Source organism: Acinonyx jubatus, chromosome A2, assembly GCF_027475565.1.
Source record: "Acinonyx jubatus isolate Ajub_Pintada_27869175 chromosome A2, VMU_Ajub_asm_v1.0, whole genome shotgun sequence".
Lineage (NCBI taxonomy): Eukaryota > Metazoa > Chordata > Mammalia > Carnivora > Felidae > Acinonyx > Acinonyx jubatus.
Window position 1 is genome coordinate 58,066,441 of NC_069383.1, and position 144,179 is coordinate 58,210,619.

General features: G+C 36.8%; 1 long non-coding RNA gene across 1 annotated transcript; it reads left to right on the forward strand.

The window, feature by feature from the left end:
* Positions 1-20,331: 20,331 nt before the first annotated feature.
* On the forward strand, positions 20,332-112,240 carry LOC128314776 (uncharacterized). Its single transcript, XR_008296812.1, has 3 exons — positions 20,332-20,568; positions 54,372-54,484; positions 111,041-112,240. It is a non-coding gene; the product is annotated as an uncharacterized LOC128314776 (long non-coding RNA).
* The last annotated feature ends 31,939 nt before the right edge of the window (positions 112,241-144,179 follow it).

Below are 144,179 nucleotides of genomic sequence, written 5' to 3' on the forward strand. Positions count from 1 at the left end.
TGTTTCTTTAAGCATGTCAAATCTCACTCTCCATAACAGGGTACCTAGTGAACACGGATTTATTTCTTGTTATCTACTTAGCAATATATCTGCCATCTTTGGCATAGTGGGGGCGGGGGAAGGGCAGGGCAGGCTACAGGGGTGTTGGTCACTGACAATTTCAACTCCTGGAAGTGAAGGCCCCAGAGGCCAAACCATCTTGAGTTGGAGAAAATTACTAGGATTGACACTTCATTTACACTAATGTAGTCAGGCATCTGCCGCCACCTCAGAGTTTTTAAAAATTATTTTTGTTAAAAAAATTTTTTTTAATGTTTATTTATTTTTGAGAGAGACAGACAGAATGCGAGTGGGTTAGGGGCAGAGAGAGAGGGAGACACAGATTCCGAAGCAGGCTCCAGGCTCCGAGCTGTCAGCACAGAGCCCGATACAGGGCTCAAACTCATGAGCTGTGAGATCATGACCTGACCCAAAGTTGGTCACTCAACCGACTGAGCCACCCAGGCGCCCCTGCCAACCTCAGCTTTTAAATAAAAATGAAGTAATCTTATGTTTGAATGCAGATAGTGGGTCCTGGTATGTTATGGTTTCAGTTTAGCAATATGAATGGAGGTAAAGGTAGTTTAACTATGATTTCAAAAGGGAGAAGAAATGGTTTACTGAAAAAAGGAGATTATGTTAGATTGTTATGGACAGAGGATCATTTAAAATGGATTAAGCACAGAGAGCCTGGATGGCTCAGTGGGTTAAGTGTCCATCTCTTGATTTCAGCTCAGGTCATAATCTCATGGTTCGTGGTTTCTAGCCTGGCATTGTGCTCTGTGCTGACAACATGGAGCCTGCTTGGAATTCTCTCTCTCCCTCCTTTCTGTGTCCCTCCCCTGCTCCCACTCTGTCTCTCCCTCAAAATAAATAAATGAACATTTAAAAAAAAGATGGATTAAGCAATACTTTGAGGAATATACCACGTGTGATGAGGCAAGTTCCTCCGTTTAATCTTCTAGTTCTGCAGCCATATTTATAATAGTCAACCAATCTATTAAATTATTTTAAAAAATCTTTTTCTTTTTCATAGTAGCATCTCTACTTTATGACCCCCTCTATAACCCCTTCATTCCAATCCCCCTGTGTCTTGTTTCCAGTATCCTCTCTGTATCTTTGAGGATATTTTATATGCTTACTTTCAAATACTGTGTTTGGTCTACACATACATAATTTTTCTTGTAATGATTATGCTCCTAAAATGCCACATTGCTCTTCTCTTTGAGTTCATGTTTCCCAGAGCACATTAGCTGCTAACTTAGATGGTCATGTGTGAAGGGACCCTCTTGATGAGTTTAGTTGGTGAGGTGGTAGTGGTTGTTATTTTTCTCTACGAGAGCTTCTTAGGAAAGCCCTTGGGATGTGGAGGTGGGGAAAGTGGGAGGATGGGAGGAGGAAACGCTTAGGGGTGGATAGATTTGCTTATTCATGTTGTTAATACTTTACTTCTCAGGCCAGCTAGAGCTGTGCCCTAATCACTCTCTACCACCTCCAGAGGACACTGGACTGGTTCCTGCTTTCTTGACTCATGGTGGGGATGGGCAGGGCAGCACTCTGCCTAGAGAAATGGAGGAGAGAGAAAATCCTTCTCTGTCCTCTGTCCTGTGTCCTTAAGTCTCAAGGGTTGTCTGAGTGCTAATGGAAGAAACTGGAAAGATGGGGGATTGTGAGACACAGGAGAGTGGCGGCTGCTGGATGACTCAGTGGTGTGGCTGGACCTCTGGCAGAGCAAGGAACGAGGAAGTGCATATTTGTGCAGTACACACCACTACTTCCTGGTTTTTGTTATCACTAAATTGGTTCCTGAAAGTACTCTCTCCTTTATTTCTCTTTCAGTACCCTTACCTGAATAGCATGTTCTAGCCTGCCTGGAATGAATGAACAATTCCAGAAACTTTGCCTTGGACCCTTACCTTCATTGTCCTATCGTCCACAGCAGATTATGTATCTACTAGTGGATCTTTTGTGTTTCATCATTTATGTTCTTGTCTGATGAGTAATCTATTTTATTTTTGAGGCAGCTGATGTGGCATTTGTATCAACAGGCAGTTATAAAAACCAAGCATCTGTAAATCCTTCTGATAAATATTTGTGAAGTTTCAAAATCCTCAGGTCTGATAAGTATAAGTCAGTCTGCAAGACTGTCTCCTAGAAAAGCCTTCTGGAGACACAGTAGCACTTTCTGGCCATGGGACCTTCCTTGTGGGGGTAAGGGGTAGGGAACTCCAAAGAGGCTTCAGCAAAGACAAATTAGCTTTCACAGAATGCAGGCACTTTGAGATACTGATAGTAAACTTGATTGAGATCAGCCAAAAAAGCCTCGCTTTTGGGAGTGGGAGAGTTGGATGATTAAAAGTCTGGTTCAAGTCTGGCCAAACAAGAGTCCAGAAGAGAAGTCCCTGAGGCTTGCTCTCCTATTCTCATAGGACAGAGGCAAAATTCTATATAAAGTACTATTATGAAGAGGAAAAATTTAAATGAAGATTATATAAATTTAAAACTATAAATATACAAAATAAGTATACTTTATTTTTTTTTAATTTTTAATATTTTTTTTTTGAGAGAGAGAGACAGAGTGCAAATTGGGGAGGGGAAGGGAGAGAGAGAGACACACAGAATCCAAAGCAGGCTCCAGGCTCCAGGCTCCAAGCTGTCAACACAGAGCCTGATGCAGGGCTTGAACCCACAAACGGTGAGATCATGACCTGAGCCAAAGTTGGATGCTTAACTGACTGAGCCACCTAGGTGCCCCAAAATAAATTTACTTTAAAATAACTATAACCTTTGGGATATTTTACTGGGTTTTGAACATGGACGGAAATATCCCCCTTTTTTATTGAAGCCCTCCCTAAAACTAGCTGACTTATTAGCTAAAAAGAAAGTAAAATTTAAACTGGATCAACTAAATGGTCAGGACTCAGTAATGTAAGATTAAAAGATAGCTTTATTTTTTTTCCTACCATTTTTGAAAACTTCTCTGTCAGATATTCCTTCTTCACACCTAGAAGGTATTTTCTGGCCACTTTCAGTTTCATTTTTCAGGGATTAAAAGAGCAGTCTGATCTAAACTGAACTTCTCAGATCCACTTCAGCGCTTTTCCCTTGCTCTTGGGCCTGACCCAGAAGGTCAGGAAGGGGTGTGTTGAGTCTTCTCTCTTTCTTAGTTTATATCTTCCTGACTTCCTGACTTCCATCCTTTCCCTCTGCATGTCTCAGAGTTGGATGGGACAGAGGAGTAAGACATCTGGAGCAAAGAAGGATCTTATTTAGTTGGTGCTGCTTGGAGATCTTACTCAGCTCTGTCAAGTGCTCTCTGGTATGGCAGACTCCTAATGCTAGATTTTTCTTTTTTTCTTTTTTTAAAAAATTAATGTTTATTCATTTTTGAGAGACAGAGAGACAGAATGCAAGCAGGGGAGGGGCAGAGAGAGAGACAATCTGAAGCAGGCTCCAGGCTCTGAGCTGTCAGCACAGACACAAGGCTTGAACCCACAAACCATGAGGTCATAACCTGAGCCAAAGTTGGATGCTTAACTGACTGAGCCACCCAGGTGCCCCTAGCTCTTTCTTTAATAGGGCATCATTGGGCTGTTTTATTGTCAATACTCTGCCCCTCCCCCATCTGTGACACTGCATAGCCTTGCTGTGAGAGATGTTCTCTCTGGCTAACCCATTTCATTTTCTTTTCTTTGCTATGTAGTGGTACCCACCATTCCACAGCTTTACTTGTTCTGGGCTCACTCAGATATGGCAAGTGAAAGATTGTCCTGGGTAAAGCTCCTTCAAGGTTATTCAACCTATTGGCCTCCTATAGGCTTCGCACTCTGGTAATCCAGCACCCTCCCAGCCAAGAACTTTATCACCCTTTCCATTAATAGTGTCTTGAAACAGCAGCACAAGTTTCTCCAGCCTAGGAAGTAGGAGGGTAGCAGAAGTGTGTGTACGAGACCTCAGCAGTCTCCCCTTATCCAGTCAAATCCCATAAAAGGTACAATTTATGTGAGTTGAATAAAGCATATACAAAAAACTTGGAGACATTTACATAGTTTTAGTACAGTATTAAGCCCAAAGGGTAACATTAAGTTTTCACTGGAGAAATACGGATGGGATGGGAGTGTGGGAAATCAAGATGACAAAGCATTTGGTGAAGATTAGTTTTGGAGACAAATAGATGCATTTAAGACTCAGGTGAAACTACAATAAGGTCCACCTTCTACAAACGACTATAATGAACACTACTAATCACCAGTCTGAATCCACACAGGGGTTCCTGATTGGGTCAAAGCAAGTGTTTCAGTTACAAGAGATGAGAATGTTTTTCTCTCAAAGTGCCTGTAGATGTCACTAAAGCAAATGATTCTTTTATCCTCGATTTGATAGTGGGGTGCAAAAAAGCCCACAAAAAGAGTAAAAAATGCTACTTTGTAAAGACCATCTATGTGGTTACATTAATGGCATCATAAAACATAGTGAAACACCATTACAGTTCACAGTAAGTTTGCAAACTTTTCTTCCATTTTAGACCTGTGATTTATTTTAAACAATGAAAGTATATTCAGCAATACTCTAGTTTATAGCAGGAAGGGAACACACTCCTTCATTCTCTTTTCCCTTATAGACACCTCTTTTAGGGCTAGTGGCACATCTCTTCTGTACCATTAGAGACACTGTCCTTAAGCTAAGAACATTGATGCCTCATGAAAGAAAGAAAACATCACACAGGCATTGACTTTGAAAGATCAAAGGTGGAGAAAACATTAAAAATGTGCTCAGGCCAGCATTCAATTCTAAAAGCGTTATTGTTTTTTCCCCTGCACTGGTTTTAAAGACAACTATAAATTTAAATAATGTAGAAATTTTGATTCCTCTCCTTTTAGCCAGGGAAACATAGTGCAAAATGATGAATGGAGAACCCCATCCTTGAATTTTCATAGCCATGGAGAATATTTAATAACATGAGTTAATATCATTACCCAGGAAGCATGTAGCACCTGTATTTTCATACAGTGGAAAGTATACTTTCAGCTGAGCTGGACCATATTCTCTATGTCATTCTTCTCATCAAGAGGCTACAAATTTCATCACAAGCTGGCCAAGAATGAGACCTACTGAGGAAAGAAAGCTCACCAAAGAGTTACTGACAGGGATTTGGGGCCATGTTAGCAGAGTGTGAACAGTCCTTCTTTATTGTAGCAAGAATTTTGTAGTCCTCTCTGGAAAAGAATCCTGTTTAGAAAATTTTGGTGCTTAAAATGAAATCCAAGCAAGTATAAAAGTAGACACAGAGAGTAAGTTCTCTGATGATAAGCTGTGTATTAATGAAAAATAGCTCAGGGCAGGAGAGATATAAAACACTCAAAGTTATCAAAAGAATCTAGAGGAAAAAATGGTCCAGACAGAACAGAGACTACTCTGGTCATTATTCTAAAATAACTATTATTATCTGTTCCATGTGGGGAATAATTGAACACTGAAAAATGTATATTTCTTATTCTTTGTGATGAATAAACATATGCAACTGGTAAAATGTAATATATATTTCAAAGTAATATATTCAGATCCTGATTCTAAGTAAGGATTTAAGCATTTTTTACTGATTCTATCTTGCCCTCATAAAGTCCTATGCTAAAAAAAGTCTTTCCGGTATGGTTACTTACAGATAGTTGAAGAGAATGGACCCTAACTGGCATAATCTGGTCATGATTCTGGTGTCCAAAGTGGAGAAAAAAACAAATAAAAATTATGTTTTACAAAAATTCTGTCTAAATAAGATTTATGCCTATATATTTTTTGTCCTTGGTAACATTACTATAAAAAATTATTCCATTTGTTTGATATAGTGAAATTAAAAACTTATGTATTAGTTTGAAGATTTCTCCAAAAATTAGCCACATAATTATCACATGGCCCAGCAGGTCTATAGCTAGATCTGTGTCTAAGAAAACACATCTGCATAAAAACTTGTACATGGATGTTTACAGCAGCATTATTCATAATAATCAAAAAGTAGAAACAACCCAAATGTCCATCAGTTGATGGATGGATAAAATGTGGTACCTCTGTACAATGAAATATTTTCTGGCAATATAAAGGAATATAGTACTGATCAGCTATAACATGGATGAACCTTGAAAACATTACAGTAAGTGAAATAAACCATTCAAAAAAGACAAATATTGAATGATTCCATTTAGTTGAAGTGTTCACAGCATGGAAGTCTATAGAGATAGAGTGTAGGTTAGTAGTTTCCAGGGGTAAGGGTGGGGAGGGGTATGGTGATGTTTAAGAGGTGACTGCTTGTGGGAATGGGGGCTACCTCCATTGGAGGTAATGGAAACGTTTTAGAATTAGTGAAGATTGTACAATATTGTGAATATACTAAAGAATCCTAAATTGTGCACTTCAGGGTAAATTTTATGGTATGTGTATTATATCTCCATTTGAGACAGAGATAGAATGTTTGCTGGGCATCATGAAATCAGTTTGAGGTTCCTTTATTAATGCTGCCAGGAAAGGAAAGTTTCTCATTTGCTCAGTTCAAGAGTAAACTGATCATTGGTAAGATTGCACCTCTCTCCTTTTTCTTGAGGGGATAGAGAAAAATATCTGGGAGAATATATTTGGATAGAAAGAGGGATATAGTCTTTTATTAGTCGCTCTGAAAAGGACCATTTTTTCCAGTGCAAGCTGATCAGTGAATACAAATAAGTTACTGTCCAAAATAAAAAACAGTCACATTAAATTTGGGGGATGGAGGGAATCCCAAAATAGACGGTGGATTCATAGTAAACAATTACACATCTCCAACGTTTTGTAGGTATGTGCATAAAAATTATATGAGAAACCAATTTAAATATTTGTTTCTGTATTTGTTCTTTCTGTGCAGAATGCAAATATACCCAAAAATGTCCTGATAAATCACTCTTAAAAATTACAAGGATTTTAAGGACAATTATGTTTTAGTAAAACTCAGGTTAAAATGGTTTCCAAACAACGTGAATAAATTACATTCAGGTCAAGACAATCTGTCATTACATATTGTACTCTAGTAGCTTTGGGTAAAAATGTGCTTCTGAAAACCCAATGGATTTTTATAACTAGCAAAGCCCAAAATATGCTCCTAAGTACAACATGTGTTGTCCAATCTAGACTGATGCTTTGTAGTATTTTCTATAGGCCTCGGACTTTGTTTGTGTTTTACCATGTGCTGTTGCTCCTCCAGCTCTGGATATAGTCACATGATTTGGCTTTAGGCATCAAAAGTCAGTGAATTAGTAACTATACCTGTGATGACACTTATTTTTATGTTTATTTCACTTCCTTTGTAGTATTTTTTAAAAGTAGACTTAAAAGGTGCTTAAGCATTTTCCCCCCTTCAGGAACAAAATAATAAATTCAAGAACAAAAATTTTACATAATTAATTGTATCAAACTCATTTAAAAATAGGGGTCCCTGGGTAGCTCATTTGGTAAAGCATCTGATTCTTAATTTAGGCTCAGGTCATGATCTCATGGTTTGTGGGATCGAGCCTCGCAGCAGGCTCTGCACTGACAGTGCAGAGACTGCTTGGGATTCCCTCTCTCCCTCTCTCTCTTCCCCTCCCTGCTCTCTTTCTCTCTCTCTCTAAAAACAAATAAATAAAATAAATTTTAACAACAAAAAAACTCATTTAAAAATATTAACTGAGTTATCATCTCTCTTATTTCCCAAGTAAAGTACCTGCAAATTATTTCACTGTGCTAATATCAAAAGATAAAATAAATGTCATACAATAAATAAAGGTATAAAAACACATAAATGTATATATACACAAATAAATGAAATATAAAAGAAATATTAAATTTTTAATCCAATAATGAATCATTTTGATAGATTTTAACCAGACCATGCAAGATTCGTTTTTTTTTTCATTTTTATTTAACACTAAACAATATTTTTGCTTTAAGATGATAGACTTAGCACAAGCCTGTCTATTTTCTTCCCTCTTGAAATCCCAATATATGATAGCAAAGCAATCAACTCAAAAAATAGAGAGAATGGGAGGAGAAATACTCTTGGAAAAGATTCCAGTAAATTTCTACAAGATTCAAGGAAGGTAAACCTCTGTCGACAGATTTTTTTAAAAGTAAATCATTGTAGATCAGAATGCACAGGATGAAATGCAATAATAAAGAGAAGGCTGAATTGTATAGCTGAATTACAGAGATGATCCTGGCCCAGGAGCAATAAAAACACAAATGAGAAGGAAAACCAAATTGGGAGATGAATTGAAAGACTGACCATTGAATGAAGAGTAGGATTGCAACACTCCTTCCTCCCTGCCCTTTCTCACTCCAAGATGGTGAAGCTCAGGCATTTCTAAGCAGCCTAACAACAGTAACAACAAAGCAACCCTAAAGCCACTTCTCTAAAGAAATCAAATGAACTGCAAGTATAAAATTAAATCTTCCAGTATAAAACCCTCCTCACTCTGGAATTTGGAATCTCTGTCTTCACCCCAGCCTAAATACCTTCTCTTTTCTTGCCCATCCTAATATGATGTCTGCCAGCAGACTAGTTCTGCCTATATGCACTGAGCTTTGAGCTAGGCATCATCATTGTATCAGAGAACTAGCCATACATTAAAATATAGAAACAATCACCTAGGAGATTCATAGTTTTTACCTTAGAAATTCAACTGTCCACTGTTGTTCTTTATAAAAAGTCAGCCAGAGATCATAAAAAAATTATGAATAAAACCAGCATCATGAAAGAACAACTCAAACAAGAACTTTTGCTTCAGAAGAAACATAGATTATTAGGGAAAAAGAAGAGAACTTTAAAAGAAGCTAATTCTCATCCTAATGAAAATTTCAGAGGATACTGCATCCAGAAGTAAGAAAAAAAAACCATAAAAAAAGGAACAATGGAGAACAAAAATAAGTTCTTTTTATTGAAGACATGATTGCAAAAAATTCGATAGTTATGAAGATGAAATTAAGAAACTCAGTAAAAGAGAAAAAAATGTCATTAAGTAATGAGGAAAAAGAACATGAAAGATCAATGTTAGGCTTCCTGCATTGATCCAGTAGTATTTCTGGAGGAAGAATAGGAAACAGAGAAAAATGGAGAGGAGAAAGTTAGCAATGAAAAAAATTGAAGAGAACTTTCCAATACTAAAACACAAGGATTCTTTAGATTGTAAATATCCAGTGAATTTCCAGGATGATAAAAATCCATACCTGAATTTTCAGAACACAAGAAATAAAAATGAACTTTTAAGTTAGGATGCAGGGGACATCTCCTATTTATGATTCATGAAAGTGAATCAGATTGACCTCAGACATCTCACCAACACTTTTTCCTAGAAGCAGTGAAACAATGCCTTTGGAGTTCTGAGGAAAATCTCTAGGCTTAATCACAATGGCAATCGAATGTGATCGTAAAATGGAGCTATTTTCAGAAACTTTCATGGAGGTTACTTTTGAACTTTGCTAAATTTATGAACTTTTATGAACTTCTCTATGGAGGTTATTTGGAGATTTGCTCCAGCAAAACAAAGGTTCTAAACAAATGAAAGCTTAAGGGGTCGGGTGAGGTGGAGTGGGAGGAGAACTGAAGAATCAATGAAAACATTAATTATATGGATAATCTGGAAAACTATTGGTCCCAGTGGCAGTCAGGCATAGTCACGACAAAGACTGACAAGCCTATTATCAGAGTAATGCCTAGGGTGACAGGAAAGATACAGAAAGAACCAAGGGCAATGGCAAGAAAGGAGGTGTAGAGTTGTAGGAAAGAAGTTAAAATTCATTCAGATCGTGTACGTTTTCTAAGAGTAAATGTAGGCTAAATATAAAAACTGAAAATTATTGACAGGTAAAGACAATATATTGATAAGAATTAGACTTGAAAGTATGTGACAGCAAAAATCCAAAATTAATGGTGGCTTAAAAAGAGGTTTTGTTTTTTTCTATAAACCAACTCCAGTGGTAAGGGTTCTACTAAAGAATTTCCGTGAGTTCATCAAAGCCCCAGGCTCCATCCAGCCTTTTTCTCTATATTGGAGATACGGCCTTTGATAGTACTGTCTCCATTCCACCAGGTGGAAAGCATAAGGCTGGAGATAATGTGCATAGCTCTTCCTTGGTGGAAATCACTCACACAACTTTTGTGTTCATCTCATTGTACACAGAACTTGTTCACACAACTATACCTAAGGGCAATGGTGGGGGGGGGGTATACCTGCTAATATTTGGTGAGGCTATTTTTGAAGGAAGAATGAAAAACAGATAATTGGGGACTATAGAGAGCCTTTTCCACAAACCCTAAGGAAAAATCTTTATAGGCCTAATGGCCATATTTTATTACCCATTACATTTCCTTTAAAACTTCTGTATTTGGACAAAAATTCTAATTTGAAGAAATAGATGCACCCCAAGGTTTATAGCAGCATGATCTACAATAGCTAAATTATGGAATGAGCCCAAATGTCCACTGACTGATGAATGGATAAAGAAGATATATATATATCTTCTGCATATATATATATATATATATATATATATATATATGCATACACACACAATGGAATGTTAGCAATAAAAAATAATCCAATCTTGCCATTTACAATGACACCAATGGGGCTAGAGGATATTATGCTAAGTGAAATAAGTCAGAGAAGACATGTATCATTTCACTCATATGTGGAATTTAAGAAATAAAAACAAATGATCATAGGGGAAAAAAGAGGCAAACCAAGAAACAGACTGTTAGCCATAGAGAACAAACTGATGACTACCAGAGGGGAAGTGAGTGGGGAATCGGTTAAATGAGTGGTGGGGATTAAGGAGGGCGCTTGTGATGAGCACCGAATGTTGTATATAAGTGATGAATCACTAAGTTCTCTACCTGAAAGTAATATTACTCCACGTTAACTAACTTGTATTTAAATAAAAAATTTTTTAAAAAGCAAAAAAAAAAAAATCAAATAAAACTTCTTTTGTGTTTGGGGAGACATGAAATGCAAAGGTCTTCAGAAAGTGAAGAGATTTGCTAAATGAGGGCAGTAGGCTTTTTAGAAGAGTCAATGAATTGATATGAGTATAAAACATTTTCATTAGATTAAGTAATATCTTAACACATTTAGGTTTTACTAATTTTCTTTTTTTTAAGTTTATTTATTTTGAGAGAGAGAGAGAGAGAGAGAGAGAGAGAGAAAGAGAGAGAGAGAACAAGTTGAGGAAGGGCATAGAGAGAAGAAGAGGGAGAATCCAAGCAGGCTCTGTGCTGCCAGAGCGGAGCCTGATGCATGGCTCGATCCCACAAACCATGAGAACTGACTGAGCCACACAGGTGCCCCTAGATATTACTAATTTTAATGTGGATACACTTCTTACTGATAAAGGAGAATATCATTTAACTGAATTTATTGTAGTTTACTGTTGTATAAATCATCAATGGATACTTGTTAATTACTGTTATCACGGTTGCAGGGCATGGATTATAGTTTAAGGGTGTGAACATTTCTGATTTTAGAAAAATCAATCTCATCCTAAAAAAGGCTGGGAACCATTCTTATCAGATTTTATTGGGAAGATGTATTTGTCTGTTATTCATTTTCGGTTTTGTTTCATAAGATGTAACTTGTTTTCTTTTTGCCAGATTTCTTTCACATTTCTTCTAATTTTTATCGTCATATTGCAATGTTTCTATTTTATTTTTTAATGATTTCTCATATTGTTTTTGGAACAAGGTGAATATGAACACAAATTCTGATAATAGCTTTCTTTCTTTCCATAGCCAGGTTCTGACTACTGGGGTCAAAGACTTTCATATCTAGAAAATGCTTCTCATCAGGTGTAAATTTTAAAAGGCTTCTCAAAGTGTGTAAAAGACGAGTTTTAATTGTACTGGCATCGGACTTTGGATGCTTAAATGCAATTTGAACCCATATTCAATTTTGCTCTCTTGTTTGAAATGACTTAAAACTTGTCATGAGTGTCTAGGTGATTTCTCGTTTCTAGTTTCCTGGAATTAAGGTGTCCTTCAAAGTCTTTCTTTATGCTCACTGTCCCAAGAATTTTGCAGTGCCTTCAAGTTCTTCACCATCTTACTGACTATAGCTTTTGAGTATTTAGATTCCCTTCATCATTTTTTCATTTTTGTTTTCTGGATATTTAGGATTGCTGTCATATATGGCCAATATTTTGAATCCTGAGTGGTACTGTTTGAATGGTACTGTTTGCTTTGTCTCACTCTTCTTCTCCTATGATAGGTGTGAGATACTCAGTGTTTTCCCCCAGGGATTGTCAGTTCTCTTTTAAATTTATTTTTAGCCTACTCTAGGGCTATTAAATCCAGACTTCCTCTCAGTTAATCCTGTGTTTCTATGGATTATCTCATCATCATAACCAAACATGACTGCCAAATATACAATCTTCATCTTGGCCTGGGTCAATTCTCCTGAACTTTTATGAGCTGCACTGAGACCTTTGAAGTACTAGTTCCTCTCCCCACTAATGGCAGCTGGCAGAGATCCAGGGGGATCTGGGGGGATGGGCAGGCATCACTGCCAAATAGCTGTGGTATCATAAACAGTGCAGATTACCTTGTCAAAACTACACATTGACCTTGTTTGGCTCCCAGAGTGATGTGGTAAGCCTATTGATGTTTGAGATTGTGAAAGATTAGACTACCATCAAATACTTAAGATGATCTTTCATAGCAGAGTATGCAAGACATTTTTGAAGGACCCAATGATTTTCATTTTGCACAAACTGGATTTCCTTTGGGCTTGAGAAAGCAGACATTTGCAGTGATGTATCACAATCCGTATGGATGGGCCCAAGCTGAATGAATATAACCTGAACTGCGTAGTAGTAGTTCCAATCATCTCCCTGGATAAGACAGGACACACAAAAGACACAATAACAAGAAGAGGGAGCATATGGAAAGATAGAAAATATACACGGTGCTTAATGTCTACAACTTATTTTATATGGGGGGGGGGTTGGGTTTTGCTGGGTTAAGTGATAACCCAGGTACTTATCAACAGTGCAAAAGTCCAAAGAAGGCCAGGTGATGAGGAAGTCCACCCTCCATCAGTGGCTAATGCAAGTGTTTCTTTTTCTTTTTTTTTTATGTCTCAGTGGACAACCAGTGTGGGAATTACCATAATAATTGTCAGAAATTAGCTTTTGTTGGTGAAATTGGCAACTTCTAGATTAGCATAATTTCACTGTAGTAAAATTAAAAGTTTTCAGGAAAAGTGATTTGTTTAAAACATTTTAGGGATGCTCTGCACACTTATATGAATGTAGAATAAGAAATCAGCAAGGCCTACACTCTTTACCTCGAAAATAGTGCCTAATGCTTGATCCCCAAATGGTCTAGTGGCCAACCATTGGGTTAAGAAAATTTCAGGTTGTCTGCAGTTGACTGCTAGAATACTAGGTCCTGCTTCTGGGAGGCTGTCAGATCTGGCTTCGGTTAATTTTTCATGTAGGTGAGGGTCTTACCAATTAAAAGTACAGAGGTGGCATTTTAGTGAAACTACAGTACAAGCTTTTTTTTGTTTTCGTTTTTGTTCTTTTGCTGTTTTTCTGTCTACTTGTTAATGAGTATTTGTTTAATAATTCTAAGTGTGGGAAAATGTTCTATGAGATTTGCTTTCATTGTAACCTAGTAGATCATTTTGCTAAATCGTTAACTTCCAAACTGACTTCAGAAAACATAAGAAGAAAGTATTTAATATTGGCTGTTTTATTGCTAAAATTTCTATTTTGAAAAATAAAAAGTTATTTTCTTAAAATTTTTTACTTCTATGATTATTATTAGAAAGGGAGAACATTATTTTTTATTATTTTTTTAACATTTATTTATTCTTGAAATGGAGTGAGACAGAGTGCTAGTGGGGGAGGGGCAAAGAGAGAGGGAGACACAGAAACTGGAGCAGGCTCCAGGCTCTGAGCTGTCAGCACAGAGCCGGATGTGGGGCTCCAACTTATTAACTGCAAGGTCATGACCTGAGCTGAAGTAGGATGTTTAACTGATTGAACCACCCAGGCGCCCCAGAGAACATTGTTTTTAAGTTTAAGAACATGTGTATTTCCAGTTTTGCCAATGTTAAGTTCGTGTTCTTTGTTGATTAATCTTGCAAATATTTTATCCAGTTGTTTTTCACTCCTAAAGTTTATAGGTTTTTTTTTTTATTGACAGAATTTTGAGTGTTTTAGATCTTTAAATCTAGTAACCTGTTCCTTTGTTTTTGAGCTTACGTTTTTCTTTCTTTCTCAAATGGAGACTTTGCTTAAATAAATTTTATTATTTTTTATGATGTAATTTATTTTTTTTCTTTCCTTTTTTTCCTTTCTTTCTTTTTTAGGGCATTTGACTTTCATTGTCTTAGAATCATTTCAGAACGATTTAACCAACAAATCTCCCCCCTCCCTTCATTTCAAATGTCTTACTACATATTTAATTCTTACATAGTTGACAGTACCATGTTCTTCACATTATCTAAACTTTATAGTTTAATGCTTTAATATTTAGTAGGATTAAAATCCTTTTACTCATTGTCCTTGTTTCAAAAATTTCTTAACACTCTCATCATTCATTCTCTTTTATATTAAATCTAAAAATGTTTTGTAGTTCCAAAAGAAGCTTCTCTTGAAAGTTTGATATAATTGCTTAATATGTATAAATCAATTTTAAAAGAAGTAGTATTTTAATAATATTCTATTTTCTCATCCATGAACATGGGATATTTCACTGTATATTTAAGTTAACCACTGGGTTACTATATATTTATATTTAGTATAAATTTAAGTTTATATATTTAAGTTTTTAATTATATGAATAATCCAGAAGATATATACATGTGTTTATTTATTTTGAGAGAGAGAGAGAGAGAGAGTGAGAAGGGGAGAGGCAGAGAAAAAGGGAGAGCAAGAGAATCCCAAGCAGGCTCCATGCAGAGCCCAATGCTGGGCTTGATCTCATGAACCATGAGATCATGATCTGAGCAGAAATCAAGAGTTGGAAGCTTAACCAACTGAGCCACCCAGTCACCCTTACATGTACATGCCTTTAAAAGGCTATTTCCACATACTGCATGTTCTTTTCTGCTACTGTGGTTTTCCATCTTATTTTTAACGGCCTCCTGCTGAGTTGCCAAGGAGTGATTGTTTTTCTTTTTTTTTATATTAATCTGACTTACTAAACTTTCTTATGAAATATAGGAACTCTCAATTGATTATCTTGGATTTTCTGGGTAGAATATTATCTCTGTTTTCCAACACTGGAAACTTCAAGTTCTTCCACATATTCTATATTATTATCTGAAATACCTAGGAAAATTCTACATGTTAGTGGACATTGTGAGCATCCTTTGTCTATCCTGGGTTTCAATGTATGGAGATCCCTAATAGAGTTTCTTTGTTAAGAAAATGACTATTGACTTTAGGTAGGTTGATATTTTTCACAAAAATAAAATATTTTTCATCCCAGTTTTTAAAAAAAGATTGAAAAACAAGAATGGGGTTGACTTTTACCAAAATGATTTTTAACAGCTGTGTTGAGATCATCAAACATTTTGTGTGTTTGTTTTGGGTCTTTTGATAGGATATGTCACATGAAACACTTCCCAGTTATCAAACTCCATTTATTCAAAGAGATGTTTCCAAACTTAAAACTCAATGAATCCCAGAATACATAACAACTTATTAAATCTTTTGCATATAGATAAAAATATATATTTTTTAAAAATGAATTTTACCTAAATGTTTCCTTTTACTTTCATTAAACAGCTCCTCAATCAGATGGTAAACCTGGAAAGCAAACACTTTTATTCTTTTTCAATATTAAGACTGAGCTTTCCCCTTTCATTTATTTATTTATTGCCTCAGGCTCAGAAATGGATATTTCCTTTAGAAAGTTTTTTCTCTTTTCAATTATATTTGGAAATTTTTCTGTTTTATAAAATGACTTGCTAATGTTTTTCTTTCACATAGCTATTCCTTCTTATACTGGTTTCAGGAAATTATCTGTGGCCAGGGCTGTTTTTTTTTTTGTTTTGTTTTTTTTTTTTTTTTTTTTTTTAGTATGTGACTCACGTCACGTCCTTCTATCTCCCTTCCTTCATTTAGTTTTAAACAAGATTAAAGGGAAAGATCAAGGGATTGAGTTCATGCAGCGATATTAACAATTAAAAATAATAAATGTATAAGCATAAAAGAATCACTTAATAACTTTGTTTTTTGTACAAATGCATTATATGTAACCAAAGTATTTTGTAAGCAATCATGGACTTAAAGATTGTAATCTTTTAACATTGAGATTTGTGGGTTGAGGTTGTTAATATCACCTCCCTAAGGGGAAGCCCAAATTAATCACACCTTTCTTGGGGCTCAGCCTTTGTGTCCCTTGGTTGGCATTCTGTAAAAATTCAGTATAAGTAAATGAGAAGCAATATATGTCTTAGCAAGTCTCTTCATTAGACAGTATACCTGGGATAACCTGAAGATTCCAAATATTTCTGTAGAATACAAAATATAATTCTTTAATACGGTAATTTGCACCATTATACATGGACCAATTATCTAAAAGATATTCATTCCGTAGGTAAACTGTATATATTAGTAACTGGAATTGAACATGATATAGATTAAATCCATTATAACTCTGGGGTTATGAAGTAATTAGGAGAATGAACAGTTACTTAAAAATTAGAAGCTAATCATAACATGAGGAAAAGAAATTAAACATTGTTATTTATTTATTTTTTTCCAGATTATAGTTTTAAAATAACAATAATAACAACTTCAGGGATACTGTGTCATCCAATGGAAACAGTAAGAGAAGGCAAATGTCTACCATGTATCCATGTAGTTGGTCACCGTAACCTCACTCAACTGCAGTTTACTTATTGATAAAATAGAGAAAATAACCATCTCATAAAATTGTTTTCATTATTTCATGAGTGTGTGTGTGTGTGTGTTTGTGTGTATGTATTTTATTTTTCTAGTCCTTTTCTGTTTAGAGAAGTTCCAGACCGGTGGTATAGACATCAGTTGGAACTGGGATAGAAATACAGAATCTTGTCCCACCTACACTTACTGAACCAGAATCTGCATTTTAACAAGGCCTCCCAGAAAGTTCCTTTGTACATTAAAAGAAAACACTACTCAGTCTAGCACAGACCCTGTACAGGGTTGTGCTCCATTAATGTACTTTTCTTCCTTTTAAATTAAATGAGTTTTACACATGAACTTGCCTCCCCTTCTACATTTAAAAACAACAATAACAACTAATACTACTACTGTTATCACAGAAAATGAGATTGGTACATTCTCTAATTTGACCTTGTTTCTGGTAATCCTCCCATACCGAATATGTTTGTGATGCCCTCCTCTTTTTCATGATTTGTACTTACTTCTTGAAAAGGATGCTAAAATTGATTTTTGAAGAAGACACCGAGACGAAATAAATGTCGATTATAAAAGACATCATAAATTCAGAATTCACCACTTTCACACCTCTTGTGCCTTCTACCAGTTGAAGGATATAGAACTGAGTGTGGATTAAAAGAATATGGATTTGGGGCAGAAAGTATCTTCAGAGAAAGCTGTGCTGCGAGCCATACTCCCTTAGAGGCAGAGTGTCTGCTCCCCTTCATCAAACCTGATAGTGAGGAGACTTCCCAGGGCAATTACAAAACTTGATATGTGACTCCTACATTGGGGATTGCTTCCTTCTCCTTCTCCTCCTCCTCCTCCTCCTCCTCCTCCTCCTCCTCCTCCTCCTCCTTCTCCTCTTCCTCCTCCTCCTCTTCCTCCTCCTCCTCCTCCTCCTCCTCTTCCTCCTCCTCCTCCTTGTAAATTTATTTATTTTGAAAGAGAGAGAGAGTGAGCAGGGAAGAAACAGAGAGAGAGGGAGAGAGAGAGGATCCCAGGTAGTGCAGAGCCTGGTGCGGGGCTAGAACACACAAACTGTGAGATCATGACCTGATCCGAAACTAAGAGTTGGATTCTTAATCAACTGAGCCACCCAGGCACTCCTACATTGGGGCTTTCTGTGGTCTGGCTCCCACCAAGTATATTTAGAGGGCAAAACCATGCCAGCTGCTTTGTTGGTAAAGGAGCAAGTAGAAAAGCAATGTTGGGATTTTCCTGTACTTCTATAATTTTCTGGGGCAAGGGATTTAAGTGTTTAAGGGTTTTAAGTATTCTCCATAGACCCAGTATTGTGCCACAGAAGGGATTCTCCAAAAACAAAAACAAAAATAAAGGCCATGCTCCTGAGACTCCCAATTTGTAGCATTTGTTTATTGCTGTGGTATAAATATCACCATTATGACCAATTTTAAGCTATCCACATGGCATCATTGAACATGGAGTTGGAAGGAAATGAATACAATCTGCTCTTGTAAGCCTATAGGAGACAGTTTACATACCCACTAAAGAGAGAGAGAGGTGGCTGAGGAATCCCAACCTCAGTAAAATAGAGAATCCACAACCCTTTGGAGTAAAGGTATACCCTTCCAGAGCAAAGAAACTATAGGTGAAGCAGCTAATCAGAGACTCTTTGGAAACTCCATCAGAATGTTCTTTGAGAGAGTCAGCTTTAAAAACTTACAGGTCCAGATGGTGTGAAGCTTGATAGCAACAGGGTCATATAATCTTACCTCTTCTCTTTCCTTACCACTAACCACCAGAAGGAGCAAAAACAGGCCAGTGAGCTGGGGGAAGTAGGCCCAAGGTGGACGGAGGACGGAGGATGGAAGACAAATTGCTAAATCCAGTTCAAAATTTTGATTACTGTCTTGGACTAGACATTCTAATTACTAAGTTAAATTTTTGTTTGTGTTAAAGTGACCATAGGACTACTTATCATCTAAGAGTGAGCCCCTGAATTTTCCATCTTACTGAACAAAGTTTAAAGGATTATTGTAGGAATAAAAGCATATTGATTTTTCCATTAATTCATGAATTATGCTAGTTCAGCATACTAGCTACACACATGCCTTCTACTTCCACCTTCTAGATCAAGATTTAACCTATAGGTCAAATTTCATGTCATACTGAATACTCCCTGACTTAACTATCAATATGTGTTTTGTAGCATGTTGTATAGTAAATCTTTTATATGCTCTTGAGTTTAAAATTTCTGAATGAATGTTACCCTCTAATCTTAATATTATTTCTTCTTCTTTGTAACTTTCCCTTCTCTAGTAAAACCTTCTAACACTCATTTCCTGGTAAAAGAATGGAATTAAATTTATTTTCCATTATTATTATTTTTTGGTTACTAAAGCAAAAATTGTTGAAAATTCACATCAAAAAGAAACAGTATAAGTTGCTTTTTATTTCAAATTGGGCCCTTAACAGGAGGCATATTACAGAGAAAAATAAGACTATTTACAAATTCTCTTTTTGTGTTCTTGAAATTGGCATGTTTGCAATGGACACGGGTACTGAAAATATAATTTAGAAATTAATACTTTTTAGGTTTTTAAATTTCAATATTTCATTTGAATAATATCTTGTTTCATCCTGTCCTCCAAATGAACAAGGAAGTTTTAGGTCCATAATGCTGGGAAGTAAGGTCTATAGTAAAAAGACATTTTATGGTATATCCTAAACATATTTAGCACTATTTAGTATTAGAGATTTAACATTTTTTTTACTAAATTTGTATTTATTTTAAATATTATGATATCAAATGTTAGAATTTCTTAAAGATCTGACAGGTCGATTAGCCTTCACAATAGCACTAAGAGTAGTGCTCTGTGCCTTGCCTTCCATTCATAGTCCGTGCTCTACAATGTTGAATATTCTCTTAGCTTTTCCATAAATATAATAGAATGAATGTATATGTTATATATAATTTATAATAGATATAATTTTATATATACATATATGTAATGGCTGTCTTCAGAATCCCTAGAGAACTAGAAATGTTACTTTGATAGCTCTTTGAGTAGGATGTTAGATCTCAAGAACTTTGTTCAGGGAAAATTGCACCAAGGTTCAGGGAAAAAGGCAATCAATAACTTTACTGAAGAGACACCAAGAAAGAATTTGTGACTTCTTCAGAGAAGGAAAGAGGAGATGAGAGAACGTATACAATAAAGGATGGGGAGAAACAACAAGATGAAGATAGAGATTACATCAAGTGAAAAGTCATCGCGTTCCCTGGTGGAGATATGATCAAAGAGAATTTTAATGTAGATGACACTTACTATTTCATTTCCAGTTGATTATGTGGCTGAAATATAAATCCTTTTCTCCTTTCTATTTCAGGCAGCCTACTGTGCCTTCAAATTCTTATCGTGTTGGATTATTTACTTTTGTTTTGCAGAAATCGAAGAAGATGTACTTGAAGTTTGGGTTGGGGCCAAAGAGAAATGGCAAGGGTAAGAGCAGAATTCTGGATCTACAAAATGAAGACCTCCATCCTCTCTTCCCAGGGCTTATTAAAGTTTTTTGAGAAGATGAAGAGGATCATTTATTGCCAAAATACATGGACTTGTTTGGAGTGAAGTGGTAAGTCAACTTAAAGGGCATTGTGAAGAAGACATTTGGGTTACAGAAAAATCTTCTAGAATTGCCTGTTTATGTTTTGGTTTGTGTTTTGACATTTCTTTCCTTTGAAGAAGACATCTAACAGACTTGTAAATTCCATGAATACATCACAACAACCTTTTTTTAAAACCATTCTTGAAGTCAAAGCATTAGGAATTTTTCTTGGGAGAAGCTTGGCTCAGATATCTTGAGTCATCAATTCAAATGAGAAAATCTTTGAGTAGGAAATTAATGGCAATAAGTAATTACAAATCAGATTCCCATGTTAGCAACATGACACAGTGCCTACATCTGGATCTTTATTGTACAAAAACAATATCTTCACACACACAGATTAGGAATTGATGAACTGGAAAATTCTAGCACTATTATGCAAGTCTTAACAAAGTTAAGTTGTTCTGAAGTATTAAAATAAATTAGGCACTATGAAGGAAAAAAGACAAGTTTTTCTTGTAAGGTATGCAGTATTTTAAGGCTAAAAAATGAACTTCCCTCAAAAGTTTTTTTTTCCTTTTATATATATTTGTATTTTCACTTTGACATAGTCAATGTCATGCAGTAGAAATGGGAAGGAATAAGTTGGCTAGAAATAAGGTATGGGTAATTGCATCTCTCAGGTGTTTAGTGACTATATTTGTGAAGGAATAATAATTTGAATACTTATAGTATATAGTACAGTAAGGTATATATAGTAAAATAAGTATAGTATAGTATAGTATAGCATAAGTAATTATAAAATAAGTATAGTATAGTAAAGAAAGAAATCTCAACTTAGAAAATCATAAACAATTTTCAAATCTACTGCACATGGAAAAAGATAATAATTGTCCTCCCAAAAAGAAACAGGGCAGTAAATAGGTGTTACCTTAAATCTGGGGTGGAGTTACCCTTGAACTATCTTAATTTGGTTTGTAAGAAATCAGACATAAGGAAACTACATGTGTTATATAACGGAGTTTTAGGTAGGCCAAAATTAACTACTGTTATATAATTCATTTATTTCTTATTCTGTTTTATTGCATTTTTATAATACTAAAACTGGAATCAACATTTTTCCTTTGAACAAGAGTTAGATTTTAATCATTAGTATAGTATTTAACTTAGGAATTTTTAAATAGAAAGATTAGGTATATTTCCTATCTCACCATTAGAGTCCATTACTTTTAAGAAAATATTTTAAAACTCCTTTTCCAGTAATTGATACAATAAGTGAAATGAAAATCAGTAAGGATGTAGAAAAATTGACTGGCATTAACAGCCACTTAGACTTAATTAACATTGTTAAAGCATCCCACCAAACAACAGCAGAGTATGCATACTTTTCAAGTGCCCATGTGTCACTTACCAAGATGTACTGTATTTTGGATTATAAAATATGTCCTAACATATATATAAAAAACATTGGAAAATATATGGAAGAGTTGAAATCATGCAGAATTTGTTCTCTGATTACAACAGTTAAAATAAAAAGCCAAAGGATAATCTGAAATATATTCAAATACTTAGAAATTAAGCAATACTTTTCTTAAAAAACATAAGACCAATGGAAAAAAATCACTTGTATATTGAAATAACATGAAACACAACACAGCATATTGAAGTGTGAGATATAGCTAAAGCGGTGATTACAAGAAAATTTATAGTTTTAAATGCTTATTAGAATTAGAAGGAATTGTAAGTTAAAATCTCTATTCACCACCCCCTTCTGCACTTTTAATAGTCTAAAAAGAGGAGACCTACCTAAAATTAGTAAAAGAAGGAAATAATAAAGAGCAAATCAGTTAATTTGAAGTCAGGAAAACAAGAGAAAGAGAGAAAGGGGAAAAATAATGAAACAAAGTATATTCTTTGAAGAGATCAAAAAGTAAAAATCTCTAGGATGTTGGATGAAGAAAAATGATAGTACATAAACTACTAAAATCAGAAACTTTAAACAAGAGAATCACTATAGAGCCTACGGATATAAGAAAGAAAAGTGAGAGGAAGCCAGCACTATGTACTGTAACCAGACAATGACATTCAAGAAGAAAAAAAAAAAAAAAAAAGACTAGTATTCTTTATGAACAGAGACACAAACACTCTTAAAACATCCAGCAATATATAAGTGGGATAATACTTCATGCCCATGTAGGATCTATGTCAGAAGTTCAAGATTGGTCTCACATTTGAAAAATCAATCAAAGCAGTTCACACAATTAACAGAATAAAGATGAAAAGCCCCACAAGATCATCTCAATAGATGCAGAAAAGGCACCTGATAAAATTTAATACCTATTTGTTATAAAAACATACCTAAAACTAGTAACTAAAGGAAATTTTATCTACCTGATAAAGGTGCCTATGAAAAACTTATAGTTAACATCACTTTTAAAGATGAAAGACTAAATGCTTAACCTTCATGATCACAAAAAAGGCACACATGCCAACTCTGAACACTTCAAAATTTTCCTGAAGGTTTTATCCAATGTAATAAGGCAAAACAAAACAAAAAACCCTCAGATTGAAAAAAAAGAAGTAAAATTTTTTATTTGCAAGTAATACCACCATCCATGTAGAAAACCCAATGCCATATACAAAAATGCTAAAACCAGTAAATAAGTTTAGCTACTTATCACCTGCAGTGAGAACTTACCAGAACTGTGATTTCAAAACAGAAATGTCAGAATTGAGTTTATTTGGATGTTGGTTATCCGAATGCTACTTTTCCTTCATTTGGGTATCTATTTTTGACTTCACCATATCCTATGCACACTCCACAATCGAATTAATTTTACCTCTATATAAAAGCTCAACAACCTGACTTATGCCCATGTGTATATTGTTAGCTGACAAAACTATCTGGTAAATGCGTAGATGAATACATTTTGGATTTATAAAATGTATGCAATACTTCTAATCCTAGACCTGGTTGTTATTTCATATTTGTACATAGAGGGAGAATGAAAGGAGACATTATTCATTTAGGTAGAATTATTCTCTGATAGCAAACACTATTGTTTTCTTGTGTTTTGCAATGTAGAACAAGCATTGTTTTTAGTATAAGAATCACCATATTGGTATTATTTTTCACTAAGCACATTTGTACTTACTATTTTGGCCTGTGTCAGTGCTTAAAGTTAATAATACATTCAAAACACAAAACCTGGGGAACATAGCATGATATTATCATAACCAAGAGAAAAATGTCTTAATTGCTTGGTTGCATCAATATTTGTTTATTTTTATCATAACTCAAATATAACATTTTCAAAAAGACTAAACTCCAAACATCTGTGGACATTCCCAGCATCTATTTCTGAAAATAATCACTGTGCATCTATAGTTTATAACTATTGGCATAGAATCTGATTCTCCCAGTATTTATGTATTGTAATTCTGCCAAGCTGCCTCAGAGTACATGAACCCTCAGTATTTGAAGGGATAAAGAACTAAAGAAGAGAGTTAATGGTTAGGAATTGGTACAAAGTTAAAAGCTTTCTTGTTGGAATGAGAGGAAGTATTTTAGAGCGTAGCAACAAAAAATGAGTCGGATTGGTGCTATGTCACTTATTTTCTTTTTTAAAGAACATTTATTTATTTTGAGAGAGAGAGAGAGAGAAAAAGCATGTAAGTGCAAGCAGGAAAGGGAGAGAGAGAGAGAGACAGACAGACAGAGAGAGAGAGAGAGAGAGAGAGACAGAGAATCCCAAGCAGGCTCCCGACTTGGGGCTGGATCCCATGAACCATGGGATCAAGACCTGAGCTGAAATCAAGAGTTGGATGCTTAACCAATTGAGCCACCCAGGCACCCTGGTGCTTTGTCGTTTAATTGTTCCTATTCTATTGTAGAATATCCACATACTCATAAACATGAATCCAGCTTAAAGGTGAAGAATTGAGAGTATGGTAGCAGTTTATAAATATTCAGAGAGTATACATGTCATGAAAAGGCAATCTTTAACATAAAACATGAAAAAAATGTGGAACTGAAAGAAGAACCATAAATTTAAGGCAAATGAAAATGTAGTTCAAGTATTTAGAAGAGACGTTGTTCCGTGAATGATCATGTCTGTTAATTATTTTGATTTGACATGCAAAATATATATGTTCCTAACATTAAGGAATATGGTACTTCCCTTGTGTATATCCTAAGTCTCTTCTTACTCTTTAAATTGTAAAAAGCTCTGGCCCATTTAGAGGCATAACAGCAAAATGAAAGACATTTGAGCCTCACAAAGCTATGCTGAAGCAGATTAATTGGGTATCTAATTACAAAATATTCCATATGAATAGAAAAAGCTTTTGGAAATACAGTTCTGGTGCTATTGCCAATAAAACAGGGGGATGTTTATGGAAGAGGAGAGTAGCATTTTAAAATGCTTCATAACTAGATAAAACTCCCTATCATTTATCCTCTGAGATTGCTTATCTCAAAAAAAAAAAAAAAAAAAAAAACCATGGAGCAAGCAAATGAGCCACCAAAATAAAAATTCTGCAAGGTCTTACATGTGTATACCTATATAAGCTCTTTTGTCCTTACCACAATTATGTCACACTAGAAATCACAGCAATAGCCAATGATGGTTACAAGCTCCATTAAAGATTCTACCCTGAGCAGTCAGATTAAAGAGGAAGCCCGCATCATTCAGTGTCAGTACAACCAGACCTGGATTTTGTAACTATATTTAACTATTTTTATTTTTCCCTGAACTTGAAGTTAAAATGAATTTAATATGCAAGAAACATTCCGTACATTACCTTAGAAAGAATGTCTATGTTCTTCAATTATTAAATATGAAGTGTTACGTCTCTTTTTCCACATCATCTTATATCATTTCTTTCTTATGAAATCACAAGTTTTGCAGTGTGTTTGAGATAGTATTAAATGTTGATCTTGCAAGTATAAGGAATCTAGAGAATTTTGAGTTAACATTTTAAACAATTTAATATTTTGGTGACAAATAATTACAAGTCACCTAATACTTCTAATGACAAATCTCTCTTATCATTAAAAACCTACAGATCAATCTTGTAACTGGAAGGTAAAAATCCAGTTTTTCTAAAGTAGGGGTACACAGACTACTGGTAGCAAATCCAATCTGGTCTGCCAGGTTGGTAATAAAATCCTACTGGAACATGGCCATGCCCATTAGTCTAGGTATTGTCTACTGCTGCTTGCGTGCAATGAATAGCTACAACAGAGAAAGTACTGTCTGTAAAGCTTAAAATGTCATGTCCCCTTTTACAGGAAAAAAATTTGCCAACTTCTGCTCGAAAATAACATTAGAGTGTTAGTTCTTTAAGTTATAAGCTAAGTGGGAAAGTGAGCTTAAAGTAATCCTTAACATTTGATGTCTGGATTCCATTTATGCCGGACCCATTCTTCTGTTGGTTTTAAAATGTAAATTTTGCAGCTGCATTGACTTGGATCTTGCTTACATTAAGCTCTCATAACTTATTACATCTTCAAATTCTGTTCTTGTAATCAAGGCTAAAGGTAGTTAAGTGAAAGCTGAAAGTAGTCTTATAAGGCTCTTGGCAGAGTTGTTATGGTTAAGAATAAAGTAACAGGGTTATCACACTTGAAACCTACTAGATCCTAATGTAAAGCATTGACGAGAGGGCAGAAACCTCTCAAGAAGTTATAACAGAATCCACTGAATATCTGAAGGTAGTTTGTTGAGAGCCCCTTGACCTATCACAGCAGTCCCAACCCTTAAAACCTAGGCTTTCTGGTTATGTTCCCAGACTTGGAAATGGCTTTAGCGAAGTTCAAATTGAGTGAGAAATAGTAACTTTAACTGTGGCCTAAGAAACATACCCAGGGTGACAGTAGGCAAAGACAAGTTCACTATTAAGCCTTCTGTGACCCATTTTTCTTGATTTAAAACATAAATGGGGTTTCTATTAGTTACCATTCAAATTGTTATAATTCTAAGTCTCACTGATTAAATGTTTTGTTTTGTGTTTAGTTAATTCATAGTTACTCCTAGGAAAATGGCCCATAATAGAATAACCCTCTCAACCCCAATCATGTGTGTAGTTTGGGAAAATGCCATTAATAATTCTATTCAGATTTTTTGAAATCATGTTTATGTTGATGCCTAGCATGCACAGAATTTATCAGATTTTTGAGTTGATATCAAAATAATCTTCATACACTTTATAAGAGGAGTATGACTATTAGGACAGACAAAGAGCAAAGGAATAGGAATCAAACTAGAAAATTCAGTTTTGAAATGAATGGAAGCTTGTTAATATCTTGCAGCACTTTCTGCAAGAAATTTTGTAGTGAAGTACATTGCCTAAGTACAGCAAGCTCTTGGGACTCTGTGATATGCAGGATTTTCATTTGCATAATTCATGATTTTATTTACCCTTTCAATGTCCCATTTGTATTAAAAAAAAAACTTCTATGTATACTTTTTACTATTGTATTTCGTGCACTCTTGAGAGTTCCTATAATTTGGGGGGGAAAGTGAGAAATAAATTTTGAAATGAAGTAAAAATCGTTTTGAAAACAGCTCTCCAGGGGTGACTGGGTGGCTTAGTTGGTTGAGCGTTTGACTCTTGATTTTGGCTCAGGTCATGGTCCCAGGATTGTGAGATCAAGCCCCACCTTGGGCTCCATGTTGATCCTGGAGCCTGCTTGGGATTCTCCTCTCTCTCTCTCTCTCTCTCTCTCTCTCTCTCTCTCTCTCTCTCCATTCTCACTCTTGCCCCTGATTTCTTCTCCCCCAATTGTGAACTCTCTCCCTCTCTAAAATTAAAAATAAAGGCGCCAGGATGATTCAGTTGGTTAAGTGTCTGACTTCGACTCAGGTCATGATCTCGTGTTCAGGCCCCGTGTAGGGTTCTGTGCAGACAGGTCAGAGCCTGGAGCCTGCTTCAGATTTCGTGTCTGCCTCTGTCTCTGCCCCTCCCCTGCTCACGCTGTGAGTCTTTCTGTTTCTCAAAAAACAAAAAAATAGCTATCCTATTTTGCCAGGTTTTTCACTCATAAAGCTGGAAAAGTAAAGAAACTCAAAACTAAGATATTGAAAGAATTAATTTTCTATTGGCAAATTGTTTTAGACAGGTTACTATGATAGGGTCTTTGCATTACAAATTCTTCTCTGTTATAGGAAATGGAAAATGCATTTGAGAATATTGGGCACTCATCATACACCAAAAACATAATAGATACCTTGCACTCATGTTCTCATTGAATTGTTCCAAGAACTCTACTATTATTTCAAATTTATAAGTGGAGAAATTGAAGCTTAAAGCAGTTAAGTAATATCATAAGAAGTTGAGGAATAGCATCCACTTTCCAAAGCTTTTAGATAGGTTGTAGCTGTTATTGGTAGCTATGGCTTAAATTACTTCACATTCACCCCAGCATTCAGAAGATTGAATTGAAAAAAAATCATGATAAAGTCCACCCGAAAAATTCCTAGTGGGAGCATCCCTTGCTTCCTAAACCAACATTTTTTTATGGACATTATAATTATTTTACTTAAAAGTTTTGCATATAAATTTATGTCAGAACTAGAGTTTTTATTACTCTCTAACAGGTTTTTAGTATAAAAATAATGTTTTTATCAAATGGTTTGGGAAGATTTCATTTTTTATGATCCACAGTGATCTAAATGACACTTGAATTGTGTATTTTTATATTTTTGAAGTATCAGTGGAACTAAATCATAAAACCAAGTGGTGCTGGTATCTTTTTAATAGAGGACTTTTACAAGTAGTGTAATATCTTTTTATTTATTTTTCTTTTTTTAATGTTTATTTATTTTTGAGAGAGAGAGAGAGAGAGACAGAATGTGAGCAGGGGGAGGGGCAGAGAGAGAGGGACAGCATGTGAAGGAGGCTCCAGGCTCTGAGCTGTCAGCAAGGAGCCTGAGGCGGGGCTCGAACTCATGCGATCGTGACCTGAGCCACCCAGGCGTCAGTAATATCTTCTTTAGTAATGATATATTCATACTTTCTACCTCATGGGTTCTATTTGGAAATTTATATTTTTAGGGAGATATATTGAAAATATTATAATATGACTAAGTAACTTTCATTCCAAGAATTTTCAGATCAGGAAACCTCTCTATATAGTTCATTGCAATAAACAACTTAAAGAATAAAAATCCAAAGTAAATAATTATGAGAGTAGCTGTCAGTTGTACCTTAGTACCTGTTCTACACATCTTCGATGATAACAAAAACGTCATTTCTAGCCAAGTATGTGGTTTCCCAGAATAAAGAATGCATTACTGATGTCCAACTTCTAGTTCCACCTGTAAGAAAGTTGCTATTCCACACTGACAGCAAGTAAAGACTGAAACACTAACAACTGTACTTGGATCCATAAGAGAGGGGAGGCCACAGGGCACACCATGGCCCCAGAAACTGGAGAGACAGGTGAGTTCAGGGTGCCGCCACTTACCTGAGCAGACTCACAAGCAGAAAGGGCTGCAGGAACCAGTGCTGAGCTGTAGTATAATTGCTAGAGGTTCAGTGTGGACAAATCTGAGAGTTAAAAATTCCAGGTGAACCCAGTAAAAAGCTCTCCCACCCCACCATAACCAATATTGTGAGATTAACTTTTAGGAGCTTCACCAGGTTCCCACCAAAATCCCCTTTTGCTTTTGTCAGGGTTGCGGGGAGAAAAGGAACCATTTTGAAATTGGTCAGAGCCCTCTGTTCTTAACAAGGACTGTACTCACAGGAAACAAGTTAACCAGAGCCTAACTGACCTGGTGGAAGGGGAATATCCAACTCCAGCCCACTCTAGCCATCCTGAACCACCTAGGCAGGAGAAAAAAGCTAAGGCACACTTGTGAAGTTCACAGTCGGAAGGCTCAGGCTCACCGGGAGAGACCTAATCACAGGATTTTAGAACACTTCCCCTCCCCCACCATCTCATCACAGCATTTCTAAAAGCCTATTTACAGGAGTTCCTTTTACTCAGTACATCATGTCTGACTATCAAGAAAAAATTATCAGGCATTCCAAAAGGCAAACAAAAACAAAACACAAAACAACAGCAAAACAGTACACTATTAGAAGAGACAGAGCAAGCATCAGAACCAGGATGGAAGGTATGTTGAAATTATCAGGATATGAATTTAAAATAATTATGATGAATGTGCTAAGGGTTCTCCTGGATAGGTAGACAGCATGTAGGAACAGATGAACAATGTAAACAGAGATGGGAAGTGTAAGCAAAAAACAAAAAGAAATCCTAGAGCTAAAAACACACTAATCAAAGTGAAGAATGCATTTAATGAGTTTATTAGTAGACTGGACACAGCTGAGGAAAGAATCTCTGTGTTTGGGGATATGTTAATAGAAAAGCAAAGAGAAGACTGAAAAACAGAACAGAATAGGTAAAAACCGTGGGACAATTACAAAAGGTGTAATGTATATGTAATGGGAATACCAGAGGAGAAAAAAGAGAGAAAGGATCAGAAGAAATATGTGCAATAATAATGACTAAGAATTTCGCTAAATCAATGCCAGGAACCAAGCCACAGGAAGCTCAGAGAACATCAGGCAGGATAAATGCCAAAAACTACACCTAGGCATATTATTGCAACCTACAGAAAATCAAAGAGAAAGAAAAATGCTGAAAGAAGCTAGAGAAAGAAAAAAAAACAGCTTATCTATGGAGGAACAAATATAAGAATAATAACCAACTTCTAAGAGATAAGAGAGAGCAAATAAGAAGAGAGTGAAGTATTTCAAGTGTTGAGAGAGGAAAAGAAAACACAACAGAAATCCACCAAGGTAGAGAAAGAGTAATGGAAGTCCGAAACTCATATCTACATAAAGGGGATGAGCATTGGAGAAGAAATACATGGAGGTAAAATAAAAACTTTTGAGGTGCTTGGGTGGCTCAGTTGGTTAAGCATCCAACTCTTGGTTTTGGCTGAGGTCATGGTATCACAATTTTGTGAGTTCAATCCCGTGTTGGGATCTATGCTCACGGCACAGAGCCTGGTTGGGATTCTCTCTGTCTCTCTCTCTGTCTCTCTCTCTCTCTCCCCCCCCCTCTTTCTCTCTCCCTCCCTCTCTGATTGCCCCTCCCCCACTTGCACTGTTTCTCAGAATAAGTGAACTTAAAAAAATAAATAAATAGGGCACCTGGGTGGCTCAGTCAGTTAAGCGACTGACTTCGGCTCAGGTCGTGATCTCACAGTTCAGTTAGTGGGTTCCTGCCCTGCATGGGGCTCTGTGCTAATGGCTGGAAGCCTGGAACCTGCTTCAGATTCTGTGACTCCCTCTCTCTCTCTGCCCTTTCCCTGCTCATGCTCTGTCTCTTTTTCTCTCTCAAAAATAAATGAACATTAAAAAAATTAAAAATAAATAAGTAAATAAAAGCTTTTCTTTTTAATTGATCTAACAGATAAGTTTGTTCAAAATAATAATATCAGTATGCTTATGTATATATCTTTGGTGCATATGTATATTTATATGCTTATGTATCCTATATATAAGTGCAAGGAATGATAGCAATGACACAAAGAACAGACAGGAAGAATTAGGATTATTTTGTAATGATCAGGACTTATACTACCTGTGAAGTGGTAGAGTGCTATCTGAAAGTAGACTTGGGTTTGTTGTAAATATATATTACAAACTGCAGGGCCACCACTAAAAAAAAAGTTAAAAAAAGAAAAATAATCAATATGTTAACAAAGGAGAGAAAATGGAACTTATAAAATACTTATTTAAAACCACAAAAGGCCTGGGCGCCTGGGTGGCTCAGTCAGTTAAGCATCCGACTTCAGCTCAGGCTTGCAGTTTGTGGGTTCCAGTCCCGCGGTGGGTTCTGTGCTGATAGCTCAAGAGCCTGGAGCCTGTTTTCAGATTCTGTGTCTCCCCCTCTGTCTGCCCCTCCCATGCTCATGCTCTTTGTCTCTCTGTCTCTCAATAAAAAATAACATTAAAAAAATTAAAACCACAAATGGCAGGAAAAACAGAGTGGAAAGCTGTATTTCCCAGTCTCCCATGCATTTAGGCATGGCCATATGACATGACCAAGTTCCGACAAATGTAATGCAAGAAAAAGTAGTATATGCATCTTTTTGCAAGGTTTATCGAAAGAAAACTTGCCCTTTCCTTTTTTTATCTTTGTCTTCCCGTTGGCTGGAATTAATATATGGTAGTCGACCTCGAGGCAGCCATGGCACCACATGTTGAGGTGGCAGAATAAATAATAGGAGAGCGAGTCCCAATGATTGTGGGTTTGTCCTACCAGTTCTTGACTTACCACCTTTGTACAACACAGGAAAATAAACTTCTCTATGTTTTAAGCCACTGCTACTTTTGGTTATCTGCTCCTTGGAGCTGACCTTGACCCTATAGAATACAAGGCAGAAAAAGAACTATAGTTGCCAGAATGAGACTATAGTTCAGCAACAGTTCTCAAAGTAGAGAAAGAATATAAATAATTTGAGTGAAATAAAGATCATTCATCAGAAACCAACAGCTAACATCTTTCTATATGGTAAAAATATATTTCAATTAAAGTCAGAGATTAGATAGTTTGACAGCTTTTGTCATTGTATTGATGGTCCTAACAAATGTAGTAAAACAAGGAAAAGTGAAGAATGTTTTCTTTATAGTAGCAATAAAAATATGGAGATGAAATGGGAAACATTTCATTCAAAATAGTAATGAAGTGGCGCCTGGGTGGCTCAGTCGGTTAAGCGTCCGACTTTGGCTCAGGTCATGATCTCGCGGTCCGTGAGTTCGAGCCCCGCGTCAGGCTCTGTGCTGACTGCTCAGAGCCTGGAGCCTGTTTCAGATTCTGTGTCTCCCTCTCTCTCTGACCCTCCCCCGTTCATGCTCTGTCTCTCTCTGTCTCAAAAATAAATAAAAACGTTAAAAAAAAAACAAAATAGTAATGAAAACTATAAAAATATTTAGCACTAAATTTAACTAGAAAAATTCAGGGCGAGTTGTATAGAAATTTTTTAGGGGTGCCTGGGTGGCTCAGTTGTTTAAGCGTCCGACTTCACTCAGGTCATGATATCGTGGTTTGTGAGTTCAAGCCCCGCATCGGGTTCTGTGCTGACAGCTCAGAGCCTGGAGCCTGCTTCGTATTCTGTGTCTCTTCCTCTCTCTGCCCCTTCCATGCTCATGCTCTGTCTCTCTGTCTCTCAATAATAAATGTTTAAAAAAAAAGATTTTTTTAAAGTTCAGAAGAGTGTTAATCTTAGTTGAAGGCACACTTATTCTTGGATGGGTTTGCTAATAACAAAAATATCAGTGTTATATTTATATGCTGTATAAATGTAATACAATTCCTATTAGAATCAAACAGTTTTGTGTAACGGATTGCATAAAGTGATTCTTAAAATTTATGTGGAAAATTAATATCCAAGAATAGCATATGATATTTTGGAAAAAGAAAATAATTATTAATGAGAGAGGAGTTGCCTTACCAGATATTAGAATACAGAATAGAACTACCTGTGAAATTATTGTAGTTTTGACATACACGTAGAAGAGATTTTCTTCTTCTAGAGTCAAAAAGTGATCCCAATTATATGTAAAAAAAATACATTTTAATTCAGTGGGAAATATATGGTTTATTTATTAAGCTGTTCCCCACACTGACTATCCTCCTGAAATAATATAAAGTACCGGTCTTAATTTTCACCTATTTCATACCATGAGGGACTTGAGCTCATTTCTGTGAATACGCCAACCCATATTTTCAAGCTTCATCCACATTCCCCACAAACAGCTAACCTTTGACTAACTCTCAGGCAAAGGGGTATATGCTCCTACAATTTTGTCTACCCTCAGAGGGATGAACTCAGGGAAGAGACCACCCACAGAGCACATTTGGGCAGGAATTCTAGGATCCCAATACCTGCAGCACAGTCCAGAGCGGTGTGGCAGGGAGGCACATGGACATAGAGAGGGCATTGCCCTTGGCCCTTTAGACTGCCTGTCCCATTAGGAGGCACATACTGGGGAGGGCCACCTCAGTGCTTTCCAAAGTGTGGACTAGGGCAGGGTACCTCTTGCCTAGATCTTAGCTCAGTGGCAACACCATATTTTTCCTTCTGCCACCATCACTGCAACAACCTCCCCATGAGCCAGGACCTAAGAGTAAAGATAACTAGGAGCAGAAATGCAGCTGACCTAAAATGGGAATATATCATAATCAAGAAATCACTGTTGTTTATATTTGGGGGTCATTTGTTATAGTGGCGTAACCCAGCCTTTCCTGAGGCATATGTATGTCTATGCATATGCACACGTGTATATATGTGCTTGTGAGCATATATATAAACATAGAAGTTTTAAACTAGTTTGTTAACGTGGGTTGCCGGTCAGGAATATATAGAGAGGTTGAGAGAATAGAGTGAAATGGGAAAGGGTAAGATAAGCAAAATAAATAAATAAAAATAAATAAATAAATAAATAAATGAAAAATTATAAGAAAACAGAAGACATGTTTATTATTTATTTAAAAAAATTTTTTTAATGTTTATTTATTTTTGAGACAGAGAGAGACAAAGCATGAACAGGGGAGGGTCAGGGAGAGGGAGACACAGAATCTGAAACAGGCTCCAGGCTCTGAGCTGTCAGCACAGAGCCTGATGCGGGGCTCAAACTCACGGACCGCGAGATCATGACCTGAGCCAAAGTCGGCCGCTTAACCGACTGAGCCACCCAGGCGCCCCTCAGAAGACATCTTTAAAAAGCACATAAGATATAATGTCATTGATCTAAAATGACATATGTCCATGGGTATTTGTGCATAACGAGACAGATGAAAAGATGGGCATGAAATGTCAATGGTGATTATTTCAGGGTGGCAGCATATCGAGTGAGTTTTCACTTGCTTGCTTAGAACTTTGTCATTTGAATTCTCTATATTATCCTATCCTATTCTATTGAAGTAGCAAGAGAAAAAACAATGAAGCCATTCTCCTTATAGAAGAAAAAATACAGGTGCGTGGGTGGCTCATTTGGTTAAGTGTCCAGCCTTTGGTTTTGGCTCAGGTCATCATCTCACGGTTCGTGAATTCGAGCCCTGCATCAGGCTCCGTGCTAACTGTGCAGAGCCTGCTTGGGATTCTCTGTCTCCCTCTCTCTCAGCCTCTCCCCCACTCCCTCTCTGTCTTTCTCAAAACAGATAAAATAAACTAAAAAAAATTTTTTTAAAGAAAAAAAGAGATGTAATCTGGAAAATGTGAGCCAATTTCTTTCCTTAACTTGAACTGCCTGACTTCCTTCTGGTTGCAACTCCTGTGGCCTTCTTTCTCCTGATAAACAGGGGTTTTCCCCAGAATTTACCCAGAATCCAACAGTTTTATAGAACAGAAATGATAAAGTTTTCTCAGTTTCTTTAAATGGATTGGCTAATCTGTGAGAGAAGGCTACTGTAATTTGGTTTTCATGTGTACTATCCACAGGGGTGTATCATCTTTATGCTGACAGGATATTTTTGGATTGTAGGCTGCTTGGGTTACTTCGCATAAAGGGTTCAGGATGGTAGTCAAACTCTCTTTTCAGACTTATTTCACAACCAAAAGATTTATCTTCGGTGGGAATTCAGGAATTAATTGTGGAGCTCTGGAAGAGACGTCATATAACCTTGAAGAGGGAAAAATATCTCTCAACATTCCTTGTTTAGGGCCTAGATTGACCTCCAAGATGCATCCTTTTAGCCAATATTTCTGCCTGCCATTTGTAAAAGTTGAGTAATATTTGAAAGAAAACAAGAATGATATCTTAGATGATAAAAATAACAAAGATAACATAATCAAATAAACCAGTAAGATAAAGTGGCATAAAATAAGCCCTATAAAATGGCAAGAATAAAGTCAGGAATGAATAAAATATGGCAAAAGTTAGATGGGACCATAAAAACTGGAAACTAAAAGATGAAAGAAAAGAAAACTTAGAGTTAAAAAGAAAATAATTTGTCACAGAAACAAATTAAACCCATAATATGGACTATATAAATTAGCTTGGAGAATATAATAACAATGGTTAGAATAGTACATGAGGACAGAACCTAGGGATTAATTGGGACACTTTGGGCGGAGGCTGCTTCAAACCGTTCCTGAGCTTCATGCTCCATTCTTCTTTTGAGGCTGGGATTGTGTTGGAGGGATTTCTGGGACTTGAGGCTCCCAGATGGATGATTTCAGGAGAGCAGAGCCCTGAGGTTTTGGCCGTGAAATTCCCTTCTTGCATTCTCCCTATCATGACCCCACCTATCACATCCAATCAGGAGAAGGTAAGCCTGACAGCTCCCCAAACATGATTGGCATAACCCTTATTTTAATGCATACTCAAATATTTGCTTGTTTCTTTGAACTTAGTACTAGTTTCTTTGGGCAAGGGGAAAGAATACAATGAATCTTCAATTCAGCAAAAGCCCCTCAATTTTAAAAGTAGCACTTACTCCCATTTTCAACAGAGAATCACTCTACATATTAGATCCTCCCAATTTGTAAAGCAGGTTTAAATTACTTCTGTACCATTATCAACTCATATGACAAAGTTATAATGTTTATTTCACATATAGGAAGTTCTTTAAAATCTCATTTCTCTCCCAGTACCTGTGTGATGCACGTGGCAGTCTGGTTTGGGTCCCACAAATCTATGAATAATTTTAAGGCTTGAAGTCAGCAGTTTGTTTTAGTTTTTGAAACAAATAAAAACAATCTTTTCTTAAGTGAAATTGATATTACTGAGAAAGGAACAATGGTCATGATTTTTCTTGCCTGGAATAGCTTGAGATCATTTTATTTGATCAGCCTGCAATTATTATGTCATCAGCAAAATGATTTGAAATAAACACATGACCTTAAATAAAAGTTCACCTTGACTTAATTCCCACTTGATGAAATCTGTTATAGTAAACCTACATGTTGCATATAAGCAGTGCCGCGTGCATGTATTTCCTATAAACAGGCAACAGATGTTAAACATCAAATTGAAAGTGACATACAAGAACAAATAGTGGTTTAGAAAGATCTTGAAATTTGAAACTTGGGCAAATGTGATAAAGCCTGTTGTTCAGTAGGAGAAGGCCAGCAAGGAGGCCTTTTGTAGAGTAGGCATTCAACATGGTCTCTGATTCACTCATTTCTGTGTTAATAACCACCTTCCCTGAGGTAAGCGTTCAGCATTATAATCTATCATACCTCTTCAGGTGTACTTATTTATTCAAGAACAACAAACCTGGGATTGTCTTTAAGAACTAGCTCAAGTTAATATTTTAGTTCAACATTTTAAACCTTCGATGCGCTTATCTCAAAATAGTCCTTACTTATTTAAACAGGGTTGGAGGTCTTAGTTCTAAGGCAAGCCTATGTATTGGTGCGACATTTTTGAAGCTGAGGAAACAAAAGGCAAGGTGGTGCCACCATATAGACTCTGTGATAATGCTGCCTGGTAGAGCTCTGGAACTGCCCTGTAAGAGCTGCAGAACTCAGCGTGTAGTGAAGGGTCACTCATGCTGCCAGGGACATTGGTACCCTTCTGTGCCATGACTCACTTTGCTGAACCAGGTTAACATTGATTCCAGATGCTTCTGAATCAAGCATGCTTGAAAAACCACATGCATTCCTGATCCCTAAGCACTTTGGAGAATGGTATTGTTAAAATTTATTTTTGATACTCTTCCATTGAAAGTTCTTGACACCATCATAGTTGTGCTGGCAGACTGACCATGAAGGTCCAGTTTACCGTTTTGTAGGACATTATTGATCTCAGACAAAACAGTACACTTCCTACAGAAAGCATTCAGCTGTACAGCATACTCAAAACTGTTATTTGGATGCTGGGCACCTCATCATGCCTTCATTTCAGAGGCAGCACTTGGAAGAGTTTGGATAATTACTTGCAAAGTTTTACACAGCCTGAAGCAGAACAGACTCTGCCTCTGAGATTGGAGGTGTTACAGGTATCACCTGTAACTTCCCTGTTTTTCTCAGTGAACCTGGGTTGTGTCCAGTGCTCAGAAAGGTTTCATGCCGCCTCTGGTTTCCTGACTTGACTTTTGGCCCCCAAATTCTGATCATCTCTTGCATTTCACACAATATTTCTACAAAATTATAGTTAATATTGGCCTCCTCCCCCTTTGATCTCATCTCTATATTTTCGTGCCTGTGTACCGTTCTTGCAGAAAGTGCATTGTCTTATTTGACAGTCAGGCATTGGACAAGGCTAAGACCATGAGAAAATTGGTGAAAATGGTTCAATGCAATGCAAATTAGTTCAAACCAGTTCTAACTTTAACAAGCCAGGTTCAAAAGGATTCAGATTAGGTTAGAGTAGTTAAAACTTACCTTTTAAGCAACTCTCATATTTGGAATTGGAGATCCAATCCCTGTTTATCTAGTTTCAGTTCTGGTCAGTAGCCTGTTTAATATGGAATAGGAATAAATTTGAAGAGGAATGTTTTCTTCTTTTGGCACCATAAGGTCTTGTAGTTGTGAAAGAATTATTTACTCCCATATTTATCATATTTATATCATCAATCTATTTTGAGCCTAAGATAGTAATTTTATTTCAAGAAATTCCAGGTGGAATAATTTTATCACTCAAATACGAAGAGGTTACCTGAAGTCTTAGCAAAATGTAGAGTAGAATATACATAACTCTTTCATCATCATTTCTTTGAATTTCTCAGTTTAAAGGCAAAATCATCCATGTCGGAGAATATGAAGACAGAATAACTTCAAAATCCAATATTATTAAGGGAAATGGGAAAAGAAAAGAGAATGTGGAAACTATGCGAAGTATTTCCATTTGAAATGAAGTTCTTAAACTTCCAAGCTTTTCCCTACACTTCTCAAAATATCAACAGCAAAAAAATATATATTTTTAGGCATCAAGTTATACCAAAGTCTAAAGAAAGGAGTCTTTTTCTATTTAAAGTCTATAAAAGTATGGTGCAAAAGTTATTTTCCTTTCAAGCAGTGTTCATATCCAGGTTTTGTGGTTTTTTTAAACCTACCTAAACATCTTTTCATGCACCATGTTTTTTCAATCAGTTTTTGGCAACATATCTTAAATTTAAAATTGAAACTGTTCCATTGAAGGCTCCCAGAAAAGAGAAAATGAAAAATTAAGTGCTGATTTCAGGCTTATTGAAGTCTCTGCCTAAATCTGCTTTTGAGAATTAATAGTGCCAAAGTTATTTCATTTGTGACTTATTTACCATTTGGCCGAAATGCAAGAATAGAAATCATTATCTTATCACATCTTTGCCTCCAGGGCCAGTAATTTCCCTTCAGTGAGTGCCTCCTGAGACAATAATTTTTTATACAAAAGAGATGTTTATATTAGAAAGCGGATATTCTCTTTGTCTCTACTGGAGATGTCTCTTCACACTTAATGAATGGGTGACACTTAAACTTTGTGCTGTCCTTTGTGAAAAGCTTAGTACTTTTGGTACTTCTTATACACCACGCAAAACAATCAAGTTATTGTGTAACTCTTTGCCATTAATATGTGGCCTAAGTAGTGAAAATATATGGTATCACCATATGAATCTAAGTGATTTGAGGGCACTTGCCTTGGGAAGGGGGAGAAAACTATACATTATTGAATTGGAACATTAAGAGATGGAAAATGATCTTTAAGATCATTCAGTCCAAACTTATTTTAGTTAGAGTCAACAACATTAAAATCTAGATAGGTCTGGCTTGTGCTCCAAATCCCACAGATTGTTTAAGGCAAAATCAAGCCCAGCTTTCAGAGTCCTGTTCTGGAAATGAATAAAATAAATGTCCACAGTGTACTTTCAAGCAAAAAAGGAATCTCTTAAGTTGTTCAGTTGCCCACAAGCACTGTCAGTCAAGCTGTATATTGTGAATATTATGATTTAGTTAGAAAAAAAAACACTTCTGTTTTCATTTGAAGTTGGGCCACAAATACTCAAACATGCGGTTGGCAAAAAGCTAAATTTCCATCCAAGAATTGTGTTTTGTTTAGCTGATTTTTCCCATCTGATCCAATGGCCAACCCAGCAAATTCTGAACTTAATTTAAGGGCCATACTGGATAGCCCTAGATGACAGTGATAATAGTTACTACAGGTGATTTAAGAAGTTTATTACAATTCTTTGTGTTGAGTTTCATTCTTGGGATATAGCTAAAGCAGTAGTTTTCAACCTTGAGTGAACACTTGAATCACCAAAGGGTGATTTGAAAATACGAATGTCTTGGTTCCAATCACAGAAATTTTTATTTGATTGGCTGGAGATACAAGATGAGCATCAGATTCTATTTTGAAAGCTCTCTGGGTGATTCTAATGTAGAGCTAAGAACCACTGGGTAAGAAAATGGGGTGACTGACACTGTAACTGATTGGAGGCCCTGGAAGTCTCAGCCATTTTTCCAGTCCTCTTAAGAATCTCTTGTGTCTCCAAACTGATGTGGTGGGCTACTGTGTTAGGTGTCTCAAAAGTATGGAGTGATCCCATTTTGTCTTTTGACCTTTAAGAACTCTGTTCCTGAGGAGTTCCTATTTGGATTCTAGTATTTTCCTGTCCTAACATAGCCACTGTGTGGGGGAAATGAAGTGCACTGCGATGTTGGGTCAGAATCCCTCATGTTCTGCTACCTGGCCATTAGCAGGGACACAATATTGAAATTTTACAAGCATTCACCTTCAACAAAGCAGTGCTGTGACACCTCCTTTTTAAATTTCTTTTAGACCTTGAACACAGTTCAATATTGTTTTACATATTATTGTTATTTTGCGTGATTAAGGTACTTAATTACATGAGTGACAAAAAGAAAAATGGGTAATGTGACAATGTGAAAGTACCTCCCACCTCCCAAAATTATTTAAGGGGCTTGTTAAATTTTTCCCCACTCTGAAACTAACTGGAGAGTAATATTTGTTATATTTGTAAAATATACCCCTCTAGACTACTCTAATTTTATATGGAGCTAACCTCCATATAGTGAGTAAGTATATCCTTAACTTTAAAGCTCTCTGGATAAAGTGACCTATGTGAGATGGGGCCCAGTGTATGTCAAAAGCTATCTCTGGGACTTTCAAGTTGGGGTTGTACTGAAATCATGCTTTTGTTTTTTTTTTGTTTTTGTTTTATTTTGGCTCATAACATTTTATATTAATGTCACTTCTTTACTGTTTGTCTGTCTCCAAATCTCTGTTGCTATCTCAGTTTTGATTTCCAAAATTATTATACATGTCACATGAACTGGTTTTCAATCAGCATCTCAAAAATATCTTCCAAATTGGGGGAAAAACTAACATTGTTGTGGTGTTGAACATAGAACATCTCAACAATGAAGTTTCTATGCCCATATTTATATTTATATTGATGATAAGATAATCCCCTCAATCACCTTCGCAGGTTCTTACAAACCAATGACCTTTTTCTAAAACTATTTTGTATTCTTTTACTCGTCTGATATGAAATTCATTTGACTATACAAATCTACTTATACGTAGAATTTAAACTAATATGGATTACCATAATATAAAGGATCATGAAAAAGTGCCTTATAGCAAAACCATATGTATGCCAATATGTAAATGCAGAGCCACTATTTCACTAAAAAATAGACACAGTCTCACACACTTTCCAAAGGCATCAGAGTGACTTGTCTCGCCTCCTTGAGAGGTACAGCCTACAATATGTCCTTCCTACTCTAATGTCCAACCCTGACTCTCCAAAATTCTCCATCTTTTAGTTTTCAAACCATCTTACTTCCTACCACTATGTTCAGTTCTTCTCTTTGCACAGAAGCAATAGATTTCTTGCTCCAGCTGCTCCTTCCAGTGCTGATAGACAGCCAGAGTAGTTTCTTTCTCACAGTTTGATACCCTAACAGTCTTCTAGAGAAAAAGCCATCAAAAAAAGTTTAAGTTCTTAGCTTTCCCTTGTCTGGCTTAGTGTGATGGAGCTGGGAATCTTGGTTTCTACGTGCAAGTTCCCATTTCCTTTGCTAGGTTTCTGATTTGACAGCTCTGGATGTAGCAGACCTAGGCAGCCAAGTTTCTTAAAATTTGAACAATCTGACTTCTCTCACAGAAAACAAGCTGACCTGCTATACATTGAAAGAGAATACATTTGAGACCCATGTGAATCACTGTTTTTCCAAACTATTTACTCATTATGTATTTAAAGGTCACCAGTACACATCAGTGTTTCAACTTTCTGGGAATTTATTCACTGCTGGTAACTTAAATGAGGCTGCCCTGTTTTTCATTACTGGTTGGTCTTTTTAAGTCCATGAGTTCTGAAATTCTAACTTAGGAGCAGAACAGAATAACTTGGTTTCAGCATTCTGAATCATGGCAAGGAGGTTGCATATTGCCAAGATGACCGTAGGAACTGGATTTGATGTTATTTCCTTTAGTAACACACATTATCTTAAACAAGAGCTTCATATTTTTGCCACATTGGGCAAAATCTAATGGGTGTAAGATGCAGTTAAAACATCGCCAAGTTTCTGTTTGAGCAGGATAAAATGATCTCTCTCAATAATTTATTTTTATTCTCTCTTTAGAAACACTGTTATTTGATGGAAGAATAAACAGTTATTAATAGTTTTTTCCATATGGTAGGATCATGTGTGGTTTCTATTTGTTTGATTAGGCTTTGCCAGATTTTAAAGCTTGTCACTATAAACAAGATTATTTTTAATAATTAAAAAGAAATCTGCCACATATTATCACAATTATAATCAATATTGTTAAATTTCTTTTCAAATGGATGTTTTATCATCAATTGTTCTGGGCAAGGGTCGGAGGAGGAAATTTGCTGAGTCTTGTGCCTCTTACACTTGAATATGTATAGAAATCACCGAGGATGTTATTAAAATGTAGATTCAGATTCAGCAAGTCTGAAATCCTGCATTCACCTTAGAGAGTCCTCAGTGGGGGTGCCTTGGTGGCTCAGTCAGTTGAGCATCCAACTTTGGTTCAGGTTATGATCTCCCCCTTTGTTCATGAGTTCTAGCCCTGCATCAGGCTCTCTGCTGTGTCAGCACGGAGCCCTCTTTGGGTCCCCTGTCCCTCTATTTCTCTGTCCATCCCTCGCTTGTGTGCTCTTTCTCTCTCAAAAATAAAACACACACGCACCTTTAAAACAAACAAAAAACGTCCTTGGTGATGCTGATGTCGATGCTTCTGGTCTGATAACCACACTTTGAATGAAAGTTCTGACCAGTGGTTTCAAACTTTAGCTCACATGAGAACTACCCAAAGCTGTTGTTAAAAGAACAGATTTCTGGGCACCTGGGTGGCTCAGTTGGTTAAGCATCAGACTCTTGATCTCAGCTCAGGTCTTAATCTCAGGGTGGTACTCCTAGCACTGGGCTCTGTGCTGGGCATGAAGCCTCTTAAAAGAGAGACAGAGAGAGAGAGAGAGAGAGAGAGAGAGAGGCGGGGGGAGAGAGAGAAAAGGGAAAACAAGGGCAGATTGCTGTTCATCCCCACCCCACAGTTTCTGATTCAACAGGTCTGGTGTTGGGCTCGAGAACTTGTATTTCTAAGCAAGTTCCTCGGTGATGTGGATGCTGCTTCAGGAATTTAATGATCACTGCTCCAGGGTCCTGTTAATCCAAATCTGGTTCCCAGACCACATACGCCTCAGCATCCCTGGGGAGCTTGTTAGAAATCTTAGGCCCCAGAATCTTAGGCCCCACCTCAGACCTGGTGAGTGAAAACCCATATTTTTATAAGATCCACAGGTGATTCATACATTCAAATTTGAGAAGCACTACCTAGACCATCTCTTAATTCCTATAAATCAGTGACTCTCAATTTTAGCCACTGTTGTAACCAACTGTGGAGCTTTTAAAAATCCTGATGCCTAGGCTGAACCTCTAATTACATCAGAATTCGAATTCTAATTTCATCAGAATCTGTCAATGGAGCCAAGACATTGTTAGTTTCTAAAACTCCCCAGAGGATTCCAATGCGGAGTCAAATTTGAGAACCACACCATAGATGGCACTGGAGAATAGAAAGGTAGAAATCAAACAAAAGAAGGCCTGGAAGCATTCCTTTTCCCTATTGCCACCCTGTTAGACAATGTGTCATCAGCCATTGAGCCAACAGGAAACACGTTGGTTCAGGGCATTAAGTTGCTTGCTCCACTGGATTTTAGGAAACTACATACACATTTGGGCTCTCTTGCCCCACTTTGCTCTAGCTTTGTCATATGCACACAGAAGCTAACTTATCTTGTACTTTGCCATCTCTGGGCTAAGACCTTAGAAATACAGTCCATTAGCATTTAGATTGTTGTCTCCCTGCTTTCATTCAACAGTGTTATATTCTGTTCTCTGTTTAGATTCTAGTGGGAACAGAAAAACTTCTGCATGGATAGAATGTACCAGGATGCAGGTTAAGCGACTTTAGAGGGATAAACTGCACATAATTTAACAGACACAAGAGATAATTTATGTGATAGATTAAGGAGAATAAAATGGTGTCCTTGGCCATATACAGGTCATTTTCTCTAAAAGTATAGAGTGGTCTTGTGTAGGCATGTGGGCTGGAACACTTGCTATTCTAAGTCTGTTCTAATATTCTTAATCCTTTAAACCTTTTCTAGACTAGCCAAAGGTTTGTGGTTGATTGTTGATTTTGGAAAAGAATCATGCATTACTCACCTATGAAGAAGTGTTAGATTATTATTTCCAAGGGTAACAAAGATTGCTCTTAATTCTGGATAATATTTCTTAATTTGATGTTCCAGGAAAGGGTGAGCTCCATTTCTTTGTATATACCATAGGAATTTCTGTATGCATAATGGCCATCATCTATTTTGTTCAGGAAAGAGAAGCATAATTGATGAAGAGGATGAAATTTATTCTAAATTCCTCCTCAGAAAGGAATATGGTTGAGAGTTTTCTTCCTTTGTATCCTTGTCAACTTTTAAATTTATTTAAATCTTTTTGATTCTGTTACCTTTCAGGTTAAAATTCCCATAAATTTGCCCCCTATTGTCTGAAATATTATTCCTTTCATTTGACCTACATTTTCTTATCCTAGTAAGGCAGGAGCTGTTGATTTTCACTCCTCCCTGCCTTCCTGATTCCAGTCCGTATAGGAGACCTCTCCCAATACCTCCCATATCTCCTTTATCATGTGGATTGTCCCTGTTGGGATGTTCCCCATCCTATGTCAGCTTTTCTGAGGGAAGCAGCATAACTACATACAGAACTCCAGATGGGGTTTTGATTGAGGCCAGGGCACAGTTTTCTTATTGGTTCCTAACATCTTTCTGAATGTGCCCAGGATTGCGTTGACTTTTGCATAGAGTTTTATTTTCATGAGGGTTTATTCTGTTGTACATTTTACATATGTCAGGAACAAATTGATTTATCCCAGGTCCCTGATATAGCTGAGAGTCCAATATCATCACCCTGCAAAGACAAGAGGCATTATTCTTCCCTAACACTATTACTTAGCTCAGTCAATTCAACCACATAATTACCAAATGACTTTTCTCTGTGGCTGATGGTACACAATCATATTTCCCTAGGAGAGGAATAAAGTTGAGTGGTTGTGTAAGAGATGGATGAGTACACAACACCATTTCATCACTTATAGGTACTAGGCTGCACAGCAGATTTCTACAATATATTCGTCTAGCATAACTGAAACTTTATACCCATTGAACAAAAACTCCCCATTTCCCCCAAACCCTAGAAACCACTATTGTATTGTCTGCTTTTACGATTTTGACTATTAAAAAAATTATTTATTTACTCTTTAAAAATGTATTTATTTATTCTTGAGAGAGCAGGTGTGGGGGAGGGGCAGAGAGAGAGGGAGACAAGATCCAAAGCTGGATCTGCACTGACAGCAGAGATCCTGATGTGGGGCTTGACCTCATGAACCACAACATCATGACCTGAGCCAAAGTCAGATGCTTAAATGACAGCCACTCAGACACCCCAGAGTTTGACTGGGTTTGAGTAGGGAGTTTAGATTCCTCGTATAAGGAGAATCATGCAAGTATGTGTCCTTCTGCAATGGGCTTATTTCACTTAGCATAAAGTCCTCCAGGTTCATCCATATCACACATGGTACAATTTCTTCCTTTTGTAAGGCTGAATAATATTCCATTGTGTGTATATACCATGTTTTAAAATCCATTCATCAGTTGGTGGGCACTTGGGTTTTCATATCTTGCTTATTGTGAATAATGCTGCATGAACATGGGAGTGCAGATATCTCTTCAGGAGCCTAATTTCAATTCTTTTGGCTAGATATTCTGAAGTGAGATTGCTGGGTCATACAATAGTTCTACCTTGAATCTTTGGAGGGAACTCACACTGTTTTCCAGAGTTACTTCAGGGTAATTCTCATATCAAGTCTCCTTGAGCACAAAAAACCTCAACAAACAAACAAAGGGACATAAGGAAATTTTGGAAGGTGCTCAAGAGGTCTACTACCTTGATGGCGATGGTATCCTGAGTGTTTGCATATGTTTAAATTATACACATTAAATATGTGCAGTTCTTCATATGTCAATTATATCTCAATAAGGCTGTTAGAGAGAGGCGGGGGAGGAGAACCAATTCTGATGCATGGCTTTGTGCCTATGGATGAGAGAAGAGATAAAATGAATATCAAAGGGGAAGAGTCAAAAGTTCGAGGGAGATTTGGTGCATGAGTATTGCAATCACATTCCAATGAATATGGAACCCCTGCTGAGGAAACCCTGTCAGTATTAAGAGCTGAGAGCATGGTACCAGTTGGTAAGTACCTGGTTAAACACTCGTACCTCATAGTCCCTAAGACCTTTCTCTGCCAGGCATAAAAACATAGACCCAATCCTTAAACCACAAAACCTTGCAGGGACACCATTTTAATCAAGTTGAAAACAGTATCTCTACCACAAACCTTATATAGAAACTTACTGAATAAAACAGTAAACCATGGCAGTCTTATTACCCAAAAGACTCAAAATAAAGGTCCTTAGGCAATACTCGTCTCCTCCATAAATGTTAGTAAATGTCTAACAGTCATGTTTGGAAGCAGTGAGAGGATTGATTTGTAGCATTTGTTATTTCTGTGGGATAACGAATCCTATCATGACTGATTTCAAGCTACTGGGTAGAGATGTTCACAGCAGATTCTTGTAAATTGTCATGAGCCCAAGCCCACCATACCACTGCATACCGGCTACCAAAACATTTGTGATTTTTTTGGGCTTCCAGATCTCATTTTCCTTTCATTTTCAAATAACACAGAGACTTACTAGTCACAGGGTGTCTCATAGAAATATTTTCCCCTGCAGATGTTATCTTCAAAATTTACTGCTGTACTGCTGTTTATTTCAGGAGGGCTTTAGAATCATCTCAGGAATCTCCAGCAAAGTGTATTTTCCCATCTGGCCAGGGTTCCTAGAATTCCTGCAAAACTCTGAGGGGGAAAGAAAGAAAAGAAAAAAGAAAAGAAAAGAAAAGAAAGAAAAGAGAGAGAGAGAAAGAAAGGAAGGAAGGAAGGAAGGAAGGAAGGAAAGAAAAGAGAAAAGAAAAGAAAAGAAAGAAAAGAAAAGAAAGAAAGAAAAGAAAAGAAAGAAAGAAAGAAAGAAAAGAAAAGAAAGAAAAGAAAAGAAAAGAAAGAAAAGAAAGAAAAGAAAAGAAAGAAAAGAAAAGAAAAGAAAAGAAAGAAAGAAAAGAAAAGAAAAGAAAAGAAAAGAAAAGAAAAGAAAAGAAAAGAAAAGGGAAAGCAAGCAGTCTGGTATGTTCAGGAGTCAAGGTACAAAGCCTGAACCGTAAGTCACAGTACTAAGAATGTTTAGGGCTGATTTAAAAATCATCTCAAGTCCTGCTTCTCAAAAAATATGTTTCTTCTTGTTAAATCCATGTGTCCAATAGCTCTGAAAACTAAAGAAAAATGTGATGGCCTCTAGAAATGGTATGTCTTCTGCCTCCTAGTTGAAACCACAATTTTATCTGTGAATACTGACATGAGTCAAGATTTTGCTAGTTTTTACAGCTGTAATTTCATTGTAATGTCTTAAAAATCTATTATAATATTCAATATGCCTTCTTAAATATATATACCCTGCTCACTGTACCCTCACGGTCTGAAATGTTTGTGAAGGGGAACACCTGAGTGGCTCAGTCGGTTAAGCGTCCAACTCTTGATATTAGCTCAGGGCATGATCTTACGGTCATGAGATTGAGCCCTGCATCAGGCTCCACACGAAGCGTGGAGCCTGCCTGGGATTCTCTTACTCCTTCTTTCTCTCCTCTCACTGCCCCTCCCCAACTTGCACATGCGTACACACACTCTCTCTCTCAAAAGAAATAACCTTAAAAAAATTTTAAAAACCCAAACCAAATGTTTGGTAAGGAATGAAGAGCATTTTGATAGATCTCTACTCATGTCTGTACTGCTCATTGAGAAGCTGATCTAAAGACTGAGCACACTGCCAGCAGTCCTCTAATATAATAGCTAGTAGGGGCAGCCCTTTCCCAATTGTAGAAACAAGTAGACCACCCTCTGATAAAGTAGACTTCATATTAAAAATTGATGTGTACCTTTATTGATGAAAGAAATTGAAGATGACACCAAGAAATATGTAATAAAATGCCCATACTGCCTAAAGCAATATGCACATTTAATGTAGGCCCTCTTAAAATATCAACAACATTTTCCTCAGACCTAGAACAGACAATCCTAAAATTTGTATGGAATTACAAAAGATCCTGAATAGCCAAAGCAACACTGAAAAAGAAAAACAAAAATGGAAGCATAGTAATTCCAGACTTCAAATTATATTACAATGCCATAGTAATCTAAGCAGTATGGTACTGGCACAAAAATAGACACATAGATCAATAGAACAGAACAGAAAACCCATAAATGAACTCACAATTAAATGGTCAATTAATCTTTGATAAAACAGGAAAGAATATTCAATGGGAAGAAGAATGAATGTCTCCTTAACAAATGATGCTGAGAAAACTGAACTGTACATGCAAAAGAATGAAACAGGATCACTTTTTTACCCCATTCACAGAAATAAATTAATAATGTACTAAAGACCTAAATGTGAGGCTAGAAACCATAAAAATCCTAGAATAGAACACAGGCAATAACTTCTTTGACATCAGCCGTAGGAACTTTTCTCTAGATATGTCTCCTGAGGCAAGAGAAACAAAATACGTAATAAACTATTGCAACTACATCAAAGTAAAAAGTTTCAGCACAGTGAAGGAAACAATCAACAAAACTAAAAGGCAACCTACAGAGTGGGAGAAGACATTTGCAAATGACATATCTAATAAAGGGTTAGTATCCACACTATATAAAGAACTTAAAATATCCAACATCTAAAAACCAAACAATCCAAATAAAAAATGAATAGAAGGCATGAATAGACATTTTCCCAAATGTATAAATTTGTATAAATTTATAAATTTCCCATTTGTATAAATGACCAACAGACACATGAAAATATGCTCATCACTCCACATCACACATCAGAGAAAGCAAATCAAAATTACAGTAAGAGGGATGCATGGATGGTGCATTGGTTAAGTGTCCAACTCTTGGTTTCAGCTCAGGTAATGATCTGATGGTTATGAGATAGAGTCCCATGTAGGTCTTCGTGCTGGGTGTGAAGCCTGCTTAAGATTCTCTCTCCCTCTGTCTGTCTGTCTGTCTGTCTTTCTGTCTCTCTCATAAAAACAAACAAACAAACAAACAAACAAATAAATAAATAAATCTACAATAAGATAACACCTCGCACCTGTCAGAATGTCAAGTCAACAACAAAAAAAACAGGAAATGTTGATGAGGATGTGGAGAAAAAGGAACTCTCTTGAACTGTTGGTGGGAATGCAAACTGGTGTGGAAAACAGTATGGAGTTTCCTTATAAAGTTAAAAACAGAATTACCCTATGATCCAGCAATCACACTACTAGGTATTTACCCAAAGAACACAAAAATACTAATTCAAAGGATATATGCACTCTGATGTTCATAGCAGCACTAACTACCATAGCCAAATCATAGTATGGTTTGGGAGAGAGGGAGAAAGAGAAAGAGAGACAGGAGAGAGGGGGGAGAGGGAATATATATAAAATATTAACCATAAAAAAGAATGGAATCTTGCCATTTGTAACAACATGGTTGATGTTAGAGAGTATTAGGCTAGGCAAAATAGGGAAAGAAAAATTCCATAGGATTTCACTCATATGTGGAATTTAAAAAACAAAAGAGCAAAGGAGAGAAAACAAGAGAGAGGCAAACCAAGAAACAGACTCTTAACTATAGAGAACAAACTGAGAGTTACCAGAGGGGACGTGGGTGGGGAAATGGGTTAAATCGGTGATGGGAATTAAGGAGTGCACTTGTGATGAGTACTGGATGATATATGAATGTGTTTAATCACTAAATTGTACACCTGAAGCTAATATTACACGTTATGTTAATTAACATGAATTTAAATAAAAACTAAAAAATTAAAATATTTATATTTCATGAAAACATTGATGTGTACCTTTATAATATTTTGTCCTTCTGAATGGTAAAATCCTCTGAAAACTAGTTCAATAATTTGGAAAATAAAGCACTGAACCTAAAAAGTCCTTATGTTCTAATGCAATGTCTTTGGCTAGGTAAATCTCTGTCAATAACTCATACAAATACAGTTGCATAGAAAATTAAACACATTGGATATTCTGCGGAATATATTATATGTGGATTAGACTAACACTAACATGGCATTGAATTCTCTGGCCACACAATAAATAGCCATACTTACCTGAGCAGGGTAGCATGGAAGTCCTAGGTTGTCAATAAAATATTCTATACCAAAATCCAAATCTGCTCATTGTTTATTTGATGGCATTGTTTGGGCATTTCTAGATTCTTGGGGGATAGCAACTAAATTATGTGAAAAAGACACCATAATGTGAAGTAATCCACTAATTGTAAATATATATGTGTGTGTATATTTAATAAATACATATATTTCAGAATAACAAAGAATGTATGCATGCTGCTTCACATAAGTCCTAGGTTTTGCTGTTGTTGCATGTACTGGCATTTGAACTTGTGAAATGTGAATTGCTATCATTTTCACTAAAGGAAGTATAGGTGAGTGAACTCTCATAAAAAGGTTGTGGTTAATACTTGTCTAGATGTGAGTTTCCCATTATACCACAGTTGTCTTGTTAGTCAAAACATTCTCGCTACTAAGGAGGAAAATTATTATTTGGTGAGCCATATATTGTATGTCATTTTCTAATGAACATACTCTAATTCTGGTTAATCTTGCCTTAACATAGAGGCCTTCTCTATCAGCATAAGGATGGCAGAGTTGCAATGCAATATTTTGGAGGCAAATTTATGCCTCCAGGGTTGGCATGTTTTCTGACTGAAACAAACATTCCTGCAATCATCTTTTGACAACTCAGTTTCCAACGATCTATGAGTCACATTATCTCTCTCTCTCTCTCTCTCTCTCTCTCTCTCTCTCTCTCTGTATGTATGCATGTAAATTGGTGTTCTTCCTTTAGGGTTGTATAAACTGGAATTTGAATTCTAGCTCTGTCGCTTTCTCCCTAGTGACCTTTGAGCAAGTTATGCTCTATTTCTAAACACTATTTTCTTTTTAATCTGGAAAATGGACCAAACAATATTTGCCTTGTAGGTTTGTTGTGAGGATTACCTGGATTACCTGTGAAAATGTACATAGAACACGTAACTAAGCCCTGGCACTTAGCATATAATAGATTACATATACATATGAACGTAAAGGCATAGAAACATACATATAGACATGCATGTTCATAGAGAAACAGATGTAAACATAACCCTATGTACATACAGGATTTAAGCCTTTTTCACAGTCCCTGCACAAGTGGACATATTTCCCTGGGAATCTTTTGATAGCTTTTAGAGCCTAACTGTCATCAGAGATGATGTGAACTGGTGGGGACAAGGAGGAGAGTGCATTAATTTTTTCATGATCAGGAAAGAACGCCTATTGCCTATAGGCATGACAACATGTTATAGCACAGTGACTTTTTTTTTTAAATCTGTTTCCAGCAAACTTGTTTTGTAGATTCTTAGATGTCCAGTGAGCGCACAGGCTGTATATGAAAAGTGATCATCTGGTCCAACTTCATTTATGGAGGAGGAAACTGAAACTCAGAAAAGTAGAAAATTTACATTTGAAGTTTCACACACTGAAATTGAATACAGAATCACTTGCCTTTTATGGTGGCAATCCTGAAGAACTCATTTCTTGTTAGGGCTTGCATGATCATAACCCAAAAATATTTTGAAGACAATGCGAACCATCCAGTCTGGAGACAAATGGAACAAGTTTCTAAAGATGAAATATCTTCCAACCTACTTAATATTTAATTAGAAGCATAGCAGCATAGCAGAAGCAATAAAAGATTTAACCACTTCATTTCAAAGGTCGTATGTGATGGTAGATTAATTAATATGAACTTTGTGAAGGTAGGAATGGTATCTAAATGTTTTGAATCTTGGCCAATAGGAAGCAGTTCAGAAATTTGTATTGTGAAGCACCTAGAATACTATAGGTTCCCAATGAATGTGTGAAGCACTTAGCATATACTGAATAAATGTGAAATGAAATTCGGAGGTTGTAGTCATGCCAGGTCACTTAGCACAATGGTAATGATTTTTGCAACAACTGTGCTATAAATTCTCTGTGGAAGCACAGAAAGGAAACAAAGAACAGGATAAGTAAAAATTTTTCTCACCTCTGCCTTATTAGATAAAATACAATTTATATACAAATGCAAAACATAGAAATAACACAAAGGAATCACATTTGTGACATCATTAAAGAAAAGTCCATTTGTAATGGGTGATCGAGTTTTATTCTTGGCAAAACAGAACTTCTTATTTGAAGGATAAAAGTCTAATTTTTTAAATGGCTTCAAATGCAGTGAATCTCTTTGAGATTCTTTAGTGATCAGAACAATTTAATAGATTAATATAAGTGAATGTGAAATATATGAACCTGACTCTTCTGGATTCCCATTTGATTCAAAATGAATGGAAAAGATACTTTCATAAGTATTTTTCTATTTTTTAATGGATTCAAACAGTTCTGTAAGTAGCCTGCTATGTGGTGGATCAAAAATGCGTCTCAACTTGCATATCCTTGGTTAAACAATCGTTCATTTCTTCTACACACATTCATCGAAAGCCCACAGTGCCCCAAGGCAGCAAGCAATTATTATTTAGGATTTGTACAACACTTCCTTTGAAAGGGCTTGAAGGTTTGAAATCCATATTAAGAATATGTTCTCTTAATTCTTTGTATCTTCCTGTTCCTATCCTTTGTGTGGACATAATTGACTATTGTATTCCAAGATGCAAGAGTGATAAGTTAGTTCAACTAGGCATCACTGTGCAAACAAGGCACTGATGTAGTCTATCTTCCATCAGCTATTTGGATAACTCTTTGATATATTTGCTGCACTTGCAATTACAGATAACTTGTTTTCCCTCCTTGTTTTGGTTGTAGTCTAAGGCCTTTCCATTAAGTAATTGTATTTTGTTTGTTTTTTGTATTATATGGATATCTGTTAAATCTGTGTTAACTTTCTGAGATGTTTAATTTCTCAGGTGGAAGAGATCACATAAACTCTAATGAACATTTGCAAATGATTGAGTGCCCTTAGAAACTTTAGCAGAACTAGAGGTCGCTGTTGCTATGAGTCATTCTAAGAATCACAGATGCTTTTTATGTGTTCTAAGTGTGCTGAAAAATCTCGGGTGCTGGAAGAGTTGAGGCATGGCTCTTTTAGAAATAGGAAAAACACATTGATGTTCCCCAGCTCCTAATATAAGAATATAGGCTGGCCCTAATCTATGATCACAAAACCCAAGATCACATTCTCATCGAAGAAAGGTATCAGAGCTAGAAAGGTAAATGAGACTAGGGAAAAAAAAAATCAAAGAAAGGAAAATGGAGCAAAGATTTTAGGGCAAACAGTAGATAAGAAGATCATCCAACAGGCTACAACTTGGAATAGAATATCCCAGGGGGTAGATTTGCGTTGGGTCCAAACAAAGAATGGAGCTACAAAAGCATGCAAGTTCAGCATCCAGACTGGAGAGTCTGGATCTTTTTAGTGTCAACGATCTTCTGGTTGGGATCAAGCACTTCTGCTTTGGGTAAGAATTAAGGATATTGCTTAAAACTCTTATGACAGTGGTTTAACACATAGGGTTATTTTCATCCTATAGTACAAACTCAAGGTGGGGGGGGGGATAGCATCAAGCACAGGTGGAGCTGTTTTAAGGACCCCATCAAAGACCCAGCTTTCCTATTGCATCATCCTTAGCCCAGACCTTCATCTTTATGAATACAAGTGGTCCATCTCTACACACAAAGCTCCACCTCCATCCAGGCTTACAAACACATTCCAGTTAGTAGGAAAAGTATTCAAAGGAGGAGGACAAAAAGGGAGGTGGGGGGGGGGCATGCAGAGAAGGGAAAAGGAAGAAAGGGAAGCATTACTTTCCTAGAAACCCTCAACTGAATTCATCTTGGGTCTTACTGACCAGAACTGTGTCATACAGCTACTACTCCTAAATGCAAGAGTGAGGGATGCTGCTTTTTACCTGGATACATTGCTGCCCCCTTGCCATATAATGGGATTCTGTTAGCAAGCAAAGAGGGAAGAATGGATAGGTACTGTCTGCCACATGCAACAGGGGCTAATCCCAGAGTGACCAACCCATGCAAAATAGGTCATTGAGAGCACCTGCTCACAGAACAAGTACGTGTTTTCATTCCTTTTTTACAGCTGAGGATACTGAGGCTCGGAGGGTGAGCAAAGAGCAGGACTAAGAGTGACACTCCAGTCTTCTTGACTCTAAAGTCAGATTTTCCCCCATGGCTTCATGATGCTCTCCAAGGGTAAGTCAGCATAAGTCACTTTTCCTCTTCAAGTTTTTATTTGCAGCTCCATCTGGCCAAATGTTTTCTTTCTTTTACAGAATAAGAGTTGTAAACATCAGTGAGTTGATGGCTTTCAGATAAATGGGCATGAGGTTGAGGAAAGTGAAACTCTTCAGGTCCTGGAATTTAAATTCTAAAGAAAAGGCAAGAGGGAATATCATAGTTTTGGCTTCTCTCTGAAGGTTAAAAAAGATAAGAGGATCTAGATTAGAATATATGGGGAAGTCCAATGACACCATTGGGCATTTCTCAACACAAGGGCCACAGGCCATGTAGATAAGAATCACCTCTTGTTTTCTAAAAATTTCATATTCTAGATAAAGCTCCTGTCATAGGAGATCAGAACCTCTGGGGATGGGGCCTGGGAATGTGAATTTAACAACTGCCCAGGTTAATGATGATGCACAGTATAGTTTGGGATCCATTGCTATTAAGTATAAATAATAACATTTATTGAGCACCCACTTCAGCAAACTCTGGATCAGACAGATATATATTGTTTAATCCAAACACTTTCACAAGATCCATCCTCTTATTCTCATTTTACTGCTGAAGATTCTAGGTTCAGGGAGATTAAGTATCTTTTCAAACTGAATTGAACCTTAACTAGTACACCTGGGATTCTTTCCTGGTATTCGTTCCAGCCATCTTTCTCCTGGGCACCAGACTCAGTAAGGATAGTGGGATCATTCCATGTTATTTACCCCATCCTACTAGATAGCCCACTTAAATATTTTTCTGGATCCATAAGCAAATTGAATGTGTAGTTGAGGAAAAAGACACATAGACAAATGCTATTGAGGTGTGACTAAAGAGAATGACAGGTGGAAACAGTCTTCTTAAACTTCTATATTCTCACTTTGCGGTTACACTACTGTTTCTCAACCTTGGCATGAGACATTGATAATTTGTTGTGGAGGCTCTCCTGTGTCTCATAGGATATTTAGCAGCATCCCTGGGCTCTACCCAGTAGATGCCAATAGGCTCCCATCCCCCAGTTCCTCACCAGTTGTGACAACTAAAAATGTTTTCAGACATTGCCAGATTACCCTGGGGGCAAAATTGGCCCTGATGGAGGACCACTGGATTGAAATATAAACCGTGGTAGAAGCCTGTCCTGGGAGCTTTGCTGATACAGAATTCTACTTACACTCGGAAATAGGAAATGAGACCATGTGAGAGCCAGAGCAGACCCTCCAGGGTGTTGAGACCTGCCTGACTCCAGCCTTGAGAGTGCATGTTGAAGCAGGCTCCTTTTTTTAACTGGGGGGGGGGGGGGGTGCTAATATTAGGGAAGGGCAAAGAGCAGGAAAATAGCAGGTACGCCAGAATCTGCCCTTGAATCAGGCCGACACAGAGCAATGAAAGAGTAGCAGAGGCACCAGAGGAGAGCTCTCATTTGGCTTTGAGATTGTCTTCTCTGGGAGTCCCCACTTTTTTTAAACATTATCATTTCATCTGAGTTGTGAAAACAGTAAATAATTAAGCTAATTTATTTGTGAATGTCGTTCAAAGAAGCCTGCAGAAACTGTGGTGCCATAATTCTAAAGTGCAAAGCTAGGCACAAAGGCGAAGCCTCATCAGTGTAATGTGCTGGATGAGGGGCTGGGGAAGGACTGACATGAATTATTCATCCTCGACATCTGGAAGGTCCATTTGGCTTTTACAATTTGATTATATTTTGGATTAGTGCACACTTTGTTGTCAAATGTTTCTAAAGCCACGATTAACTATTTAAGCACTCTGCAATTTACTTATATCCTCAGCTAACAAGTACATCGATTTAGGCTGTGGACAGTGACTACAAATGGACCCATATTTCTTGCATATTCTCTCTGCCCAAACCAAGTTACCCTTTTTTGTCTTTTTCCATTTATTTCTTTTCTTTTAGTTATTTTTAAATTCCTTTGACATTCCACCTCCTGCTCTCTTTGTTCTTGGTTGTTTTTGTTTGTTTGTGTTTTCCTATTTAGGTTCACTGTTCCTTATTTATGATTCTGTACTGCCCTAGGGGTTCCTAACAATTGGTCTGTGAAGCCCTGGGCAGGCCATAGAAGGTCTTCCCTGGGGTCCTTGAAACCCTTGAAATCATGTGCCACATTTGTGAGGATGGACCTGCTTTTGTCTGCATAGTGTGTCCTTAAACTACCTCAGATTCCCAAAGGGTCTTGACCAAAAATGCTAAGGGTCACTGAAAAGTCTGTGCTTTAAGATTTCAGCATAGAAGGGGAAGGGCACATGTATGGGGGGGGGGCTGCCATTTGGTAGGCTCTGTGCCCTGTTTCCTCATTTAACCCATATACCCTCTAGAGAATGTAGGTGGTGTCATGTCTGTAAATAGCTGAAGATGTGAAGACTTGGAGAGATTGGATAATTGCCAAGGTGATCCAGCTTTCAAACTGGAAAGCCTCATTTCAGGGCTTGAGTAAGATTGGGCAATTGATAATGAGGCTGGAGTTGAGAAGAGGGAAGAAATGGAGACAGGACACATATCCTTATGCCACCCCAAAGGACATGATAAGCAGGATACAAGTGGGCTGTGGTCAATTTCCTAGAAAAAAATACATTAATGTTTTAATAGTCTGCACTATAAATATCTTAAATACTTCTGAATGCTGTGCTAACAAAAAGTTCTGTGCCTAACATAAAAGGCTGATTTCACTAGATACTAAAAAAGGATTCATAATTCAGTTTTACTAATTTGTAGAAACTTCAGGTTTTTTTAACTCAGTTTTTAACATTTTTAAATTTATTACAAAATGTATTTAGCAAACCCTTAAAAATAATTAATACCAACTAACTGTCCAGTATAAGGTAAAGGCAGGTTTTTAAATAGTGAGCCTTAAAATTGTAATTTCAGTGAATGATCTCACAATTTGCAAGTGGGGCAGGTGGACATTAATTCCATCAATGGGGAGGAAGAAAGAGAAGGGGGAGAGCGAGAAGAGAATGTAGGCGTCTCTGGTCTCCTGCCATGTCTATCTCTCCTTCTTAGTCCAGAGCACTTTGGCCTGCAGCAAGGGGTGAGCAATTCATGAAGTTGTAAAGGGTTGGGATGGACCCCTTAGACCTCACAGATAGAGGACAGGAGCCTAGTTAAATGCTGAAGGCTCTTGAGCTCTTACGTGAGACAGTAGTAAACTTAGGCAAGTTACACAACCTCTTCCAGGCCCCTTTCCTGAGTGAGAAACTGTGTTAATAATAGCTCCCACTTTTGAAATTGTTATAATTAATCTATAATTCATTTAAGGCACATAATACAATGCTCAGTTAAATTAAGCTATGATGATTAGTAGCTCTACTGGTGATGTTGTGCCGGAGATCTGAAAGTTTTCTTTTTCCTGACACCAACGTGTGTTAATGTTGACTTTGTTGTAACTCACTGCCGATTACATTTCTGTTAAAGGCAGAACCAGTGCAGAAAGAACTGATTGGGGACATGCATTTACTATACATATACATATACATATACATATACATATACATATACGTATATATAAAATGTATTATAAATAGTATAATTATATAAAATAATTGTATATACTAATATAAAAAATATAAACATTAAATATATACTATAAAATTAAACAGATGAAACTACAGACACTAGATTCCTCATGACAGTTTTAAGTTTCACCCATGGTGAGTGAAATAAAATCTAGTATAGTTGAACAGTTGACAGATGAGTTAGTACAATCCAGTCATTGTTTCTTAATGATACAAATATCTGGGTGTCCTAAAAACTTGTAAAATAGAGGTAATTCCATTAAGAAGAGCTGCTATTTCTGGAACTGGACGTGAGGGTAGGAGTTCTGTAAAACATAAACATTTGGAATTTTAGTGCCATGTGCCAGCACAGTGAGATAGAAGCTACTCTCATCGGAACGAGTAAACTGACTTCTCTGTTGAAAAAAAATAAGTGGTCTGACTAAATTATTCCCTCTTTATCTGTAAAAGGAGTAAATTACAAAAAATCTGTAAGCATTACCAATTCCAGAATTCTGTGATTTTGATATTCTAATTTGGATACTTACTTTAATGATGAGGATAAAATTGTCTAAGAGAAGTATTGAATACATTAAAATTGGCCTGCAGGCAGAAAGTTAAAGCTCTCCTGTTCCATGACACCATCAATACTATTGGTACATAACTGGCACAGTTGTCCCCTGTCACTCTTTTTTTTTTTTCCTCCCATCACTCTTGCTGGGACCAATAATCTGTAAATACTGACACCAATTTTTGTGAGACCCAGAGGAGCTGACAAGTCCAAAGACCATACTCCCACCATAAACTACCAGTAGAAACTTCCAACATATCTGTCACCTGCGCTCTTAAGGTAAACACTGTAAGCTGTCAAAGCATTCAATTTAGAGAAGTAGTCAGATAACGACAGCTTGATTTTGATAAGGATAATGACTTTTTATTGCCTGTAATCTTTCATCTGAAATAACTTAAAAGAATTCTTTCATAAGAGAAAAAAAATCTATCCAGAAATTTAGTCAAATCCATGAGGCATTATACCTAACAACTTTAAAGATTGCACTATAATTCATATACCACAAAGTCACCCTTTTAAATGTACAATTTGATGGTGTACAGAGCATGTTTAAATGAGGTAATTTAAATTGGGTCTGGTACACAATAGCCACTTCATAAATGTTTGTTCCCTTTACCTGTTCCTATATCATTACATTTTTAACTTGAAACAAATGAAATGAAGGCACAGAAGACATTGGGGATGGTTCTGTTCTGTCTTGTTCCCCTGCCTTGTCATGCTGTTGCTCACGAGAGCTGATTGTGTCCACCCCTTGCCAGTTCTGTGTTTACTGAAATCACTTTGGTGGATTGAAATGGCCGTAGACACATTTATGCCATGGAAACTGGCCAGTTCTACAGATCAGGGCTGTTCTGTTGTTGTTTGACAATCACCAAACATTCCCCAGCACACACTGCGGGTGTCTATCAAGGTCTTCAGTACTAAATATTGCCTGTATTTAGCAATACGTGAAGTGCATCATCTCTTAGTCATGGTCTAGAAATTTAACTAAGTTTTCATCAATTGGAAACGGAGAATCTTAACTGGGTAAATACTACATTCTTAACTAGCAAGTTAATTTCTGTGTGACTCTGCGGTGGGTACAAAAACAAAAAACAAAAAACATGTAACAAAATTTACCAGCTTACACATTTATATGTGTATAGTTCAGTCGTGTTAACTGTGACTTGCCTTTTTTTTTCTTTAATCTTCTAACCATGGTGTGGTAGAGGATGGGTATGATTATAAAATGTCTAAATGGTTCATTATTTCATCTGGAAGGAGGTGGTTAAATTCTATTTTGATCAGGTTCATGTTTTCACAATTAGCTTTTGATTGATTTATATCTGGCTGGTCTTTCAGAATCCCTTACAACTATTTTCACATCTTGGTCACTGGGGATCCTGGACCTCCTTCCTGGAGCATTGCAGCTATGCAATTCATCTTTAATGGTCCCTGCAGTCTCTTTGAGTATCAAAGCCAAATCCCAGATTTCCAGAATAGGACTGGGATTCACCAAGTTTGGGTCCACAAAACAGTTGCATGTATGCAATCCTGACTCCACTGCAAGCATTTTGAATGATGTGCTGGTGGAGGCAGAGTTCAGGAACTATTCCTTCATGCAGAGAGATTGTGGGCAGTTAAAGAATCCAGTCTTGTGCATAGTGCTTTATATATCCGATTATGATAAATGGGGGCTTTCAATAAAATATTTAATCAAGATAAGGTATTTTAGCTAAGGATGTCTAGAATATTAAAGTACAGTGTAGATAAAATTAGCATAAAATTTCTGTGATCTTTAGAAGCAAGGAAGAAGAGAGTTAGTTAACATAAATCATTTAAGACTACATCTGGCTAAAATTTTAGTTATATAATTATAAAACTAATTCCTTGGAATTAAGCAGGCACTGTTCTTTTTGACAGTTGCTTGTGTGATTTAAGCATTAACACATGTATTCTCATATTGTTCAAATGAGAAGAGAATTTCAGATTTTTTTTAAGTCTTCCTCACTCAAGTTTTTTATTTTTTATTTTTTTATTTTTTAAGTAATCTCTACACCCAGCACAGGGCTCGAACTCATGACCCCAAGATCAAGAGTCACATGCTCTAACTAACTGAGTCATCCAGATGTCCCTTTCAAATATTTTTTAACCCCACTAAAAGGGGACAAATTATGATGGAAACAGTTGAATGGAATAATTTCCCGGCATACAACAATGCACAATGAAGTCTATAGTCTTCTAAAGACCTATGCCAGCATTTCCCATAAAGGAAATTATGGCATAGGAGAAAAAGAATATAATTTGGCAATAGTATTTGGACTATGAATCACTCATACCATTTTTATACCACTCACTATCTATGTGATCTTGGGCATGTCATTTTAAAATTTTCTGAGCCTTAATTTCCTGTCCATAAAACAGGGAGAATAATATCTATTTGATAGATAGAGTTGTATTGAAAATTAAGTTAAATAGCATATATGAATGTCCTTGTAAACTATAATACTTTCCACAAAGTAAAGCATTAAATGTTTCCATCAGTTTTTACTTAAAGTATATCTTTTTTATGTATAACCAAACATTTATACATACCTAATATCACTTATTAGTTATTAGTTATACATACCTAATATCACTTATTAGTTCATCAACTATTTTTGGGACCTACCATCTGGCAGATAACTGTACCAGACATTGGGATACCAAGATCCATCTAAAATGATCCCTGCCCTTAAGCACCCAAACCCAAAGCTATTTGTTATTTAATCTTAGTAGTTACCACAATGCTCACATTATAAAACCATGTCTAGAAAGCACTAACCCCAAATCCGGAAACATTAGTTATTTGCACATGATCTTCAAATTCATATGTCAGTCCTTATGGTGAAACATATAACAAACAGCTACCTTCAGGGATGGCCTTTCCTGGAAGGGTATTCCTGGAGGTGTGTTCTTTGCAGCATTGAGTTTGGGTAAGCAGAACTTCACTCCCGACTAGATATTTTCTGTACAATACATACGAATTTTAACTCATCAGAAACCATGTTCTTTTGAAATATAGATTTATTTGTAGGACTACAAATAAACAAATATAATGTGTTGGAGTGGACCCTATGGTACACTGTGATATCCCACCAGAATTCCCTACTGGATTGAAAGACTTCTATCTCCAACTGCTTAGAGTGCCATAAAGTGTCACAAACTGGGTGGCTTAAAACAATGGAAATTTTTTCTCTCATAGTTCTAGAGGTTGGAAGTCCAAAATCAAGGTATTGGGAGGGCCATGGTCCCTCCAAAGCCTCTAGAGATGGATCCTTTCTTGCCTCTTGCAGTTCTGGGAGCCTTGGGCGCATCTTTGGCTTGTGGCAGTGTAATTACAATCTCCGTTTTCATCTTCACATGGTAATCTCCCCTCTTTGTCTCTGTTTCTATATTTGTGTCCCATTTTCCTCCTCTTACAAGTCACCAGGCATATTGGAGCCCGCCCAAATTCAGTATGCTCTCATCTGAACTTAATTACATTTGCCAAGACTCTATTTCCAAATAAGATCTCATTCACAGGTACCAAGGGTTAGGACTTGAATATATCTTTGGGGGGATACAGCAATCTATAATACCTGATTATTTATATTATTCTTATTAATAAGATGTTATATTTTTAATAACCACTGGCACATGGTTCACGAAAATTCAGTGTTGTGTAATCATATTCTCCTTAGTGAATACATGGTCAGGGAAGAAGGCAGTAGGCTTATTCCTAGCTTATAAATCATCTGAGAAAATAATAAACTTAATTAAACTCACTAAACTGTATAGTACAAGCAGAGTTGTTTGGTCTTCTAAGGACTAAGAACATATCTTGAGGCCTCTGCAACATCGCATCTTGTTTTAAGAGTATGAGTCCACTGATTGCTTCAGAATATTTGGAGGCAACAAAAGCAAAAATAAACAAGTGGATCCACAACAAACTAAAAAGCTTCTTCACAGCACAGAAAACCATGAACTCAGTGAAAAGGCAGCCTATGAAATGGGAAAAAATATTTGCAAACACATATCTGATAAGGGGCAAACATCCAAAAATCTACAAGGAACTCCTATAACTCAATTACAAAACAAACAAAAACCCACCCCCACAATAAAAAAAAAAATCAGAGAAATTCAAATGACACCACAATGTGATATCACGTCCCACCTGTTAGGATGGCTATCATCAAAAAGACAAGAGATAACAAACACTAGGGGAAGATATAAAGAAAAGGAATCCTTGTGCGCTGTTTTTGGGAATGTAAGCCCCTATGGAAAACAGGATGGAGATTCCTCAGCAAATTAAAAATACAACTACCACATGATATAAAAATTCCATTTTGGGGTATAGATCCATAGGAAATGGAACCATTAACCTGAAGATACATCTGTATTCTCATGTTCATAGAAACATTACGCCTAATCCTCAACATACGGAAACAACCTAAATGTCTGCTAATAAATGAACAGATCAAGAAAATGTGTTACATCCTTACAATGGAATATCATTCAGCCTTAAAAAAGAAGGAAATCCTGTCATTTGCAATAACATGAATGAAACTGGAGGGCATTATACTAAGTGAAATAAGTCAGACAGAGAAAACAAAGACTCGTGGTGCCACTTGTGGAATCCTAAAAGAGAAAAAAAAAGAAAAGTTGACCTCATAGAAAAAGAGTAGAAAAGTAGTTGCCCCCCCTCAAAAATAAATAAACATTAAAAGAAATTTTAAAAAGGGAGGGGACACCTGGGTGGCTCAGTGGGTTAAGTATCCCACTTCGGCTCAGGTTATGATCTTCTGGTTTGTGAGTTCGAGCCCCATGTTGGGCTCTGTGCTGATAGCTCAGAGCATGGAGCCTGCTTCAGAGTCTGTGTGTCTCCCTCTCCTACCCCTCCCCTGATTGTGATTCATCTCTCTTTCTCAAACATAAATAAACATTAAAAAATCAAAAAGAAAAAAGAAAAGAAAAGTGGTTGCCAGGACTGGGAGTCGGGGGAAATAGACAGTAATTAGTAAAAGGGCATAGACATTTAGTTATAAGATGAATAAGGTCTGAAGATTTAATGTATAACATGGTGTCTATAGTTAATAACACTATATTGTAAAATTGAAGTTTGCTAAGAAAGTAGAACTTATATGTTCTCACCAAAAAACAAAAACAAAAACAAAATTTGAGAGGGTCCTAAGTGTCCTTATTGTTACTAAATGTGACAAGGCACATTCTAAAGCTATTTCATAGTGTGGTCTTTTGAACTATGGCATATAAAAACAAATGTCAACACCAGTAGGCTACCGCCAGAAGTGGCATTTGGTATGGTGGAAGATGAATTACAAAGCTACCACAGAACCAGCCACAGCAGAAGCTTCCCCTCTTAGGGTTACAGGAGCCTCTTGCCTCTCTGCTCTCCTCTTAAACAATGTGCTACTGTGTCTCTGGGCGCTCTGGTGAGAGCAAAGGCTGCGACATCTAGCTTCCAATGCTTCGATGTGATCTTTCTTCTCCTCTTGTCTCTTTGCTTTTTCCTTACAAAAAGCAGCAATGAAGACGTCCATTGAGGGGGAAAATGACATCAATCATCCCAAGTGGAAATAAGTCAGCTAATGGACAGGAGAACCTGATCTGGAAACTAAGGGCTAATATTGTATGTAAAGTGAAATATTTTATGAAAAGTAAAACTTTTTGCTTTGTTTTACGTTGTTTTGTTATGCATTTTGTTTGAGTTTAGGCCCTATGATAATGCTCCCTGCATTTGATGAAAATAAAAAGTAGTGTACAAAATCTTAATGAGATATAGGAGAACTTCTAAATCTGGAGTCTCCTGAGGTAGATGTAATGAAATGTACTGAACCTGGAAATAGGGAACCAAGTAGAAATTATTGTCATTACATGATTATTTTATCATGGCATTTAGTGGTCGTTAATAGTGACAGAAAAAGCAAGAACTTGACCTTTAATTGTGTCAGATGGTTGTAAACCTTAGAACATCTTCCTATATGTCAAAAGAATATTTGTATTCTAGACTAGGAGATGATGATATGAATTGACAACTTTGGACACTAAGCACGAATTTTTTTTAATCAAGAAAAGATGCATTTTTAACAGAAATTACTGGCTCGTGGGACATGAATACATAATATGAGCCCCATTTTAATACAAGTGTAAATGAATGAAAAACATATGGATTACATCTTTCCCCAAATACCCAACCCCCCAAAAAAACTAAGCAGAATATGTGCTTGACAAAATGATTGAGTGTATTTCAAGTTACTAATACACATACCCACACATTCTGGTTGGTTTAGCCAATCCAAATGAATTTCATGCTTCTATTTGGGGAGTTTGTTTTCTGTCTTTTATATACCATAAAACTTGTCTTAATTTTAGAAGCCCTACAAACATCATTTCATAATATTTAAATGAATTCAAATGTCTCCTTGCATTTCATTTTTTCAATGCTTTGCTAAACCTAAAAGGAATGGAAATAGCCTATTCAAAATACAAGGAATTTTGGAGTGTTTTAACCAACACAACATCTTACTCCTGTTAGTAAGTCTACCACTTTTTCATCTCCTTCAAATTCCTGTTGTCTTAGGTAAAATATATTTATGGTTTTTTTGCCTGATAATTCCATCTCCAGCTTCAGGTACTTTTCTCAAATGACTTCTGTGCTGAGAACATTTTTTTTTTTCTTTCTTCAGGTCTTTCTTTGGTCTTGCAGTTTGAAAAGCATTCTTTATTCTATTACTTAAACACTTCCTAAACTATTACTTCCTCCATTAGAGCTTTTTAAAGCTATTTAGGAAAGCAGATTTATTGTTGCATGTGTATTTTCTCAGGGAGATTACCTAACTAATGCTGGTCAGGAAATTCCTGATTAATTTAAGACTCCATTTCTGGGAGAGCTGAAAGTGAAATTAAGTTAAGCCTCAGTTTGGTAAAATGGGGCTTAGCGTAAGTGACTCCATTTTAGGACTGTTGTCTGGTTTTTAACAATTTTTTAGTTACTACTAAGAAAATAAAATAGGTTAATAATTATTTCAATGTGATTAACATGTTTTGGTTTCCTCTATCATTGCCCCCGTGATATTTGAACTATATTAGATCATTTAATAAATCTCATATTAAAATTTAGTAAGAGCTTTTTGAATATAACTTCTAACAAAAATAGTCATTGTTATTTATCTCATATAAAAATAATCATTAGTGATCAGATAAATATTTTTCTTTTCATTCATTATCACATAACTTGTAAATTCAAACCATAAGGAGTCCAAGTTTTGACTGAAAGTCAGATATATTTTCACTGTGGACAGCAACTAGGAATTTGCTCCAGAACAAACAGAAAATGGAGTTAGTTGCTCAGAGAGCACTGACTGGAAGGAGTGAGAGAGCGAGTCAGGGCACAGGTGAGAGAGAAAGGTGAGTCATAGGAGGAGAGGAGTCCTCCCTCCTGCAGGATTTATCAAATGCTCCTAACTAGTAAGACAATTTTAGAGCAATGCCCAATATCTCAATGTCTGAGTCATTTCCCTTGATTAGGATATTCCCTTGATTAGGAGGAAGTCCAGGCTTTCTTCTGGACTTTTCTCCCCAGGGGTCTGGCATGTGGGCATGGGAGGGATAGAGGAGAAAGAGGTTGGCTCTAGGTCTTTAGCATTGATCTGTGCTGTCCAAAGTATGCCTCTGACTGTGGTCCTCATTACTCTCAGCACTAGAGCTAGCCTCCTCTCTCTTTGGGTCAGTCTCACCTTTCCCTGCACCCTCCCCGGTCTGCTGCTGTTGATCCCTTAGATTCATCGACTCTCCAGGGCTTCTCTCTATCCACAGAGAATGAAGAGAAACTCTCTACCCTTCGCATGGCCAGCTTTCTCAAAGAGGGAATTTCACAGTAGGACTGGAGACCCTCAACTGCATAGTCTTCTCCTTGCCAAGGTAAACAAGAATGCTGGTCAAGGAAGGAAGAAAAAATTATTATGGGGTGGTGGTGGTGGTGGTGGTGGCAGGTGATTTCCACTGTACCTAAAACTACTGCTTTATGTGATTTACAAGTCTATTTGGAAAGACTTTATCTTTCCATCTTTATGGACAGATATTTTTTTTATTTTGTCCTGATTTTCATTTTTTTTTCCTTTTCCTGAGGCTCTTTGTTGTTTGTCTTCTGTGTACCCTGTCAACTAGACAGCCCCAAAGATAACACACTTGTTGTCAATGACCATACACTCACAAAGGGAGTTGAATGTAACTCAAGAATTGGGGCATCTGTAAATTATCTCCCCTGAAGTAATTGCGTTTAAAATAAGACAGTTATTTAAATTTTTTTTTTACATTTATTTATTTTTGAGAAACAGAGTGAGACAAAGCCTGAGCGGGGGAGGGGCAGAGAGCGAAGACAGAATCCAAAGCAGGCTCCAGGCTCTGAGCAAGCAGTCAGCACAGAGCCTGATGTGGGACTCGAACCCACAAACTGTGAGATCATGACCTGAGCCGAAGTCAGAGGCTCAACCGACTGAACCACCCGGGTTAAAATAAGGCAATTATTTTAATAAATGGTTACAATATTAATGAATCATTAATTAAAATAATTGATTACATTAATGTTTAGTGATAGTTAACTAAACTTGTGGTAGTCATTTCTCATTATACACATAAATCATTATGTTTTACACTTTAAAGTAATATAATGTTATATGTCAATTATATCTCAACAAAACTGGAAAAAATATTCATTCTACCTTCATAGGCATTTATTCTTTAAACTATTCAAAATGAGGAGTGCCTGAGTGGCTCAGTCAGTTAAGCATCTAACTCAATTTCATCTCAGGTCATGTTCTCACAGTTTGTGAGTTCAAGCCCTGCATCTGGCCCTGTGCTGACAGTATGGAATTTGCTTCATATTCTCTCTCTCCCTGTCTCTCTGCCCTCCCCCCTCCACTAGCACTCTCTCTCTCTCTCTCTCTCAAAGTAAATAAATAATCTTAAAAAAACAAAATAGTCAAAATGCAATTGACATCTGTGAACATATTAGGTATAGCTTCTATCAGCTACTCCTAAATGTTTTGTCATTGAAGAGGGACAAAATATACATTTAGAGTTAAGAAAAAACTGTAGCTGTTATTTCAAAAATGTTCTTTGGTAATATTTTCCAAATAGTCATGCCCTCAAAAAAGACATAAAAAGAGCTTTTGACTCTATTTCTCATAACCATAGTTTTTTCCTCTTATTGCTTGTTATAGGTCTATAGAGGTAATCAGGTTAAAAGAGAGAAATCTTAATGTTTATTTGGTAATCATGGGCATGTTTCTGATATGTTTGTAAAGGTATTTGTTTAAAAGATTGTGTTGGAACTATTTAATCATTTTGAAGAGGATAGTTTTGAGAAAAGAATTGTTACTATGCTTTCTCCAAAGGTGGTGAATTACTGATACTGAATGTAAAACTTCCAATCAGTAGGCACTCTATTATTATGATTCTTTTTTCCATACAAGTTACATCTGAAAGTAATAAATTATTTTAATCCTCATTTTAATAAGCCACTTGATGACAAAATCTCATCCATCTATTTTTTTTTCATTTATTTAAGACTACTTCTTAAGCACCAACTCTGTGTAATGGCCAAGGATATAATGGAGAACTTGTCCTTGACTGCAAGGAGACAGCCTGGTTAAAAGAGAAATTTCCTCATGTGGGGTGTGTGCTCTGTGGGAGTAAACACAAGGCATTATGAAACCACACAGAGGGGCCTAACACCATGTGGATAGGAGATGGACAAGGGCAGGGAAGGCCTGCTTGGAGGGGGTGCTCTAACAGATGAGTGGGAGTTAATCAGGGTAACTAAGGTTGTGGATAAGAGGTCAGGGTGTTTCTGCCAGAGAAAACCGTGCAGAGGGGGAAGTGATAGAGTTCACTGGGAGATTTGTGTTTTATTGTCTTGAGGTGAGTGTGTGTTTGTTGGGGGGTTGGACAAAAAAGAGAAAGAGAGTTCAGAAGGGGGGTGAGGGAATGGTAAGGGGTGAGACTGAGTTGTAATTAGGGGCTTAATTCTGAAAAGCCTTAGATTACATTATTATATTCCTTAGATTACTTGTTCAATATTTAGACTATAGAGCAGTTATTCTTAAATAAAAAATCATTTTTTTACACAACCAAAATAATTTGGATTGTCCTTTAAAAAAAAAAAAAACAACACTGAAGTTCATCTCTTACTCCTTCCCTCTGCCTAGGAAAATGGATCAATTTGGTACAGTTAAACTCTAGGATAGACAGTTAAACATTTAAGCACTTTTTTGCTTTGTTTGTTTTTCTCCTTTTGGCTATGGGTAATTTAGTTTTTATAAATTAACTGTCAATGTGTCTTCCTTTAAAATTAACATGTTAACAAGCATTTGGTGGGATATTATGAAAAAGGCCCTTTAATTTCTAGGAAATACAGTGTTTGACATCATCTCACCCCACAGGTCTCTCACTTCATAATTGGAGAGGTAAGACATACACAGAGGAAAAAAATCCATAATAATACAGAGTAATTTGTGATAGATACCAAATAAGTGGAACTGATATGAAGGATGATTAGGGAAAACAGGGAACACTTCAGTCATGATGTAAAAAGAAAAAAAAAAGGTTATCTTTCATTCAGTGACTATTTTTTGAGAACCTTTTCTAATATTGGCATCAGCTAGACAAGGTGCCTGTTTTCATGGAGTTTACTTTCTTTGAGGGAGGTAGACATAGCAAAAGTAAATATAGTGTCTGGTAATAACAGGTTTGATTTAAAAATATGAGATAGCACAAGGTAGACAGAGGTATCTAGATGCTATATAATCAAGGAGGTCTGTCTGAGGAGGAGACAGTTAAGCTGAGACTGAATGTCAAGAAGGAGCCATCCATAATCTGTGGAGAGAGAATTCCTGGCCAGTCTAAGATAAGTTCAGAGCATTCAAAGTTCAGAACGGGAGTAGTGTGACTGGAGAGAATGCAATGAGTGAGGAGAGTAGGGCAGAAAGTAAGGCTGGATGTATCTAGATCATGAAGGATGATGGAACTCGAGAGAATTTTTAGTTTGTTATAAATGACATGGAAAGCCATTTGGGGACTTTATGCAGGGGAGTCAAAGAATATGTCTATATATTAAAAAGATAATTTTACTGGTGAAGGGAGAAAGGGGAAAACTCAGCTGTGAGTCTGAGGTCAAAGAAGCGACCACTGGTCTTAGCAATGTGAAAGTCATTGTGATCTTGACAAGAGTCATTTCCCTGGAGAAGCAACAAATGAAATTCCACAGTATTTGGTCAAAGAGAAAATATAAGATGAAAAAGTGGAATCTGTGAAACACATCTCTGTGAAAAGTCATTAAGTGCCTTAAAATATGGTCTGCTAAAATAGTATCACCTTTCTCTTAAAAACTTGGTAGAATATAGCGTACCTCCAAAACAACGTGTTTTAAAGCAGTATGGCTTTAAAGTTGGAACTTTAGAGATGATCCAGCCCAACCTTCCATTTTATAGAAGGCTAAAATGAGGTCTGAGGAATTTAACTAGTTGTAGAAACAGAACCAGATGCCTAACTAGCAGTTTGTTGGGGTGTTTGTTTGTTTTATTCTCCCACACTGCTACTAATAAAGAATTAGTATTTATTGAGTGCTTACTAGGTGCCAGGTACTATTCCAAGAACTTTACATGTATTCATTAATTTAATCCTCATACTACATCTATGAAGAAAGTTCTATTAAAATGTCCATTTTACAGCTGAGAAAACTAAGGCACAGAATACTGAAGTATCTTGTCCAAAGTCATACCATCTATAACTTCTGTGGATCCAGGGTTCAAAACTGAGGTATTCAGATTCAGGAGGCCACGTTCTTAACTATGCTATTCTATTTTTTATTCTATTTAGTTCCATGCTTTAAGATTCTATGTAAAATGATTTTCTTCATAATTAGCTGTTAAATTTTTGAGGTCTTATTATATGTCTAATTTCATTTAACCTCAGTACATCCTACCATTACTCTTTATAGAAATGCAATTTATGTTTAAAGTTCTGCCTGAGTTTTCTTAATTTTTATTTTTTTTTACACAAATGGTCCTCAACTTACAATTTTTCAACTTTATTATGGTGCTAAATAGTGTGTATTCAGCAGAAACTATGCATTCGATTTTGAATTTCCTATGCTAATGATATGCTGTCAATGATCTTGTGTCATGATGTGGGGCAGGCACAGCTCTGTCACGTGATCACTAGGGTGAGCATACACTTACACCCATTCTGTTTTTCACTTTCAGTACAGTATTCAATAAATTACATGAGGTACTCAACACTGTTGTAACAGGCTTTATGTGGGATGATTTTGCCTTATTGTAGGCTAAGTGTTCTAAGTACATTTAAGGTATGCTAGGCTAAACTATGATGTTTGACAGGTTATATATATTAAATGTGTTTTTGACTTAGGATATTTTTTATGTATCATGGGTTTATCATACGTAGGATGTAACCCCATCTTAAGTCAAGGAGGATCTGTAAATAACAACCATAATTGGCATAAAATCATTGCTCATTGAAACAAGCTTTCTATGAAATTGGTTTGCCATTAACTGACCACTGTAAGAAACCTATTTGTGAAGCTAATGTCATTACTCATGTGTGCTTGCCTGTCTCTGAACTTGACCTTCATCAGATTACTCATTAAATTTCCTCTTTCCAACGTTTAAATTATGAAAGAAATAAGATCTTTCTGAGGACAACTTTAGAGCATCTACCGCATGGTTCTAGGCAATAAGGATTCAATGTTTTTCCTAAAAATAAAAATAAATAAATGGGATTCACTCCTTTTTTAACCTCTAAAATAAAAACAGTGAAATTTCAGGAAGCAATATTACTTCTCTCATGTCCCTTTCTTTTTTAGAATCTGAACTTAAAAGATTCAACTGGATTTTTATTGAAATTCACCATGCTCCCCTCACAGCTGTGGTCTCAAAATACCATTTTTGCATTTATTTTAGCCCATGGAATAACTGCTCAGAGAAACCACAGAGTCAATCAGACTCAAAATGCCCCAAATCCTTCCTGCTTTGGAGTTTTCCATCTTCAGATCAAAGCATTTCATGCCCGTCAGCAACTTTTTAATGCATTTGCTTCTCGTATGCACAACTTCCATTTAAAGACTCTCCTTGGCTGACTTCTCTGATGAAGTTGTCTGCTTGCCAGGAGATCAACATTAATACAGAAGTTACAGAGGGCCCTTCAGGTCCTCTTTGACGGTGACCTGATGTTTCACATCACCTGAAGATGATGTCCAACTTCAGGTGTAGAGAAACCACTGGTGTTTGCGCCGGTGGCAAAGGAATTGGTTTTCAACGTGTGCAAACTATGAAGATAACAGAGACAGATATAAACTGCTTAAATGAGAACATCATTTAAGAAGACAAATACACACTAGAAGCAATTACTGGAATCTATCAAAATAATGTCCTGTCATTAATACTGGATTTAAGAGTAGTTTTGTTTTAGTTGAAGCTTGTATACGTGCCGTGGGGTTGATAAGGTTTTGGAAATGATTTTCTTTCTTACCATCTTTTTTAACTCTGAGTTTATTAGAATTAGTCTGAACTGCCTGTCGTTAATGAGGGGCTTATACATGTAACAATAGATTTGGAAGAGAAGAACTGAAATTCCCAAGGGTGGTGATCTTTTGGAAACAGTTAATATTCATAAGCTATGGGAAAGTGATGAGAGCCAACACATCACTTTTCTTTCTTCCAAGTGTTCAACTCTGCCTACAGTCAAACCAGACCTTATAATAAAATCATTATTACTTTTAAAAGAGGGGAGGGAAGCAAACACATGTTATTGAGCCTGTACAACCTCAACAATAATAAACCTAGGATATATATTTGTGTACCTTAAGCTCATATTAAGTCTTCATGTAAAACTTCCATTTTTTTTAAGGCAGCTTTTTTCTTTTGTCAAATCATAGTATTGCTGTACTAAAAAATGGACTTGACTGAAATTTGGCCTCAGTATCCTTCTTTCATTTCTGTATTTGTCCTAAATCAATATGCCAAGGTTCAGATTCAATTATTTGGTTGATAATGAGTAAACTTGCTAATTTATTTATTGAATGTTCACTCTGTACCATATTGTATTTTTAACTATGCAAAATATAGAAATAATTTCTTGCTTTTCTCAGAAATTTCTAAGAGTGCTAGGTTAAGCAGATCTAGGTCAGCTTTTTGTCTGTCTTCATGTCTCTTTCCTAAGGAGGAGAGTGTATGTAGTTTATGAAATGATGGACAGTTTTTGGGAGGAGAATCTTACGAAGGAGGAGAGAATGAAGAAGTGATTAGAAGGGAGATCAGGGCTTGGCTTGGCAGTGTGGCAATTCAGTGAACAGTGACAGAGAATCTCTCTCAATTTTATATACAGTTCTTCCAGGAATAAACACGTAGCATTGGGATGTTTCTATCTTGTTCTGACACAGCAAAGAAGAAAATAGTATATTTACAGGACCCCTTTTACGACATTTAATGTTCTCTTAGATGTATTTCTTTTATTTGTTTAATGGAATTAGAAGTCTAAAAAGTATGAGAAACTTGAGTCTACAAATAAAAGCTTAACTCCTAAGAGTGAATCTCATTCACAGGTGAGAAAGAGATGTAGTATGTAAGATGTCAGATGAAAGTGACCCCAAACTAACTGCTGATTAGCCAAAAAACATACATATATTTTCAGCAATTAGTGAAGAGAACAATAGAAAACCTATATATTTAACTATTTATATGGTTTGCTTTACTAGAACTGAACTGGGTATCTCTTCCACTGTGTCAGGCTTTTAGGGCTCCACAAGTTTTATCTATAGGCATATATATATTTCCTTCGTTGTGATTATTCAGAAAAATGAGAAGAATTAGGATAACATACAAATCATTTCAGCTATGTTGCTAGAAAAACAATTAAAGTATAACAGGTATTTTCACTCCTTAAGTAATAGGAATTCTGGAAACTCTATTGGTTTCAAGTGTGTAAAGTTCACTGTTTTAATTCCTTTACATACTACAGATAATACGTTAGAAAGAGCTGATTTCAGGAATAGTGGCAAGTTCAGACGCAGTACTTAACATTCTGTAGGGTTGAATGTCAATTTAATCAAAACTCTAAGGAATCTTGGGCAAAATGCATATCTTTTTTCCATGCCCCACAGAGGAAGCTGTGGCCACAGCAACTATTTAATGCAAGTAACCTCTTGAGGCTGGTAATAAGGGGTTGCTTTTTCTATTCATGAAATATTAGTCCTCTCTACTTCAAAAGGCTACTTAGAAATGTAAGGAAGAGAAGTTGCACTTCTTTCTAAACCCAACTATCCACCCCTTCTCTGATAAAACGCCGGCCAGGTAACCCTTCTCTCTGCCAGGGCTCTTTAGGTGTCTGGCGGGCAAATCCATCATAGATAGCTTTGTCTTGATTACCGAAGCAGAGATGCTCTATTGGTATGGTTAAGTGGTCCTTGCTATCAATTATTTTGTGCCTGTTCTTGATATTCTCTCCTGTAGAGAAATTTCTAATCACAATATATAGTCCTTACTTTTTTAGGAGGTTACTACGAAATGATGTTTCTCAGGCAAGAAAACCTAAATATCACAACTCAGATGTTATTAGTCATGTTTATGTAGCAAAATAATTGATACCTTCTCTATCAAATCAATAATATTCAGTCAGGCATTTTTCTTAGGATGAAGGTGAAATCTGTTTCAAAAAGAAGGAGGAGTCCTGTGATTCAAAATAACAATGAGGCTCATGAGCATTTCATCAAGAACTCACTGTTGACAATAGGACAGTTTATTTGAATTGCTCTGTCTTTAATCAACCTAAGAACTCATGGTGCCTTTTTTTTTTTTAGCTTCTTCAATAACCATAATTAATCACAGAATTCTGGCATTAATCTTTCCACCAAGGCCATGAATACTCTTTGAATGAATGACGATTATTTCTTTGTGTTAAGTCTCTCTGCCCCAAGGCTATCAAAATTTTATAGTCAGTTTCTCCATATTCTTCAAAGCTTTCTCTTTCAACTTTTGGCTAAAAACCACATGACAGAACAAGATTCATTATCTGGGTCTATGAGTTAATCTGCATTCAAATGCCTGGTGATTATAGCACTTAAACCTGTGAATCAAAGCACATGGCTTTTGGAGAGAGTATCTTTAAAAGTTGTGCTTATAAGAAGAGTTGAAAAGACTGACTTTATCTAAGCATTTAGATCAGGCAGGCATCCAAGCACATATACTGTTGGGCTAGGGTTAGCCACCGACAGAGCAGCTGAGTTTATGAAATGAGCAAAAAGAGCCAAAAGATCAAAAATTGTATTTGTTGTTTATTTTATTGTTCTGGGATTGTGTTTCTAGATTACTGTGGGATCAAAGGGGCTTTCATCTCTTTCTGTATTGATATCTAGAACTTAATTCCCAGCAAGTGTGGCAGGATTTTTCTGGCATAGATTCAGCATTTTATGTTAGGCTCCTACTTAAACTTCTTTGTGCAAACTGGGTCTCTATCTTCCCATTCCATCCTCTTGAAATGGAAACCAGCCAAAACTCCTCTCTCTTGATCTTAATCTCTGTCTTTTTCTGGCAACTAATCATCACAATTATTGCTCTTTCTACTCTTCTGTTCTCCAACTTCCCTTAATCACTCCTCAGTTCCTTTCTTCCTTTCATTTCTCCCTCCTTCCTCATCTCTCCTGTCTACCTTCCCTGCTCCCGTAGTTCTAAATTCTCTTTGAAAAGGCTCGATCACTTTCCATGCCTCTCCTAGTCTTTGTCAGTTGGCACAGAGACTCCCTGCTTCCCCAAAGACTTCTGAACATAGAGAAGTATATGATAGAAGAGAAAGGAAAATGTAGTCAAGCAACTTAGGGAATGGAGAAAGTGCAAAAGAAGGTTGCAAAAACTCTGGGAAAACTTTAGAGGAAATAAGGTAACTTTATTGAGACAGAGCCAATGGGAGCTAAAGACTGTTGTGCAGTACATCGTTGAATTATAATGCCATGTGAGCAAAAATAACAAACTAGTCCCTAAAATGATATGTGGGAAAATACAGTCTAATTGTCATTAAAACATGTTTTGGTGACTAGGAAGACAAGAGGTAAAACCAGATCCAAATTTAAAATGACTCAATCATACATGAAGATAAATGCATGGAAGCCCAAGCAGAATAAATCCTCCACAGGAATTGCTGTTCATTGCATTTTAGTATCATGGATTTGGACAATTGCCTCAATGCCTAATTAGTATGGTTTTGCAAGGGTTTCTAGATCCATGTTGCTCACCTGTCCATGAGGATTATTCACTTTCATTACTATTGTTGTTCATTCTTTTATGTGTCAGGTGCTGGGCACCTAAGGATGGTCCTGAAATTAACTGATACCTCCCTGTACCAGGCTCCACATCAGATGTTTTATATTTGTTATTGTAATTAATCCCCACAACTACCCTGAGAAGTGAGCTGTGTTACCTTCATTTTACAAAGGATAAAACTGAGGTTCCTGGTGGTTAAACAAAAAGGTCACATACTAATAAATACTAAAGCCTGAATGTCAATTCAGGCATGTCTGACTCCATTGATCAGGCATTTCACCAACTGTATATATTTACCGTTCTAAGTCCATTATCAAAAACCGTGTCTTGCCAAGAGATTTGTTTTTTTTTTCAATGTTTGTTTGTTTTTGAGAGATGGAGAGAGACAGAGTGTGAGTAGGGGAGGGGCAAAGAGAGAGGGAGACACAGAATCCAAAGCAGGCTCCAGGCTCCCAGCTGTCAGCACAGAGCCCAATGCAGGGCTCGAATTCATGAACCATGAGATCATTACCTGAGCCGATGTCAGATGCTTAACCAACGAGCCAGCCAGGAGCCCTGAGATTTGGGGTTTTCAACATCAATTCCAGGAAGGCTCAGGGATACATAATATGAAAAGAAAGAAGTTGTAATTTTTTAAGTGCTGTCACAGGGTCAACAGATTAGAGAATCTTTATTCACTTACCTTTGCCCTTGATCTTCGCCAAAAAACTGAGAAGCAATTTTTTTTCACTTACCTTAAGCTGACCCTTTTGTGATGACATGGCTAATCAGGGTCATCCTTCCTGGAATGAGGTAAAGAACAGTGAAGCTTACTTTACTTATTAGCTATTTAAGGATCAGTCCTCTTTATTTATGTACTAGTACAGTTATGGGCAACCTACTATATACAGGGCAATGTGATGGTCAATGGGGATATAGAATAAATAAGAAATGATCTCAGACCTCAGGGTCTTTTTAGTCTCAGAGAAGGAGTAAACATACAAATAAGTGCAAATAAATTTCATCAAATTTAAGAAAGCATTGTTTTTTAATTTTTTAAATTTTTTAAAAATGTTTATTTATTTTTGAGAGAGAGACAGAGACAGAGACAGAGAGAGAGACAGAGCGTGAGTGGGGGAGAGCCAGAGAGAGGGAGACACAGAATCCGAAGCAGGCTCCAGGCTCTGAGCTGTCAGCACAGAGCCCGACGCGGGGCTCGAACCACGAACCGTGAGAACTTGACCTGGACCAAAGTTGGACGCCCAACCGACTGAGCCACCCAGGCGCCCCAAGCATTGTTTTTTTAGATGTATTATTGTTTTATCTACCACCAAGGGAAAAAAGATGTCAGATAAACTCTATCATTCCACTGTAAAATTTGAATATGCATAGAGATCTCCCTTTACTTACGATGGGGCTATATCCCAATGAGCTCATTGTAAATTGCAAACATCCTAAATTGAAAATGCGTTAAATACATCTAACGTGCCAAACAGTTTAGCTTAGCCTAGCTTGCCTTATATATGCTCACAGCACTTACATTAGCCTACAGTTTAGCAAAATCATCTCACACAAAGCCTATGTTATGATAAAGTATTGAATACCTTATGCATTTTATTGAATACTGCTCAAAAGTGGAAAACAGAATGGTTGTATGGGCACGGAATGGTTTTAAGTGTATTGATTGTTTACCCCTATGATCACGTGGCTGACTAGAAGCTGAGGCTCACAGTGGCTCCCCATTATGAAAGGGGATAGGACCACATACTGCTAGCCTGGAAAACAAAATCAAAACTCAAAATTTTAAATACAGTTTCTACTGAATACATATCACTTTTGCAACACTGTAATATTAAAAAAAACAGAAACTGAACTCTTATAAGTCAAGGACCATCTGTATTAGAATCAATTAAATCGAGTAAGTGCTATGCTATATGGAGAAATGTGTACAGTGATGATATTGGTGGGGATGAGGATTCACAAAGAGGAAAATCAGAAAACTCTTTCCAAAGTGAACTTTGAATGGAATTTGTAAAGGTGAGTTGCAGGCCACACTAAGGGTCTTGAAAACTAGGCTAAGGAGTCTGCCTGTTGCCCAAAGAGGAAGCCACTGAAGAAATTCAAGCAGGAAATCAAGTCTATCTTGACGTTTTTTTTTTGTTTTGTTTTGTTTTTTCTGTTTTCCAGCCCTTCTGGCAAGGGGTTTGACAGCTGCTTTTATATTAAATCGTTGCTGTCTCAAACTTCTGTTCTCCCCCAGGTATACAGTAGCTCACCATCATTATTTACTTTTAGTTTTTGAGCTGTCATATTATTGACTTTCTCTTGATTTATGTTACATGGCATATTTTCTCTATGGAACAGAGTGTTTTGAGTGTAGTGATGGCATCTGGTTTTGGTAGTGATGGCATCTGGTTTTGGTAGTGGTGTAATCTTAATGTCTTACTTATTCTCTATCATATCTCTTTTGAGCTCAGTCTCATAGAGATGGCATAACAAATAATGTGACAAGATTCTGCTTTATGTATACCCTAACTTACCCTGAGGAGCAATGGGAAGAACTGACGTGCCCCTATGTTTGTATCCTTGTCAGTGTGACAGCCAGCCTCCAAGGCGGCCCCCAGTGTTCCCTCAGTCCTGGTATTCACACCCTGGTATGCTCTCCCCTCAATGTTGTACCAGGACTAGTTTGTGTGAACAACAGAATATAGAAAAAATGATACGTCATTCTGCGATGAGGTTGTAAAAGACTGCGATTACCACCTTGAGCTCTCTCTCTTTTTTTGGATCACTTGCTCTGGGGAGGCAGGCCGCCATGTCATGAGAACACTTGTGCAACACATGGAGAGGTACATGCAGCAAGGAGCAAAGATAGCCAGACAAGGGCCAGGGACAGGAGTAATCCCAGAAATGGATCTGCCAGCCTCAGGTGGCTGCAGACCTGGTCAACAGCCTAACTGTAACCTCAAAAGAAACTTTGAGTCAGAGCCACCCAGCTAAACGTCTCCTGGATCCTTAACTCACAGTAAGATAGTGATTGATCTCCTGTGAGATATGGATTATTATCTTAAGCTTTTAAATTTGGGGGTAATTTGTTATGCAGCGATACATAATTAATACACACAGTAAATATTCAAATTTTATTTCGAATGTAGGTCTTACACCTTTATTTGAGTGAGGATTTGAGTACCAGGTTTAGAAAACCAAGGAAATTACAATCCGATTTCTAATAATAAATGTGTATATTGTAATTCTGCCTTAGCTCAATTTTAAGATAGATCTGTTTCACAGTTCATATTTTGCCATTCACTGGTTTGTTGCCTGAAATATGCAATGATGTATCTAGTCCCCTAGGAACCCAAAGACAAGACAGGGCTGGTGAAAAGAGAGCTAAGATTCTCCCTCTAGGAAGTAGGTTTGTGTACCAGCTGGTCCCTTACTATTTGGTTACCAAATGGGGCAATTTATTTAATCTCCTTTAAACTGTGGTTCCACGCCAGTAGAAGAAATATAATAATTCATACTTGGTATATCTTGAAGATTAAATGAATTAGTGTGTGTAAAAGAACTTTGTAAACTGTAAGACATCATCTGAACAGAAGGTGTTGTACAAACTGTTGCTGATTGGTTACTGGCTCAACGGACCCAGCTTACTAAATCAGCAGAAGGATAGCCATTTGACAATGCAGATTCTTTCCTATGGAGGCATTTGGCCTGCTGGCCATGTGGGTGCCAGGCAACTACCTGCCAATCACAGACTTCCTGGCTTACCCTGGCTTCTTCCAAGCTTCCCAGTCTCTAGCTCTCTGTATCAAACTTGACTTGGAGAGGAAGCCACCACAAGAGTTCAGAACAGCATATGCTCTGCTTGGGGTGAACTTGATGCCATGACTTACAAAGCTAGGAAAATTTGGGGCTTTACACTTGAGGCAAGAAAACTGTATATACATATATCACAAAGAGAATTCCAAATGTATTACAGTGACTGGTTTCTGAGACTGAATTATAAAAAACAATGGAAAAATAAATTCACGTTTATACTAAGCTTCTAAATAAATACATTAAATTATCCATGGAATAGACCCCAGCTTGTTCTATCATAACAGGTTAAAAATGAACATTTTCTACCAGAAATTTTGAGTGCACATTTCTTGTAAATATTCATAATTACAATTTACACTATTTAATAATTTACACTTTGTTCCAGCTGTAGTGAGATATAATTGACATATAACATACAATATGATTTGATATATGTATATGTTTCGAAATTATTACAATTAGGTGAGCTAACATCCATCACCTCACATAGTTATGGTTTCTTACTTATGATAGAATTTTTAAGAACTACTCTCTTAGCAACTTTGAATATATGATGTAGTATCATTAACTATAGTCCACATGCTGTATATATATCCCCACAACCTATTCGTCTTATAACTGGAAGTTCATACCTTTTGACCACCTTCGTTCGTTTTCCCTGCTCTACAACCCCTTCATCTGACAACCACCAGTTTGTTCTCCATTTCTATGAGTTTGGTTCTTTTAGATTCCCCATATAAGTGGGATTGTATAGTATTTGTCTTTCTCTGACTTATTTCACTTAGCATAATGTTCTCAAGTTTCATCCATATTGTCACACATGGCAGGATTTACTTCTTTTTTATGTTTGAATAATATTCTTGTGTGTGTGTGTGTGTGTGTGTGTGTGTGTGTGTGTGTGTGTGTGACATTTTCTTTATGCATTCATTCATTGATGAACACTTTAACTGTTTGTATGTCTTGGTTATTATAAATATGCTCCCATGAACATGGGGCTACTTGAGATAATGATTTCATTTCCTTCAAATATATACCCAGAAGTGGAACTGCTGGATCATCTGGTAGTTTTATTTTCAACTTTGTGAAGAACCTCCATACTGTTTTCCAAAGTGGCTGCACTAGTTTACATTCCCATCAACAGTGTATAAGGTATCCTTTTTTCCCCCTCACATCCTCACTAACATTTGTTATCTCTTGTCTTTTTGATAATAGCCATTTTAACATGTGTGAAGTTGTATTTCATTACAGTTTTGATTTGCATTTACGTGATGATGTTGTGCACCTTTTCATGCACCTGTTGTCTATTTGAATATATTCTTTGGGAAAATGTCTATTCAGGTCCTTTGCCCATTTTTATTTTTATTTATTTTTATTTATTTTTAAATTTACTTTTTTAATGTTTATTTATTTTTGAGACAGAGAGAGACAGAGCATGAATGGGGGAGGGTCAGAGAGAGAGGGAGACACAGACTCTGAAGCAGGCTCCAGGCTCTGAGCTGTCAGCACAGAGCCTGATGCAGAGCTCAAACCCATAGACCGTGAGATCATGACCTGAGCCGAGGTCAGAAGCTCAACTGACTGAGCCACCCAGGCGCTCCAAGCCCATTTTTAAATTAGATTATTTGTTCTTTTCTATTGAGTTACATGGGTTCTTTATATAATTTGGATGCTAACTCTTAATCAGATGTGTGGTTTGCAAATACTTTCTCCAGTTCTTTAGGTTGCCTTTTTATTTTAACGGTCATTTATTTTTGCTGAGAGGAAGCTTTTTAGTTTGATGTAGTCCTACTTGTTTAATTTTGCTTTTGTTGCTTGTGCTTAAGATGTCCTATCTAAAAAATCATTGCCAAGACCAGTGTCAAGATGCCTTTTTTCTATGTTTCCTTCTAGAAGTTTGATGGTTTTAGGACTTACATTCAGGTCTTTAATACATTTTGATTTATTTTTTGTGAGTAGTGTTAAATAGGGGTCTGGTTTCATTGTTTTACATCTGAATATCGAATTTTCCCAGCACCATTTATTGGAACTTTTTTTCTCCAATGAATATTCTTGGCTCCCTTGTCAAATATTGGTATACACATGGATTTATTTCTGGGCTCTTGATTCTGTTCCTTTGGTCTGTGCTTGTTTTTATGCCAGTAGCATGCTATTTTGATTACTAAAGCATTTAGTATAGTTTGAAATCAGAAAGTGGGTGCTCCAGCTTTGTTCTTTCTCAGGATTGCTTTACCTATTCACGGTCTTTTTGTAGTTCCAAGTGAATTTCAGAACTGTTTTCTTCTATTTGTATAAAAAATTCCATTTGCATTTTGATGGGGATTGCACTGGATCTATAGTTGGCTTTGGGTAGTTCAGCTATGTTAACAATATTAATTCTTTATAGTACACTTTTTATAAATATTCAATGCTAGATGTAACTTTTTAAAAATATTTATTTATTTTGAGAGAGTGAGAGTGGAGGAGGGAAAGAGAGAGAGGGAGGGAGAGAGAGAATCCCAAGCAGGCTCCATGCTCAACACAGAGTCCAATACGTGGCTCAGTCCCACAACATGAGATCATGACCTGAGCTGAAATCAAGAGTTGGGTGCTTAAGCAAGTGAGCTACCCAGGCACCCCAATATAACTTCTTGATAAAATTATTTCTTTGTAACCAAACAATGACTTGCTTTTATTTATCAATGGTTTTTATTTATCAATCAATTTATCAAATTTATCTATAAAATTTATTAGAATTTTTCTAGAGGCCTGGAATCTTAAAACTATGATAAATATGACAATCACCTGTCCATTTCCCAAAAAGAATGGATGTTCATTAAGTATTCTTGTCTGAGGCCTATTTATATCCAAAAGCTTTAGGACATGGTATTGCATAACTTCTTTAGCAGATGCTGTTAATGCCCCACCTTTAATTCCTCAGTGCCCAAATAGTTGGCTTCTTAATGCAGACTTCTGCAACTCTCTGCTATGAGCTTTCTCTGTCGGGAAGAGGGCAAGCTCAGCTCATACATGTGTGGGGACGTCTGGAAGATCTGGGTAGTGAATATCCCTACAAGCAGGTCTTGACCAGTGATAGGAGTTGGATAAACACTCCAGCTTCCTCGTGCCTCCGGTGGGACAACTCTGAGATGTGTTTACCCAGAAGGATTGAGCTCTCATTGTCTAAAGTGGTAACGTATTAACATATCCTCTACCTTCTCCTACAAGAGCTTCTTAAGTTCATTTCTCAGATAAACTGTGGACTCAAATCACTGTCTCAGGGTCTGCTTTTTGGGGGGCTAGGGGGGATACAACCTGAAAACTCCCTCAATTAAGTTTTCAAAAAATATTTCTAACCAGCTCCAAATTACACATTAGAATGTTCCTTCACCAGTGATACTTACATAATGCCTGGATGCCATTTCAGAAAACTTCACAGTTATCTAAGCCAGAACAGTTGATCAGAATCACATTTTTCACAGATATCTGTTGGCTGTATAATAAAACAGACAACTTATTCTAAAAATAAGTTTTTCAAATTAAATGAAATAGGCTTCTTAAAAGAATTTCTGCATCTTATTACATAATAAAAGGAATAACGTTTTTCAGGTAACTTTCATGACTTAGTGTGTAATGTTACGCCTTTCAACTTCTTCTGGCTCTGATGAATTATTAATTGCTTCAGGACACAGGAGGGGAAATAGTGGAAGAGAAGAAGGAGATATGGTGGTGTTTCATGTATTTGTTAGTTTCTGATGCCAGTTAGCCTAATGGTAACTTGACTGCATTTCCCCCTGGTTGAGAGCTAGTGGTGGAAAGCAGTAGATTTGTTTGCTGGCAAAGAAATTTATTTCTTTGCTACCATCCTAATTTAGACCAAGTAATTTCTAACAATAACAGAATTGAGGTGAGGATGGAGATGACCTTGCATTTTACAAACTTGTATCATACTGATTTTTGATAACCAACAGTATGTATCTTTCATTAATCTCTAATTTGTTGCTATTTCCTATTGATTCGTCTTAGGTCAAATTCCCTGAAAGCAGACTCAGAGACAGAGGTTTGCATGGGGTATATTCTGGGAACAAGACCACGGGGTATGCAGGGAGCCAGAGAGGCTGAACTGCAGTGCAGAGACTTAGCAAAGACCTCCGTATCTTGGGGGGCTCTGGAGCTGATGGCCCTTCAGAGGTATCTTGAATTGAGGCCAAAGGGGGCTGTTCTTCCACCCTGTATCAACCAGTTGCTAGATGCTCATGCACCTGTGAGGGGGCATAACTTTGGTGGCTCCCTCCAACCCAGGGAAATTCCCAAAGAGGACTGGCTCTGAACCAAACTGCAAGTAGCTTGGAAAATGCAAGCCTCTGCCTCGAGTGGGGGGACTGGATGACACATCACAGCATCCACTTCAGTGACCAGCGAATGTGCATGTTTGTCAGAACGTGAAAACTGCTGTAAAAGAAAACAGAGTATTTTGTTACTCTATATGCTGAGTAGTAGTAAACAAAGTGGCTTGATTATCAAGTTTCAAATCATTAGAACACAACTAATACACTTCAGGCCAAAGCTCTGTGAATTATAATTTAACTTTTTTTTCTGGCTGATTCAGATGGAGGAAGAAATAATTCAAAATTTATACAGCCCTAATAATATTTATTAGCAAGGAGAGACATAAAAATTCATATTTATAGCTTCCTGACACATTATAGATAACTGCTTCATCTTACAGGAACACTTAAACATTGTATTCATAATATTATGGCACTGGCCTTTGTGTCATTTTTTTTTTGTCTTTTGGTTGCTATTGTTTCCCTGGCTAATCCAAGACTGGTTATTTGTGCTTCTGGGAGGCAGGCATTTGGATGGTGGCTCTCTCATGGGGCCCCTGAGAGAGAAAGTCCTCCTGGATGAGTTCTTGGGTACATAGGTGGATCTACAAAGGGAAGCCTGCCCAGTGAATAATTTTCTGAGCTAGGTTCTCCATTCTGCTTGCTTTTTGGCCCAAAGCCCTCTCAGCTCCTGTGATACATCCCACAGGATCTTGCTGCTGCTTCCTCCTACCCACTTTGGGGTGGGATTTCAACAAAAGCACTCCCACCTAGATTCATTCTACCTCTGGTGTTCTCAGGATACCCATGCCTTCTCATGCAGCAGGAAAGGGAATGCAGAACATTCCACTGCTGCTTTCCCCCCTGGATGTCCATCTTTCTCATTCTCTAGTGCGCATAAGTCACCAAGTGTACTGCAAGGACAATTCTGGCATGAAGGGAAATTCCCACTTCAGTATGTCTATAGAAATAGACATGTCTGCTTGTGAATTATCTGTCAGTTAAGCCTCAGCATTTAATACAGGGTCTAAGAGGAGGAATGGAATAAATAGTGGTTGAATGAACAAAGATTTATCTGTCTAACAACTCTTTCGAAGAAAAAAATTTTAACTCTTTAAAAAGATTTTTATCAAGTTAGAGCCAAAGTGCTCCCATTCCATCTTGTACCATTTTCATTGGGGAACAACATCTGCTCCCCAACCTTTATAAGGCATATTATATACAATAAGACTGCAGTTAAGTCACCCACAGCCTTCTCTTCTTCTTGGCCAACCAACATCATTTCCGTGATCCTTTCCCCTTGGGTTTCCAACCCTTTAATCATCTCTGCTCTCTTCTAGATCCAAATGTCCCACTTATTTTTAAACTTGTAGAGACCCAAATGGAAATCTATCATAATGATGCTGTAAAAGTCTGGCAAATTTCAGGGAAAACCAACATCTGTTTGGTCCTTCCTCATTATCTTCTTGCTGCCTTCTCATTAAGGGATTCTTAGGAAAATCTGTAAAATTTATTTTTAAAATGAATTCAACAATGTCCCTTCTATTTGTATGCACATAATTTGTATGCAAAACTGGATTCACAACTGGAGGATGTTTAAGCTCACAAACATAAGCATTTGTGCAATATATTCAAATGTTTCTTGCACATACATTCAAAATCTAAATGCAGAATACCAGTCTTTTTTTAACTCCCCTTAAAATTTTTCATTTTTATGTATTAACAGTGGCATTGTTTTGGATGAATTATTTTTCAACTTAAAGTTTTCTCTGTTTTCACTTGAACCTTTACTATGATCTTGGAATACACCAACTGAATAAAAATAAGAATAACTAGTATTACATAGCCCTTGCCGTGTGTCAGTCAAGTGTTTTAAATGTATTAACATCTTTAATCTTCATGCCAATCCAATGAGCCAGGTACTATCATCACCCCCATATCTCAGATGAAGAATTTGAGGACAGAGGGGCTCAAGACTTGGCCAAAATAGCACAGTAATTGAAGTTCAGACCTGGGGTTTAAACACAAGAAACCTAACCCTAGAATTTATGCTTTTAAGACATGCTGCCATATATTTATGAATATAGGGGTGGGCTGGCCCTTTTGTATAAGGTTTCTTTTTATCAGTGGTCTCTAATAAGCACTAGCAGAAGTTTTCTACGTGTTTAAAGATGATTTTTCCTATGCAGTAATTATACTTGAGTACTGATACTGGTTTGACTAAGGAAATGACTCATGGTAATGTCTTCACTAGTATACTCTTGTTGCTCCCTCACATTAAGGAAGGTTTCCTTTACTTTTTGCTTTGAGAATATGAATCCTGCAGTTGCTAAATATAGGCAAATCTCACTTCCTTTAGGTAGGATATCGAGCTTATCTTGCCATCACAAAGTACAAATGTAACCTCTAGGATCCCTATAAATGTCCCCCAACAGCTGTGAGGTACCTCTTGGTTACTCACAAATATAGAAGAGGGCTTGATCTTCTTATCCCAAGTATAATTCATTTCAGAGTCTGTTTTCCAGAACAGATGGTTCTATTGTTACCATTAAGGTCTTCCTGTGGAGCTTTGGAAACTGCTGCCTTTTCAGAGAACACTTGAGATCTTTCCAAGAGAACTGTCTGAACTATTAAATTGGGGGTGGTGTGTTGGTACCCCACTAAACTTGTTCCAGCTTTGGCTGTTTGGGTTGTTCTTTATATGTTACATTTAAACCTTGAGGAAAATAATTACTTGCTGAAGAAAAATAATCACATCCCAACTTATTTTATTTGGGCTGATAAACTGAGTATAATATTCAAACCTGCTTAAACAAATCCCAGTCCCACAGGTTAACTATACCTATTTTAGAGGGGAATTTATCAGAGAATACGCATGGGCCTGTTTCCAAACATGTCTTTGTCCTTATTCTGTACACAGGACAGGAAAACACTGTTTACAATCCTACTAATGCATTTTAAAGAAATTTCAATGTGCTTTAATCACTCTCTAATGTTATGAAACGTACCCTAAACCAGTGATTTCTCAGGGCACTTGAGTGGCTCAGTTGGCTGAGTGGCTGACTCTTGATTTCAGTTCAGGTCATGTTCCCAGGGTCAGGAGATCGAGCCCTGTGTTGGACTTTGTGCGCTGAGTATGGAGCCTGCTCTCTCCCTGTCTGTCTGTCTGTCTCTTTCTCCCTCCCTCCCTCTGCCTTTCCCCCCTGTTCTCTCTCTCTCTCTCTAAAACTTAAAAAATAAAATAAAATAAATATTTCAAAAAACCACAATGATTTCTCTTTTTAAAATATGATATGTGTGTATTAAGAAATACTTAAGCAACACATATATTTCCTAGTGTGCCATGATTTCTAAAAGAGGGCAAAATATTGACAGTATTTATCCCCTAGGAAATGGAATGGTGACCACTGGTGATGAAGATGACAACTTTTCTTTTTATTCATTTCTTCCAATGTCTGGATTTCTTTTTAAACCCTATACATATACTTTCTAATAAGTGATTATCTGAGTAGTGAAATTACTGTTTTTTATACACTTTCCTACCTCAAATGGAAATATTATTTAAAAATTCAAAGTGTTTCTTTAGCTCTCTTAGGAAAGTTTAATCACTCAATGTATTTAGATAGTTGGTTAGTTTCATTTGGAAAAGGAAAATTATTTTAGAATTTTAGTACTGAAAGGATCTAGCCTATTGCTTTATGAAAAGAACTGAATTTAAATGAAATTAAATTATTTTCCCAAGTTCACACAGCTAGTAAGTAGCAAAATTGGAAGTAGAATCCCGGTCTCCTATTTCTATCCAGTACTTTTCCTGTGAAACCGTCCCATCTTCCCTAAGTGTTAATTATTTATATTTTCAAAATCATATTATAATTTGCAACTGTAAAAATTTGCAAGTATATTCCATTAATTTAATTATACCATAAAACCAAGATTTAGAAGAGGTAAAAATACATGTAAGGGATAAATGTTATGATTCACAGGTCAAATGAATTGCCACCATGTTAGGTAAAGCATTAAGTACTAGAAAATACACTCACTTTAAAAACAAAATGGTGCTCACTTAGGAGAAAACTCATTATGCAGGGATGGAGGATTCTAGATGAAAATAATGATCTCATATAATGACTTATATGCTGCCATTCTTGCATTAGGATTGCAAAGAGACCTTCTAATTAGACCTCATGAAAACTCCTTACTACTAAGTATCTTCCCATCAAAAAAAAAAAAAAAAGTTAAGAGACACACATGTTCCTCTAAAAGCCTTATATACTAGATGTTTTATTCAAGGACTTTGTAGTTATGAAAAGAAAACACCCACACACTAGGTAATTCCAGGCTATGAGAAGCAAAAAGCATGAAAAATGATCAGCCTTGATGCTGAAATCTAATTCAAAGGCAGACCTTATTAAAAATACACCATAGTAAAGGAGAATGTGAAATCAATGCATTCTTCTACTGGAATCATAGTCTAATTATTTCCTTTTGCTATTTATAAAAGGGCTTAGCTCAGCTCTTGGAATCATTGAATAGAGATGTAGGATCCTTGGCATATCCTTTTTCTGTAGTTGGGGAAACACATGTGCTCTGCTCCTTGAACGGATGACCTCTACCAAGTGAGGGAATGTCTCAGAGGAATACTTCCTTTCTATATAGAAGCAGTGACATAGCAGCAAGATGGCCCTCATTAAGTATTTGCTGGATAAATTAATCAGTACCTGGTACTGCTTTCTCCTTTCGACTCTTAATCCATAAGTAAGCATTGAAAAGCCCTGAGAAAATTTATTTTTTACTTCTTTCCATTCTACTATTTTGAACTGGAAATGCATAAAGAAAAATAGAACCTGGATAATTTCAGTCCAAATTAGTAGAGAGAACAAAAATGAGATTAAATATATTTTCCTATTTGTAGCTGCCTGGATGTCAAATTTTTATGATAAAATGAATTCTCATTGTTTTACCAGTGCCTCCTTCCTGGAAAAGATTGTCATTACTAGTAACCCTCATTTGTATGGATTTTTTTCCACTTGATATCGTTGAGTAGGTGACCAATGATGTGTTATTTTTATTTTCATTTTCATTTTTCTTAAGTGGAAACAGGCTTTGAAAAATTAAGTAACTGGCCACATGAAAAAGCCACTATATCAAGGATAGGGCTGGTATAAACGGTTTAAAGAAGAACTTGGATAAGGAGAGGTAGGTGCTGAATCCATGGAATGTGTGAAGTTATTGGCACTGAGCAAAGAGACAAGCCCAAGAGAAAGAAGGCTGACTCACCAGGAAGTGGAATTAGCACAAAAGGTCAACTTTCTCTCACAGATAAAGGAAAATTCACAAGTCATATGCCTGATATGATAAAAACAAAGCTTAGACACTTTGGTAAAAACATAACGTGCCCAGAACACAACTTTTCTAGAAAAGTTTGAGTAAGATTTTGAGGAAGATTTAAATATGGGAAAAACATTTTTAAAACTGGGTACCTATTGGGTCCCCGGACAAATTAAAGATTCATTCTAGAGCCCTTGTCACATCTTGGTATCACTAAGAGGAGGAAAGAGAGAAATATTTTAGGAGTTTTCATTTCAAAACAAGCAAACAAGAAACAAAGGAAAATGAGAAAGAACTGTGTGAAAGTAATAATGCAAAATTAATTTTAGATGCAAAATATCATTGCTGCCACTTAAACTAAGGAATAGCTTTTCCAGTACTGCTAGCACAGGCTCACTTCCTTACAACTCAGGGCAGGGGCTGAGATGTTAAAGACACTAGACAAAGAGAAGAGTTAAATATGAAAATCTTCAGGAGGATGTGGGGAAACCATTAAAATTCATTGGTTCAAGCAGTCCATTAAAACATTTTCCAGCACTCTTATTGAGGCTGTGGAAAAACTAGGAACTCGTATTTCTCACTCTAGGATGTGGAAAGTTTAAATTACATGAAGATGAAAAGGAAGGAAATGGCAAAAAGAAGGAAAACCATGATTCAGTTATGGCTAATCTAAATTTATTGGTATTTTTCAATTTAAGAAAATGCAGAGAAGATCAAACAAAAGGATGAGGATGATATGAAACTGTAATTAATTTATATACGAAAAGAAGAGGAAAAAGGAGGATTTGTTAAAATAACACTTGTAACAATGAAGAGAAGCACTCACTAGTCTAGACTGTTTATCATTTGTTTATTCACAATTACAATACATATTTGTTGAGTATGCTCTCTACATCATGTTTGTGCCCATAAGAGGGCATGAAAAAGCCACTTAACCATTCTGAAACATGTCAGTATCAACTCAAGTGGAAACTATCTCTTAGCATCAGAATTGCTACTATTTATTGTTTCCCACTTTCTACGCACTACGCAAGACAATTTATATTATATTTCATTGAATTCCTCTCACTGCTCTGTGAAGCAGACACACCAACAGACATAGTAGGTGAGAACCTTGAGGTGCAGAGAGAGCAACTCACCAAAACTCACATGACTAGTAAATAGAGGAGCCAAGGTTTATACCTAACTATAAGTCTCCTTGATTCAGAGCTCATGCTCCTTCTACTACGTCATGCTTGCTTGCACCTGCATCTTACCCAAGATGGTATTTTCAGTTTGATGAGAAAGAGAATGTTTTCTGAAGACATAGAAACCAAAGGCAGTTCTTTTGGGGTAGGAGGGCCAAATAAGAGAATCTTAGAGAGAGTATATAATGTGAGCACCAAGCCCAGTGCTTGGTGTTTTCTTAGATGTTCAATGTATGATGATACTGATGGAAGATGATGAGAAGAAAGGTGACACAGGGTGGATGGATAAACAATTGGCCACATATAAAGATGTTTCTTTTCCTTTGAGTGAAGTTTATAGGGGAAAGTGTGGAGTCATAATTTCAAAGAAATGAAGAGAAGTATACACAACTGAGGTCATGCCAGAATTAGGGCTCCTACAGCTATGGAAAAGGAATATCCCATCAACATCTGAGGGTTGGAGGCATGGTCTCCCAAACTCCCCAAATAGAGTATATCCTTATCCCTTTAGGCATCATGCAAGAAGGGTGAGAAATTTTAAAGATTTGAGGTTTTTGAGAGTTTAGAGTACACTATATTCTTTATAATTATTTGTTTTTCATTTTTTTCTGTTAAACTTGTAAATCCACCTCTGTGTTAAAGGTGTTTGCCAGGGAGAAAGTGACTGTCTGGTTTCTTTTCTCAAGCATATATAGGTCATAGGAGGCTACTCAACATTATGAGTTTTTACCATAACCTTTGAAATAAATTTTTCTTCCTTCCTTCCTTCCTTCCTTCCTTCCTTCCTTCCTTCCTTCCTTCCTTCCTTCCTTCCTTTCTTTCTTTCTTTCTTTCTTTCTTTCTTTCTTTCTTTCTTTCTTTCTTTCTTTCTTTCTTTCTTTCTTCATGACACACCAAAAGATTTAAGGGCCCTCATAATGCCTTGGACATATTTTGAAAGAAAAAACATGGACGTTTGAACTTACAGAAAATCTTAAATATTTAGAGATAGTAGATTTTGATCACACAGATTCTCGAGTGAAGAACTTCTAGCTAAATAGCATGGCTGTAGAAAGAGGCCATCAAGTATGAAATTCCAGGTAATATTAAGTATAAAACCAAATAATTTTTTTTAAATCATATTTCTTAAGATATCTTAAGATGTCTGATCCATACCTAAGCCAGTCTTACCAAAGTTGCAACTAAAAACCTGGCTGAATTTCTTCAGTCTATATCTCAGATGTTTCAATTCACACATTTCTAGTGTGTAATTTTCTTTAGTCTCTTTCCCTTATATATTGGTAGCAAATTATATTTTTCAAAAATATATGTATAAGTATTTTATGATCCTTATTAATGTGAAAAGTAAGGCATTATTTTCACCTTTCCAAAAGTAAAATAATAAATAAGCATGAACCTAAATTGGCTAACTACAGAACAGTATAAAAAAATAAGACACAGTCACCATCCAAAGACAACAATTCTGAATATTTTCTACAGAGCTGTTTGTGTGTTTTGGGGAATGGAGAAGGATGATAAGCATCAACTGAACTTTTTTGTAGGCTGCCAAGATCATGACATGTACTGTTCTTGTTCCCTGGGACTATTGCCTTTAAGAGAAGCATGGTCTAGAAAATTCACAGCAGTATACTTCCCCAGGAAAGAAATTATTTTCTCCCCTCTACAAGGTAGTAATCCTTTGCTAGAAAATAAACAATTAATTATTCACATTATAGAATACATTCAATGGGTTGAAATTATCCAAACTCAATCTGCAGAGTTTTGCATAATCATAATTCATAGATGACTCCTTGGTGACCTAGCAGTAACCTCTCGTTTCCTACTATGGGCCTGGTTCTCAGATCCCTGGTCTCATTTTTCTTCCACAGAAGATGCACCATGAAATTATTTTCATACTTAAATCTAAAGATACCAGGAGGGTAGGGAGGGGCTAATTATTCCCTATTCTGAAATGAATCCCAGGTACACTTTTATTAAAGAAAGGCTTTATTTATTTAAGTATTCTCTACACCCAACATGGTGCTTGAACTCATGAACAAGATAAAGAGTTTCATGCTCTTCTAACTGAGCCAGCCAGATGCCCCAATATACCTCCCCTTTTGTTAAAGTAATTCTTTAACCTAGGCATTTAGCTGCATAGCCTTACTTTCAACAATTATTTAGACAAGTATTAGTTTTACTGGTTCCTTGCTCAACCTTAGTTTTTATTTCCATATGTCTTTTCTAAGATTTATGTTTCACTTGTTGGAGAATGTTCACAGGTGGGTTTTTTGTACATCTGAAAAATTGAGATCAGCTAGTTTTTGTAGAATACCTGTTAACAGTGCTTCAGAACAGTGTTTCATAAAGTACACTTTGAAAAACCATGTATTAGTTTTCTTAAGCCGGATTTGATTATTAAGTACTGAGATTTCTTAAGCCAGATTTGATATTAAGATTAAACTTTCTTGGGACAAAAGAATCTCTATAAATATATTAATATAGGACATTTCAGTCATACATTCTCCCCCTGTCTTACCCAGTTGCTGAGTTATAGACAAGTAACAGAAATGAGAAATTAAACATGTTTCACCTAAAGTTTTAAAGAAAAATAAAACAAACTTCTCAAAAAGGCAAGACAGGCTGTAGATTTATTAGTATCTCCTATACTCCACTCCCCCTTCCCTCCATAATAGGTAAGTTAAATCATAGTTATGTATATAGGACAAGAATATAACACATCCTCTTCTTGTGAACCAATATTACCCCTCTTATAATTTTGTATTAAGAAAATTACTTTTGTTACCAATTTGTGGAAAATGAGAAAATAATGTTTGGGTAAGAGCAAATGCTAGGGTAAGGGAATGAGTCTAGAACCCTAGGCCAGAGTAGCAACACTCTTCTGAAGTAAGATTTCTTAAATAAGTACTTTTCATTTAGAGCTGGAAATTTCTACTCCCCACCCAACCCCCACTCAATTATTTATATTAAAAATTCATTGCCAGAGATTTCAATCTGTAGTATGAGGGTGTTTGAAGAAACCATAAAGACAATGAACTCCATTCTGGAAATTTAGAGTGAAGTTTAAAAGACAAATCTTTTATTGGACATTGGTTACATTAGATTTTGCTGGATGTGGAAAATGAATACGAGAGGCTTCTCCTTTATATCCCGGAGTAGTCTTACCATTCTCGTTGGAGTTCCTACTTGAGAACTTAAACTGGATTTGGTTTCAGTCTCCACAATGAATACATATGGATGCACAAATGGCTTTTAAACCTTTTGATGTTCATTAAGCGGAAGGAGTGGGGAGCTGTTTCCTGGAAGAGTATGGGGCACCAGGGAGCATTAAAGAAAGAAACAATGGCAGAGGAAATGTCAGTCTTTTGCACTCATAATGTTTCTGTGAACAATACATTTCATGAGTTTGGGGGCCTTGAATGGACGTGTTACAGGTTCCAGTCCTGTTCCCACCACTGTCTTGGGGAACATGCAAAATACCTTTACACTTTAGTTTTACGCTTGAAAAAACAACCAACAATGTACCCGCTTCCCCTAGTCATTTAATGGGGATACTAGTTTCTTTTTATTCCAGACAATATGAAAAGCCTTTTGGAACATATGTAGTCACAAGATCTATTAAAATGTATGATTATATCAAGTCTTATTCTTTCCACCCTCCAATTCCCCCCATTAATTATCTCATTCTTAAGGACAGAAAATACTAGAAAAATAAAAAGAAGAATATAACAACCCTCCATATCCTCATCCACCAAAAGCAACCTGTTTAACTTGCAACATGTATCCTTACTGTCATATAAATATGTACATGTGTTTTGTTAAAGAATTAAAATTTCGTAAATTATAACAAATGGAACTTATTTTTTTTATTAAGCACAGTTATGCAAATAGAAGTCTAGAGGGATTTTATTTCCCACAAAACTTTGTTTTTGTTAAACAACTACCCAAATGTTCATTTTTTTTCTGATTTTAAGTCACAGTAATTCTTAAGTTTTTAAACAGATTTTTGTATGATTCAAACATTTCACATGTATTATTGAGCATATACTGTCCAAACCCTTGGATAGTTCCAAAGTTACAGAGAGAGAAATCACAGTAATCTGGAGAATGCCTTACTCAGAAATTCATACATGAACTGCTCAATTGACAAGGCCCCAGTCAGAGTCTAATCTGCTCTTAAGCTTATTACCTTAGGACTTTCAATGCTGAATTTGGTTGAACAGCAAATAATAAAGTAGCAGTTATCTATCACCTATAATTTCTAAAGAACTGAGTTAGAGACAAAAAGTATAAGACATGTCTCTATAACAAAAAAGGAATGGCTCCTCATCCTGTCATAGTTTTAGAGAAATCTCTGAAGAGAATTATTCTATACCCAAACTCCACTGTGACACTCAGTTAATTAAACCATTCAGGAATGAGAGTTATTTAAATTTCAGGTATTCCCAGACCTGGCTCTGTTCTCTCCATTCCTCTTATGTCTATATTTAGAACTGTGCATTATTTCTAATCCCCCCTCCTTTTTTTCCTAATTATTATCACAGTTTTTATTAACTGAGCATTAGGCTCTTGGTAATACTCTCTATTATCATGTGCCCAGCACTTCTAAAAATAGCTTATTTAACCTTTACATCTAGCTTTTGAGATTGGTATTTCTGGTTAGTAGCTATTTGCCCTCAAAAGCCCATTCTCCCCTTTTTCCTGGGCACATAGCCTCCCTGATTGAGATTACATTTCTCAGCATTCCATTGGTGAGAATTTTAGTCACATGACCAATGGACTGTGAGGGGAAGAGCCAAACCTCTGCATGCAGGACTTTCTTAAAGCAAGTTGCTCATGCAGGATTTCCTCTTTTCACCCTCCATGCAGGCTTCCTGGATTTACTAAGACCCAGCTTTTTCCTCGTGAATGTGGAATATGTCCTACAGAATGACCCATTGGCAAAATGGAAAGTGTCTATGCCCCTCAATTGCTTAGAGGAGCAAGAATGCCCACCCAACTTCCAATGCTTACCTTAACACATTTACATAAGAAGCAAGAAACAGACTTCTAATCTAAGCCATTGTCTTTTTTAACGCATTATATTTTGAGATCTCTTTCTTTCAGCAGCTTAGCCCTTACCTGAGCTAATGAAGAATTATTCACTTCATTTTACAGATCAAAAAAAGTGAAGTTCATGGGCGTAAGTCACGCATGTCTTAGGATTTTTCCAGCTTCCCTGTCTTGCTCAGTGGAGCATATTTCTGCTGAAAATCAGTCCCTCAAGAATGGCGACAGAACAAAACCAAGTGGGCCCAGGACCAGAAATACTCAGCCCCAATAGGATCCAAGTCAGAACAGTCTTTAATCTTTCCATTTCTGGATCTCAAGTGAGCACCATTTTGTTTAACAGTTCTCCTCAAGAGGTTTGCTTTCTCAGAACAGCCTGTCCTCACTGCAAGAAGTTCAAAAAAGGGCTTTCCAGGGTTGTTGGTTATGTGGCATCACACCAGCTTACGTCAACACCTATGACAAATGGCTGCGGAAGAAACGATTCTTTCCACATGAGTTCCTCATCAGTATCTACCTCTTAAGGTGTATGTTATTGCTTACAAAAGAAATCCATCATCTTGTTCTACAAATAAATACAGTTATTACCAAATTTGTGTTCTGCTGACCAAATAGCACAGCTGTAGAAAGAAAATCTTCAGGAAATAAATAAGGAGACCTCCTCTATAAGTCAATACAACCAAAACCTTGAGAGTAAATGAAGACAAATGGGAAGCCAGCTGGAGGAAATCAAATAGGCAAAGCAGGTGGGTTAGCCTGTGTTTGAGAAGATGAAACACAGCATGAGACATTGCACATTTACACAAAAGCAAGATCTATAACCTCTGTCAGGCTTTGAACTAAGCTAAATGCATGACTTATTTAAGAAGAGCTGGTAGCTGGGAATCGGTTGAACTAAGAGTGTCAAGACCAATTCTGAAGATGTTTTCTTATACTTAGCCTGTTTTCATGTTCTCTGAGGATTGCCAAACAGCCAGTAGCAGATGGTCCTTCATATAAGTGTGATTTTAAGTTCTGTCAGGGATGGCATGATTGACTATTTCCCAAGAGTAGCAGGAAGAAGAAATTCTTGTAAAAAAAAAATGCCTGTGTTATGTCGGGTAGCTATAAAACAGGCAAAGGATGAGTATACCTTTGACAGGCTCTTCCTTGTTAGGACAAAAACAATACTAGGCCAGACAGCCCTCAATGACTACAACACTTATCTGTGGACACTCAAAAGGGGTAAAAGCTCAAAAACTGAACCACATAACCCCCTGGAATATGTACTTTAGGCAACATAATCGTGTATCCAGCAACACCATAGCCTTTTCCAGAAAAGCCTGCCTTGCTGTTGAGGAGATAGATTTAGATATCACAGTTGATTCCATTTTGGCAGGATTCATGAAGCCAAAAATAATTGCCTCCTTTATTTTGGGCCTCTAAGAATGCTTCTGAAGTTGTAGCTCAAGCATGCAAACACACACACACACACACACACACACACACACACACACACACAAAATAGCGCCAGGAGTCTGATTTCCAGTAATGTCTGGCTAATATCCTCAGAGTCAGCCTCTCCTGATTTCTCACACAAAAAGATAAAAACTAACAAAATCCAAAACCTTGAATTTTTAGAATCTTGGAGCTCTTACATCCAACTGAAAGATTTATAGAAATGGATCGAAAAACACAACTGAGAGCCACTGATGCCAAGTCTTTGCAACACAGCAAGCTGCCTTGCCTGAAGAACGTAGAGAAATCCCCGCACCATTTGTCCTTTGGCTCAGAAACACCAGAACTATACCAGTGAATAAACTGAGGTGTCCCTCTCCTGCATGGGCGTACTGCCTGATGAAGCAGTCAGAGAGCCTTCTGTGCCTCACATGTACTCATTACCATGAGTGAGAGTAGTGAGTACTCACATGTACTCACTATAGTTCTTCCTATACAAATGAGAAACTGATCCTCCCAGAAAACAACCTGAGAGTAGTGAGGAGGTTTGCCCAATTTAGCGAATACTAACAGAGGATAGCCAATTAAATTTGAATTTCAAATAAACTACCAACAATATTTTAATATAACCATGTCCCAAATAGTACACGGGGACTCAAGAGAACTTTTTTAGTGTTAAGTATATCCCTAATACTTATGGGACACACTTAAGCTTAAAAATTATTTGTTGTTTATCTGAAATTCAAACTTAACCGGGCATCTTGTACTTTATCTGACAATTGAAGAAAGGGAGGAAAGAGAAAATATCATTGTCACATTGCATTATGGAGATATTGATCCCATAAATAAAAGTGGTATAAGTTGAGGTAAACACAAGAAGCCCTTGTGACAATTCTAACTGTATGTTATAAATTTACAGTTATTAAATCTGTTTGGAACATTGTCAGTGAAAATGATAATATCCCAGACCAGCCCAAAACAGACAGAATCACTACAATGGAGACTGCTTCCTAGAAACTAAGAATTGGGCTGGACGGAACTTTCATTGACCTGCCTTCTAGCCAAATTATAGCTAGTTTCCAACAGACACTGAATGTCATGAAGGGAAATCCATATGCCCATCAGTTGACAAACATTGAGTCTTGTTGCATTAGAAGCAAAGAAAGTCAAACAAAAGAAAACAAGGGAAAATATATTTCAGAACATGGGAGAGTAACTACTACCCAAGAACATAAGAGAAGTATTGTTTATACTTCTTGACATAAACAATAGTAGCAAGAGTATGAAGTTCATGACACAAGAGCCAGAAGTCAAAAGGATGCACTGAGAGGCTAGATACGCCAGATAAAGAAACTTTAGGATTTCAGAATTAAATATAGTTGGTGTATTAGAAATTTTATTGAAGTCAGTGAGGGAATTACAAACATTGAATCAGAGTTTAACTATGAGATGCTCTCTCAGAATTTATCAGAAAAAAAACAAATATAAAACTGAAGCTATTTAAAAAATGAAAAGATGACAGAAAGAATAAAGTTTCAAGAAAAAAGCAATCTAAATTCATCAAAATGAAAAAAAAATGCATCAGATTTGCCTTCTGCAACTATAAATGCCAGAAGAGAGAGTGGGGAAATAGCTGTAAAATTTGAGTGAAAATTGGTCCACCAATGCCCACATTTACCTAAATTATCCTTCTTGTGTAGAATAAAAAAGACATTCTCACATATGAAAGATGCAGAAAACATATCACATGTGTACATTTCTTAATAATAAATTTTATTGAGAAATCCTTTATGTGTTCAAGAAAGTAATCAAATTGAGAATTCAAATCTCAGCATGTCCTGGAGAAAGTGTCTTGGTGGTTTCCGTAATCACCTGAAGAACACTTTAGTGATGTAACAGTGTGGTTCTCAAATGCAGAAGAACTAAAAGTGGGGAGCGGGGGGTGATATTTGAAACCACCAGCAGTTAAGTCTCATTTCAGATTAATTAAATCAGAAATTCAGAACAGGAGGCATAGAAGTGGGCATTGAAAGTCTTAAAATCTCCATATTTGATTTTCATGTGTAGCTAGGGTTGAGACCCATTGTTTAGTTATAAAACAAGCCTGAGATCAGAGGGCCTGGGTTTGAGCTCCTTGCCTAGGACTTCTGGGACAAGTAGTGAATGCAGGCAAATGGCTCAATCTAGGTGGACTAAATTTACTCATTTTAAAAACTGCTATGATCATAGTTGTGCCAGTAATAATAACACCTGTCTCATATATTTGTCATTAGCACAAAATTAGAAAATATATGTATCATTCACCAAAGGAGGTTTATACAATTTCTAGCAACAGCAAAGTATTTTCATGTCCTTTCTGGGACTGACAGTGTGTGTGTCTTGCTGTTAAGTTGGCCTTTCTCCCACAGATCACCACATTCGATGTAATTCCAAACACATTTCAGTTCCACAGAGAGCCAGGCTCCAAGGGACCTCTGAACTTTGGACCCTCCCATATCTTTTGACGTAAACCAATCCTGGCGCTCTCCTCACTATGTCCTTGCTCAAACCTACATGGCCCCCATAGAGCACAGCCCTGCTCTCTCCTGCCTCTGCGTCTTTGCTCCTTGCTCCTTGGTTCACACACCTGCTATCACCTCACTAACTCATCTTTCCTCTTCACTGTGCTTTCCTGTCTGCTCCAGCTCTCGGCAACCTTGCCTTGCACCCATATCAACTTAGTCCTATTCCCCAATACCTTACCTTATAAAATGGAGTTCTCTATTATTTATGACTTAGCACATATTTGCCCTAGATAAACCTTAATTTCCTGTGGGTGGTGTAGGAAGAAGAGAGAGTGATATGGGAAGAATATGTAACAATGCACAACAATGCTCATGATAAAGTATTGAAACGAACAAAGAAGTGGGATGCTAAAATGAATATCCAATATTGATTCAATTATGGAAAACCACATAAGGCAAAGACTGGAAAAATAAACTAAGGGGCTGGCAGTGGTTATCTCTTAGTGGTCAGATTATGAGGCACTTTTATGTTTTCTTCATACTTTTCTCTATTTCCCATGAGCAATATAAGTTCTGTAATAAGTCACAACATGTTTTATAAAGAAAAAGAACTGTGATACTAAGTGGTATATGTAACAGAATCAAACTTTTCCGAAAACATGTGTTGTAAAAATACAAGAGAAAAAGTGTAACGAAGATCTATGAGTGAAGATATATGAATGGTAAGGAGGCACATGAAAAGTTTTCTGAGTGTCATTATTTACTAAGAAAACGCAAATTAAAGTCACAATGAAATATTGGAAAATGACTAAATTAAAATGTCTGACTACACCTGGGGTGCCTGGGTGGCTCAGTCAGTTGAGTGCTGGACTCTTGATTTCAGTTCAGGTCATGATCCTAGGCTCGTGGGATTGAGTCCCACATTGGGCTCTGTGCTGAGTGTGGAGCCTGCTTAAGATTTTCTCTCTCCTTCTCTCTTAGCCCCTCTCCCCTGCTTGTGTTCTCTCTGTAAAAATTAAAATTAATTTTTAATTTAATTAAAATTAATTTTTAATTTAATTAAAATTAAAATTAATTAAAATTTAATTTAATTTAATTTCTGCCTGGGTGGCTCAGTCTGACTAGCTCAGGTCATGATCTGACAGCTTCTGGGTTCGAGCCCCACATCAGGCTCTGTGCTGACAGCTCAGGGCCTGGAGCGTGTTTCGGATTCTGTGTCTCCTTCTCTCTCTGCCCCTCCTCTGCTCGTGCTTTGTCTCTCTCTGCCTCAAAAATAAATAAATATTAAAAGATATATTTTTAATTAAAATTAAATTTAAAAATGTCTACCTAAAAATAGCCAAATGCACATCTATATTTAATGTTGGCAGCAATGCCTATGATAGAAAAAAAATTGGAGATAACCTATCCAACCCTATAGAAATTATTGGAAAATTATTTTATCACTTGAAAATAGGACATTTTACTGTCCACAACAATTATGTTTTGAGAGAATTTTAAATGATAGGTTAAAAGTTTATAATATAATATTGAGGAAATATGTCACATGTCAACAATAGTTAATCTGTGGCAGTCGTAGGGGATATCTAATTTCTTTTCTTCACGCTTTTCCAAATGTTAGCATATATTACTTATATTACAAGAAAAAATAATTATGTCCTAATTTAGTAACTGTTTTTAGAATACAGGTACAATTACTTCAACAAAAGCATTCATTCTTTATGAACCAGTGTCCCTTGCTGTGAATAACTTGGGTTCCTGTGGCAATGGCTTTTCTTGATATATTTTGTATTTTTGGCTTCATTATTGGTCCATCTAACATCCTATATGGCATTGGTACTCAAAATGCGGTGTGTAGGGGCGCCTGGGTGGCGCAGTCGGTTGAGCGTCCGACTTCGGCTCAGGTCATGAGCTCGCAGTCCGTGAGTTTGAGCCCGGCGTCGGGCTCTGTGCTGACAGCTCAGGGCCTGGAGCCTGTTTCAGATTCTGTGTGTCCCTCTCTCTGACCCTCCCTCGTTCATGCTCTGTCTCTCCCTGTCTCAAAAATAAATAAACGTTAAAAAAAACTGCAGTGTGTATCCCTGGCAGTTCCTGAATTCAAAAGTATTTTTATAATAATACTAAGACATTATTTGCTTTTTACATTGTATTGACACGCGTACCAATGATACAAAAACAATAGTGGATAAACTTCTGGTGCCGTTATCATGCATCAGGGAGGTGACACCAAACTGTACCAGTTGTCACTGTTTTCTTTGCCATCACATACTCACTGTAAAAAACAAAAAAAACAAAAAGACAAAAATATTTACTTTAGAATGTCCTTGAGGAAGCAGTAAAAATTATTTTATTATCAGTCCTGAGTACATGTGTTTTTAATATTCTCTATGACACAATAGGAAATGAACCTGAAGCATACCAAGTATGATGACTGCCTTAAGGACAAACAAGCATAACAGCACAAGTGCTATAGACTGAATTCGAAGCTGAATTGGCACTTTTTTCGTGGGACACCCTTCTTACTTGAAAGGAAGACTTGGGGCACCTGGGTGGTTCAGTCAGATTTTGGCTCAGGTCATGATCTCAGCGACCTTAGGTTGGAGCCCCGCGTCAGGCTCCGTGCTCACAGCTGGGAGCCTGGAGCCTGCTTCAGATTCTGTGTCTCCCTGTCCTTCTGCCCCTGTCTCTCTCTCAAAAATAAATAAACATTTAAAAAAAGAAAGGATGACTGACAAAGAGCTTTGGTCATTCAGAGCTGTATATTTGATAGACATTCCCTTGAAAATGATCAAAGTGAGCTTGTTCCTTCTAGGAAAACAACTGGCAGTGTTTTAGTCAGTGATAAAATCTGAGCTTTCTGGTGAAAGAATTTTGAGAAACGTATCCATCACTATAAGTTTAACAGCTTCCCGATACCTAGTGACTGTTCTATGTAATGAATTTGGTATTATTGAATATGATTTTTTTCTATGTTACATGATGAAATGGGTGCACATTTAGAAAAGCAATATAACTCACCGAACCAACATTTTACATATAACCCGTGCATGATGTTACAAAGTGATGCACGGGCAAAAGATCCATTCAAAGCGCAACAGAGACCAACGGCCTTTAAGCTAATGAAGTAGAGTGTGCTGACAGTTTCAGATTCTATACTGCAATGAACTTTTTAGAGGCTATTATTATAATACCTTTTCAGTCACATTTGAATATAAGGTAAAATTTTCTTTATATGTTTCAGTAAAAATAACATATCCCAATAGATTAAGTGCAGAAACATGTAACATAATTCAATTAAGTTATTCTCAGTAAATCCCTGAGTTGGGTTTATAAAGCCATGAGTTTAGAGGCCCCCTGAGGTATTGCTTTAAATGAATGAGAATTACTATCAGTTTTCTGGTACGTACATTCAACAAAACAAAAGAAACTGCCTTGTTTTAAAAAATTATCGTAATGAGACATTTTCTCTGTTGTCTTTTGTATCAGAGATAAATAAATCATTTGTAAATATTTATTTTTTGGAAATCATCCTAACGTTATTGACCTATACACCCAAAATACATTTTTCCAGTGTATCCGTTAGGATCGTGTTTAATAATATAAAACCAAAATTACAGTGAAAGAGATTAATTTTTCTAACATAAAAAGAAGTTCAGGTAGGTCCTCCAGGGCTGGTGCAGTGGCTTTCACAATGTGGTACATGTTTTAGGCTTGTTACAGCTTTCTTCTTTGCCATTCCTAGCATAAGATTTTAATCTTCAAGTTTCCAGGGTGGTCACTCTACCATCCATGCTCCAGGCAGGAAGAAAGAGGCAAGGAAAGACAGCATTAGGAGCTATTAGTTTTGCATCTCGTTGGCTAGAACTGTGTCACATGACCACTCATAGCTGAAAGAGAGGCTGGGAAATTGAGTTTTAACTCTTACTATCCTTACCGTCACTCACCCCTGACAGGGGAGAAATGGATTTGAAAAAACACATTGGATCAGCCAGTCCAAGTGTCTACTTTTTTGAGTAATATTGGCTCTTTTCAGTGGAAGAAAAAATAGAAACTGACAACCCACAGGAAAAATCAAGGTAGGCATGTACCTCCTCTTGGGTGAAATGAATACAGTAGCATTAACAGGGTGGCCAAAGGTGATATTAACTACAAAGCACACTCTGTTGAAAAGTAAACAGTAAATGCAGAACTTGGTTATATTCTTAAAAACAAGAAAAAACGAATTTGTAATTTTTCTTGTAGGAGAAAAAATCATTTTAGGATCAATAATCCATTACAGAATAGCAAATTCAGCTTCTGTCAATCTTCATCATGTGGCTCACAATATGTAAGGAAGATAAAAGAAGGGAAGACAGAATGTTTGGGAGCCAGTGCTTACTAGAAACAGTCATCTGAAGATGATATCACAATTCTTAATTGTAGGAAGGCTTCATTCCTTCCACATTTGCTGTTAAATGAGCACAACTGTGTGTCTGGCTCTTTATAGTTAGGTTACAGCAATGCATAAGGTATCATCCCAGGAAACTCAACATTCCAGTGAAATTTGCTCTGAAGTTTTGCCCATTACTTTATCCACAAGAGGTTGATCAGCCAATTGATATAAAATTCTATGGAAAATACTACGGATAGCAAGATTTCTGCCTATATTTTATATACTTCTCAAGATACAAAATACACTTTGCCCTACAACAGAGTCACTGAGTACATAATAAATGACTTAGTGACTCTTATTGGATAAGAGACTGGAGATAATTTTCTTGAAACCAAATTCTTACAAATTACTTTAAATAGGAAGTAGAGAGGAAAGCAATATAGCTATGTGCTTAGAACGGATTAATTATTATTCCTGCACTAGGAAGGAGATTGAGGAGCAAAAATTAGACTAGAAGTTTCTTTTTGCTGAAAGAATCAACTAAACTTTATTTTTTATTGTTAGCCAAATCATAATTTATGTAATCATTTCTATATCATTGTTTCCAATTTTTTCTATTGTTAATGATATTGTAAAAAAATCTTTGTGTGCTCTACTGTAGTATATCCTTTGGTATTCTTATTCATTTTATTTTCATTGAAGTACAGTTGACACACAATGTTTATATTAGTTTTAAGTGTACAACAGTGATTTGACAAGTCTATTTTTTTAAATTTTTTTTTAACGTTTATTTATTTTTGAGACAGAGAGAGACAGAGCATGAACGGGGGAGGGTCAGAGAGAGGGAGACACAGAATCTGAAACAGGCTCCAGGCCCTGAGCGGTCAGCACAGAGCCCGACGCGGGGTTCGAACTCACGGACGGCGAGCTCATGACCTGAGCCGAAGTCGGACGCTTAACCGACTGAGCCACCCAGGCGCCCCGACAAGTCTATACATAATGCTGTGCTCAACACAAGTGTAGGTACCATCTGAGAAGTGACTAAATTTTATCTTCTTTCTAAGAAGATAGGAATATCCAAATAAAAAATAATACTTGAGGGCCAAATTGGATACTTTCTTCAGCTTTCCTAAATTTCAATGGTAGAAAATATTATGTGTATATATATATATATATATATGTATATATATCATCTGATATATTTTTGTAAGTATGGCTTTTACATTTTTTCTTTAAGCCAACATTTATTTGAAGTGGCTATTAAACTTCTTGATGAGTTTTTCTGCCTTGGAGTCTGCTGTTAGTCCCAAATAAAACCAAATACCTACTCAGATCTTTTTAACAGTTTACCAAGATTAAACGTGCCCAAACCATAACATTTCTGTGGGTTTGACATTCTAGATTCTGCTTTCAACCCTAGCAGATGTTTAATTGGGGGAGGAAGGGAGAAAGAAATTTCCAGGTTTATATAGCCATTAGCGGAAGTCAGAACAATAGATAGGCTTTAGCCAAGCCTCTATTTAAACATCCAGCTGTTTGAACCTGAAGAGGGTCTTTAATTAGTCAATTCTGGTTCTGTATAACTTTGGGCCCCATGGTTCAGCATTTAGTCCTTTAAATAGGTTATAGTAGTGGAATATCTTTGCACATACGAATCTCTTTATTATGAAAATTTTGTGATAGCTTTTAGAAAAGGAGCATATCTATTAGATATTTTATTGGAGAACATTTATGAATATCAAGTCTCTGCTTAGTTCTAAGTCTTGGCTGATAGGATTTCTTGTGGATCCTATTTGTCTAATGAAATAATTTTCCACCTGGAACTGTCTTTCCTTCATTCTTGTTAGTTCTATTAAAGTCCAAATCTGTATACAAAAATTCAACTTTAATTTTAAAATATCACTTTGCTTGTGTGTAAAAGTCAAGGCATTTTCATATAGATATCAAATGTAAGTATAATAAAACAGTTTCTGACTACAGTAGTCCCCCTTTGTATTCTGGACATATGTTCCAAGACCCCCAGTGGATTCCTGAATTATGGATAGTACTGAACCTTATATATACTATGATATTATACATACATACCTATGACAAAGTTTAATTTATAAATTAGGTTTGGTGAGAGATTAACAACAATAAGTAATAATAAAAATAGAACAATTATAACAGTATACTGTAATAAAAGTTCTGCGGATGTGGTCTCTCTCTCTCTCTCTCTCTCTCTCTCTCTCTCTCTCTCTCGCTGTCTCAAAGTACCTTATTATACTGTACTAATCCTTCTTCTTGTGATGATGTGGGATGATAAGGTGCATATATGATAAAGTGAAGTGAGGTGAATGAGGTAGGCATTGTGACTTAACGTTAAGCTAGTATTGATCTTCTGATGATAAGTCAGACGTCATCTGCTTCCAGACCACGGTTGACTGTGGGTAACTGAAACCTCAAAAACTAAAACCAAATTATGAGGGGAACTACTGCACAAGGCAAAAGAGAAGGGGAGAAAGTATAGTCCTGAAATGCAGAAGATCTGACCTTTGTCCCAGTTCTGCCATTCATTAATCTCCCTTTGTTTTTTCATACAACAAGGTTAGGATATTGAAATAAAATATCAAAGGGTTTTTTTTTTAATTTCTAAAATTTCATAAATCTTGTAAATATTAGAGAATGGGCATATTCTATTTATTGTTATTTTACCGTTAAATCTTTACAGAATATCTAGCACACCAATATTGTAATGACATCAGGGAATACCTTACAGTTTACAAACATCATATGTACTATTAGGTTATTATTTTTTATCTCTTTAGGCCCATCTCCCAGGAAAACATAATTATGAGAACTAGAACAGATTGTTCCAAGAGAAAGGCTTCCTTTGAACAAAGAGGAAGATTTGTACTTCTAAAATCTCATCTGGTAGTTTTTGTAAAATATATGACCTATTAAATCTAAAATCAAAGCCCACTTAATACTTATTAAAATTGTTCAGCCTCTCATGACATTTTACACACTGCAGATTAGGAAGAAAATGTATACATTTTTCAAAAATCATACCAATGACACCACCCTTTTTCATTAGCATCATATCAAAATACAAATTTATCCAGGACCTCCTTGAGGCAACATCTGTTCCATATTTACTTTGCTATTACCAATCTTTTCAGTTTTCTTAAACCTACTTCTAAAGATAAACTTGATTTCATAGAAGTCTAATTTCAAACACTGTAGAACAAGGCTCCCTTTGTTGAATTCAGAATCTACAGTACTTAGATTATGGAAGTGTGTTTTTAATGAAGAACTTCATAGGAGGTATTTAGATCATTATTAATTTCATACGATACCAGTGGGACCTCTTTTAGCATTTCCCCCTCTCTGCTATTCACAAAGTTACTGTGATGGTTTTATCATTTCCATAATGTGTCATTATTTTTCTCCTGACTTTTCCTGAGTTCCAGAGTCACATATTTCTCACCCCAAATCCTCTCAGGTGATTAGACTTTATAACTGCCCTCTGGGGCAACTTTATTTCATTTTGAGCAACTCTTGCAGAAGTGCACACACACAAACTCGTCCACAATACAAACACACAATCCATTCACTTATTCGGTGAACATTCGTTGAGCACCTTTTATATCCTGGACACTCTGCTAAATATTGTGGACGTCAAGGTAAATATTACATGCTTTTCCTTTAAGCAGGGTGCAGTCTATTGGCTAAGACAGACGTATAGCTAAGCATTACAGTGAATCGTTAGGTGGCAGATTAATTCAGATAAGTGCAAAGCCCAGATACAGATCAGCAGGGGAAGGATTGCTAGGACAACACTTTTTAAATTGAAGATAAGAGTGAAGGCAGGGGCTGTGCTGCCACATGCTAGAGCTGGGACTGGGGATCCTCTTTATCTTCAAAGGAAGTCCATTTATTCTCCCACAGGGTGTGCATCGCATACACAAGTGGTTGGTTATTAGACCCTCTGAGCTTCACAACCCCATTCATTCATTCTCATTCCTCAGACTCAAACCATGTATTCTCATTCCCCAGAGAAAAAAACCTCCTTCACTTTGGGACTCCTGCCTTCTAGTTACGACCTTCCCGTACCCTCCTTGCTGTTGTTCATCGACACCCTTGTCACCGCTCCACATTTATCAAGGACCTCAGCACTCTGATCATCTTCTTTCTTGCCACCAATTTCCTAGCCAGTTTCAATGTCAATGCAGACAGCCTGAACTAACAAACTTTCTGTGCAGTTCCCTGATCTTTTCAATTCCAGAGACCAGCACTGCCTGGTCCCTCCCACCTGGAACTTACCAGCGCCCTCTTATTTGCCTGTTCTGGATTCTTAAACTGCTTTCAGCAATTCCTTGCTTTGCATCCTATTTCTCTCAACCCCTTCTTTTCAGTGCTCCAGTTCTTTGACCACATCAAGACCACCACCGCGTTACTCTCCATTTTCATTCTATCCTTCCAGCTTGTCTTGTCTTTTCTTGACTTGTGTCTGCCTAAACCCAAAGGGTTATTAATTCATCCCCTTGAGACCGAGTGTGCCTGACACAAGCACCTGCTGAAGAAAACACGAAGCTTAGCTTTCTCTTTCTCAGCCTCATAGAAATCACTTTAATCTCCTACCAGCCAATCTCCTTGATGCCCTTGGTATTTTATCACTTTCACCTGATGGCTGAAATTCACAATCATAAGAAAACACTGACCCTCAGACCAGCACCGCTTTGACTTCTTGACCTCCTTCAGCCAACATCTGCATGTATCACAAACTATCCCCTTCCATTTCATTGGGAAGAGAGACACCCACCTCTGGCGAAAGCTAGTCTCTCTCTAACCTTTATCTCGTTCTCATTTCTGCTTATATCCTCACTCACCTGATTCATCCATCACCTTTTTCTCTCTTCATACCAGCCTCTCATTTTCAACAGATTAACGTAGTTAAGTTACTTTCGACTAAAAAACCATACTCCTTTCTGTTTCTGGTTCCTGCTCCACCTATTTCTTCCCCTTCTCCCCCTCTCATACCCAAGGGTCCACAAAAAAAAAAAGAAAGAAAGAAAGAACGAAACATGTGCTCTTAGCTTCCACTTCCTCACCTATGCTTTATCAGTTTTTATTAAAAAATATTTTACATGTGTAAAATGATATGTATATATAAGATGTAAATGGTAATTAAAATGTGTCCAGAGTTCAGCTTAGGATATAGAATATTATCAATGCTTTTAAAATAAGCTTGTGGGGTGCCTGGGTGAGTTAGTCCGTTAAGCGTCTGACTTCGGCTCAGGTCATGATCTCACGGTTTGTGAGTTCAAGCCCGACCTCGGGCTCTGCACTGATGGTGGGGAGCCGGCTTGGGATCCTCTGACACCCTCTCTCTCTGCCCCTCCCCTGCTTGCTGTCTCTCACAAAAATAAATAAACCTTAAAAAAAATAAGCTTGTATTTCCCTTCTCAATCCAACCCCTTCCCCTACAAAGCAATCATGAATTTTTGCTCTTTTTCATTTGCTTCTCTATAATTTATATAGACCTCAATAATACAATTTCATTTTATATGTTTTGATTTTATATCATATCTATAATACTGTTTGTATTCTTCTATGACTTGCTTCGTTTGTTTGTTGTTTTTATTCCACACTAGGTTTGTGCAATGTATCTATATTGCTAAGCAGAGAAGTTGTGGTTCATAATGTGTTATAGCACAGGAATTTACTATAAATAGATGTTTCCAGTCGTTGCTATTATTCTATTGAACCACAGGACATTATAGTTCCGTAGTTTAAAAATATTTGATTTCAAGTATTTACTGTGGTTTATTCTACACAGAAAGTTGTGTTGTAAACATTCTTGCACATGTCTTCTCATGCCACGTGTGAGAAATTTTCTAGGCCAGGACATCTCTATATTTACTACATAAGGTAAAATTATCTTGCAGATTTATTGTTCCAGTTAGTATCAACATCATCAATGTTTAAAAGGTCCCATTGTTTCACATTCTTAATATCACATGGTGTAACAGGAAAAAAATTGCAAATCTGTTAGATATAAAATTATATTTCATTGTTTTAAAAAAGCTTTTTTAAGATTTTTTTAATGTTTATTTATTGTTGAGAGAGAAAGAGAGAGAGCAGGGGAAGAGTCAGAGAGAGAGAGAGAGAGAGAGAGAGAGAAAATCCCAAGCAAATTCCATGGTCAGCGCGAGTCCAATGTGGGGCTTGAACTCACGAACCATGATATCACCACCTGAGACAAAATCAAGAGTCAGGTGTTGAACTGATTGAGCCACCCAGGCATCCCTTGTTTAAAAAAAAAAAAAAAAAACTTTTTACTAAGACTTTATTTTTTTAGAGCAGTTTTAGGTTTACAGCAAAACTGAGGGGAAGGTACAGAGATTTCTCATATACTCCCTATCTCCACACTTGCATACTCTCCCCCTTTATTAATATACCCCACCAGAATGGCACATTTGTTATCAATCTTGGACCCACCCTGACACATGCCAGTCACCCAAAGTCTGTAGTTTACACTATGGTTCATTCTTGGTGTTGCATATTCTCTGGATCTGGACAAATGACGACACCATCCATCATTAGGGTGACATGAGAGTGTTTTTGCTGTCCTGAAAACCTACTGTTCTCTGCCTATTTTGACCCTTCTTTTTCCCAACCCCTGGCAACTGCCAATCTTTGTTACGTTCTCCATAGTTTTGCCTTTTCCAGAATGTCATATAGTTGGAATCTTATAATATGTAGCCTTTCGGATTGGCCTTTTTCAGTTAGTAATATGCATTTAAGTTTCCTCCATGTTTTTCATGGCTTGACCATTTCTTTTTAGTGTTAATATTCCATTATCTGGATGTACTTCAGTTTATCCATTTACCTACTGAAGGATATTTTGGTTGCATTCGAGTTTGGGCAATTATGAACAAAGCTGCTATAAATACCTACATGCAGGTTTTTGTGTGGAAATAAGTTTTCAACTTATTTGGGTAAATACCTTAAAACCTTTGGCCCATCTTAAATGGTTGTTTGTTTTCTTATTGTTGAGTGACTAGGTTTCACTGTTTTGGTGATCTTATGTCTCTGGACTGTGAACTTCACAAGTGTTTTTGTTTTTCTTCTCCCCCACTTAGGTGGGACAGGATGACTACAGCCGACTGGAGTTAGGATTTACCTCCCTGCCCAGGTCCATTGGGCTCTGATAATATCCCGGCCAGTTAAGCTCCCATCAACTAGTTTCTCCTGAAGTCAGTCCTTGTTTAAGAAGAACACAGATGATTCGGTTTATTTTAAAATGCTTCCTTTTCCCCTCCCCCTGCCAGAGCACCATTTTTCTCTGATATTTATTGTGGGAACCTGGTGGAGGTCTCAGACGCAAAACTTAAAGTATTGTGGCCTCCCATGGCTAGGTTCCTGTGGAGTCTTTAACTCTCAGAGTTGTCCACACTGATGTCAAGCAACTTGTCAGGACAGGCCAGGCTTTTTCTTAGCGTGTTCCTGGTTCCTAGCGTGCTTTCCACGAGTGAATCTGCTCAGGTAAGTGGCAACACCCTTTCTTGTCCTTTCCCTCCAATCTGGGGCACAACGTTCTCTTTGCTGTCAACTTTTCTCTGGACCCAAGAAAGATTGTTAATGTTCCATTCTTTTCAGCTTTGTACTTGTCTTTAGGATGGGGCATTGTCCAAACTCCTAATGTGCAGAATTGGCTTTTCTGGTTCGGTTTTTTCGTTTGCTTGTTTATTTTTCTGTTTAGTAATGAGGTTGTGTACTTTTCGTATTTTAATTGGCTATTTGTGTATTTATGTTCCCCGTTTTCTACTTAAAAAATTATTTGGTAAGTATTATCTGTAAATTTTGAATGCTAATTTTTCAGTGATAGAGCTGGCAAACACATCTTTCCAGTTGTGGCACATCTTTCCTCCTCGTTTTTAGGTTTTTAGCCTGTCTTTTGATGAACACGATGGTGTTCTTAATGTTAATAGAGTCAAATTCACTAATTGTTTTCTTCAGTTTTTTTTGTTGTTGCTGTTGTTGTTAAATCCTTTGCTACACCACGATAATGGAGATCTATTTCCGTTTGGTTATGCAAAAAGTTTTAAGTTTGGACTTTGACACTTAATTTTTAAATCCATTTAGAACTGATTTTTGAGTGAGATATGAGGTAGGAATCCGTTTTCATTAAAAAAATATATATGGATACCCATTTCCAGGGCACTACCTGTTGAGTCGTTCCTCTTTTGCTCACATATCCCGCTGTCAAAACTGGCCTACACCAAGTGTCCTTATAAGGAAACTTTGGTTTAATTCAGCGCCTGCTCTTCACTTCAGCTGATCTGTTTGTCTATTTCTGCACCAAAGAAACCATGATATCTGTAAGGGCGTGTCTCCATGTTTGGTTTCAGTTTTCTTGACTCTAATCCTTCCACTTAAATTGTCAAATCAGGCTTTTAAACTTCAAGGAAAATCCATTTTAAAATTTGGAAGAAATTTCATGGACTCAGTATATCAATTTGGGGATAACTGACATATTTAAAATATTGAATCTTTTATTTATGAATACATATTTCTTAACATACGTCTTTTAAAAGCTACTACAAAAATATGTATGTTTAATTCTACAAATTGTATTTTCTGTTTAAGTTTTGTGTATTGATTATTTATAGTTGTTGAATTAAGCTCTTTTACTAATTTATATAATTTGTACCTTTCTTTGGGTTTTTAATGGAGATAATCACACCTGCAAATAATGAGGTTTTTTTTTTCCATTCTTTTTTATTCTTACATATTTTATTGAATTTGCTTGTTTTCATGTGCTTTCTAAGATCCTTAGTTCAATGTTAAATATATGTGGTGATAGTGAGTATCTTTATTTTATTCCTCTTTTGGAAGAGAATGATTTTACCATTTTACCAAAGACTATGATGTTTCTTATGAAAAGTTGATACACACTCTTTGCCAGTTGGGAAAGTTTCCTTCAACTCAAGTTTGCTGAGAATTTCTAATATGAATGAACACTGTATCTGTCTTACTTGCAAAAAAGTGAGATGATTTTGAGTTTTTACAGTTGTTGTTATTAATATAAATTAACTTCAAAAATGTTGACTAGCTTATATTTTGAAGAAAGTCAACTTAGTGTGTTTTTTAATATATTGTTGGATTTGGTTTGCCAATTTGTCACAGGATTTCTGCATCTGTGTTTATAATAAAGACAACCTATCATTTTTCTTTTGAGACTTTGCTTACTGGGTTTTGGAATCAAAATTATAATCTCATCAAACAAGTAAAAAAGAAGTGTCTCATCATGTTTAGTTTCTGGAAGAACGTATGTGATCATTGGAATTACTTGTTCTTTATATATCTGGTAGAATTTGTTGTCACCCTGGGGACGTGGGACATGGGATGTTTTATGAGAGATCGCAGTTGAATTTTTTCAATGATTACAGTATGACACAGATCTACTAGTTCTTTCATATATCCATTTTTGTAAGAGATAAGTTTCTGGAAATGTGCCCATTTCATCTAAGTTTTCAATGTATTGTGTGCAACATTTTGCTATCATTCCAGTTTTTGTTAGTTCGGAAGCTTCGCCAGCATTATTTATATATTTCCCCTTTCTTCTTGATCAATTTTGTCTGAAACATCTGTATTTGTGTTCAAAGAACAGATATGGTTTTGTTGATCTCCTTATTGTATCTTTATTTTTTACTTTATTAATTTTGGGGTCTGTCTTTATCACCTCCTATGTTTGGGATTTTTGTTAATATTTTTCTAAACCAAGATGTCTGCTTAATTTATTTTCAGCTTTGCTAATACAAAAGCCTTACTATGTAAGGCTAGAAATTGCTTTCTGTGAAATATCTATATTCTACATTTTTTTGATACATAAAATTTTTTTATAATTATAAAACTTTCTAATATTTATTGATTGCTTTGTGTTATTTAGAAGTGTTTTCAAATCCCTAAACATGAATCTTTTCATAATCTTACTGACTTCAAACCTAATTTTGTTGTAGTTCTAGAATGTGATTCATGTTAAATCTTTCATATTTGTTTTATAACTATTGCATGGTTTCTCTATATAGTCAGTATCATGAATGCTTGCAAATAAGGTTTTTCTCTAATTGTTTTGTATTTTATTCTACATCATACAGTGAAAACCTATTAATTGTGTTCTCAAAGTCTTCTATATCTTACTGGGTTTTTTTTTTTTTTTTGAGGAGAGGGGGAAACTAATGGATCTATCACTTGCCAACCAATATATCTCAAAAATCACTCACTATGACTTATGGATCTCTCTCTGCCAATTTTTACCATGAACTTTTGGAATTGTGAAATTTGGTGCGTGCGATTTCTTTATCATTAGATAGTGACCCACTAACTGAAACCAGGTTTTTTACCTTAAGTTCAATTTTATCTATTTTATCTGCTATTAGTATAGCCACATTAACTTTAGTTTACCCTTTCATTGAAAAATGTAGGTTTATATTTTACTTTTATTTTTACTCTCTTATTTTGTGCTATTTATGCTTAATGCAGTTTAGAATTAATCTGCATCTTCATATGACTTCAGCACATTTTAACTCTGATCATGCTCTTTGTGACTAACTAGTTGTTTGATATCTCCCTTGGTTATTATTTTTAAAACTCTCTTGGTGAAAATACCCTAAGGTATGTCCTGTCCTTGCATAATTTTCTCCCCTTGAGTTTGGGGAGAGCTTGTGACTTGCTTCTAACCAATAGAACATAGCAAAAATAGTGGGATGTCACTACCTTGATTACATTATATGGCCAGGGTGATGGGATGATATGTCCATTATTTACATACTGGAGAGATTGTCCTTAATAACTTGAAGTTGGATGTCATTTGTGGGAGGTTCTATGAAACAAAGTGGAATCTAGCTAACAGCCAGGAAAAGGTCTGGGACATCAGTTGTAGAGCCTCAAGGAAATTAGTTCTGCTAATAATATGAATGAACTTGAAATGGATCCTTTCTCAGTAGCCCCTCCATATGAGAACAGCTCATTTATGCCTTGAATGCAGTCATGTGAGACCCCAGGTCATATAACCCAACTGTGTTGTATCCAGACTCCTGATCCTTGGAAACTTAGAGATAATAAATACTGGTTGTTTTAAGCCACTAAGTTTCTGGTACTTTGTAACATAGCAATAGAAGACTAATACACTCTAAATTTATGTTGTATTATTTTATAAAGTTAATACTTGTTTAAGTTCACTCACTTTTACTATTTTATTTGCTCACCTTTCCTTCTTGAACTCAATTTTTCTGAAATGATTTTTTCTTAGTCTGGAAGTATGTATTTTAGAATTTCTTATTTTTATTTTCTTAAAGTGATATTATAGTAGTATATAATTCTAGGTATGTAGCTATAAAATTGTTTTAATAAATGGGATCCTATATTACAGTTTCTGCCTTGTGTTGTTTGGAATTCAGTTATCATTCCAGTTGTTTCTTTGGAGGTAGTGTGTTTTTCTCTCCGGATTTTTTTTTTTAATTTTTAATGTTTTATTTATTTTTAAGACCGAGAGAGACCGAGTGTGAGTGGGGATGGGGCAGAGAGAAGGGAGACACAGAATCTAAACCAGGTTCCAGGCACTGAGCTGTTAGCACAGAGCCTGATGTGGGGCTCAAACTCAGGAACCGTGAGATAATGACCTGAGCTGAAGTCGGACGCTCAACTGACTGAGCCACCTGGGCGCCCCATCTCTCTGGATTTTTTTTAAAGGTGTTTTCATTTGTATTCTCTAGTTTGCATAAGGCTGAGCTTACTTTGTTTCAGTCATCCCTTCTGTTTCTCTGCTCTTTGTTTTTAGAATTTTGATTTGACTTAGATTACATCTTAATATTCTTTGCTTCATGTCCCTCAACTGCTTTCATGTTTCTTCTCTATCTCTCTGTCTTCTCTAGGGGCAAGGTGCTTCAGATCCATATTCCAGCTTGTTCCTGCTCTCCTCAGTCATGTCTGAGGCCAAGTGGCACACCTATCAAATTATTTTTTTAAAGTTCATTTATTTGTTGTAAGAGTGTGTGTGTGAGGGAGAGGGAGAGGGGGAGGGGGAGAGGGAGGGAGAGAGGTAGGGGGGGAGGGAGGGGGAAAGAGAGAGAATCCCAAGCAGTGTCCACACTGTCAGTGCAGAGCCTGACCTGGGCCTCGAATCCACAAACTGTGAGATTGTGACCCGACCCGAAATCAAGAGTTAGATATTTAAGTGAACCACCCAGGTGCCCTGCACACCTATCAAATTCTTACTTTAACTGTATTTTCATTCTATATGTCCAAGTTATTGTGGATTTTTATTTCAACTGCTCACTTTTCTTTATACGTCACTTTGTCCTTACTCATATTTTGTTGAAGTTTATTTTTTTGAGAGAGCGTGAGTGAGCATGCATGAGCAGGGGAGGAGCAGAAAGAGAGGAAGAGAGGGGATCCCAAGCAGGCTCCGTGCTATGAGCACGGAGTCCAACACAGGGCTTGAGCTAGAGAGCCATGAGGTCCTGACCTGAGCAGAAATCAAGAGTCTGAGGCTTAACCGACTGAGCCCCTCTGGCGTCCCTTCCTTATTTGTTGTTGTTGTTGGGTTTTTTTGATTGTTTGTTAGGTTTTTGTTTTTGTTTTGCTTGAAATACGCTAATCTTGGAAATGTAACAATTGGAATATCTGAGCTCTTTCTAGGTCTGATTTGTGGAATGTGATGAAACATTCTGATGAAACTCTTTCACTGTTGCCTTTTTTCTTTTGTACTTTTAAGTTCTAAGATGAGGTAGGAACTTGACAGGAGGAATTCTTTGAGGCTTAATTTGATAGTTGATTCATCTCGAGAAAACTATTACCTTCTTCTGACAGGCGCTTGGGGAAGCTTTAAGCCTGGGTTTGCTGAAGTCTCTATCAGACTGCAGGCAGGGAAATGTGGACGCTGGCCTATAGAAGGATTAGCTCTGGTTTAAGACTTACCAGAGGACATTTTGTTTATTTCTTAATTCAAGGCATATTTTGTTGGCATTTTCTTTTTTTCTAATTGACACTTTAACTGAAGATTCGGTTCTTTACAGGTCTCAGAACTGGAATCCAGCTCTTTGACCAGTACAGACCCGAGTTTGTCAAGGTCAAAACCGAAGCTCTAGGTTACTGGAATTAACAGATGATTTCATTGCTTACAACTCTTTGAGTTAGTTTTTCCCACAAGTTTTGGCCTCTCATGACTCTGATCGTTTCTCTTACTCTCTCCAACTCAAACATTCAGGAGCTTTGCAGCAGGATCATTTTTCAGGATATTTACTCTGCCAATATTGTTGGAAAAGGAAGTCTCTGTCTACTCTTCACCTTCCTGTAACCAGGGTTTGCCCTTAGCATTTTACAGAATCTACCCTTGGTCGGGTCACCAATGACATCATAATTCCTAAGTAAAGTAAATTCCCATCAGGTCTTTGCTCCTTTTGTAGCCTGTGAAATTATCATTCGCTTTATTAATCACTTTTCTTCCTTACATTATCAGATGCCTTTTTCTTATTACATAGGCATGCACACAGACAGACACATACACACACTAACTCAGCACCTGCCATTACCAACATGTAGTATGTTCTTTTTCACACTGCCTGCTTTCCTAATGAGGTCTACCAAGAAATAATAACAAACCAAGGAAATTTTCCCAATCCTTTTTCTGTCCAATGGGGTAGAGGACATAGGTCTCAACAGCTCAATTTTCTAAAAAAAAATTGTTAAAGAACCAATTGTCTTTGAAGACAGCACTGTCATTATTCTAAAAATGCCCCATCCCATCTTAGAATTTTCCCATTGCTTAAAATCATGTTACTTGCTGATTTTATTGTACTCGTCCTTCGTACTGGACTTATTTGCTTCAAATTACTAGTGATTAAATGGCTAGGTGCTCTTCTTTTAATGGCAGCTTTCCAAGTCTATACAAGCTACAAAAGCCAACTTGAATAAAGCCGCTCTTGGAATAACTAGAGTGGAAGGTTCTAGAGTTACAAGCCACTTCACCACTAGAACACCAGGTTGAGGTTTGATTTTTTATTTTTTTTTTTCTTTAGCCACATGGCTGGGGCAGGATGCAGGCTCACTAGTGACTGTTCCACAGTCACTAATGAAAAAGATTGCTTCATGCCAAGCTGAACTTTGCTAGGAGAGTTGCCTCTCCATATTTTGTAGTAAAACTTTCTTTGAATTAAAAATTATAAATATCAGATCAAATACTAAGTGAGATCTGGACTTCCTGCCTTAGCTGTTGGCAAGAAACTGGAATAAAGCCTTTGCTGAGGAAACCCTCCTCTTTCTAGACCAGAAACAGATGCGCCCAGTTTCCCCTTCATCTCCAGCTCCTTTTAGCCAGGTTCCTTCACTGGTCCCTGTGTGTGTTCAGTCATGATCTTCCCTTATGCCACCTGATAACCTTGTGTGGAGATCTTGGCATTAATCACCAGATAGGCCCTGGTGAGTGTCACAGTTATATTGTTAAGATTGATACCCATTTGAGGCTAAGGTACAGACTCCCTCCTCCTCCCTCTTCCCCTCTCCCTGACTTGCAGGAGCCCTCCCCCCTCCCTCATTCTAATGTAAATAAAATGAAAACAATTAAATCTATAAGTAATGTTGACGATAGGCAGGAAGAAAAATAACCCCCAACTATTGGCTTCCCAGAACCTAGAAACCAACATCTCTCAACTCCTGTTTGAGGTAAAAGAAAGCAAAGGGACTTCAGTACTTATGTTGCCATGGTCAAAAGATGAATACAAGTTGTTATTTTTAACTCGGTTAAGAACTTGGGAACCTCTGCAACCAACCACTTCCCTCATAAGTCCAGTCAATGGTTCTCCTATATGCTGAGAAAAATAGGTGAAGCATGTTTCCAGGAGCCCCTGCTGCTGAGGTTGCCCACATTCAGGTAAAAGCCTGGGAAATAACTGAACCACCAGAGACCTACTCCTGAGACACAGAAGTAGAAAAAATTTACACACGTCGAAAAAGAGAAGTTGAGGTGTCATGGGTGTGGCAACTCCAGAAACTTCCTCATGGTAAAATGATACAGAAGTGTGTGCTACCCTATTGACAGAAGCTAAGACCAGTCTTTTTATAGCCACCGCAGAGAGTATCTTCAAGATTGCCAAGTGCTGAAATATTTTCAACTCCGGCACCTGGGACGACAGGAAGGGTGTATGCAACTGTGTGAGCGGCACCCTTTGGAAGAAAGCTGGATGTGCTCTTGAGGACTGCTCATCATTTCCCTTTCTTGCAGCTAGGTAGAATTTAGTGACCTTCCATGTAGATTTTTTGAATTCCATATGAGAGCAAAATAACAAAATGATAACATTTATTTTATATCTAGGTTTTGTTTAAGGTCCACCTTAGGAGAAAATGACCTAAGAAGTAAATAGAAGGCGAAAAAATAAAAGATCATTGTAGTCTCACCGTTTATTCTATCTGTTGAGTTAGATTTTTATTTTGGCATTCAGGTTACTAGTTCTTATTCATGTGTCTGAAATTCTATTTTGTAGTTATTGAATAATGTGTGTGTGTGTGTGTGAGAGAGAGACGTTTTTTAAGATGCTTCTACAAATTAATCAACTTCTCAGTTGGAATGTGCAGGTGTTAGACTGAGTGCCTCTGTGATTGTTGTGGGGTAACAGATGGGCTGTAAGGAAGAAGGAGAAAGTGCTGGCTGCATACAGGTCACAGATTTTGATCTGCTCTGCTACAAGGATCATATACTCAAATACCTGAAAACACGTGGAAGTATATCAATGTTTTAGACTCCTGCCAGTATAAAGTGAAATAATTGTTTTGAACATAATAACTGGTCACCTTAGTTAATATACTAATAATCATTGCTGGGTGATGATAATGTATGAGTATCTCCAGGGTTGTGCTTCATATTAGGCATGAGGTAGTTTGATTAATCCTTCTAAGAACTCTGAAGTCAGCTCTGCTTTTATCCCCATTTAAAGGTTGAAGACAGACACAGAGATTTAACGATTTGCCCAGTCATTCAGCAGATAAGTGGTTAAGCCAGGATTTGAATGGAAGCTGCCTGACCTCTAAGCCTGAGATTTTAAGCTCTGCCTCAAAGGATCTGTTTGATTTACATGTATTAATCTTAAAATGGAAACATAGAGACAATTTTTTATTTAGATTTTAAAAACACGGACTTAGATTACAGAAGCATAGCAATTGGCAATATATCCTAAAGTCCTGTCTCTTAATTGGCTGGACTAGTTTTCCTCTGGGAAAGTTGTATTTATTGTCCTTTGATGGGGGCTGGGGGGTAGAATGACACTTTGATCCAGTCACTAGAGCTTCCTCCTAAAGACATGTGTCCAGAAAGGGATTTGAAGTTGAAAAATGTTTCCTTTTTCCTTAAGGCTATTCCACACACCCGTCTAATGAAATGGGAAGTTTTATGTTGTGAGATTCACTTAGTTCCTTCTCTTCCCAACTAACGGAGATTTTGGAGGCCACCAAAACAGGATCTGACACCAGAATAGGCTCCCTGTCATTGATCATATTTGAAAATGGTAGGTCATGAAATGTGACCATTACCGTCAAGATAGAATAACATGGGCTTTTGATTTCTAGCTTCTTAATCCCTAGTTTAAAAGCTTAGCTTTTGTAGATCTGCAAGTGGACTTTGAAAACAATAGCATGTTCTTTGAGATGGCTGGGAAGTGAATGAATATGTGAGATAAAAAGGTTTTTTTTTTCCACATAGTAAAATATCAGACTATCTTTTTATGTGAACACACGTTCCAGCTTGTTTTTGCTTCTGCACGATAAATAGCCCATGTACATATACACAAACACATATATTAAACATTGGTGGTGTTTTTGGTTTTTGGTTTTTTTGGTGAAGGCACTATTCTTTTTAACATTTGAAAATCTTAAGCAGCGCTATAGATGACTTCCAAATGGTAGACTTGTAGCACTTGTGGCAGTCTAAGAATGTGGAAGTCTGGAAAGCCCCTCAATGGATGCCATGACATGACTAAAACCTGTGCTTTGAACAACTGCCTCTCAGAAAATATTCCCACACATATTATTGATGGGGATTATTTGACAACATGTAATAAGAAATAGTAATGTTTCCTGACTTAACCCTTTGAAAAGCAAAGAATGGCAAATGTTGCCCCAAGGAACAAGCCAACGTAGAACATCTTGTAATTCATCTACATGCAAGATGTATTCCTTTATGGAAAGTTTACTGAGAGGAAATGAATAATTGCACCTAGACTTGAGTATTTAAGTGTATGACACACAAATACAAATACTGCCTGAAAGTCCGCCTACCCTGGTGATGAGAAAAGTATAGTTCTTTGTAAAGGGAGAAATTCCCAGAAATCACCCTCTACGATTCTTTTCTCTAGCTTTACTCTCTTCTAAGCACTTTTTTATGTGATTATTTTCCATTTAAAAGGTTCAAATGCAAAAACGTCTTAAGGACTTGTGAAGTGTTTTAACATCCTGACAGCAGAAAATAGATCTTCCATCCCTGTTTACATGTATACACACACCCTTAGACAGCTTGCAGCTTTGACCCTGTCCCCTGCCTCCACTACATACCACTCAAAAGCCAGATTAATTAAAAAAAAAAAAGCTTAAATGGTTTATTTTTGTGAAACCGCGTGTGCGTCAGTGTGCATACAAGTGGGGGAGGGACAGAGAGAGAGGGGGGCAGAAAGAGAATCAGAAGCAAGCTCCAGGCTCCAAGCCATCGGTGCAGAGCCTGACAACAGCCTAGAGCTCATGAACTGTGAGATCGTGATCTTAGCGGGAGTCAGACGCTTAATCAACTGAGCCACCCAGGCAACCCCTCCCCCTCAGTAATTTCTTAAATACAGATTACTTTTTGCTTATTCCTTGCTCTTCTTGGTTTCCAGTTACTCAGGATAAAAGACAAATCCTTCTTCTTGACTTTTGAGGTCTGGTGTGATTTGGCTCTATTTATTTCTTTAGCGTATAACATTCCACCCAACCTTTTGCTTACAATCTTCTACCATTGTAACTGCTTGCTGTTTCTCCCATAGGCCATGCTTATTGCTGCCTGAGGGCCTTTTGTCGACCTGAAATCTTGTCTTTTTATGTGGATTCCTCATTTTTATCTACTTACTTCCTCAAAAAGGCCACCCTTAGCCATTCCATTTGAATTGAGTCACTCAATACTGGTGTTTCCTAATCCACTGTTCTCTTCCTTTGTAATACTGGAGTATGTATTTTTGCACTTACTGTTTAAAGTGCATCTCTTCTGCTAGAAAATGAATGAAAAGAAGGCAGAAACAATATCTGCTTCATTTTTCATTATATATTCAGAACCTATCACTTCATTTGGTGCCATTGTATATGTGTATACAATAATGTTAATATTTTCAAATAAAAATTGTTTCTGGCTTCGAACTATTCTCCTTTCTCATCTCCAATTACCTCCAGTTATCCCCCAAGAAACTTCAAAGTTATCCTGAATTTTACAGTGAAGTGAGGCAATACTAGATGTTTCACCAGGTTGGTATACTTAGAAGACCAAAAAGCAACCAGTTAGCTAAGGTAATGTCACTAGCAAGGTAACTTTTTTTTGTAAGAATTCCAACTCTAAATTTTGGTCAGTATCATCATTGTGATTATCTGAGATATGGTTGGCAGGATATGCCCAGATCTTAAAACTCTGGTTTTATTAGACCATAAAGACCATTTTGACCATAACTGTCACCTGGATTGGCTCCCTGACTCCTTATGGTAATGCACAGGTAGGAAATGAAATCTGTACAATTGGTGGTTTGTATTGCGCAGATCAAGGAGCAATACCCATTCTTTGCTAGTTATTTTGGTGTCATGTTGATCTTGCCTTGAGTTGTAGATAACTCTACCATGCAGTCACTCTTAAAATGTCACATTTCAAACTGGTTGTGGTGATGGCTGCTTCTTACTAAGGCACAGAAAAGAACATCTAGGTAATACGGCTTTGAAGAATGTTGGAGAATATTTGAATCATTTCATTGAGAAATGTGACTTGTATCCCTTGACAGATTTCAATTGTCACATTGATTCACAAACAGAAATAACCTTCCTCACTACATCTCAAACATTTTTAAATGAGCTTTTGGAAAATGAAAAACATGTCTTAACACACCGTGGATCCATCCACTGAATGGGTTGCCTTTTCTTAGCACCATCTTCTGGTTTTTTCTCCATGCATAGCTTGCAATATTCCAGTCTTTGATGATTCTCTTGTGGTGAGTCTATTTCTCAGACTAATGATGCAAGTATTAAAAAAAAACCTAGTATTTTCTTATAAAAATGTATAGATAAATTGACTTAGTGTACAAACCTTAGAGAAACTGATGCAAAATCTTTAGGCCAAATTTAGAGCACAGCTTGTTAAGCTGCATTTGTTGATGGAAAAATTTCATTGCCCTTCTTTAGATGGTTGAGAAAAATCCCCAAATGATGGCTCAGATCTGTGTAAGTGTGTGTGTTGCAATTTTTAAAATTCAGACACATAAGATTATTAAACTTGTAGCTGGGTAAACAAAAACCAAGATAACTCAAACATAGTAAATTTTGAAAAACAAGCAGACAACAACAAAACAATAGTCACCGTGTTGGATCCATAAGCAACACATTTCAGAGTATTTCAAAACTTGTATATACCAAGTAAATTGTACTTGGGGGAAAAATATGTCAGTTCAAGAACATATCTCAGAATTTTGGCTTGGCACAATACTTTTCAAATGTTAGCGATGTCTTTTTTTTCCCTATCCAAAGGCATAGAAGCATGCATTAGTTCTCTGAATTTATATAAAAGTAGAAAGAAAAATTGTTTGTTAGTGTTGGATGCTTTCGTGCTTGTGTAACAAAAAATCTGGCTGAAATGCTTTGGCAAGTATGCAATGCATCATATACTATAATAACTTATGGTGTTTGGAAGAAAAATAAAAGCAGCAAAGATATTGTGGTTTTGAACTTGGCAAAAGAGTTGTAGAATGAAATTGGCCTATGTACTTTCACAAGAACTATTACAATGGATAACAGACTTTCTAAGGATTGTATGTAATGAGGTGATAAGCATCATATCCTACAATAACCTTTTAAGGGTCCATATATTTAGAGAATCTTAAAGGGAGATTATTTTATGGAGAAGGGTTTCTGGAAATAGGAATAAATGAACTTTTTAATGTAGTTCAAGAAAGTCTTTAAGTTATATTCAAAAGGGATTTTAATATAGGAATATTTTAATTACTTTAACATTGATAAATATTTAATGAATATCTCCTTTGTGCTGGTGTCTACCGAGGATATAAATATTAGTAGAAAAACAGACGCTGTTATTACAGAATTTATGTTCTCATGGCCTCCCATGTAGGCATATGTCTACAACAATGCTATAGGCCAAATAAATTTTATAAGGGAGTTTGGTTTAGGTAGTGGATCAGGAAAAGCCTTTGTTAGTGTCACTCTATAATCTGCAGGGAAGAAGTAACTATTCCCATTCTCAAAACAAATACCAAATAGAGATTAATTAATATAACCACCTTCTCCAAAGATGGAAGAATACTAGTACAATGAATATGGGACAGAGAAAATGAAATCCTCAGATAGGCTTATTTAAGATCCTTTAATAATGAGTAGAGCATTCATTGATTCCATGGAAGTTGGATGAGTTTAAATCTCCTTTTTGTATGTTGTCTCTCACCTCCTATCACAGATGTGGTCTTTGTGGGAGTGTCCACTGTTCTGAAGCAGCAGCTGTGATAGGATCTTTTGGAAATTGGGATCCTCTTACTCTTAGTCTCAGAGTAAAGGGATAGGGGCAGTGGGTGAAGTACAAATGACCCAGATTTGTGTGGAAAGCAGAAGAGAGTTCACGATTTGTTATCTGGAAATCCCTATCTGGAAATCAGGAACCCATTTTTTTTTTTAAATTGGAGTGAATCCCATGAAAATAACTCTCAGAAATCACACCAATATGGTGTCATATGCCACTAGCAGCTTGTAAAGGATTTTAGGATTTGGCATCCCAGCTGTTTCTTCTTAGGTGCTTTTATGAAAGAGCTTTTGAAGTTAACCTTGGAAGTTAGGAAAGATTCCAAATGGCCAAAATAGGAAGAACATTCTAGAAAGAGGAAATAATAGGTATGCAGAAGAGTGAGGCAGGTTGTGGGTATGGGGAACAGAGCTGGGGGTAAAAGTTTCACAAGCGACAATGCTGGAAAGAGAGGTAGGGTCATACTGAAAGCTAAGATGAGGAAGTTGTGACAAATTTATCAGGAGTTAGCATGTCTCTAACATTTCTACTTGAACATATGACCAAGAAATTTTTCACATATCCTAGAGGAAAATGTACCCCTCCCCCTTTTCCTTAAAGTTCTGTCCCTTTGAATCTACTCTGTAGCCTTTAATTTCCCACTTCTGATTCTCAAAATGTATCAGGTATATCTGATAAATTACTCAGATTATAAATAGTTTTGTTTTCTGGGTATTAAAAGGTGTTGGCCAGCATAATATCAAAATTGAAAGCTGTCATCCAGTTTATAATTTCTATTCTTCATGGGGGGGTATTAAATTTTTTTTGTATACATTTATTTTCATTTAGGAATATTTTTATTTTAGGGTTATTGAATTATATGTATAGCAAATTTTACTGTGCATAACTGTACAGTTCTTTGATTTTTAACAACCACCATTATCAAGTTAGAGAACATTTCCCCTGTAACAAACAACTTTTTCTTGCTCCATTGTGGTCTCTGCCTTCTCCCGATCCCTTTCAACTCCTGATCATATTTCTGTCTTTATAGTTATGCCTTTTCTACAATGTCATATAAATGAAATTGTAGAATGTTTTTTATTTTTTGTTGGGCTTTTTTCTCTAGCATAATTCTCTGGATATGAACCAAGTTGTTGGGAATATCAGTATGTTCTTCTCGTTGCTGAGTAATCTATTATTGTATGATGGACCAGAGTTTGTTAATCCATTCACCAGTTGATGAACTTGTGAGTTGTTTTTAGTTTTGGGCTATTAGGAAACAGAGCTGCTATGAACATTCACCTCTGGGTGATTTTGTAGAAATATGATTTGGATTTTCTTGATTTAATATTTAAGAGTGAAATTTCTGGGTCCTAATTTGTAAGAGAAGGCCAGAATATTTTCCTAAGAGGTTTTATCGTTTTGTATTCGTATCAGCAATTTTCTTTTTCTTTTTGTTTGTCTTTGTCTTTTTTTCCTTTTTGAGAGAGAGAGAGCACGTGAGTGTGTGAGCAGGAAAGGAGCCCTCTCAGCTTACACGTTCCCTCAGTTTCACTAATAGATGTGTTCGCAGCCAAAAAAAAAGGTGACGGGGTTTGCGGGGGGAGAGGGGGGGAGGCTCTTCCTTTTCAAGAGAGCTTGCAGCCAGCTCCTTATCTAGCCCACAGAAAAAATGTATCGTTTGTTAATTATTGGTTCAAGGGAAGACTTTCTCTTTTTGCCTTCTCAAAATGCTGCCAAATTTTTGCTCTTGATTATTTTTAGATTGTCCCCAAGCCCCACACTCCAAGAGAAACATGACAAATTCTCCCCCATGGGAGAAATCTAAAACATGTTTAGAACATTTGCTTCAAAGTTAATCGTCAGTGCTTTCTTCATGCAAGGATTTGTTTGATGTACCTGGATATAGATTATCAGTTGTGCAATTTAGCATGCGCTGCATGGATAGAAGGTCATTTAGGATCTTGGGTTTCTTGGTATTTCCTGGTTTTAGGGATCTCTGCTGTTGGTGAATGGCTTTTCTATGGGTGTGTTAATGGTTGCTTATTTGAAACATTAATATGATACTTCTTAAAACCATGTGTAATCATCATGCATGGGGTCCAGAGAGGGCCTCAAAGGTCTATGTTAATGTGGGATGTAGTTATTAATATTCAACATCCTAAAACAGATACTGCAAATTTTTTAATGTTTATTTTTGAGAGAGAGGGAGAGAGAGAGAACATGAGCAGGGAAGGCAGAGAGGGAGACAAAGAATCTGAAGCAGGCTCCACGCTCTGAGCTGTCACCACAGAGCCTAATGGGGGACTTGGATTCACAGACTGCGAGATCATGACCTGAGCCAAAGTCTAGTGCTCAATTGACTGAGCCACCCAGGTATCCCCTAAAACAGATACTTTTAAAACACAGGAATACACAAGTACATCATCTATTAGACATCAGAGGAATGATACTATCACATGTCATGTAATCTCTGGAAAACTGCATTTTTCCCTTGTAAGAAAACAAATGAAAAAGATAAATAGCATTTTGGTATTATTATGAAAATAGTTTGACATCATGAACCTTCTGAAATGATCTCAGGAACTTTCTAGGGGTCCCTGGACCATACTTAGACATCTGCTTGTCTGTGGTGAGGAGGGATTGGGATTTAGGAAAGAAGACTTGTGTTCTGGTCTCCCAATCCTTGACTTGGATGATGGCTTAAGAAAAGAATGGGTAGTGGGGATAGGACAACCCATATATACTATGCTTTGAAAATGCTACATCAGTGGGATAAAGGTATGTTTTTCTTGACTAAATAAATAGTAACTAGCCAAGCACTGGAAAACATTGGTAGATAAGACAGACTGTGCTCACATGGAGTGTGTTCTCTGCTTTCTAGAGGCAGACAAAATAGTAGACAAAGACACAGGTTAATTTGAAATCATGAGACTGTCGAAAGATAATTTGCATAGATCATGAATAGTAAACTCTAGGACAGAATTTAGGCTTCGGAAGTTGGCAGTAAAAAATTTTCTTTTCAGAAAGATGACGGAAACAGTATGGTATCATTTCAGGATACATAATAAAAATTGGTTTTGTTAGTGTACTATGAATGGAGGAAACAACAGGCCCCCTATGCCACTCAAAGGGCTTCCATCCCTAATTCAACTCAACTGAAAAGTTAGAGCAAGATTTTAGCAGGAACAAGATGGAGAAACAATTTGTGCCATGTTAAGTCCTATATTTCTTTGGGAATGAACATCTTACAAAATAGAGATGGCAAGTGCACGCTGAGAGGAGTCACACTCTACTACAAGCAGACATTTTGGTACCTATGTTCCAGTTGAAAAGTTTTGCCAAGGAATTTCTGCTAAGATTTTTCTGCCATCAAAGAGCCCTTTCTTGGAGAAAGACTTCTGATGGGAAATCATTCAGCAAATGTTACAGCTGAATTAATCTTTCATCCTTTGTCCTTCTAGGTATGTAGTCTCAATTTGTTATGTAGGTGTTGTAGGTGTGCATTTGGGAATGTGTTGTCTGCGACAGCATTTTCATAATTATTTACGTCTGTGTTGAAATTAATCAGCTCTAAATGTCTAATAAAAAAATTCTGATTTAACTTTAATAAAAATTTCTAATACAGAATTTGAACTTAAATTCTGTGTTACAGGGGCACGTGGGTGGCTCAGTTGGTTAACCTTCTGACTTCTGGTCAGGTCATGATCTCATTGTTTATGGGTTTGAGCCCCGCATCGGGCTCTGTGCTGACAGCTTAGAGCCTAGAGCCTGCTTCATATTCTGTGTTTCCTTCTCTCTCTGCCCCTTGCCTGCTCATACACGGTCTTTCTCCCTGTCAAAATAAATAAACGTTAAAAAAATAAATAAAATTCTGAGTTACAAGAAATCCATTTTCTCATCCATTCTAAGAAGTAGATGTATCATTTCTACTTGAGACTTAAAATATTTCAGTGTTTTTTTGTTTGTTTGTTTAATTTTTTTTTATTAGGAATGAGGTTTTTCTTCATTTGCTTACCCAGAATTATTAATTCATTGTTGACAAATGATTTTGCTTTGCATGACTTTGTACGATAAACGAATTTGGGTAAAATATTTAGAGAACTGGTAGGAATAATTAAGGGCTAAAATTAATAATCACAAGTTTCTTTTGTATATGTGATGTGATATTTGTATTAAAGAATTTTTGTAACAATGATTGTAGAACTTACATGCAAAGGAGCATTATACCTTCAAAGTAATCACTATAAAATAATGCTATCGTGTCTCCAAGTTTTAAACTTGATCTTACTGCTTTATGGCCACACCTCATAAAAATAGGCCATACCAGTAAAAATTGCATGTATTCCACAAATGTTTATAATGCTTAAAACTTTTAAACTGGACACAGAGCTGATTTTAAAATTCTTCGGTATTCCAAAGAGAGTATTATTAAACTTAACCCTAAATATTATTTAAAATACTGAAGTTGATGCTTCAGTATTAGTTCTCTGGCTTTTATTTGGTCAAAGTTTGTCCTTGTTTGGCATGAATGTTGAAGCTCCCATGACCCAGCTGTGCCATAATGTAAATACTTAACTTGCCACAGCATAAGAGGAAAAAAAGGAAACTGAAAGGATGGCAACAAAAACTCCTGCTCATTGCATCACATATTTCTTTTTCTTAAAAAAAAACATAAAATACTTCTTCAGGTATTTCACTTCCTCTCTTGAAAGAAATGTTCATTTTCTCTTACAGCAAAGCCAAAGCTGTGACAATCAGTGGAGCTCTGCAGCAATACCAGCAACTTGTGGTGTGGGTGATTTTAGTTGGTTTCATCAAATCACAGCCATTGGCATAAAAGAAAAGTTCCAGGCCAAGAATAACAATCATTTGTGTTAGGCCTGGATTCTGTAAGGCTCTTAAGCGCCCTCTCACAGTGCACGTATAAGACTACGAGCTCTTGGTGTGAAGTGATTAAATATTTAGAGAAAATACATGTTTCTCAAATTCTGATGATTTTCTCCACTGTCCTATCAAATTGAGAAGTTTATAAGAGGTAGAATAAGAAATACTAAAACAACCATATATGCATTTTTAAAAAGAACTATGATAACTGAAGAAACAAGGACTTCATAGATTGAAAAGGTATATAAGAAATAAATAACATGGAAAAGCAAAAGTTTAAAATTTTATAAACTTCTCTATTTCTGGAAGCAACGGAAGTAGATTGCTAAACCATATCGCATATAGACACAATGTGTAGTAATTCCAACAGGCATATTCTATTACTTCTGTTAGGGAGCTCTTCATTCTAACTGTTGACCCATGATATGTTTATCCATGAAATTAACCAATAGAAGCTAAAAAGAAAAAAAATCAGGGTTAGTGATATATGGTTACTGGAGTACTCTTGAATGACTGCTCCAGGAACCATGGTCTTTGAAACTCTTTTAGGAAACAGGTAATTGAAATAAGCATGTCTTGACGCAGTGATTCACTTGGATTAATAATTCATTTTAAAAAAAATACTGGGCACAAACAATCATTACAGTGTCATTTTAAATGACAAAAATAAAAGCAACTTACATGTCAACGTCCTGTAAACGGTTAAGTAAATCATGGTACATCAATAAGATGAAACATTTTGCTTCACATATTAAGAGGTATGTGAGTGTTTTAGAAAGCATGGTTACCTGCAGCTTATTATTTATTTACTGTTTGTCCTTAGGCAAGTGACATAACCTCTTTGAATCCTTTTCTTCATCACTAAAGTGGGATAAAATACTAAATACCTCACACAGTTGTTGTGAATCCCTTTAAAAAATAAACTTAAAGCAGGACTTGCTTCTTAGAAAGCACTTAACAGAGATTAGCTATTAGTACACTTCAAATACATAAAAGTTTATATTTAGCAAGGTCATAAAAAAAGAACAGAAAAAAGGCTGAAAGTAAACATCCAACAAGGTGCGTAGATGTCTTTACCTGGTAGAACAGCTAGTAATCTCTGACTTTATATTTCTAACATTGTACATTCATGTGTTTTTAAAAGGGGAAGTTATTGAAACACTTGATGTAAGAAAGAAGGGCATGATGTCGGCCCTCATGGAGTTAAGAATTCAACTGAGGACCAGGGTTAAGAATAGGAGTAGCTATCATTTGGGGGAGAAGGAGTTAATACTAGCACAGAGACAGTAGATAAATGATCAGCAAGGATGGAAGAGATACCTAACGGGCAAGGTAGTGCTCCGCTAAGGCCTGACTGAATTAGGTTTAGGTACATGCGAACATCTATGCTTTTCAGAGTGATAAAACAATGAAAACAAAGGCAAGAGGAAATAAGGCAAAAGCAAAAGGAACAACTGTTGACAAGTCATTCAGATTGGTTGAAATATAAGATAACTGAAGTGACAGAAATCAGAAAGACTGTTTGGAACCTACAGTAGAAGGTCTTAAATGATAAGCTGTAAGTTAGGACTACTGAAGGCAGTTGACTGTGTTGAGGTTCGCATTATCTAGAGAAGGAGAGAGGAGGTTTTAACCCTGGTTGAAATCTTGTCTTCTACCTAAAGATATTAAACCATAGAACAAGCAAGATCATTGTACCCTTTGATTCTTCTTAGTAAGTTTTTCCGTGAACACGCTCACATTACAGCTTAAGATCCTCTGGAGTCTGCCTGCATCTGACTTCCCCATACTCTGTGTTGACCCGCATGTAGTGGTCTGTCACCTGTCTCCTGAGCAAATACCCCTTCACACATTTCCAACTATGGTCAAAAAGCTCCTTTGTCCTCCCACTTGTCTTTTGGACTGTAATGCTGATTTCTACACCCAACTCATTTTCAGGTTCCACGTTAGCCACGGTGGTCCTCGAAAGCTATCTGTGCTTGCTTTTTTTAAGACCTAGAAGTTCTGCCTGTTTTATACTGACTCAAGATCACTTGATACTCCTTTTTTTAAAAAAAAAATTAATGTTTTTATTTCTTTTTGAAGGAGAGAGAGAGAGCATGAGCAGGAGAGGGACAGAGAGAGAGAGAGAGACACAGTATCCCAAGCAGGCTCCAGGTTCTAAGCTGTCAGCACACAGCCCAGTATGGGGCTCAAACCCACAAACCACGAGATCATGACCTGAGCCAAAGTCGGATGCCCAACTGACTGAGCTACCCAGGCGCCCCAGATCACTTGATACTCTTGATGCGAAATTATTTTTTTGGCCTGATACTTATTGTTAGTGGTTAACACCATACGTGGGTTCAAGATGAAACTGTGATGCTTCTGGGTGTCCTCCATGTAGAATCTTTTACAAGGAATGACTGCTTAGCTTATTCTTTTAAGTGTCTTTTTTTTTTTTTTTTTTTTTTACTAAGTCCATGAACCATGAATTACTAAAACAACATCGGCTATATGAGAAGAGCTCACTTAATCTAGCCCCTTCTGTTTCTGCACGGGTTTGTCAGGAAATAGATTTAATTTTCTCATTAAACACATGTAATTTTCAGATGTTACTAGTGTTTGTGCAATGCTTATTGAAGAGTTTTGGGTGTTTAGCAATGGTTTCCAAACACCATAGCAAAACCAAATTGGTTTCTAGCCTCAGATGATTTCTTCCTGCATAAATTTTTAAGTGGAAGCAAAAATGAGATCTGTATTTAGAGCATTGAATGCATTGAATAATGTATTGAAAAATATTTGCAGATTAAAGCAGTCCATTTGGAGACTCTTAAATTCTGCTTCAGTTTTGCAATTAATAAAGATGTATAAAACCAAGAAGTCGTCCAGCTGACAGAGGGAAGATCCTCATTTAAAGGCACTTCATAATAAATGCTCCAAGGCAATAGTGAGGCTTATTGCTGATCACTTTTCCTCAATGGTGGCTTGATAAAAACATGCGCATTAAGTATTTATAATTGTAACTTCATTTTTACATTAAAAATAGCACCAGCAAGGACTTTTAAATGACAACGCTCAGAGATTGGCAAGGGTATAGTAAATGAGCACTTTCCTACATCATTAGCAGGAATGTTGATTGGTTCCATATTTCTGTAGCATTTATTACATATTTCCAGAGGCTTTAGAATGAGCATACCCTTGAATATAACCATCCTACTTCTAAGAATTTTTCCTAAGGAAGTAATCCTGAATGTGCACGCAAATGTAGCTATTAAGATGCTTATCATTGCATGGTTACCATAGAGAAAAATTGGACATGAACAAAAGGTCCTGCAATTTTAGAATGATTATAAATAATTTATGATTTTCAGATACCTATATATACATGGCAAGTGTATAGCCACCACATAATATTCGGGGAAAATACTTTCTGACATGGAATAATTTTCATGGTGTGGTCAGTTACAATGAACCCACTGACAATCCTTCCAGAAAAACAAAAATATGTCTAACATTGGTGATAGGCTCCAAAGGTAACAGCTGATAAAAAGTGTTGAGGAACATACTACAACCACAAAGTTGAGGCACTGTTAAGGAATATAAAGAAGGTAAAACAGGGTGATGTGATAGAGACTGGAAGACTGGGCATGGGCCACTTTGTCTAGACCAGTCAGGGGAGGCCTCTGACATTTGAATTGAAACCTGAATGAGGCGGGCTCTTGTAGATCTGGGCAAGAACATTCTAAGCAGAACAAACAACAGCACAAAGGCCTTAGCGCAGATTGAGCTTATAATGTCTAGAAATGTATATATCAGAATGTTAACTGATAAAGTTTACTTCCTACTGGTGGGATTACAGATTTGTTTTAACTTCATTGTAGTTGCTTCCCTGTAGTATTACTTATCTGTAATTGACATGGACTAATTTTTAATGAGAAATAATAAAAAGTAATAATAAACTATCATTTTCATTTATGTGCATTCGGTGCACTTTCCCAAAATGATTGCTTATACTAACAAAGATAAGGCCTTAATCTAAAACTAAGAAAGGCATGCTTTGTTAACTGTATGATTAAACAGCCAATTTTAGGGGCATCTGGGTGGCTCAGCTGGTTAAGCATCTGACTTTGGCTTAGGTCACGATCTCACAGTTCATGAGTTTGAGGCCCGCATCGGGCTGTCTGCTGTCAGCATAGAGCCTACTTCGGATCCTCTGTCCCCCTCTCTTTCCGCCCCTCCCGTCTCTCTCTTCTCAAAAATAAATCATGTTTAGAAAATAGCCAATTTTATAGATCATTCTTATCTTGGCTTGCTGTTTTCTTCAGGAAGTAACTCGTTTAACCTTGGTAACATTCTATGGAAGCGTAATGATCATTTAAAGTTGCACATTTGCTAAAGAATCTAAATCTAGACTTACATGATGGCTCTGCACAGATTGGGGCAAATTTATTTTGGCTCAAAGTTATGATAAATGAAAAGCATCCCACTTACTTAATACTAAAATCAAATAGAAGTGGGGGCAACAGTCCTTTACACATGACTTCCAATAACATGAATCTGCTTTTAGACGCAAACGTACTACACATGACCTTACATACAGGACTTATATACAGCACCACTTGCCAGAAAGGAAAAATAAGACATGTGCTTTCTATTGATTGTGTAGGGAGCAACTCACTGAATCATCACATTTCTTCCTAGTGAAATAAGCACTTTGGTCTTTGCTCCATTTTCTGATAAGAGGTTAATAAATAATCTAAGGGAAGGTACACATTTGAAATCACACTGTATAGCTATTCTCAGTTCCCTTTTATTTAAATCAATTTGATTTCTTCTCCAAACCCTGCTTGTTTGCTGTGGCAGCAGAGAGCAATGTGATTAGAACCACACAGCTGGTTAATTTACTAAAGATGCATAAGGTCTATGGAAAAAGAAGCTATTTCTTTGCAAAAAAAATTTAAAGTTAACAATGCAAACTTTGTTTGGCAAAAGAAGGAAGAAACTTTGACCTCCACAGGGCTAAATTTTTATGAGAAGTTGCACCCCTAAATTAAAATAAAGCATGTGTGGGATTCGGATTAAGTACACCTTTGGGGATATAGAAGAAGGAGAGATGGATTTTTTGGAGGAAGACCAGGGGGGAAAATCACTTTCTGCAAATTTTCCTTTAGTTTGGCTCTGCCTAGGGGATTGTTAGGATTTATCTGATCCTCTGAAGTTCTATCAGACTTTACCTTTTAATGAAAAGCAGGATAGGTTTAGAGTCTTAAGGGGCTCACTTGGTAGGAGCTTTAATTAAAATTGAAGGGTTTGTAAGAACATTTATATTAAACATTTCAGTCCACTCAGTTTTCTTTCAGATGTATCTGTTGTTAAAAAAAATTTAACTTCTCTGAAAATATGAGTCTATGGTTCAAAGCAGTTTATAAAGAAGACAGATCTGTGTGCTGTTTCTATAGACCAAAGGACCTCACAAAGTCTGGCTAGGATAGACAATAAAACTGTTAGCTTGAATTACATGTAAATCAAATTAAAACACATCAGACTAATATATTGAGTAATAGGAGACATAGTACTTAAGATTATTATTTTTAATTTAAATTTTAGTTAACATACCATGCAATATGGGTTTCAGGTGTAGGATTCAGTGATTCATCGCATACAACACCCAGTGCTTATCACAAGTGCCCGCCTTAGTATTCATTGCCTATCTAGTCCACCTCCCCGTCATCTCCCTCCCCATCAACCCTCAGTTTGCTCTCTTTTGTTAAGAGTCTCTTGTGGTTTGTCCCCCTCTCTCCTCTTTCCCCCCCACCCCTTCCCATATGTTCATCGGCTTTGTTTCTTAAATTCCACATATGAGTGAAATCATATGGTATTTCTTTCTCAGATTGACTTATTTTGCTTAGCATAATACGTTCTAGCTTTGTCCAATTCATTGCAAATGGAAATATTTCATTCTTTTTGATGGCTGATTTTTTTTCCATTGTATATGCATACCACAATTTCTTTATCCATTCATCAGTTGATGGACATTTGGGCTTTCTCCATAATTTGACCATTGTTGCTGGTGCTGCTATAAACATTGGGGTGCATGCATCCTTTCAAATCTGTATTTTTGTATCCTTTGGGTAAATACCTACTAGTGCAATTGCTGGATTGTAGGGTAGTTCTATTTTTGTTTTGTTTTGTTTTGTTTTGTTTTTTTTGAGGAACCTCCATACTGTTTTCCAGAGTGACTTCACCAGTTTGCATTCCCACCAACAGTGCAGAAGTGTTGCCCTTTCTCTTCATCTTCACCAACACCTGTTGTTTCTCATGTTGCCAATTGTAGCTATTATGACAGGTGTGAGGTGGTATCTCATTATGGTTTTGTATTTCTCTGACAAAGAATGATGTTGAGCATGTTTTTATGTGTCTGTTAGCTACCTGGATATCTTCTTTGGAAAAGGATCTATTCATGTCTTCTGCCCATTTCTTTACTGGATTATTTGTTTTCTGGGTGTTGAGATGGTAAGTTTTTATAGATTTTTAATACTAACCCTTTATCTGATACGTCGTTTGCAAGTATCTTCTATTCTGTCGGTTGCCTTTTAGTTTTGCTGATTGTTTCCTTCATTGTGCATAAGCTTTCTCTCTTGATGAGGTCCCAGTAGTTCATTTTTGCTTTTATTCTCTTGCCTCTGGAGACATAGATACAACATGTACTTTTTTCAGCTTTTAAAATACATGCTGTATCTTACATCTTAAAAGCTGATAAAGCTGAAATACACCATCTTAAACTAAAATTTGTAGAGATATTTGGATCCTTTCAATTAAAGAGATGAGAAACTACCGATTCCTTTTTTGAACTTTCTTAATTTGTCACCTTCAGATTTATTAAAGGAAAATGTAGATAAAATCATTATATCATAAACAAAAGCAATGAAGTATATTAGTAACATCAAGACAGGTTATTCTGACATCTAGAAGAATATTGTAACAAAACTTTTCATAGGTAAATTGCAAAATGTCTCTACATTCTAAAAGGTATTAAACAACTAAGGATGCTTTTGGGTTGAGGAGAGTTCTCCTATCCCTTGGAACACTCACATGCAGTCCATGACTTTGGAAATGCACCAATAGCCATGGCATCAGGATCAAATAGTGGACCAAATGTTAGTAAAGTGTAGTCTGTTTTCTATTCATATAAAAACTTAAATCTGAGTTCTGGTATAAGCTCCCTGTACCCCATTGGATCCTTCAGTGGATTTCCTGGGAGGCAAGAACAGCCCTTGACCAATGCTCGTAAGTGTTTTCATGCTTTAAAATACTAAGATCTAATGTCAGGTCATTCTAACTCTTCAGTTGGTGACTCATTAGGCTCTGATCCAAAAAATGTTAATTATTCATCCAATTCACATTCCTTCTGTGAATAATGATCAACTCTGCCTTAATATGAATACTTAATCCTTTGGTTTCTAGAAAAGGGAACTAAAATGCTTGGCTATTATGTGTGTAGCTTTCCTAAACATTTCACAATTCTCCCCATGTTTAAAATGTTCAGGGGGCATATATACTAACTTAAAATTAATAGACATTCTTAATAGAAATCCGCCACCCATAGAATATTCACATACTCTTCCGCAATGGAAGGAAGTGCTTTGGACTAAATCTTGGGATTGATCATAAAACCTCTAAATTAAGAACTATGTGATTAAAAATAGTAAAGCACAGTTAGACAAGCTGCCCAGTCATTCTGAGAACCCTGAAATAATCAGTGTGACCACATAGAGCGGAGGGACTGGCGCTCATCCAGTTGAACTTTGTGATTCAACTTAATATGATTAAATATGGCTAAATTATGGTTAACACTGGTTAAATAAACACAGTTAATAAATATTTCCACTCATTTCCTTTTTTGTTTGTCATGTTAATCATTAAGACGAGCAGTGGTGGATGCAGATATGCATTAGAGAGTATATGTGCTGATGTTCGATAGAGAGAATGTAAGAGTGCTTCAATATCTGGTAACCCTGGGTAAATTCATTTTAAATTACCTTTTGAAACTTGACAGTTGGTGTTCCATGGTCCTACAGGTGCATATTCTTGGTCCAAGTTCCATATTTTAAACATAAAACATTATACATTTCTACAGATAGAACCTGGTTGGATTAACAGCTGTTAGATACAATCTTTAGCTTTAAATCCTTTTCATTTTAAGTACAATTTTCTTGGTGAGTTCACCTGAGAGAATTTCTGTCCTGTCCCCAGGACCATCTCTCCCACCCTCCCATGAATTTCCCTTCCTCTGAGAGTCCTGCAAAGTCTCAGGGGATATGTTCCTATGTGAACTGCTTGACCACAAAAGAAGTAGAACTTGACCTCTTAGTCTGTAAAAGTTTTCATTACTCAATCAAGGTTAAATCTTCCTGCTAGTTTGAAGAGATCAATTGTTTTATGAAGTTAATTCCCTAAGTGAAGAGCTACTTCCTGTACAATTTGAGGCACAGTGATCAAGAAATTTAAAAAAGAGCCCTGAAGATGAAGAATGTGCTCTGCCTAAGATTATGTGTTACAACCTTATTTTTTTTTTTTACTTCAGGGAAAAATCTGAAATATTCCCTGAAATACTAAGAAACAGCAAATATCAGCTGAAGAAACACCTTTTGAACTAGATGGCAAATATTAAAAAAAATTAAAACTAAAGTTGCATCAATGCTGGAAATAGCTACCAAATGAAAGGTGTTGACATGTCCTTGCAAGAGCAATACTAATGAGAGGGAGAGAAGGAAAAGAATCTTCAGTGGGGAAACCCATGCACATGCCCACACATCTAGACATGTACACACACAAATGCATGGATAGTTCTTCCACATGTGTGTGTATTCCGATATTTTGGAATGTCTTCATTGCCAAATTGAGGTATATATTTTATACTGGACTGTTTAGTTAGCTATTTCTCTATGTCAACAGTTTATACATGACTCTTCATTCTGTCTAAAACACCCAGATCAAAGTTCCAGAACACAGACCACTCACAATGAATAGATCCATTTCACTCTTGTTTCCGTTAGTTGAGTTATATCTTGACTGAGATTGATTTTATTTCTCCCCAAACTGTCATTAGAAATGTTACAAAAAGTAAATGCAATAAGGAAGAGATAGACTGGACACATGAAATTTCAGTTAAAACTTTTAAAACCTTTTGAGAAAGGGAGTCATTAAAAAAATACTTTGAATTAGGTGTAGGGAAGAAAGTTGTTAGCGGTCAGGGAGGAAATAGTAACACTTGTAGAGAGATTCTGCACTTACTGTGCTCTCTTTGCAAGTGTCTCTGGGTTCTCATTCCATTAAAAATAAAATCGGTCTAGGGTGCCTGGGTGGGTCAGTCGTTTAAGCATCTGACTCTTGGTTTAGGCTCAGGTCAGGATCTCAAGGTCATGAGACCAAGCCCCGAGTTGGACTCTGTGGCGACAGCATGGACCCTGCTTGGGATTTTCTTTCTCCCATTCTCTATGCCCCTTCCCCACTCTCACATGAACCCAAGAGAAAGAGAGAGGAAGAAGGAAGAAAGAAATTGGTCTAGTAACTAACTGATGATATAATGGTAGAAGTAAGTGACAAGTGCCATTATTTTGAGAAGGTAAATTTCTATGTCTAAAGACAGGACTTGGTTTCATATCAAAAGATCAATCAAAAGTCACACATTTACATGTTTTAAGTTTAAAAAAGAACCGAAGATATATATCTACATCATGTTTTCATGACTTTCTGCATTTCACTGCATTTTTCATTTAACCAATTACCTATTAGTCTGGATTTCATCATAGAAAAGTGCTTCTAATGTCATTAACTTAAGCTGGTTTCATTGTACAAAGTACTTAAATCAACTTACAAAAACAGATGTTATAAAAGCGTTTAAAATATTCTATGTAAAATGTACATAGATGTCAGGTAAAAGTATAAAATCAAAGCTCAGATTTTAAGGAAGTGAAACAACAGAGATCATAATAAAGCCAGTTTTATTTAGTTTTGAGACATGGGTCACATTAGTTTTCTAACTGCTAACGCAAAGAAGAAACTGACTGCAAGATTCATAGTAGCCAAATTGAAATAAAAGAAAAATGAAAACAGACTAGTTGGTCAGGCAAAGCACAGCTTTTTCTGGTACTGAGAAAAATCTGATAAACAGCACTTCAGTCTGGCATGGTTGTTTGGATAGTGCAATATAGCTGAAATAAAATATATTTATAAAGTGCTCGAAAAACCCAAAAGAACTTGATACATGGCAGTATTGAAGTGTAAATGTCCAAGATAACCTTATACTAACAGCAGCTCATTCTGTAGCACTTGAACATTACCAGGAAGAGTTCACAGCTTATGTGGGTTATCTTCTTCACTGCAATCACAGAAGACAGGTGATAATGCTAGTGCCGTTTTAAGGACAAAAATTGGAGGCCCAGAGGCCAAGTTTATAGGACTAGTAGGCATAAGAGCAGCCCCAGGATGCCATATTCCCTCCCATCATAAGGCTAGAAGTTATTTTATCCCAGTATTTTTAGCCCATACTGTTCAGCCTAGTCCTTGGACAGCTTCCCTGAGCTGCTTTTTCTGGCAGTTGTATTGAAAACCTGCCATATTTGAAACACCTGGATGGCTTAAAAAAAAAAAAAAAACAAAACTTTTTGGCTTCACCCCCGAAGATCCTGATGTCAGTTTTTCTGGAGAGGGGCTTGGCAGCAGGTATGTTTTAAAATCACTTGAGGTTGGAGCGCCTGGGGGCTCAATTGGTTAAGTGACTCTTGATTTTGGCTCAGGTCATGATCTCGCGGTTTGTGAGTTCAAGCCCTGCATCGGGCTCTATGCTGACAAGTGTGGAGCCTGCTTGGGATTTTCTCTCCTCTCTCTCTCTCTCTCTCTCTCTCTCTCTCTCTCTCTCTCTGCCTGCCCCTCCTGTGCTTATGCACACTCTTTTTCTCTCTCTCAAAATAAACAAGTCTGTAGGTTGAGGATCTGTGGAGGTGAAGCAAGCACCTCTTTATTCTTAGTGATAAATAACATTTTGCAAAATAAGTGTCTTTATCCTCATCTTCTGGGCTATCATTGCAGGATGTGACGTAATTTTCCCCCTTCTCAGTTCCCTTCTGCTGCCACCAAATACAGGTAGTGAGCTAAGATAAGTGAAATTAATTCAGTCGTATACCTTCCTTTTTGGTACAAATTGCTAATTAATATCTAGGAATGATTCTCTTAGAAGCACCTTTCACCCGTCTCATGTTCATTGGGGATGAATGGTGGGAAAGGGAGGGCAAGGCTGCTTGTTACAAAGCATTCATCACTGTTGTTCCTTCTGTCCTCCTCACCACCACCCCCACCCCCACTCCCCCATTCTGTCTCAGTCTGGTCCTTAAACACACTGGGGACTGGGCTGATTGCAGAAGGGTCTATTCAGCTGCTACAGCTGCTTAGTCTGCTCCCTCCCCCACCTTTTTTTTTTTTTTGGCAGTTCTCATTAGGATCTATAAACTTATAATACCTCCCATTTCCAGCTTTATAGCATGAGCCGCAATTCGTGGTTAACACAAAAAGTCCTTCCCCATCCTATCACGTTAATTTTTAGCCAAGCTTGGTGACTTTTCTGTTTTTTTTCTACTGCTATGTAACAAACCTAATTAAAGATTCAGAATTAAAAAGAAGATAAAAGATGGCTAGTCATCTTACCAAGGGATGTTGGTTTATCAAGGACAAATTTACTTCATGAGTCTTAAATATTGAATCATGCTAGAATATTTCAAAAATGAGTCAACTTAGAAAACAGATACTTGCGTCTAAATGTTGGGAGTATATTTTTTGCATAAAGAAATCAAGCAAGGAGGTAAATGATAAAAAGCAAATAAAATAAAGGGCCCTGGGTGGCTCAGTTGGTTGAGCATCCAACTCTTGATTTAGGCTCAGGTCATGATCCCAGGGTTATGGGATCGAGTACCACGTCAGGCTCTCTTGTCATGCTCTCTTTCTCTCTTGCTAAAATACAAATTAATGAAATAAAATAAAAATTGCAAAGTTAAAAAACGAATTTTAATTTTTTTGTGCACAAAGAACTCTAAAATAGGTTTGGCATTATTAATGTCAGTTTTTCCTTACATTCCGCAGCACTGTCCAAATGTATTACAAAAATTAAAATGGATAAATGATGTAGAAGTGCCTGAGTCAGTATCTGGCACATGGTGGGTGTATGAGAAATATTAGCTGAGTGTGAATAGAGGTGGGGGTTAGCTGCAGACCAGCAGACTGTATTCAGTGGGGGGTGAAGGATGTCACCCCCAGTACAGAGCTGAGAGAGACAGGCTTTCCCTTTTTTTCCAGCAGAGGAGATGGCGGGGAAAAGGGCCCCTTTACCCTGGCCCTGTGCCAGGGCCTCGAGCTATTATTATTAGCTACCATAAATAACTTGGGTTGACACTGACATCCTTCCAGGCCATCACGTTTTAATAATGTTAGAGAATGTATGAACATGAAATGAGTTTTTAAGTACTTAGTATATGTTTGACTTCAGAGTTCTTTTACCAGTGAGATAACAAATCTAATAACAAGTGGTTACTTTAGTAAATCATTGTTGTTGAGCATTTGCCAAAAGGCAAAAACTGATAAATTGCCCTCGCTCTGTCACGTGCCTTCTTTCTCTTTCCCTTTTGTCAATAGGGTATTAGTAAAACATGTTTCACGAAGATTGCAGTGAGAAAGCCTGTCTCAAAATCACATGGGGCATATTGTAAGCTGACCTACTGTCATTGAAAGTAAATACAAAGGACTCTGGAATTTAGCTAGCTGGATGGCTCACAAGCACTGAGTAGGGGGTGGGGAACTTATCTTGAAGTGATGTTTGTATTTTCACACTTTACGTACAATGAAGACATTTCACAACCCAGCTGAATGGTGCCTGATCTAGGAACATGTTGAAGCCTCCATACAGCTCTGGGCTCACCTTTTCTAAGCTTGTACTTATGACAACAGAGAATGGTATTGATTTCTTTCCATGCCCTACCACATCAGCAAAAACTCCATCTAGATGTAGAATATGGGATTTTATTTAGCTGGAATCGGTGCCGTTGAAAAATGGAATACCTTGAATTTACCATTTGAACAGAAGGAATTGTGCCTAATGATAATGCTTTTTTAACCTAACTTCAGTTGTGACCCCAAAATACAGTAAAGCTCCGAGACTCCTTTCAGGTTTAAAATTACTTAACTCTATATGCTAAAAATAAAACCTCTGTTTTAAGCTAATTGTCTTTCCCAACATGGAATTATTATTTTTTAAGGCAGCAGTTTTCAATTCAGGGTGATTTTGCCTTCTAGAGGACATTTGTCAATATCTGGAGACATTTAAGGTTGTCACAACTGGTGGTGTTGTGCTATAGGCATCTAGTGGGTTGCCATGGACTGATTATTTGTGTCCCATCAAGATTCATATGTTCACATACCTCATTCATTCACATTAGGTTAATGGTGTTTGGAGATGGGTTCTTGGGGAGGTAATTAGGTCATGAAACCCCTATATAATGGGATTAGTGTCCTCCTAAGAAGAGAAGCAGAGCTAGCTCTTACTCTCTTTTTGCCATATGAGGGAGGATACAATGAGAAGATGCTAGTCTCTAAATCAGGAAAAGGGCCTTGACCAAAACCTCACTCATGCTGGCACCCTAGTCATGGTCTTCTAGCCTCCACAACTGTGAGAAACAAGTGTGTAGTGTTTAAGCCATCAAATCTATAATACTAGGATATAGCACCCCAAACTAAGAGATGACTAGAGCCCAGAGATGTTGCTGAACACCCTATGATGCATAGGACAGCTCTCCACAACAAATGTCTGGTCCCAAAATGGCAACCGTGCTGAGGTTGAGAAACCCGTGAGTGATGAATGAATGCACGTAGGAAAGAATGACGTGGGTTAGGGATGAGAACTTGTTAGGAGAGAAATCTAGCACTTGTATTTCCTGGCAACGTTTTGCTAGTTGCCTAGTTGCGATTTTGCAATGTTGATTTTTACTTAAGAGGAAGCAAAGCATGCTCAGACTGACTGGGAGATACAGATGTGAACTGTCTTAATTATGAGACGGTTCCTCTGCCAAGGACACACAGGAATCCAATTTGCGCATTTACACAAATAGAAGACATTGAAACGATTCATCTTCTTAGTTTTATTTTTTTTCTTAAAGAAGCTCTCAGGAGCAATTGCATTCACCTTAACCATACCAAAAGAATTCTCTGATGGGACAACTCGTTACCATATCAGGAAAGAATAGTTCTCCGTTGAAAGTATTGCATACCTTCCTGCTGGAGGCTTGGGTCCACACACACCAGGCCAGGGTGTTGCCTGCAAACACCTGGTTTTCAAAAGCGTAGGCCAGCAGCTTGGGAGCTGCCTAGGAGCTTGTTGGCTATGTAGAGTCTCAGGCCCAGCCCAGACCTACTGAAGCAGAATCTGCGTTCTAACATTATCGAAGAGTGCGGAATTCTTGTTATGTGTGTTCAAGATTAAGCACTGCTAGATGTCTTCATTCTGTGCTAATGAAGGCCTAAGTTTTGATAGTGTGAATGAAATGGATTTTACTCTTATCAAAATAGGTGGACATTTGTTGATTACTAGTTGT